This window comes from Anarhichas minor, unplaced genomic scaffold (assembly GCF_050575085.1).
Source record: "Anarhichas minor isolate MPS153535 unplaced genomic scaffold, ASM5057508v1 ptg000007l, whole genome shotgun sequence".
Taxonomy (NCBI): domain Eukaryota; kingdom Metazoa; phylum Chordata; class Actinopteri; order Perciformes; family Anarhichadidae; genus Anarhichas; species Anarhichas minor.
Window position 1 is genome coordinate 5835751 of NW_027466453.1, and position 141880 is coordinate 5977630.

At 44.4% G+C, this 141880-nt stretch overlaps 8 protein-coding genes and 1 non-coding gene across 13 annotated transcripts in view; 7 read left to right on the forward strand and 2 right to left on the reverse strand.

Moving 5' to 3' along the window:
• Positions 1–168, reverse strand: part of rtbdn (retbindin) — a 7718-nt gene extending 7550 nt beyond the window's left edge. Inside the window, exon 1 of the mRNA XM_076081676.1 lies at positions 9–168. Within this exon, the coding sequence (XP_075937791.1) occupies positions 9–168 (160 nt within the window). The remainder of the gene's footprint in view (positions 1–8) is intronic.
• A 43867-nt stretch (positions 169–44035) lies between these two features.
• Positions 44036–58277, forward strand: LOC142941593 (microtubule-associated serine/threonine-protein kinase 1-like). The gene is made up of 22 exons (XM_076083571.1): positions 44036–44160; positions 44972–45047; positions 45872–46081; positions 47290–47391; positions 48959–49091; positions 49176–49243; positions 50025–50101; positions 50210–50418; positions 50955–51093; positions 51231–51363; positions 52150–52315; positions 52439–52540; positions 53238–53360; positions 53452–53561; positions 53689–53849; positions 53980–54239; positions 54339–54563; positions 54648–54877; positions 55437–55559; positions 55666–55799; positions 55904–56094; positions 56648–58277. The coding sequence occupies exons 1-22, from the start codon at positions 44051–44053 to the stop codon at positions 58270–58272; spliced, it is 4707 nt and encodes a 1568-aa protein (XP_075939686.1). The 5' UTR covers positions 44036–44050; the 3' UTR covers positions 58273–58277.
• Positions 58278–60307: 2030 nt separating this feature from the next.
• LOC142941602 (cysteine protease atg4da-like) lies at positions 60308–66586 on the forward strand. Of its 2 annotated transcripts, none has more exons than XM_076083582.1 (11): positions 60308–60458; positions 61768–62024; positions 62138–62221; positions 62329–62502; positions 63492–63795; positions 63883–63947; positions 64227–64354; positions 64542–64620; positions 64720–64796; positions 65372–65491; positions 65675–66586. In XM_076083582.1, the coding sequence occupies exons 2-11, from the start codon at positions 61826–61828 to the stop codon at positions 65843–65845; spliced, it is 1401 nt and encodes a 466-aa protein (XP_075939697.1). In that variant the 5' UTR covers positions 60308–60458; positions 61768–61825; the 3' UTR covers positions 65846–66586. The 2 variants fall into 2 exon arrangements, with proteins under 2 accessions (XP_075939697.1, XP_075939704.1); XM_076083589.1 differs by having other exon boundaries at positions 60323–60458; positions 61750–62024.
• A 1744-nt stretch (positions 66587–68330) lies between these two features.
• On the forward strand, positions 68331–83002 carry smarca4a (SWI/SNF related BAF chromatin remodeling complex subunit ATPase 4a). Its single transcript, XM_076083602.1, has 34 exons — positions 68331–68485; positions 70163–70426; positions 70603–70735; positions 72069–72689; positions 72876–72974; positions 73070–73325; positions 73468–73594; positions 73721–73894; positions 74209–74382; positions 74514–74681; positions 74779–74823; positions 74922–75052; positions 75248–75314; positions 75426–75538; positions 75688–75835; positions 75940–76103; positions 76217–76283; positions 76410–76520; positions 76608–76850; positions 76957–77070; positions 77203–77310; positions 77453–77539; positions 77628–77674; positions 77786–77952; positions 78055–78218; positions 78844–79110; positions 79468–79545; positions 79646–79864; positions 79946–80211; positions 80383–80491; positions 81371–81472; positions 81623–81755; positions 81876–82009; positions 82300–83002. Exons 2-34 carry the CDS (start codon positions 70205–70207, stop codon positions 82330–82332), a joined length of 5091 nt encoding a protein of 1696 aa, XP_075939717.1. The 5' UTR covers positions 68331–68485; positions 70163–70204; the 3' UTR covers positions 82333–83002.
• A 5076-nt stretch (positions 83003–88078) lies between these two features.
• ldlra (low density lipoprotein receptor a) lies at positions 88079–96365 on the forward strand. 3 transcript variants are annotated; one of them, XM_076080054.1, is made up of 19 exons: positions 88079–88242; positions 90717–90842; positions 90955–91077; positions 91245–91628; positions 91717–91839; positions 91942–92064; positions 92178–92297; positions 92546–92671; positions 93088–93259; positions 93344–93571; positions 93717–93835; positions 93939–94078; positions 94200–94341; positions 95074–95211; positions 95297–95394; positions 95515–95686; positions 95841–95921; positions 96026–96189; positions 96309–96365. In XM_076080054.1, exons 1-19 carry the CDS (start codon positions 88200–88202, stop codon positions 96363–96365), a joined length of 2679 nt encoding a protein of 892 aa, XP_075936169.1. In that variant the 5' UTR covers positions 88079–88199. The 3 variants fall into 3 exon arrangements, with proteins under 3 accessions (XP_075936169.1, XP_075936170.1, XP_075936168.1); XM_076080055.1 differs by having other exon boundaries at positions 95297–95331; positions 95461–95686; XM_076080053.1 differs by having other exon boundaries at positions 95297–95686.
• A 6442-nt stretch (positions 96366–102807) lies between these two features.
• Positions 102808–109550, forward strand: kri1 (KRI1 homolog). Its single transcript, XM_076083614.1, has 18 exons — positions 102808–102996; positions 103134–103204; positions 103313–103415; positions 103499–103598; positions 104097–104151; positions 104242–104291; positions 104372–104495; positions 104586–104663; positions 104754–104866; positions 104962–105190; positions 105345–105515; positions 106772–106844; positions 107074–107165; positions 107282–107444; positions 107538–107668; positions 108302–108366; positions 108460–108555; positions 108649–109550. The coding sequence occupies exons 1-18, from the start codon at positions 102912–102914 to the stop codon at positions 109142–109144; spliced, it is 2295 nt and encodes a 764-aa protein (XP_075939729.1). The 5' UTR covers positions 102808–102911; the 3' UTR covers positions 109145–109550.
• Positions 108057–108156, forward strand: LOC142945319 (Z30 small nucleolar RNA). The gene has a single exon (XR_012952936.1). It is a non-coding gene; the product is annotated as a Z30 small nucleolar RNA (small nucleolar RNA).
• A 567-nt stretch (positions 109551–110117) lies between the features above and the next one.
• On the forward strand, positions 110118–113496 carry spc24 (SPC24 component of NDC80 kinetochore complex). 2 transcript variants are annotated; one of them, XM_076080057.1, is made up of 6 exons: positions 110118–110171; positions 110876–111052; positions 111363–111507; positions 111624–111728; positions 113107–113183; positions 113262–113496. In XM_076080057.1, exons 2-6 carry the CDS (start codon positions 110887–110889, stop codon positions 113366–113368), a joined length of 600 nt encoding a protein of 199 aa, XP_075936172.1. In that variant the 5' UTR covers positions 110118–110171; positions 110876–110886; the 3' UTR covers positions 113369–113496. The 2 variants fall into 2 exon arrangements, with proteins under 2 accessions (XP_075936172.1, XP_075936173.1); XM_076080058.1 differs by having other exon boundaries at positions 110130–110171; positions 110870–111052.
• Positions 113497–115541: 2045 nt separating this feature from the next.
• Positions 115542–117993, reverse strand: s1pr5a (sphingosine-1-phosphate receptor 5a). The gene has a single exon (XM_076080059.1). The coding sequence runs from the start codon at positions 117897–117899 to the stop codon at positions 116691–116693; it is 1209 nt and encodes a 402-aa protein (XP_075936174.1). The 5' UTR covers positions 117900–117993; the 3' UTR covers positions 115542–116690.
• Between the last annotated feature and the right edge of the window lie 23887 nt (positions 117994–141880).

A 141880-nucleotide genomic window follows, 5' to 3' on the forward strand; every position in this document is an offset into this window, starting at 1 on the left:
TCACTCACTGTCAGCGTACAGCCCGCACTCCCTCAGGTGCGGCTCCGGGCCGGGCGCGGCCTTATGCTTGCCGTCTTGGAGACACACGCCCTCCGAGCGGGTCCCGCCAATCAGCGCCGCCGCCAAATACGCGCAAACCAATAGCAGAGGACGAGAGGTGACACCCATCTCTGCAGCCGCAAACAGGTCTGGGGAAGGAGTTCAGCACGTTGGACAGCGGCAGACAAAAGACAACACATTGGCACCTGAATCTCAAGCAATCAACAGCAATGCACGCATAATTTAGCGTGAAATAGGCTAATATAATGCATGTAAATTACGTCTAGAGAATAAATTATTCTTGATGATACCTGCAAAATTAAATACGTTGGGTGTAAAATCCTTAATCGCAGGTATTCTCATGGCTCCATAGTTTCAATCTTCGTGGCATATGTGTGTGTGACTTAGACGTGCAGCGCGGGCTGTTAAGCGCCGCGCGGGCTCCGCATGTGGTGACCTAGTAGACAGGTTGAGCCTAATTAGGTGAGACAGAGGCACCGTGCTGAGATGAGATGACATGCGTAGTTCTTTAATCTGACAATTAAGAGGCTGGCCAATGTGTAGCCCATGACACGAATTAGACAAAGCTGTTAGACATGGCCGCATGGCCCTGGTTTTTAAGATATGCAGTAAACAAAATGTTATCAAAAATAAATAAGAAATCGGCAGAAAATGTGGGAAACTGGCGCATTAGTTTACTCTCACCTTCCAGTTTTAACCATATAGACTATAGCCTACTCACGTGTTTAAAAAAAACACAAAATAATTCGTTTTTCCACAATATTACCATCTTTGGTGTTGTATTAAATGTGAAGCAGCTGACCTCATCTTGACAATAAAATTAAAAGAATAAACAATTTATCACCAAAAAGGTATGAGTAGCTCTGCACAGAACATATTAAAAGTAAAGCTCAGACAGCAATATATAATTGACAACATGGAACATCTTTACAAAAGCTGCAACTTTAAATCACGCAGTTGGGGGGAAACACAATATCCAGTGTCCCCTATGAAGTGTGGTGGTGCTCATTAGTGAGTTTACATTGACCTCTAGGCACTTTGTGCTATTTTTTGTTTCATCTGCTGAAGCAGAGCATATTCTTAATTTAATGCACGTAATGTTGCTGCGATATCGATCCGTCTCATTTTTACTCTAAGCTTCATTTAACGCAGCTTCGGATGCTTTCATTTTTTTTACCTGTCGGTGGGTTGAAGGATGCTCCGTCCGGATTAGTTCCTCCTGTTTTTATGCTTCTCTGTCGGTGAGTGTTTTCTCCGCGTCTCTCCGATGTGTTGCTGTGAATCCAGCGCCTGTACGCGGTACTCTGGTCTCCTCCTCCTTTCTCTCTCTCTCTCTCTCTCTCTCTCTCTCTCTCTCTCTCTCTCTCTCTCTCTAGCTTCTAGCTCTCCAGCTCTGTGCTGGCTGTGATCTCTGCTTCCTGGGGGCCGCTGCTCGCCACTTTGTCACCGGTTTATATGAAGGACATTTCAGTCCCTTGCACCAGGCTCACCCCCTCCCTCTGTCCCATGCTGGGAAGTCCTCTCTCTCTCTCTCTCTCTCTTTCTTTCTTTCCCCTCCCCCCTCCCTCTCTTGCCTCACACACAGAGAAAAGACTCCCTCCTTCTTAATCTCCCAATGAGATGTTTACCAAATCCTCCTTGTTGACAGCCTTTCTTCCATCAGAGTTAGTCCAAGCAATGTTGGAGATGGAAATACCAAAGGACAAACAACAACAAAAACCAGACCCGATACCCTCTCTTATAGCACAAGTGATGGGTTGCCCTTGATGTTGAGAGGATCATTCATAGGCGGTGCTGAGTCACACCTGCCCCCCCCCCCCCCCCAGCCCTTTCTGTATCCACACACCCACTGAGGTCAGGGCTTTTGCCAGATGACAGGGTTAGAGGAGGGTATTGCTGAGATTGAATACTGCATGATATGCTGAGGACGGGGAACGCACATCTCTGCAGAACAAAACACTCACGGCAAAGCTGCTGCGCGTTTGCAAAACTCATAAAGACAGAGTTTAGTTCAGCCTGCTTTTTGTGAATGCAAACCTTTTTTTCTTTTTGCCCAATGGTGACCTTGCCAGCATTGCTACCAAAAGGTGTAATCCCTTAACAGCATGTTGGTAATTATTTGCATTTGGTGGAAAACGTTTGTTCAATGGCCGTGCTGAAGTAGGCCATGCGGTCTGAAGGGTGTCGTATGGAAACATGAGTGTGACCAGCCAGTGTGTTTTTCCACCATGCGTGTACTATAGCTCCTGGCTTTTAATCTCACCTCCCATTGGACCCGGTGTACCAGCCTAATCCCTGGCTGGGTGCATCTCTCTCTCTCTCTCTCTCTCTCTCTCTCTCTCTCTCTCTCTCTCTCTCCCTCCCTCCCTCCCTGAGTGACCTCCCAAAGCGTTTGGCCACAGAATGGCAGATGGAGAGTGTCTTGTGGCCTAGATACATCCACCTAAAGCCAAGGCTGTGAAATTGGTGGCATGTCTTCGACATGATTGGTTTTGGCAACAAAACCATGCAGGGACAGGAAGGCACCGGACAGATTGGCCATCGCATAAACACCCAGATTGAGTGCAGATTAAATAGTCTCAGTGGAAACTCAACTGGGCTTCAGTATTATTCAATACTGAATAGTTCAAGGAGGAAATGAAATGAAAGCCCGCTCAGGCCATGTTGTCCCCCAGACTGTTTCATAACTGTTGAGGGTCGTCACCGCAGAGCACTTTATTTCTGGGGGGTGAGGGCAGAGGAGCGAGAGGCAGAAAAACAGCTCTCCATCTGGTAATTAGAGGCGGAATAACGATATCCTTTGTGTAAGAGCTATTCGGGAAACAGAGAGAGAGAGGACAAAGCAGGCCATCGCTACTCTCTGTGTACCCTTGTTGTCGTTCTCATTTAACAGGGTTGGGTCACTGCCTGCGCTTGGGCCTTAGGCTGGCCCTCAGCTGGCAAACAGTGTCACCCATCCTTGTCAACTCAATAACTGACAGACATTCATTTACTCCAGTTTGAGTCTTTGTGTTTTTGTTCCAGTGACCTGTTTCTCCGGGGTGGCAGACGCTTAAACTATCCACATGAAGTTTGGTAATAAAAGGTAATAAGTGGGGAATCTGTCACAATCAGCTTCAGGTTTTTGTTGAAATCACTTGAACTTAAACAGATACCAGTACTTCTTCTTTATAGTCACCATCATGTCATACGATTGTATTAATACTGTATACATTTAACCAGAGAGGCAGAAACATTGAACATTGATTTGATCACGGATGATGGAATCTTTTGCCTGCACACACCCGTGGTGCGTCACTGGCCCTTTGATTTTAGCTTTGATATAGATTTTTCCGACAAACGCCCACTACACCCTGTTTTTGTTTTGTTTACTTTCTGTCTGCAAGAATTAAGTCGACCTGTTCAGACAATACTGAGCTTATATATTGGACAACTGTCTACACCTCCAACCCTCCATGAGAAAAACTATTTTCAGCACTTTATGTTGTTTCTTTCTGTAGCATTTAAAAGACACTCCTGGTTCCAGAAATACATTTATAATCTCATAAACAATGTCGAAGCACTTTTATTGTTTATCGAAACTCATCAGTAGTAAACATAACTTCTAACAGATAAACAACTAACTTAGTTAGCTAAAAGTAACAAATAAACAGTTAGTTAGCTAAAAGTAACGAATAAACAGTTGAAGTTTGCTAAAAGTAACAAATAAACAGTTAGTTAGCTAAAAGTAACGAATAAACAGTTAGTTAGCTAAAAGTAACGAATAAACAGTTAGTTTGCTAAAAGTAACGAATAAACAGTTGAAGTTTGCTAAAAGTAACAGATACATAGTTGAAATAGTTGACTAAAAGTAACAGATAAACAGTTAGTTATAGCTAAAAGTAACAGATAAAAGTAATGGATAAACAATAGGGTATAACAAATAATTATCTAAAAGTATTGACTAAAAGGTTGAACCTTCCAGCTTCTGTCTCTTCAAGTAAGTTAGTTGTATTGAATTTGAACTTGGAACATGACAGATGGCGCTGCAGGAGATGGGGACCACTGGTGTATTGCATGAACATATTGCAGAGAGTCAGAGAGACTTCAGGATGTTCTTCTATTTCCTCATCATGAGTAAGCCCAATTCAGAGGATGTCAGAGATAATGACATTAGCCTTTAGGCCTGCATGGAAACTCCTTAAGCTCAATGCTATCTGGTCATTTGGAAAATCATCCTGCATCTTATCTCAGCCAGCTGTACTTTATATTAGGCTACTTTGTAAGGAACCAATACTGCTAGTGTCGAAGCGTCCCTCAAAGGAAGGTCAGATTCATTGACCTTTCAGTTGATAGAAATGTCACTGGTAAAATACCAAATTGTTGTTGTTGCTAATTAGGGTTTTTGCGAAGAAGACTTGTTTCAAATGTCACCAACAGTCTGAGGTTTGCAGATGGAACAATAAGGAGCAATGACTTATGTGATTTATGTGTTTCTATTACAAAAATCATTAAGTTAGCTAGTGTACACTATGTCTACCTGTGGACTACTCTTCCCCTTTAAACCCTTATTTTGTATCTTAATCTTGTGACCTTTTTGTCCAGGTGTGAGATGACAGCAAATCATTAAAAATCAGAAATCTGCACCCTAGAATATATTTCACCATTTATTCAAAAACAGTGTTTCAAGCCAACACAACATGGATCATTTTTCTTTACAATCAGCTGACAGACATTTAGAATATAGACATCTACAATCCACTGTCACGCAGTCACACAGGCATTTTAAAGAAAAAAATATCCAAGGACATAGACAAATATTCAATATTTTAGTTGTTAGTCATATATCACATATCAGTCACACATCTTTATTAATGTCCAGTCTCTCTAATGCATTGGATTGTGGTCAATATTGTCATTGCACATCTTTTTGAGATAGAGGACACATCCAATCTCCAGTGGTCCTGTGGTTTGTTGTTGGAAACCAAAGAATTAGTGAGGAGGTCCCAGTTCTCCACCCTGTGGTGACATGGCACCACTGCATACAAAGCATTTGTGCCCATTCATTATTTAACATCTACGGCCAGGTCTCCTATTTCATGTTGGACACTTACTCACAACCAGATTATATTGATTTCCTGGTAAAAAAAAAAATGAGTCAGTTGTTGACTTGACCTTCTTCACATCCATCGCAGCATAAAGTTCAGGTGAGTTGAAGTGACCCAGTTGAGTTCATTTCATTGTTCATTTCAGCTCTTTTTGCCATTCGTGCCACTGTTGGAGAGAAGAGGTTCAGGTCTCAGATGAGGCCGCTGTTGCTAATTGCCGTTTGGTCTCAATCTTCGTTCCTGGATGTTTTTCCCAAAGTTCATGGTCAGGGTAGCGACAGCATAAGTGGACAAGACCATGATGGTGCTGCCCACAAACTGCGACGAGGCTCCCCGCCTCATCGCAAACCTCCAGCCTCGCCTCTGTAAGTGAGCATCTGCTGCCTCCACTGTCTTAACGGTGGGCTCCATGGATGCTGCTCGGACGGACCGCTCCTTTAACTCCTGGAAGCGTTGATGAATTAAAAAGATCAGCGCTCCCGTCTGCCTCTCGGGATGTTCGGCGTCCTTCTTTGCCGAATCTCAGGACACCCGGTTGCCTTCTCCCCACATGCTTCTTTATCTACTCGGCCTTGTTTGCACACGTCAAATCCTCAGACTCAGCTGGGTGCCAGAGTGCGTCAACAACCCCTGTGGGAGATTGACAGGGTTAACAAGGACTCCTGCCGGCAGTGCAAACTGTCCAGACAGTGTTCAATAATAGAACGAACAGAAGCCATTCAGCCCGACCTTCCTCGTATTTTAGGACCAAGGTCAGCACCAAGCAGGGAATAAAACCCTGAATACAGTCTATCCTTTAAGAGCCTATCACCCCCTAATCCTGCCACCCATCTGACAGGCAGGCTATTAAAGCTACAGAATGAACCCTGTTGTGTAATGGCACTTTTTAAGTTGTGATATATGCTGTTGTAAAGTTTTGATTACCTCAAGCCTGACTGAGCCATCGGACTCTGTTGAAGTATGTTAGCGTGCACTTCTGTTTATAGAAGTTAATTACATTTGTTATTGTTTAGCTTAGTTTCGAACAGAATGAATAATTATCCCCCAAAAAGTCGGATGACTTTATGTTATCTTTTTTTTAAACTCGCTAAACTAATCGTTTGAGATGTTAATAATTGTAAAGATTGTTGAAGATTGTAATTCTGCTTCCCAAGTACTCAAAACACTATGCGGACTACATTTTCTGATTATAAATACCAAACCGGAAAAACAAACTTTTGTTCATATTTGTTATTGTGTGTTGGGACATTTTAAGATGTGTTCAATGAAATGACTTGTTAGTCACTTATCAGGTAAATTGAGGGTGACACTGTTTACAGTGGTAATGATGGTTCCCCCTAATTTAAGGACAATACTAGTTGCACCTTCTGGCTAAAGTATGTGTCCAGATTGAAGAGAACAGGAAATACTCCGATTTCTCGTGTTTGAATACAAGTCAGCAATGGTTTGTACAGAAGACAATCATTCATTTTGATGGACCTTTAGTTGATTTTTTCATTTATTAATCTTATTATATGAAAACAAAAGAATGTGAATGCTCCATGTAAAAAAAAACATTTGATTAATGTATTATTTTGGGTTTTAGACATGGCTCTTGTCCAAGAAAATGGATGATGTGAAATTAAAAAGATATCTTTTGTTTACCCTCGTGCAGAACAAAATATGGACATCCTATCCGTCGCAAGAGAGTCACATTTACCTTTAGGGAACATATCAACATAGTTGGTGAAGGCTTAACTGTTGGTTCATGCGTATGTGAAAAATATGTAGATGAAATTCAGTTTGTGGGGGAAAAAAACCCGACTTCAAAGCAGCTGCTTCTGTACATTGTTGTCTTCCTCATCTTCTCTCTCATATCCAGATTATTACTCTCTGGGATGCAGCCAGTTGTTTATCGTTTCTCATTTCCTCTGCTCACATAAGAAGGAAATCACTAGCTAGAAAAATGAAACACTACACATAAAGGAAGAGTCTCTGAGTCACGACCAGACTGAATTTTGACATTGAGGAGGGGATAAAGGGCCGCACACAAGAGAGCAAGCTTAACGCTTGAGCCGTGTGTGGGTGCACCTTTAGGAAGATATATTTCATGACAGGCGCCCAGACAGATTCATGTTTGTATTACAAGCTCGGGCTCCGCGGCTGTAGATGGATGGTGGAAGACTGTCCCGACAAGCAGCTGTGTTTGTCCCATTACTCAGACAAACTTTACTCTGTCCGCAACACCCCTGTTCTCAGGTCTGTCTGCAGCATCTAGTCGCTCCAGGTCATGCTTTTTTTTGAAATATTAATAATCTAAACTTTCACATTCATATCACTTGGTTGTTTGCTTGGTTGGTTTTAAAGAATCAAATGTAACAAACCACACGAGCATTCTGTCCACATGTATGAGGTCAGTGACGGTTGCATCGGTCTGGGCACAAAGCTGCAGCCGTGTGCTACTTTTTGGATTTGTTGTGTACTCTTGCGTCATCGGAATAGGCTTAGCCGTGTGTGTGTGTGTGTGTGTGTGTGTGTGTGTAGGTATTTCAATGAATAATTTGAGGGACTAAAAACCCTGGCTGTGAATTTGCCTATGCTGCTTTGAAGCTACAACCAATTACAATTCATATCAAACACAAAAACAAACACATGTATCAAAAAAATATGCTTTGACTTCAATCAATTCATCAACGCGCGCTCTAAAAGCCTGTTACTCCGTTAATATCTGCCTTGCTTACTGCTATCTCTTTGTCTACTGTTCTTTCTCCCTCTTGCTTTAATAATATACATAAAACAACAAAGTTTGTTTCTTCCTCCTCCTTTCTTCTCTCCCCGGTTTATCTTTCCGTTCCTCCGCAGATCAACTGCTAACGCACAAAGGAAACAGCTCAAGCTCTCTCAGCATCAGTGTTGTTTACATTGCCCTAAACCAAGAAGACCCACTCTAAAAAGACTTACCAGAGGGAGGCTGCGCAGCCTATTCATTCCTGAAAGTCTTTGAACTGTAACATCCTTGAAAAAATACTTTTACATCAGCATAGTAATTATCTAGTTACCAATGGCCCTCGTGAGATATTCCAGTTTGGATTGAGTCAGAATCATACTCGTATACTATCTAAAACTTTATCAGGGGCTCCACACAGGTTTCATATTACTGCCTGTAATATTTCATCTCCACATGCGTTCGCCAGGCCTTATTATCTACATTAACAGTGTTTATCTATCATAATTATGACGGACGATACTCAACTTTACGTGTCACTTCTTCCATTCTAGTTAACGAATTGATTCAATGCGTTTACCAGATTTATGACTGCATGTCTAAGAATTCAATTCAACCCAATACGGCCAAAACCGAAGTAATTGTATTTGGTACTTCCACAACATACGTATGCAAAAAATTATTGCTCAAACTGTCCATTAAAACCCGATATCAGTCAGGCATCTTGGCAATAATTATAAACTCTGACCACATCAACGCTGTCAACCCTTTTATCGTCTTGAGGATATAACAATAAGAGACCTTGTTTCCATCGCTGGCCGACACTCTTTGTCTTGCTTATATCAGTATTGCCTCCACATTTGTATAAATCCTCATACTTTCTTGTTATTTATTCTTTTAAAGTAAAAAAAAAAGTGTTTTTAAAGCACTAAAACTGCCACGTGCATGAATAGTGCTATAGAAATACATTTGCCAGCTCTGCCTAATAGACCAGGGCCTATTCCCATTGCACTTTTCAGATATTATTTCGTCTTTACATGTCTGGATGTGCTGACCTTGTGTGCATGTGTGTGTGTGTGTGTGTGTGTGTCTGTTGATGGACACCATGTTCATTTGTGTGTTTTCGCTAGAGTGAACGGAGCAATCCTCTTATGGTGTCCATTTGTCAGGAGCAGCAGTGTGTGATGCGGTGCTGAGGAGGGTTTAGGGATGTCCTGCTGGGCCGGGTCCTTGAGCTGCCAGCATGGGAGAGGAGCCTCTCGATTGACAATCAGGCGCGGCGGTCACCATGGATTACCCACAATGCCTGCTGCTGCTGTCTCGCCTTCTAATCGGTGACGTCAGTCCGTGGGTGTGTGTGCAATTAAAGATGGAAACATTTTGATACACTGCTGATCTACATGTAAACTGTGTTTTCTAAGAAAGGCAGACAACAGAAAAATCCATCTTCTATTTGCTATTTGCCACAACGGACATCTTGACTTAATCTGCATTAATCTGGGTGTGTTTAAATCTGATCTCTGATCGTTTTACAGAGTAAGTGGCTGCAGATTAAGTCCAGTGCTCACTCTAATTGATCTCACGCGGGGAGAAACGTGTACTTTTGAATGAGTGTGAAAATAGACCAAACACATGCTCCAACATGCTCTTAGCATCATGACTTACTCGAGGAGCTTTTCCCACGGAGTCATCAAGCATGAATGAAGTCAACAAGGAAAAATATAATTTTCATAGATTTGTAATTCCACGTTATTGTCTCATACAGTTAGGAGACTGACTTTGTTTAACCTGCCAGGTGGATGATTCATTTTCATATTTCAGAATAAGTCATTATTACACATTTAAATGTATCCTCCCTTTGCAGGTGCACAAAGCGAAGTGCAGCACTATGCAGGGTCATGCAATGTCTCTGCTGCACTGCCATCTTTCACCACAAGGAGGCGTAGTGGTGATGTATTACAGGCGAAAGGAGAAGTTAACTTCAGGAAATCATGTGTTTTTTTAAATATTGTAAGGCAGAAAAATACAAACTGTGCAGGCGATACAAAAAGCCAAAAGGGGCTTAAAATAATTTCACCTAATCCACCATAATAGCCATAATAGTGACACACACACACACACACTCATTGTTTTAAATTGTTCCTTCCAAGACAACAGGTGCCCTGTTTGCTCCCGCTGTGTCTGTTTCCTGGTAATGGTGATCCTCTAGAGGTCTCTCTCAACACAGACAGTGTGTGTGTGTGTGTTTCAGTGTGTTTACATGTACACACACGCACACACACAAATTCACACTAGGAAAAGAGGTTTGTTTGTGCTGTGTGTTTGGCTTGGAGTGGATGACTCAGTTGGTGTTCTTGACGCCGTAAAATAATCGGAACAGAAGCTTTAACGAGCCTTTGGATATTTTCTCTTTCACACTCCAATTTACAGGATTTATAGTCTGTGACCATCGAGCCCCAATGAGCCGACGGAGGCTTGAAAAGGGCAAAACCATTGATGTTGAACTTGGTGCTTGAGGATCGTACCTGTTTATAACAGTGCCCATTAACCTTGATGGGTCGTTGCTGTTCAGAGTCCCACATTGACCCATTTTTTGTCTTTTTTAGGGAGGGACAGGGGATCTTTAGGGGGAGATAAAAGTATATTCCACATAGAAGTGCACAATGTCCTCTGAAAGGTGGGAACCTTAAGATTGATCTGAGATGCAGCTCAAGTGTGTCAAGTTTTTTCTCGTGGGACTCATGGGTACCAATAGAACCATTGGTCCTCTAGTTTCATACGATACCAAAATCTTTACTCTACCTGCTCAGTTAAAGACGCGCCATCTATACTCTCCTCAAAAAATGAATAGTGTCTAATATGTTTCTTACACAAAAAAGTTGTGTGCACACTCGCGGTTTCAGGTTTCCACATCATCACACACGTGTAAGTTTCATGGCGGACCTCGATTGGTTTCTATAGATGTGATAAATTCTTTAGCCTTCAAAATGATTTGATGGAGGAGGAAAGTCTTTTAACGATAATGATGTTAAACCGATGTTAAATTAATGCTACATTTGAGATTCAGAGCATTAATTATATGGATGCAAATAACTATTTGCTATGTGAAGATATAGTGGAGTAATGTCTACCTGAGCAGAGAGTGAAGTCACTCTGTGTGTGTTGTAATCCGAGCTTCTCTGTGCTTTGTTTGCATAGAAGCGCTGCTGTCGTACGGTGGTTGCCGCCGTTAATGTCGTCCTGACCGACGGCGTCATCGCCGACGAGTAGCGCACACAAATTGATATGAGCATTTTTAACAAACAGTTTAGTGAGTAAACCTTCACCAACAGTTACTGTAATAGAGATATTTGCTTAACCCTGCAAACTACTGACCACTGATTATAGAAAATCAAAACATCTTCACAGTCACAGCAAAAAGCTAAATTCAGTTTGACATTAAAATCCCTCCTTGTAGAAGAAGTAAGAAAAGTTAAGACTGATTAAACAGTGATTCATCTGACAGAACCTTTCTCTTTTGTATACGGCTCCCGCAATAATATGAGTGCCCCCCAGTGCATCAACCAGATTATTTTATGGATTTCCTTTTACATAATCATACTTTTTTGCTGATGCTCGGTACACTGAAGATCGGCAGCTGTACAGTTGTTTTTCAGTGATCTGGAAAGCATCACTGCTCCTATTCTGTGTGTGTGTGTGTGTGTGTGTGTGTGTGTGTGTGTGTGTGTGTGTGTGGAACTTACACCAGCACCATGTGTGCTATTTAATTAAGCAGAGTCATGAGACCATAAACATTCTGTCATCCGAACATCTAAAAAAAACAACAAATCTAAATGATCATCATTTCTGAGTGAGACAGTTGAGGCTTTCAGATGACGGCAGGGGAGAGACCTCTGTCCTATCGCGTGTCTTCTGGACAGTCGGACAGTGATGTGAGTGCGCGGGTGTTTCAGTTGAATAACGGGACATGAACGGGAAATGGATGTCAAAGTGTGTCTGAGCACTAATCTTTATCTTTAGGAGGCATGTTGTCGTTGAAAAACGAGCGGGAGAAAGGATGATATTTAATTGGCACAGTGGACATCTTCGATTCCATAACTTCATAATCCTGAACCGCTTTTGTCACATTTTAAAGAGAAAATGAACACCTCCAGAACACCTTGCCTTCAGTTGACCCTTCTGACCTTCAGTTTTGTACGTATGTTCTCAAGGACCCCGTGACATCAGTGTTGCACAGAGCACACTTTGGACCACTCTCAGAGGGGAAACAGACTTGAAACCACCAACCAGACAGGGCGGTAACACATTGCTGTTCAGCTTGGTTTAATATTATTGTTTGACTTGATATGATTAACTCGTTAGCAAACAGTTGCCTATTCACATAACCAGCACAAACACAGGGACATCAGCATGCATTTGGAGTTGTGTCTCTGGCCACTTGGTGAATGTAAATCCAATATTGTCTCTCATGTACCGTTGTTTTTGGTTTCCAAGAACTCCTGAGGCAATGGCACAAACATATTAGTAGATGGTACAGGCGGGAGGCCGTGTAGAGAGTGAGCCTTCCAAACATACAGGCCTTAGTTATAGAACTCACATTACTTGTGCCATTTGCTATATATTCCTTGGAAAAGGCTTCTTCTTTTTTTTCGGGTGACATAGTCAGTAGTTGCAACAAATTGATATGATTATACGATAAAAAAACAAATATACTGTTAAAAACGTTTCAATTAAATTAATAATTCCTTATTGTCTTTGGTATTTTTGTCATTTACAGATATGCAATGATGCTTGATGGGTAATAAAGCTCCGTAAAACCAAAAGAATTAGCTAAAAAACATTGCAAACCCCCATAGATGTTAAAGCTGCAACTGCAGCAAGAGATGACATCGCTTATAGCCGCTTTAAAGACAGATATGAGCAATTATTTTTAATATATAACTACGGAGGGTAGTTAGGGTTGTTTGTCCTTGAGTTTGTTCCAAACAAAAACTGAGCAGCTGTTACTCTCCAAACTCAAAGGGATTAAAAAAACTGATTACGTAAGAGGATGTGAAAGCAGCATCGGGCCTGTGTTCAGCAGCCGCTGAGCACCATGCAGTTCATTCTGCAGCGACTATAATGACCACATTATAAAACTCAATGAAGTGTGGCTCCCCGGCCAGCCTTCCCACCTGCGCTGGGCTTTTTCCAGTGAGCTGCAGCTTAGCCGGTGCCGGAGCAGAAATCAATAGCCTCTCCTGCCTGCTACATGGCCCCCCGGCTCCACTGCGGCACAAGCGACGCTCCAGACTTTGACAGCGGAGAGGAGCGCGAAGGCAAATGCGGCTTTGTGTATGTGAGAGGGAGTCGACAGCGCTGCAGGAGTTTTTTCTGTTTGTCAGGGTTTTACTGAGCTACAGAACAAAGTACTGCCATCAGCACTGAGGCGATCTGGCTTTCCGACTGCCAGCCAGACGGCCCTGACAGCTCCATTTGATATAACAAATAACTGCCTGCTTGCTGGGGCTTTTTATTTCCTGACAAGATTTGTGCGTCTCTAAACATATTCTGCCACAGCAAGGGGAACGGGTTTTTTCTGAATTCACTGTTTTAGACACTTGCGGTTTCTAGTTCTGTTTGTTACGTCAGCCACAATCAATATATGTGTTGTCTTTCAAACCTTTATCCACAATGAATGAAAATGATGGGCTAATTTGTTTCACCTCGATGCGTGTCCGTTTGTCCCTTGATTCTGCTGCTGCTGTTGGTGGTGCTAGAGGACAAGTAAGGATCATCAAAGTCAGACGGGTTCATCCTCTGAGGACCATGAATGTCGCTACAAAATTGCATGGCAATCCACCCAATAGTAGTTAAGAAATTGAAGTCTGGACCAAAGTGGCCGGCTGACTAAACAGACATTTGTAGTTGGTTCACCTGAGGTAAAGGTTCGAACAAAATGAAGCTAAAAAGGACACTTTGTTTGTCAGTGAAGCTAACAATTCTTTGCAGAGAGCCTTTTCCTTACAAAGCAAAATTGTTTGCCAGTCATTTTGGACCAACAGCATCCCTGCAGCCTTCCTGCAGCCTTCCTGCCGTCTTCCTGCCGTCTTCCTGCCCATTTCCTTTCGGAATCGGTCAGTGTGGGCCGGGTTTGGACACTCTGTTGCAGATCTCTCGCTGTGTCTGGCACTGACGAGGTCGTGACTGTGTGGGCAGCCTGGAACATATGTTACATAAAAAACGGTGTAAAAGTCCTAATCCCCAGCAAGACATTATACAATGACTTTGCCAAAGGGCCAACTGCCCTGTCAATCACGAAATGTCGTGGGTGGAAACATCGTGTTGCGGCCTTCTTCTTTGTTTTTTCTGGCCTCAGGTTTTTGTTTTGTCTGTTTCCTTGTCGATATGTGTTTCCCTTCACGTTAACTTGACCCCAGTTTAGCATAGGAGACCTGTACAACACAGTGTCAGCGCTACCCACAGCGGGGTGAAGTGAAGTGGTTTTGGACAGTTTTACACATTGTTTTTTGTAGGTATGAAACACAAATATACCATCTTAATTTTAGCTTTAGACGTGCTGGTAGGCAGATTGTGTTACCTTTGGACAGAGCCATGCTAAGCTAAGCTAACCACCTGCTGGTTGTAGCATCATAGGCCTATTTACTGAATGCATTCACATAGTTAGCTTATTGTGGAAAGAAATCGTCATTAGTCATTTATTCAAGCTAATCTGTTTGACACGAAGCTTCCTAAATAATGTAAGTTATAGGCTACACTTTAAGGAAAAGGTTCCTGAATTAACCTACATCCATTTACTATAGCTAAGAATGGTGTTTTTGTCATCATGTTTCCTTTTGCTGATACATTCAACATCTGCATTGCATTGTAGAGCCACCAAGTGGCTTATAAGTAGCCTCAATGTTAGCATTAGCCGACGTTTAACCCTTAACACGACCCAAAAGGTGATTAAATGAGCACAAATGTTTACTGCAACGTGGGGCGACGCTGTCGGTTTACTGTGAACCCTGTGTCGCTGTCTGTGGTACTGAACGTGTCTCCAACCGGCCTCCGTACACCCACATTCACATCACCCACGCTGTCGTCTGAAAAGCTTTCGTGTTCCAAATGTGAGCTTGAACTACACCGCGCCACGTTCAGGATATAAAAGCAGCAACAACAAACAAAAAATGCCCTTAAACTGAGCCCATGTAGTGTGAGCTGTATCTGTACGCTCCTTAGTTCACGCGGAGACGGACACTCCTCCGCGCGAGCAGGAGGAGGAGGGGCGAGAGGGATTCCCAGGAAGGAAGGGTGGAGGGGGGTTACAAATATCGCGTTGCTGCTGTCGCCCCGTCCAGTCACCAGTATCAGAGGAAGTGAAGGTTGAGGAGCAACGGACGGGCGAAGGAAGCAAGCGGACGAAGAGTTCAAACTTGCGTGAGACGTGAAGCGAGGGGAGGAACGCACGCGCTGCCCTCGTTCCCCCGGTGACGCTAACGGGAGCAGACAGAGGCTCCTCCGCGGCGAATCAGCGGCAATGTCAGCCGGGCTGTAGAGGATGAAGCGCGTCTCGGAGCAGCGCCGCTCAACAACTGTACGGCGCAGTAGTGTGTAAAAGAAGGCATCGCCCCCACCCCGTCATTTTATTTTTTAAACCCGCGCTGAGCTTTTTGGAACACGCCGTCCTTTGTGGGTCGAATGTGGGGAGAGGCTCGCGTTTCTTCGGGAGGTTTTTGCGGAGCAACAGAAGAACTTGGGTCGGGCTCGTCCTACGCGTAGCTCACTTACACGTCTGTGTTCGCAGCGATTCGCTCGGGCCTCCGGTCGGCTGGGCGGTATCAAAGCAACAACAACAAAAAAATACACCTCTGGGCAAAATGTCAAGGATGCTCCGAGAGGGAGCGCAGACCGCAGAGACAGCAGCATGACTGGCAACCCCCGAGACGCAGGTTAGAAGTGGGGGCTGAGACAAACTGCTTTTTTTGTGTGTTTTTCCCAGAGACATTGTTTTGGGGTGAACCAGACGGAATGGGACTGCTTGACATGCGTGTGTTTTCCTGGGCTTCTTCGACGTGACACTGTGTGTGCGCCTCTTTGGCTCCGAGTGCGCCAGGACGGTGCTGCTGCTGCTGTGCGGTTCGGGTGTGAACCGGTGGATGCCGCAGCCCTGCCGGGTTGAAAAACATCTTAATAGTGAGGGAGGGGGGGTCAAGATATAGTTTTAGTGAGGGGAAACCCCCGCCGAACCTCGTTACGCCATGGATGACTCGGGGATAATCCGGCGCCGGAGGCTGCAGGTGAGCTGGTTCGTCATCGTCATCCTGTGATGTGTCATTTACTCTACTAAAAAATATTGTTTCCTATTGTTTCCAGCTGTAGGCCACACAACCAGACACCATGCCATCACACGGAGAGTCCACATGCTTATTTATGCATTTGTATATGACAAGTTACTGTGAGTTTATGGCTACAAATTACAATAGAAATCCAGGTAGAACCTATCAATGTACCTGCATGCCTCAGTGTATATCATGACAGTATTTCCATTTCATATATTGCAGTTGTTTTCATGATTAATTCATGATTTTCTTCACTATTCAGTTGCTTATTCGGTCTGTAAAACATCAGGTAATAGTGAAAAGGGACCAGAAATCCAGAGCCCATTTCATTTTCTGTAGATTGCTTATGATTAAATGAGCCATCTGTTTCAGCAACAATCGCAGTATTACAGTAGGAGAATACAGCAATCTGCAGTCTCATCACTAAGCAAAGCCCCAAAAACATGATGATATCCTTGCTCTGTGTCTCCCCTAATGGGGGTCACACAGTGCGTCTCAGGTGGTTGAGTGTATCATAACAAAGTGGTGACCCCATCGTTTTTTATAAATACAGGACATCCCATATGTTCTCGTAACAAAGCTCACTTCAGGATCATTTCTATTAGGTGGAGCTTACACACAGTCTCCTTCACCAAATGCTGGTAATGAGTCGTCACTCATGCATACAGATATGACGCGTGCAAACCACTGCGCTCATCCATTATGAAGCAGCCTGCTTAACCACGGGTCATACCCCCCCCCCCCCCCATATCTTTGTGTGATTCAGTCGAGTGAACTGAGCGGGGATGAGCAGCCTGCAGGCCAGGCGTATAGAGAGCAGCCCGCCCCGCAAGTGTATGTGCATTTACTTTCTGTATGTTGCTGAAAAAAGCTGCTCGGTGGGAAAATTGACCCCCATTATTGTGAAGAGATAGAGATAGATAGAGAGAGAGAGTGTGTGTAAAGGAATCAAGGGAGGATTAGTAGTGAGGTGAGCAGCTCACTGCTCTGCCGCCGTGATGTATGACAGGAGATGCGAGGGAATTAATCATCGTAGAGTCGGACTCGCTATGTCACTGGCATTTTATAGATATAGGCAGGCCGAGCTGAATGATTTGCTGTATGTCTCTGTGTGTGTGTGTGTGTGTGTGTGTGTGTGTGTGTGTGTGTGTGTGTGTGTGTGTGTGTGTGTGTGTGTTGACGTGTGATTGGCTCTGCTTGTCCCGCTCAAAAGCCTTGTTGTCACTCCCCTGGGTCTCATCATGCCAACCGTCTCTCTCTCTCTTTCTCTCTCTCTCTCTCTGACACACACACACAATCATTCTCTCAGCACCATATGGTGACACCCACCCTCCCACACACCCCACCCCCGCTCCCTTGCAGTTGGGGTCAGGGGTCACACCCGTGATGCATCACTTCAACATGACTAACGTGAAAATTTGCATTTTTGTGCCTGCTGCACGTTGCGTCACTTCAATTGGCTCGCTGGCCCACATAGTCACGCAAAGCACATTTTTAGAAATGACACTAATTCCATTAGGCTTGTCGTCTAAATAAAAAGATACACACTTTTTGTCCAAGAAGATAGGAACTATAATGATTACGCAGCTATTATGTCCTTCTTTCAAAAAGAAAATCAATTCGTTTTTGGACATATTTGTGGACACTGTGGTTATAAGCTTTAGGCTACTGGATATGCTATTGACACAAATTACCCCTTGTACAACAATGTGTAAGCTAACAACTGTTAGCAATTTAAGCTGTCTGTCCCTTAAAAACGGTCAACATTTGGGAGGACCTGTGGTACCCGGAAAGTGGAAGCTAGTTTAGCCTAGCATGCTGGCATTAGCACAAATCCTCACACGACGTTACTTTTTGTAACCAGTTGGGGTGACGGCTAACGACTGGAAGCTCACAGAAATCTAGTCCTGTGTGTAGTTCTGTGACCACAAAACTACACGTTACCCTCTATTTGAATTAAACCACGGAGTAACGTGCAGAGTAACGTGCAGAGTAACGTGCAGAGTAACGGAGTACCGTTAAAAATTGTCAAATTCAAGATGGACCTAATCAACAGCTAACAACGTTAGCCCGCTACATTTGACTAACTGTGTGGCAGTTGGAAGTTATACATGTTATGAAGTATTTTAAGTGCCCGCTCACGAAGAGTTTGGACCACATACATTACAGTACTGACATAAATACCATACCAAATATTCACACCCCCTAGAGTTCACTAATGTAGGGGGCACTGCTGCAGCCAAAAAACAAAAAAAGTACCATTTCGATCATGAATGTACACAAGTCAAAACAAACTACTAGAATTATGAAGAAAATTATGAAAAAAGTACAAAAAAATACATTTTAATGTCAGTTAGGCTTTGACTTTTCCTCATCAGTCACTGTCATCACAAATAGAAATAAGATAAATGGTGGCACAAATATAAGCACCAGACCATCAACTTATACGTGACACTCATCAATCAGCCTCTTTCCCTTTTTCCATCTGTCAAAACCCAAATCAGTCAGACTCTGTCAGACGCTGCACATGATGGCTGGTCCTGTCACTGTGTCTTGGCAGCAGGACAGTCCTTGATTGATTCCCATTGTCCGTCTCCGGGCCCACGCCCCAACCATTTTTCTTTCCACAGTGTGTCCACAAAATGATTGGACTGGCCGGCCCATCCTGATAGAGCTGCAGTTTGCTTTATAGGCCTGCAGCTCAGCTAATGCCTTTTATATTATGACTGGGGGCTTTTCTTTTCTTTGTTCCTTTAGTGCAGGAAAGATGACTTGAAGGACACAACAGCAAAAGGACCTTTCTTTTATAGGTTCGTCATATTGCAGGAAAACACGAAGCAGGAGACGGCGTTCACGTTCAAGTCTCAGTTATGTTTTACTGCCTGCATCGTTTAGGCCCCTGGCTTATTGAATGGCTGCTGAATGGATGGATGGATGGATGGATTGACTCTCTGGTTAGCGCACTAGCTGACTCCACCTTGCAGATTGGCTGAAAAATAGCATCCCAGGTAAATCATATTACATTTGAATGGTTTAACTAACTGGTTACCAAGTAAGCAAATTTCAACATCCTTCTCATTTCTGCACACCCTGGCCTCAGGTTGAGTGTATTAACAAATGATTAATCTGTAGTGACTCAACACGAGGCAACCATAGATACACGTGCATATAGCGTGCACACACACATACACTGCGTGAGGGCTGCAGTCGACCCATTAAAGAGGTTATTTTGTTGTCAAAGAGAACACACTCTGACAGAAGGAGGCCATCTGCAGGTTCGTTACTAAAAAGCCCGACCTGTGTCTGTAAACACGGAGTAATCTTAAGGCGGAATGCTCAAAAACCTCAGCTAGACTCCCCGAGAGGAAGAAGCAAAAAAAGAAAAGAGACAGGAGCAAATATAGAGCGGAGCTGTTTGGCTTTCTAATCTGTGATCGGTGGGCATGTCACGTTTGTGACGGAGCCTCCCGTCTGTTGTCAGTCACCCTTCACCAACCACCAGACTTCATTAATGAGACTCAGGGGGGGGGGATCTAAACGCGGCTGCATGTCAGCCTCAGACGACGTCTTATTTATTTTTTTAAACAACGTGCTGTGACGTGGGAGACGCAGCCGAGCAACGAGAATTCTGACACACTAATTACACCACAGGAGGATCGAGCCACAGAGGACTCGGGCTTCAGGAGCTGAATAATAGCGAAGATGATGTGTCCATGATGATGTGTATTGTCTGCTTATTCTTCACTTTGCGGAAAAACGCAGAGACTGTGAGTCACTGATGCATGTTGGGAAGAGGACCAGTGTGCCACTTTCCCGGCACAATGACCGCCGACAACGTCTAGATTGGAACTGGGAAATGAGCTCTCTCTATCTCAACTTTTTTGCAAATTAAAAGTGGAATTGAGGATTATGAGGGTCCATTCAGGGAGATAGTGTGTGACACTGATTGCTGAGAGTTGTAATAAAGTGAGGGTGACAGAGGAGCACTTTAATGGAATTTCTACTGGGTTAATAAAGGCCATGTCACCTGAGGATTGATTGATTGAGCTACCTGCCGCAGCACAGGGATGTAAGCTAGAGTCCAAGGGAGGACGGAAGCATCATATTCATAGTGCCGGTTTATTATTTCAGGCTCCAGTGGACGGCTGCGTGCTGTTTAATGTGCCAACTGGTTTCTTTTTTATTGTCTAGACATGCCTGGACATTAAATAGTCCCTCAGAGGGACATCAGACAGACAGTGAGCAGATGTTCACAGGTCTGGACTCAGATATAATAGGTATAGCAGTTATTGTTTTGTGACTTTAGGGCCACTTCTTGATTCTTAAAAACTTTTCACGGGGCCACTTTCCCCGAATAAATGAGAGAGAGAAAAAACATGATACAAAAAGTAGAAAAAACAAGCTGGGCTGTAACGACCAAAATAAATATTCTGCTTACCCTCACCCATCCCCGCCTGACATTATGAATCCACATTTAATGTATTCAGGGTCATATTTCTTCACCGCACGCATCAGGAGCTTTTACTGGCACTGGGTTTGTCTTCCATATCACTCTCTTGTTTCAGAAAACCGATCCATTTCACTGCGTCCACGATGAAAGTTAGCTAGCTAACGGCGGCAAAACACGTTGGCCTCTAACCTGATGATGTGTCGTGATTTGCGCGGTGACATTCAAAACGTGACTGTACGTTAACATTTTGCATTTTAATTTGACGTTTGAATTCTTGAGCACATTTACGTATAATACTATCTAGCTTTGTAATTAACCAAAAATTGTAATTTTCACTTTTTCGGCAGGACCTCCACGGCCCACTAGATGGCGCTCTGAGGCCCGAGAACAGCTGGTTTAATGCATTTTGATTATCTATTTGTACTTCGTTGACTATTCATGCAAAACAGTCCTGTTATTTTACACATGATTTCAACACTTCATGAAGACGTACAACATTCTTGCCTAAATACTCTTTATACATGTTGTCGGGCCTTAGATATCACTGAGGACACTTTGTATTTTTCTGTGAATTTTGTGAGTTTTACCGTAGCCTTAAATGTTATTACAAATGTTCCAAGTGGAACATGAATGTTTGCACCAAATATTATGGCAATGTATCCAATAGCTGTAAAGACATTTCACCCAAACCCACAAATGTCAACCTCATGGTGGCGCCAGAGAAAAAAGTCAACAAAGTCACTAGATTGATGCTGTTGGCAACTCAAAAGTTTCTATAATGCGTAACGTCTGTTTAATAGTTGTTGAGATGTGTCAATCTGTGTTGGACCGACCAACAGACCGACATTGCCATTGCTATAAAAGTACTTCCAATTAAGTGAATTGCAGTAGATACCTTTCTTTTTGTTGCCCCCGTGTACATTTTATCATGAAAGCCATGCACATGAAAATACATTTTTATTCCGTGTGACATGACGCGGTTGTGTTTACACTGGACTGCTGCTGCTCTGTAATACTCAGTAAGGGCTTGTTTGAACGGTTAACCCTCCTCATCAGTGGGAAGCCTTTCCCCGAGGCCTCTTGTAAGTCATCTTCCCCTCGGCTGTGACGGCTCAGGGTCAATTAGCCTGATCAATGAAGGACAAAGCGAGGAGGGATCAATGGGTTGAATATTCAGTCGTCCTTGTAAGGAGGGATTTGTCTCTGTTAACAACCTAAAACCCTGGAGACAAGCAGTGGAATAGCATGTGACCGGCTTATGAAGATTATTGTTTTTCTATTTTCCTCATCGGGGGAGTGTTTTCCACTATGTTTGGTATATTTTGGTGCCTCACTACTCGGCTTTCTCCTCTGGAGGTAACAGTAGACTGAATCTTATGGATGGTGACTGACAAAGTAAAAAAAAAACACTGTGTCCTGTGTTGTAGGTTTGTCCTTGTAATACAGAGCTTTCAGGCGGCCACACTTTAATACATATGTTGTGCTTCAGTGGAGATCAGTCGTAGCAGGTCCACTCACACTCATACATGCTCACTGACACACACACACACACACATATCTTGATCTGAAGGTTAACCTTATAATTACATTGACTGTGGTTAGAAGGTGGTCGATGCGACGCTAACAGCACCTTAACAACATTACCCTGCGTGTGACAGGAGAAGGTGTGAGGCGGCTAATGCATTAATCGCATCTGCTGCTGTATACTGTGCAATGGCTCACAACAGAGACACTCAAAAACAGCATCTACTGTTTCTAGGACACACACACACACACATCCACTATCAAGGAGCTGAGCTGGAGGCAAGAATACTCAGGCTCAAGGGTAAGGCTGTGGGCATGATTCATCTCTCTCTCTCCCTCTCGCTCTCTCTCTCTCTCTACTCCACCCTTGTTTACACCCTCTGCCCCCTCCCTGCCTCCATCTCTCTCTATCGCAGCGTGTAGGGTTTTGTAAAGAGCCAGCCTGTGCTGGCATGAGATCTGGCTCTGCTCAAACACTGTTTTCATTTCGGTGCAGTGAGTGTCGGCTGCTGCTGCTGCTGCTCGATACTCTGTCCATCTGGTCTCAGGAGATGGGAGGATAGAAGAGAGAGGGCGGGGTGCCCTGGCTCAAATGAACAGCCTGACTGGTTTAAACACATACAGTAGATCCAAATACATCATGTACATACAGTCGCATTTGTAAAGTAAGTTCCAGTCTCATTTATTTCCTCGTTAGTCAGGATTACCAGCTGGGCAATTTCTTAACCCCAGGCCTCCAAAAGCCCTGGGTTCTGACTCTCCACTAAGCCCCCCCCCCCACACACACCGCTACTCGGTCAAGCTTTTCAGAGCTAGGAGCCCACACTGTCACTAACTGCACTCCCTGCATGAATATCTAATAATTATCTAATTTATGGAAAAAATAAAAAGCGATTTCAGTGAAGCAGACAGTGGGGTCTTCAATGTGCATTTGAAGGATATTACCAGAGTGTCAAACTTATTCAGCAACGAAAAAAAGGCTAAAAAGATAAAGATCAGAGCTAAAGCCAACAGATCAAAGTGTAAGAGTGAACCACCACATCAACTGCCGATCGGGACAAAAGACATAGCAGGTCTTGATTTATTGTTAAAATCATTAAAAAGCAAAAGAAGCATGTGTATACAGTCAGTATACCTTCTTGCGTAGCATAGAAGTGCTGACGCTAGTTAATGATGTGCTAACACGCTCTGCTAATGTTAGCTCCACAGGTTTTTATGTAGAAGAAACGTATATCTCTTTCCAACCTCTCCAGGTAACGAGTACTACTATTACATAACGACTAACCATGACTAGCGTTTGAGTCTGCGTTTGAGGGGCGGGACTTAGAGAATTAAATTCTTCGCTCACGTAGCCCAACCCGCTTTGTTACTGTTGCTACGCTTGTCTAGCTCAATAAGGATAGATGTGGCGGCTTCACCACTCAAAACTCTTGGTGAAGTTTTTAAAAAAAATGGGTCTTTGATTTTAAGATATAGGCATTTTTAAAAGCAGGCGTCCCATTTCAAGCTGGAGACCGTAGTTTTTGCCGGCTGAAATTACAACTGTTGCTAACAGATTTTATCAGATGTAGCTAGTTAGCTGACTTACATTAATAAGGCTAACGTTAAGTTCTTGAAGTGGTTAAAAATGTCACTAGGGTTGCTGGAAAACTTCCCCAAATCTGCTAACGCTAGCATCAACACTGATAGCATCTTGTTGGGCCTCGCTACGGTTGCAAAGCTATTGGTTGGACAGTTCCTTTTCGGGGCGGGATTTAACGAATAGTTAATCGGTTCCTGGGATCTTCATCCTCCTATAAACATAAAAAGGATGGCAGGATTTTCTTTCACCAGTGCTGTCACTTCACAAAGTGAGTTTACGTTTTTCTCTCTACCTGATAAGGAATTCATGGCTTCTTTCGTTTTTTTTGTCAAATCCCAACATCCTGTTTCAAGTATGAACATCCAAATTAAAAAGGAAAATGCCCTCAAATGTTGACTTAAAAGGGAGCTTTACATTTTAAACTTAAAGGCCTGTCTGCATATGGTGCAAACGGCATGTTCTACTTTATTGATCACGTGAAAGTATATATATGATTATTTTTTGTACCTGATCTCCCTCTCTTTTTCTTTTTCTTTGTCTTTCTTCCAGAAGGATTTGCCCCTGCCTCGCAAGAACAGCAGGTGAGTGTTACCCTCGTTCACCCTTCCCCCTGTCTTTTCCATCCTCTCTGGGGGATGGAAAAGGGGACCATGTCCCTTTGTGAAGAAAAACAATCGCATCAAGGGAAGCTGCTGAGCATGATCTACATGTTGTGGTTTGAACGCTCTGAGGATCCTTCAGAGGTGCTTGTGGTGTGGATTGTGTAGTCCTCCTGTGAATGAAAAGGGGGGGGGGGGGGGGGGGGGGCAGTCTGCCGGAGTCTGATTAAAGCCAGCCGGGAGCTCTGGAGGCTGTCCATGGTGCTGAAAGCCATTCTGCCTCTCCCGGTCGCTCAGTTACTCGTCTTTATCTCCCCGCTTCTCTTCTCATTGCTTAGGTTATTAATCTGTTTCTATTCCGCTCTCATTTCCACCCCTCTGCCTTGCGGCTCTGCTCTACCTAGCCCTGTTTTCTAAATCCCTTCTCTCGCTCTCCTTTCTATCTCCCTCTCACACACTCGTCTGGTTGTTTGTTTAGCAGTATATTGCCAATAAGCTTTAGCCAACCCACGGGCAACAGAAGTATAGAAAATATACTACAAAACCAGACACATAGCTGAAAAACAGTAAGAAAAAACACAATGCATGTTAGACAGTTAATCACACACACAGTAAGTCAAACAAGCAGCACAGTTAAAAAATGTTTAAAGGCTATGAAAGAACTTTCAGAGGGAGATATTGTACTGTATTTATTTGACAGCTGTAGTTAGTTACTTTGCAGATTGAGATTGCATAATGAGTACAATTTTCTGTTGATACTTTTGGTACTTTTACTTGAAGCTTCTCTGATCAAAATGTTTGTATCAACGATAGATAAAGAATGACTATGTGAAAAGGCCCACTCATAGTACATCAACCCGCAGAGAATTGTGACCTGACTCTGTTGTTGTTGAGTCTTACGGCTCTCATCCCAGCTGCCTGTGATCTCCAGTCGCCACAGGCAGCTATACCGCAGCCAGACCAAGTTAGCCACTTCCTGGTAGACATATCGGAGCCACATATTCCCCTTGTGAGTGGGTGGAGACCAAAAACAGATCCACAATAGAGTGAATGTTGGACTTACATTTGTCAGGTGGCCAGAAACAGGACAAGACACAACTGTTTGTTTCAACAAGTTTCTCATAACTTTTATAAGGCGATCAAGTTAATCAATAAGGACATTTTTAGTTTTAGTAACATTTATAATATGTTTATTAGTGAACTTTAGGTGTTGGTATATGTAGGAGGGTTTTGTTTGGACAGAGCCAGCCTTGCTGTTTCCCCCCGTGTCCAGTCTTAATGCTAAGCTAAGCTAACCAGCTGCTGGCGGTAGCTTCATATTTAGTGTACAGTCATGAGAGTGGTATCGATCTTTTCACCTAACTCTCGGCAAGAAAGTGAATAAACGTTATGTGGATAGCGTATAGAGTATTATGAAGAGGGTATTAATAACGCTTCTGTTAAGGTTTTTTTTTTAATTCTAATCTCTTTGCAATGCATATTCTAATCTCACTGATTAAGAGTGAATCTGTGTGTGTGTGTGTGTGTGTGTGTGTGTGTGTGTGTGTGTGTGTGTGTGTGTGTGTGTGTGTGTGTGTGTGTGTGTGTGTGTGTGTGTGTGTTAGTGGTCACAGCCCACTACCTCTGTCTCCACCCCGTTACCCATTTCCCGGGCCCCATCCATCTTCTCTGCGCTGCCCCCTCGTCCCAAGTCATCATGGGTAATCGCACACGAAATGAAGCAGCAGGCCCCACTCGTCTTTGTGCCCTCCTCTCCACCTCACCGTTGGCTTTCACTCTCCAACAATACTTTCCATTTCTGCCATCATGCCCCCTCTCTCTCTCTCTCTCTCTCTCTCTTGAGACCGTCTCTGTCTCCATCCGTGGGACGCTATGAGCCCGCCATCCATTATAGATGAGCTCAGTGGAGCTGGCATCGCATTCAATCTGCCTACTGCATCCAATCATGGGCAAACACAGCCTTTCAAAGTATCTGTGTGTGCATGTGGGGCACACATCGTCATCGGTTATGCTTTATTTAATGTTTGACTCCATTCAATATCTGTTTGACAGTTATGCAACAGGCCACATGACCTTGTCCCTAAGTCATGTCTTCGCCACCTCCTGCTGCATTCACTCACGGTGTCCACTAGCCTGCGGTTAAAAAGCTTTTAACTCCACGTCGGGTTCTTTCAGCGCGCAGACATCGAGAGCGCAGAAAACCTCCACGAATAAGTCACAGAAATGACACTCTGTACCGCCTTTTGTTGTTCCTCTCTAAAGGACAGACCCACCCTCCCTTCCTCTCCCTCCCTCTCTCTCTCTCTCTCTCTCTCTCTCTCCCTCCCTCCCTCCCTCTCTCCCTCCCTCCCTCCCTCCCTCTCCTTCGGGTCTTGCCCACACTTGCCCAGACATCGGCGCACATCTAAAGCTTGTGGGAGCTGCAGTATGCGTTGCACCGCGATGACATTTTCCCAGAGACCCGCTGCTTTCTGACTGCTCTTCCCTCATCGCTCGGCTGGCGCCGCTGCTCCGGCTACCCAGAGTTACGCCTAGATACCCAGCAAGCAGCATGTTTCGACGCACTAGAAGGTACAACGAGAGCAGCGATGATTTGGCTCCTCTGAGCTGTGAGGTGTGGTAGCGCTGGCTTCCTGTTCATTCACCCCCCCCCCCTCTCTCTCTCCCTCTCTCTCTGAGTCTACAGTGTCGTTGCAGTATACGTTACAAAGTGGCTCGTATTGACAGTGTGACTACTGAGGTCACCGCGTGCCAAACTTGGTTTCAGATGTCTGCTCTGTTCTGCTGAATGTGCATGTCGAGAGTCTTAGTGATTTTTAGCATAATACAGAATACTGTTACTGTAACTTTTAGTATAGAGTTCCTGCAAAGGATGCAATGAGTAAATTGCAGAATCTTTTCAAGTTGCATGATATGCGATATGCTATTTGAAAGGGAACATTCGCCATCTTTTATGTGGACGTCCAATCATTGACCAATTGATGGCAAATGCAGTCGATTGAATCAATAAATTGCTCAGTGCGTGCAACATTGATCGAGAATGCTGAGTTCGCAGCTGCAAAATATGTCATTCTCCCTGTATCTATAGGGCCGTCATTTGAGGTGACAGTGTTGGAGGCAAGGAAGAACTACATGCCGCTATTTCAGCTGGGGTGGATAATCTCCGCTTCTGGGAGCGTGCTCTATAGTTTCAAAAGCAGAAACAGAACTTCCTCATTCTCATTTGCTTCTACTGCAAACTACGTTTCAAACAGCAAAAAGAAGGCGTGGCAAAATACGAGTGCAGAGGATGCTGTGGACGAGGACGCTTTGGCTGTGTCCGACATTCGGCCGTATTTATTCGAGCCGTCAGTAGCTCGCACGCAATGCACCCTGGTACATGTAGGCACTGCCGATAAGGCGAGCAGGAGAGCTTTTTTTCTGGTCAATATAGCACACGTAAAGGAATTGATCGCTTCAATCGACTACGAATTGTGTGTTCAAATCAATTTATCCAAACTGGTCCAAACTGAAGTATCTCAACAACTCTTCAGCTTCTACACTGCACCTTGTGTTTTGTGCTTTCCAGTAAATGTTAGCAATGTAATCATGCTGAACTAAGGTGGCAAACATGGTGAAGGATATACCTGCGTGATTGTAGACTCTTGGTCTTGATGTATAGTTTGAAGATGCGTTTGAAAGAGATTCCACTTTCCTTTCAGATACTGTGGTATTCTGTTGTTGTTGTGAGGGACGACCCTCATCTCCTGGCATTCGATCCAGTTAACAGTCAGGTTTCCCGAAACTATTATTAATGCTTTTCGATTTTAACACCAAAATGACAACAATGATGTTGTTGAAATGAGGCTTAGTCAGAGCCTCGAGAGTGAGATTTATTCGCTACACATTTGGCCCTTATTATGGTTTCGTTGACCCTGATGGGAACACAACATCACGTCATTGAAAAGGTGAGTCATCACAGTGACATTTCCAGCAGACCTGCCTGTAGACTGATTCACCGTCGGGCGTGGTCAATCCAATGATTGCTTGAGCCAAATATGAGTCAGACAGAGCAAAGACTTTTAGATGGCTTTTCTCTGCAGTCTGATTCGCTGATGGCGAGAGATGTTGCAGTTGGATGATCCTGTGGGTTATCTGGGGGGGGGGGGGGGTTTACCCGACCTTTAGGTTTCTTGTGCAAGACCTCGAATCACTAGCAGCTATAGTTGGCATTTTGATTTTTACCGTGAATCCCTGAGAGAATTTTTCCTGCATGAGGGATCAATAAAATCTCACATTATCGCATTTCTTGGAATAAATCATTTGAGCGCTATTTTACCTCTGCGATTTGAATTGACACTTCCAATCCTGCTGATGTCAACAGCCTGAGAGTTTGTGCTGACATTCGAGAGCGGCGGCGGCAATAATGGATGTCGTGCTGAGTGTCTCAGAGTGACTTCATTCTCTCCCCCCCCCCCCCCCCCCCCCCCCACTGATCAGGGATTAAATTGGCTTCTATTACGGCAGAGGCTCTCACTACGGCACACCTGAGCCCAGACACACGGGCAGACAGATGGAAGTAACGCAGGAAGCCTCACCCTCTCTGATTCATGCCACAAACAACCAAAGAAGAAATCGCTAAATGCCTAAAATGACTGCTGTGCAATGCATGAAGTTTAAGACGCACTTCCCTCATAGTTGCTGGGAAGTCCCTGGCGGGGAAAAGAGAGAAGAAACGAGATGATTAAGATAATGAACGTGACGGAGGTGGAGAAAGGGAGGGAGCGTGTTCAAGAGGTGAAAGGAGGAGAGGCTGAGATAGAGCGCAGGGCCCTGGGGTGATATCTGTGTCTGCTCTTCCATTAGGGACCAGCTCACTAAGGTTACGTGAGCATGCCAGACACGCACACTGGCTTTGACTGCCTCGCTCTCACTCTTTCTCTCTTTCACTGTCTTTCTGTTTTTTCCTGCTTTCTTTTATTCTTTCTTTCTGTATTTGTATAACCTTAACGACTGTGACCTTGATGAGAGAGTGCAGTCGCTTTGCTGCTTGCTCTTGCCTCTGCTTGCATTTTCTTGCTTCAATTTGCCAGATATATCACATATATCTTGCCAGATATATCATATATATCACTCTTCAACGTTTGAGTGAAGACAAATCCAGAAAGTCGTCGAGCTATTTGGGTTGTTAGCTAATGCTAACTAGCAGCTAAGCTAAAGCTAAGTAGCAGCAAGATGCCTCCCTTCTCCACAGACGACTACTACAAACTCCTACAGAAGATTGCAGTCTTGGAAACAAAAATCCACCGACTAGAAGTAAACGTGGAGGTAAATGGACTGTGTGGGAATGATACCACTTTACCATGGACTCAAAACACTGGACAAACGCAAGTTAAGACACAGCTAACTAGCACAACCAGGCCTACCAAGAAACAGGAGGAGAGAGCAGATAATGAATCTTCAAATGGTAGTCCTCCCTGGAACTCTCTCGGTGCAAAGCCGAAGAGAAAATCATACCCTCAGGATGTGGGAGGACGACTAACAGGCAGAGCCCAGCGCCCTGAGATTTGTGATGCGACTGGCTGGCCTGCACTACCACACAGGCAGAACTCCTCCTCAACCCCTGCACTCAGACGGACAAAGCCAAGGACAGCTGAGAAAAGTAAAACCTGCAAAAAACCTCCACAACAACCAAGCCTACAACTTCAAAACAGATTTGCTCCATTGTCGCAGGATCCTAAATCTCCATCTGATGACCTGGATAAGCAGCTATCTCCTCAAAGCAGGGTAAGAACTGAGAGTAAATGTGAGAGTAAAAGGCCGCAGGCAAAGCTAGTGACTGGGCCTAAGACTCTGATTGTTGGTGACTATGCTGTAAAAGATGTCAGAACACTGTGCAGCAAGAATACCAAAATACTCTGCTTTCCGAAAGATATGGTCTCTAACATGAGAGACAAAATCCTGGACATCGTGGCTGACTATCCCACGGTGAAAAACATCATCGTGCATACAGGAAGCTGTGATATTGTGAAACAACAGTCTGAAGTTCTGAAGCGAGACTTTATTGATCTGTTAAACACAGTCAGCTCTGTCAAGGCTGAGGTGTTTATCAGTGGCCCTCTTCCACCAGTCAGAGGAGGAGATGAAGGATTCAGCAGGCTGTTTGCACTGAACAAATGGCTGTCAACTGCATGTACTGACCATTCAGTACATTTTATCAACAATTTCTACCTTTTCTGGGAGCTCAGACATCTTTTTAAGGCACATGGAGTTTGCTTGAACAAGTCAGGGGTAAAACTGTTTACCTCTAACCTATTTTTCTCCCTGCATCATCCGTCTGTTCCTACTGCCAAGGACAAGACACAAGAGGAGTCTAAACAAGAGATAACCACACAGCATCGCCATGGAGACCTTACGGGAAGGATGCCCCCGCCTAGCGACAGCCAAAAGGAGGAGTCTCCAACCTCATCATCAGGGACCGCCTCCGATCTCCCACTTTCCCCACCCTTCCGAGACGAGGAGTCTTTACCTCCCTCCCCAGCACCTACTTCCACCCCCCAAACTCCATCCAGGTCCCTTTCCTCTCTCACACTCTCCCCATCCTCCCCCCACCTGGAGTTCACTGACCACATGAAAGAGCTGGTCATTGCTGGAACCAAACACACTCCTCGCCCCACTCCTCGACATACAGCTCCAGCCCCACCCCCGAAACTGGCTCCTAGTCCTCAGCCAGTTTTGACACAATCGGCGAAGTTAAAGCACCCTGCCCTTCCCCCACCTCCACCTCGGCTCCACAACCATCCTCTGTCTCCCCTACCTGATAAAGGCAGGGCAAGGCAGGGCAGGCCGGTGCGGAGGACTCGGAGCTGGAGTGATGTGATCCACTATCTTGGATGCTATGATTGATATCTTCTGGGTCCAGGCTACAAGGCTAATGACACCAATGAAAAGTCGGGGCCCTGTATGCAGCTAGCCTTCTCAATTCCTGTCCTGATAGTTCATAGAAAAAGAAAGGTGAGGCTGCGAAGAAACAATAGTAAACCTGCAAACTTATCAAACTTAACATACATTCCTCGTTAGCCTGTCCAAATAAATTGGGCAAAGAAAGCTTTAACCACATTAAACTTAGCTTTATTAAATGTCAGGTCTCTGTCAGGAAAAACATTTTTAATCAATGATTTTATTGTTAGGCACAAACTGGACATTTTGTTTTTAACTGAAACATGGTTAAATCAAGATAACAGTGCAGCTGTTCTTATTGAATCAACACCTCACAACTTCAGTTTCATGAGAAACAAGAGCGCATAAGAAAGGAGGTGGAGTTGCTATTTTATTTAATGATTCTCTTCAATGCAAGCAGATGTCCTTTGGTCATTTTAGTTCTTTTGAATATGTGGCTCTGAATTCCACTCAAGCTTTATTCCTAAACATTTACAGACCGCCTAAATACTGTGCAACCTTCTTTGATGAGTTTACTGAACTGCTGTCTATAATCTATATTGATTTTGACTGTGTTGTTATTGTTGGTGATTTTAATATCCATGTTGATAATCCCCAGGACAGAGGGTCTATAGAACTATGTGGTGTCCTTGATAACTATGATCTGACTCAGCATGTGACAGGACCCACCCACAACAGGGGTCACACTCTGGACCTAATCATCACCAAAGGTGTAAACATTTCCAAGGTCGCTGTGACTGATGTTGCGCTCTCTGATCGTTTCTGTGTTTTCTTTGAGAGTGCAATCTCCTTGCACACAAATGTCCAAACCAAGGTTGTGACAAAGCGTTACATCTCTGAAAACACCAGTGAACTATTTATTCAGAAGTTCTCCTCCACACCAGCCCTCTCTTGCATCTCAGTCAATGAGCTTGTAGATGGCTTCAATTTTAAAGTTAAAAATATTATTGATGCCATTGCACCCACTAAAGTGAAGGTTGTCTCGGGTAAGCAAAGATCTCCTTGGAGAAATGCTACGCTGGTCAAAATAGAGAAACGAGAGTGTCGGAAAGCTGAGCGCAGGTGGCGAAAAACTAATCTCCAGGTTCACTGTGACATCTATAAAGAGAGTTATAAAGACAATTATAATTTGGAACTTAGAAATGCAAGGCAGTCCTTCTTCTCTGACATCATAACCAAAAACAATAACAATACACGCGCCTTATTTGCTACCGTCGACAGGCTAACAAACCCTCCAGTGTCGGTAGCTGCTGAGCTCCAATCCACCTGGGCATGCAATCAATTTGCCTCCTTTTTTACTGACAAAATTCAGAAAATTAGACAAGCAGTCAGTGCCTCCACACCAACCACAGGATATGTGTTGTCCCCTTCTCTGAATAACATCCATTCAAATGTCATGACACAATTTCATTCAATCGACCGTAGAAGCCTGGAAGACATTATACAACATCTGAAGTCATCCTCCTGCTGCTTGGATATTCTACCAACACACTTTTTCAAAAATATTTCAAACTGCATGACCACTGATCTTTTACAAATTGTAAACACATCCCTTCTCTCAGGTGTCTTCCCACAAGCCCTAAAAACTGCAGTTATTAAACCACTCCTAAAGAAGGCTAATTTAGACTCCGCAACAATGAAAAATTATAGGCCAATATCAAACCTCCCATTTTTAAGTAAAATAATTGAAAAAGCGGTTTTCCAACAGCTGAACAACTTCTTGGCCGTAAATAACTGCTTTGATGTCTTCCAGTCAGGCTTTCGACAGCACCACAGTACTGAAACTGCTCTTGTTAAGGTTTTCAACGACATCCACTTAAACACAGACAATGGCAGAAGTTCAGTCTTAGTATTACTGGATCTCAGTGCTGCATTCGACACGATCGACCATGCCATACTCCTAGAAAGACTAAAAATCTGGGTGGGACTTTCTGGCACAGCACTTAACTGGTTTGAATCCTACTTGAAGGACCAAGAATACTTTGTGTCTGTAGCTAATTACACATCAGAGCTGACTAAAATGACATGTGGTGTTCCCCAAGGTTCAATACTGGGGCCTCTTCTGTTCAACATCTACATGCTTCCACTAGCTCAGATTATGGAAAACAACAAAGTGTGTTATCATAATTATGCAGACGACACACAAATCTACATAACTATGTCACCAGGGGACTATAATCCCATAAAAGGGCTAGGTAACTGCATTGAACAAATCAACAACTGGATGTGCCAGAATTTTCTTCAATTAAACAAAGACAAAACAGAAGTAATTGTTTTTGGTACCAAGGACGAACGATTGAAAATCACCGCTCAGCTTCAATCACTGATGTTAAAACCCACAAACCAAGCCAGAAATCTAGGTGTAGTTATGGATTCAGACCTCAACCTGAACAGCCATATCAAGACAATTACAAAATCAGCCTACTATCACCTGAAGAATATATCAAGGATTAGAGGACTTATGTCTCAACAGGATTTGGAAAAACTTGTCCATGCATTTATCTTCAGCAGACTGGACTACTGTAACGGTGTGTTTACAGGTCTCTGTAAAAAGTCTGTCAGAAAGCTGCAGCTGATTCAGAACGCTGCAGCTTGAGTCCTCACTAAGACCAGGAGGGTGGATCACATTACTCCAGTTCTGAGGTCTTTGCACTGGCTTCCTGTCAAACAAAGAATTGACTTTAAAATCCTGCTGTTGGTTTATAAAGCACTGAATGGTGTAGGGCCAATATACATCTCTGATCTGCTGCTACCTTATGAACCATCCCGACCCCTTAGGTCGTCTTGGACCGGTCTACTTTCTGTTCCCAGAGTCAGAACTAAACATGGAGAAGCAGCGTTCAGTTTTTCTGCTCCAGATATCTGGAACAAAGTCCCAGAAAGCTGCAGGTCTGCTGAGACCTCAGCTCCATTAAATCAAGATTGAAGACTTTTCTGTTTGCTGCTGCCTTTAATTGAACCAGCTTCAATTAATATATTGATCAATTTCCTGCATTTCTGCATTTTACTACTGTATTTTATTTCTTACACTGTTTTTTAATGTTTTAATGACTGTTTTTAATGTTTCAATGAATGTTCTTAATTGTTTTTAAATCTCCTTTTCTTTTGCCTTATGTTTTGATGCTTTTAATGGTTTTATGTGAAGCACTTAGAATTACCTTGTTGTTGAAATGTGCTTTACAAATAAACTTGCCTTGCCTTGCCTTACGCACGGCAGGCCTGTCGAAGCCGGTGCACGTGCGGTACATGCATGCAGTAAGAGTGCTATTCATTAATCAAAGAGTTTATAGGGTGGTGTCTCATTTTATTTTAGCCTTCCCAAAACCAAAAACACAAGAACAGAGGTGTAAGGAAGTGATAAAACAGTGTGTTTGTCTGCGCTACGCTGCAAATGTTAGCACGTCCAGCTAACTAGCTTACTAGTGACCACTCTGGCTTCCTAGGCAAAGGGCGCCAAATAGGTCTACCCACCCAGCAGATGGAAAAGTCCAACCCACGGCGAAATTTTAAAAAGTAGCCCAATTATGCAGGAAAATGCGGGCCTCACTGGTACTGCTCCTTATTGGATTTGGGGGAGTTTACGTTACAACAACCCCTGCTAACGTTACCCATGGTAGCGTTACGTTCGCCAGACGCATCCTCAGAACCTTTTGCTTGTGATGTTAAAAGTGAAACAGTTAAGCAGTATTTAAGCTAAGCAGCAAAATGGCATTATGTTAGAATGATATAACAGTCTTTATAACAGTATTTTGTGTGGTGTGTGAGTGTGTGTGTGTGTGTGTGTTTCCCTCGGGTGCTTCGGCTCAGGTGCACTGTGCTGCGGGGCGGTCAGCTCAGAGTCACCCTCGCACACGTACAGCACATCGTCTCAAACACTCTTCCTCTGTAACTAAATAACTCATTACTCTTCACTTATTAACCAATTATGTGCAAAAAAACCAAAGGAGGTCAGCGGGAGGCCGGGACACCTGAGTCAGACCAGAGAGTCTCTCCTTCTAAGTGCTGCAGCTTTTCCCCCGGAGGGGCCCTGTGTTCGATACACACACAAAGCTGATGGTAGTATATGTGCTACATCTCCCATTAGCTTCCAGTGAAGGGCCCTGTCTTTCCTCTCCTCTTAGAGAGATGAGACTCTCATTCAGTTTGATCCTCCTTCTCCTCCACGGTCTCCCTCTCAGCGCCTCTCTTACAGGAAAACACTTTTGAGGACACGGGCTTCTACAGCAGCAGTGCTTGATAGATATCGCTGCTGTCAGCTGCTGTGTAATCCCCCAGACTGAGACAGAAAAAAAGAGGGGCCTTTCATCCAGCCTGACGTGCTTTCGGGGATGTTTGGGACCCCAAAGAGCTGAGGAACGTGGGTAGGAAAGAGGGGGAATGTTGGACTTTTCCTTCTGGTTATTGTGTTTCAGGCCATGGCGACGGTTTTGACATTTAACACAATGCTCGGTGCAGTCGGGTGGCGATGTGATGGAGCAGAGTGAGGACAGTGTCGGGCCTCAGGCTCCTCACCATGTCCACATCTTCTGTCCTGTTACTGCTGCTCACTGACCATGGCGGACACAATTGTTGGATTTACTCACTTAACTGCGTAGAATCTTAATTACTCAAAATATAATGTGAAAATGCCAGCGTGGCAACCCCTTATTAAAGTTAGTGTTAAGCTCTGTATATATCTATATATCTCTAAAATATATTTTATATATATACAAAATCTATATGACATATATAAATCAATTAAGGTGGGCTGACCTTTAAGCAGCAAGGCGCTCAGCTTTTTCCATTTTTAGTTTTTAAAATATTTAATGTGGGTTAATTATTAACAACATTACGTTAATCTTTTTTACAATTTTCCTTGTGGTCATTTTAGGGAAGACTATTATTTTGGTTATTGAGTGTCACATACTAGTTTCTTTAGCTGATGTCTGGTGATTTGTTTGACTTTATTGTGTCACCGTTACAAAATCGCGTGTCCGCCCTCTTCTTCTGCCGCTCCCTCTCTCTCTCCCTCCACCACTGCGAACTTGAGTGACTTCTTTAATTAGCAGCATTCATTTTCCTCCTCCTCTCCTTTCTCTGCGGCCGGCTGTGATCAGAAGCCTCCCTGCCGCGCGCTCCATAGCAACAAGCCGTCACGTGACCGCGGCTCCCTGCCTCTCCCGTCCCCTCCAGGGTCGTAGACGCCAACTACAATTTCCTCGGGTTTTTCGTTCCACCGGGAATAAAGTGCTCCGCTCTTCCCGTGCTGTTAGAAAACTCCACCACAGAGATGCATACAGAACAATAAAACGATAAAGCGCTGAACATGCGATGCTTGTTTGGTTTCTGCGTCCCTTTCATCTCTTCCGTCAACATCTCTGTGATTTAAGCTCGCCATTATTTCTACCTCCCATTCGTTCGCCCTCTCACGCTGCGGAGGTAAACACACCCGTCTTCCACGACCCTGCAGTTTCTGTCCTCCCTCTCCGCCTCGCCTCTCTCTTTCTTCTCTTTGAAGTGCTCACTTATCCGTCTCCTGTGTTTCCCTCCTCCTCCTCCTCCTCCTCTTATGCCTCAGATCTACTTTCTGTTTGACTTTGCACACCCCGGCTATTTGCGCGGTTTTGATATGAATGGTCGGTTGGGTTTGATCAATATTGAAGTAATGGGCCCCCCCGCTGTTAGGCAGAGGGAGGAGTGTGAACATGCCCGAAGATTGAAGGCTCCTGTTTGTCTGGCTTTGTCAGAGCCATACTTTACCCTTCCCCCTGTGTCATCTGCTCCCACTGAACAATATTCCCCCGTGTGCTCTGTTTACACCCTCTATGGTGTTTGTGCAGTGTGAATATACATGTGTGTGTGTGTGTGTGTGTGTGTGTGTGTGTGTGTGTGTGTGTGTGTGTGTGTGTGTGTGTGTGTGTGTGTGTGTAATGTTGGGAAAAACTGGGTCATGTTTACCTTGCGCCTGTGTGGGTGATGAGCACCGCTGAGAGCGCCTTCAACCTGCATCTCTAATTTTTTGTTTTTCCATTTTTATTTCTCTCTCTCTCTACTGAATTTGCTCTCACCCCACACAAATGTACTTTCCCTTCATCTTGCTTTATGTCAGGATCGAGCTGACACCCCCTACCTCCTCCCTCGACCTCCACACCAGCGTGCTGCGTCCTTTCCCCTCCCCTCTCCTGATCTTGAATGACCATCGAGCGGGAAACTGGCCCCGGGTGTCGCTCTGAAAATTTGGACTCCGTGTGTGTCGAGCAAATACGCAGCCAGTTTAGCGCACACACGTTTGTACCTACATACACGTTTGCAGGAGGGAAAATTCAAGGCCAAGCGCTGGGTGTGTTTCTGTGTTTACAGCCAGCCCCCATTGATTTCCTGCAGCGCTTGAGAATCCATTAACCAGGAATAGTCCTGCCCCTCGGTTCGGCTCTCTCTCCGTCTTTCTGCCCCACCGAGGCGACAGGTATCGCTGGGATCAGCTGTTGCAGCGACTGTGTTACAGTGAGATTATTGTCGGCTCCAGACAAAAAGGTTAAAGAACAACGCCGGGATTTAATTGATCCAGTTTGGAAAAGTGTGAAATGCCACAACAGCAGTTTATCGGAACCTGCCCATTAAAATCCAACCTATTGGCATACGCGATCAATATCAATAAGGCCAGTTAAAGATGGGGTCGATCAGGGCATCCTGTGTGCGGTTAGAATAATGAAAACCGATAGATCAGATGGCGCTGGCTCTGTTTTGTGAACTTATTGTCATATTGTTAGATGGGAGCGACCGAGAAAGGCCGGCTTAATTGGCTGCTGGTATGACTCCAACAGCCAATTTCACCATATTTGTTTGCTCAGTGCACGATGAAGCTTGGCTGATGCTGCACACGTGTTGATCTTACTTTGGGATCCGGCACCTCGCACCACTCGACAGCGAAGGGGAAACCGGCGAGGCCGAGTTAGAGACCGTGTTAAAAGTACAGAGCTTTTCAGATTTGTGTCAAGAGCTTTGTTGTTGTTGTTGTTGTTGTTGTTGTTGTTGTTGTTGTTGTTGTTGTTGTTGTTGTTGTTGTTGTTGTTGTTGTTGTTGTTGTTGTTGTTGTTGTTGTTGTTGTTGTTGTTGTTGTTGTTGTTCTTCAGACCAACTTTACTGTCATGTGGACTTCTGACTGCACACACACAGTCAATGAGCTATTATGGCCTCTTTGGGGGGGTTGATTTGTTGTTCCTCGTCACATGACATGCGGTGCAGCGTTCCTAAAGTTGAACTGCAGATGGTGGCTTTGTGTGAAAATGCTTGATTTCTTAGATCCCCTGATTGGCTTCATGCCGTCCAGTAAGTAACGATGAACAAAGCCAACGGTGTACATCCATTTTCTTTTCTGCAATAGTTCATTGTGTAATAAAAGTAACATAGCAAGTTTTCTGTGTCTTTTGAAGGCCTTGTGGGATCAGTCGAAGTAGAAAAGGTATTTGTATAAGGAAGTGCATCCTCTGCCTCTCAGTGTCCCGCACAGTGTCTCCGGCTCTCTGTGTCCCCCCCCCCACCTCAGTCAACTCTTGTCTCTACACTGCAAGTGTCAGTGAAGGTGCGAGAGTGAGTGTGAGTGTGTGTGTGTGTGTGTGTGTGTGTGTGTGTGTGTGTGTGTGTGTGTGTGTGTGTGTGTGTGTGTGTGTGTGTGTGTGTGTGTGTGTGTGTGTGTGTGTGTGTGTGTGAGTGAGAGTGTGTGAGAGAGTGAGTGTATCGGTTAATGCGTCCTGCTCACATGTGAACCCACGTCACCACGGCTGAAAGAGAAGAGAGAGAGAAAGAGAGAGGGGGGGGGGGTGGGGGGGGAGTCGAAGACGAAGTGGTGCTGTTTGCATTCCGTTTGTTCTCTCCTTTTTGTTCCCAGCTGTTTTATTTCCGTTGATGTGCCCCCCCCCCCCCTCACTATCTTGGAACCCAAAGCGCCGCACGTATTTTGAAAAGCCTTCGCATTAAATTGCACCTGCGTTCTGAGGGAATAAAAAGGGGAGCGCACACAAAAAAGCACAAGAACACAAAAAGCTTCCTCCATTCACTGCATAATGGTGTGTGAGTCGGTATGAATGTGTGTGGAGTCCACAGGCAGATCTGAGGTGACTCAGTGTTGTACTGACTGCTATTAAGTGTCCAAAACATAATTAATTGAGGCCATTTTAAAAAAAACATCCTCATCCATCCTGTCTTTTCTCCCTCGCTTGTCGCCACTGTTCTCTGTTAACTTCGCCTCCCTCTCATCTCACTCTGCACCCCCCCCCCCCCCCCCCCCTCTCATTTTCATTATCTGGGCCGAGCAGAGGCAGACAGGGATGGATGACAGAGGAAATTAAATTATCCTTATCGCCGTTGTGCTCCACGCAACGAGGCGCCGTGCGCCTCTCCTGCACGCACACTTTGACTCCGTGATTGCAGTGTCCTCCCGTGTTTACATGCGTCTCTCTCTCTCTCTCTCTCTCTGTCTCTCTTTTTCCTTCACAGTTGCCGTACAAGCAACAGGAAAAGTCTGATCCTGACCACCACCTCTCCCACGCTGCCTCGCCCACACTCCCCTCTCCCCCTCCCCGGGCACCTCGGTACGTATGGAGGAACAGGTCGCGCCTCAGCTGTGACCTTTTCTTCTTCATTCATTGATGGAGGACAGGGCAACTTTTTTCATCACTTGGATTCCACAGTATCTATTAAAGAATGAATAAAAACCAGTTCAAGGATATTTTATGCCGATTAAATGGGATTTTCCTGCCTCGGCTGGACAGCTATTTATTCCACTCTATTATCAGGGTCTATTAAACGGAAATTGGTTAAATTATCATAATCCCATTACGAAAAGACATTTAGTAAAAAATACTTATTTATTTTCTTGCCAGATTCAGAAGATTGATACAAAATACAGAATCCGCCGACCAACACCTCTAAAGCTCACTAATTGAAGTGTTATATCTTCTTTATTTATTTGGTATATTTGCACCTCAGTTTTTGTACGCTGCATCCTGTTTCTAGTCTTTGTGCTAAGCTAAGCTAACCAACCGGCTGCTGACTGTAGTTTCATATTTAGAGACATGGGAGCGGTATCAAACTTCTCACCCAACTATCGGCAAGAGAGTGAATATGCAAATGTCCCAAAATGTAAAACTATTCCTCTAAATAACTGAGTAGTCAATAACAAAAAACCCCATGCAGATAGATCTACATCATTTGTTAATCCATCAGAAGTCACTTTGACTGGCCTGGACTCTTTACCTGGTTTTGGAAATGACCAGGACCTGACTCACACGTTGGGTGCCACCACACACACTGATCCCTAAATCCGATACAGACGAAAGGTTTGTGCAGATTACACCTCGTCCTTATTCTGGCTGCTCCCTTAAATTAGTCGGCCTGATACATGCATCTATGAAAAAGCCCTCAATCATATCTCTCAGTCCAGCAACATAGCATTCATCAGGCTAAAAATCAATGATAGGCCTTTATGATTTGGAAAAAAAAATCGAAATCAATTTCACACCCTTTTACCCCCGAAAAGCCGACCCAATGTTAGTTACGCTGTCGTATTGAGCCACAGAATCAGAGGCGCTTCACGGGAAAGCTGAGGACAGCGTGGTAAGATGCTTTAAAGGGTGCTTTCCTGTGGTCATCTGGTCACAGAATAACTTGACTCTTTGTAACATCTCCTTTTACCACGCGTATTCTCTCCCCCATTGCGTCTCATCCTGTGTGCATGTCTTGTCGTCCCAACAGGAAGCAGCCCCCTGGACAGCCCGCGAAACTTCTCTCCCAGCAACCCGGGGCACTTCTCCTTCGCCCACTCCAGAAGGTCGCTGCATATGTTGATTCCAATGTCCAATTGTTTTTGAGCCGAAATGGTGTGAGAGGGACAGAAAGGGTTAGGAGGGAGAACGAGTGAGCGTCAGAGGAGAGAGGAGGTTGGGGATCTGTTGCGGTGCGAGGTCTCGCGCATTCCCGGGGAGCGGCTCCCGCTGCACTCGCGGGTTCTCACGGTGTAACGGGCTGACTCATGTATGACGGGGCCAAACCATTATATTCACAGTGTTTATTCAAGCTGCTCTGGTGACACATGGTCGGTGTGTGTAGACGGGTGGCCGTGAATCTGTTTGTATGAATGTGTTTTTACCAGAGTTTATAGTAGAACAAAGCAATGCCTCCTTGCACAAAGCCAGGTCCATAAAGAAATGGGTTTTTTTGTTCCCAGTTTAGTGTGGAGGAACTTGACTGGCCTACACAGAGCCCTGACCTCAGCCCCATCCAACACCTTTGGGTTGAACTGTCACAAGCCAGGTCTCATGTGGGCGACCCTCGCTAATGCTCTTGTAGCTTTTCCGAAGCCGTTAAAGCATAAAGAAGCCAAAGTGACTGCAGTAGTGCAAAAATAATGTGTTCTATAGGCAGAGATGTATGTGAAGAGGCCCAATTTAGACCGCTCTCTCTCTCTCTCTCTCTCTCTCTCTCTCTCTCTCGCTCAGACAGTGTTGGGAGTATAAATCCTCTGTCCTCATTTATCAGATCCGTCTGCGTGCCTGTCACTGTGCGACCGAGGCACACAGAAGCAAAATGAATGGGTCTTCTCACTGAGAAAGGCCCCTGGGACAAACTAGTGATAGAAGTCATTGGTCTAATGAATACAATTTTTTCAGTGTAGCTGAAATTGAGATGACTTCACATAATATGGGGGGAAAAGTGATCAGGGTTATGTCTACAGTCAGTTGTATTAATTCACAACAATGCCAACAATAATATTTTTAGACAGTTAACACAAGACAGCCGAGCTAATGTGTATCTGGGTTTCATGACAAAGTGTACGCGCCAGGTTTTTAACTGACGTTACATTTGTGTTCTCTGCAGAGATGGACGACGATGGTCTTTAGCGTCGTTGCCTTCTTCTGGATATGGCACCAACACTCCCAGCTCAACGGTAAGTAACTTCACCCCCTTCCCGTCAAATAAAAACTAGTACATGGTACTTCCATGTCTGAAAAGTGAAGCCGATGCGGAAGTGCCTTAAACTTACATTCTTTCTAATGGCCAGCAGGGGGCGACTCCTCTGATTGCAGAAAGAAGTCTGGTTGTATAGAAGTCTATGAGAAAATGACTCTACTTCTCTCTTGATTTATCACCTCAGTAAACATTGTAAACATGAGTTCATGTCTCAATCTCTAGTTTCAAGTCTTCTTCAATACAGCATGATGTTCATTTAGTACATTATGGTCCATTTAGAGTCAAATAGATTCAACCAACAACTAAACCCAATTAGCCTGGCCTCAACAGAGAAATATAAATGTTTATTTGATTGAAAAAAATGTATATATTATGCTGATCTTTATCACATTAATCTAAGTCAGTTGAGACGACATGGAAACTAGAAAAGCAGTTTTACGTCAGATATAAAAGGTTTGGCTCCCCGGGGATAAATTACTGTAATCAACACAGATGTGATCTCTGGAGTCTCCTTTTGCATCATCTGTCAGATTCTCATCAATGCCAAGACTTCATTATCATTATCATTAAGGCATTGCTGTTTAAAGCAAGCTTCATCATCAGTCTTCAGATCTTTCACTTAAAACACTCACACAACACACTGAAACGTGATCCATCTCCAGCATCACCTATTTTTCTCCCCCTTGTGTCTTTTGGTGTGTCTTGTTGCATAACCGCTACGTCAGAGGCTCGGTTCCTGCTCTCCATCTGGCTGTAGACGGGGGTGGGGGTGGGGGGGGGGGGGGTGATGAGTGCCAAGCCGGTGGGATAAGACGGAGAAACCGGCATGAGATGGAGCACATTCTGCTCCAATTTGAACACAGCCAGACACTATAATTAGAAGTAAAAGGATATTTTATTGAATTAATACTTGACTTGTATAAATGAGACTGAGTTGTGGTGCACAGTGCTAGCGTCAGCTCTGTCTGCTCCTCAGTTCCCTGATCCATTAAAAGATATAATCCCAAACATTTCCACACAAAAGATTTCGTCACTGAATGATATCGTGGTTTCATGAATTGTGTTCTTGCCAACAGTTATATGAGGAGATTCACACCGCTCGTTCGTACCGCAAATAGGAATCTACTGCCAGCAACCTGTTAGCTTAGCTTAGCACAAATACTGGAAACAAGGGGGGAAACAGCTAGCCTGGAACGTAACTCCCCATAAACTCCCCGCTTACCGAGACAATGGTTCAGAGGAATGGATAGGTGGAGAGACCTCAACGCAATCAGTAGGACATGCATGAAAAACCCAAAGGGAAATTGAGTCTCCACTCTTGTTTCATCCACCCTGTCACATCTGTCACCTGTGATTGATCGGGGATCGATCTTTCGATTAGCAAAGTAAGTGGACGAGGTCCAGGTCTCATGCCTCTGATGAAGGCAAATGTCGGGGCGAGACGAAGGTTAGTCTGTGAGACAGATTGATCGTCTGACCCAAGGCTCATTGGACGCCTTCATTCACTTTTAAAATCTCAGTTTGTCATCGGCGGTGTCCACAAGGTCTGCAGATATTGTAATAATGTATCTATTAGTAGGCAGAATATTAAGAGGGGCTGTTCGTCCATCTCCACCCTCACTAATATTCCCTTTTCTTGTCCTCATCTGCCAACCTCTCCCTCTGCTTCCTCTGCTTCCCCTCCTCTCCCCGCCCTTGTCTGCTTCCTCTTCCTCCTCCACCCCTTTGATCCTGCCTCCCCTCCTCTTCCTCTTCCCCCTCCTCTTCCTCTTCCCCCGCTCTCCAGTCCTCCAGCTCCTCTCAGGAGCGGCTGCACCAGCTGCCCTTCCAGCCCACCATGGATGAGCTCCACTTCTTATCCAAGCACTTTGGCAGCACCGAGAGCATCACGGATGATGATGGGGGCCACTGCTCTGCCCACATGCGCCCGCGCTCCCGCAGCCTCAGGTCAGCACCACCACCACCACCACCACCCATGAGATTAAAACAGTGACAAGAGCTGCCCAAAAGCACTATCCTCTTTTTTAAAAGGACTCTCTATAAGCAGATTTACAGGGGTTGCCCCTCCTTGATCTCCTTATTGCTTTTATATAACCTCCTGAATGTTCCTGGTTTAAAGCTAACATGTCGTGAAATGAACCAATAAATAGAGAAAGTTAGTGCTGTGTGTATATCAAGACAAGGTCACAACTAACTTAACGCCACAGCCTTCTTGGTTATATGACCAGCAACTTATGGTAGCTAATGTTAGCCAATGTTAGCAAACTATAAATTATAGATGTTGCACTATAACAGACATTCTGCTGCCTTTTGTTGTACCTCTGTTACACTGAGTGTTATTAGCATTTTCAGTTCAGCAAGTAGTAAACAGTTCAATTACCTCACTTAAAGCGAGCCTAAGTTACAATTGCAGAGGGGAAAAAGTCAGCTAACATTAGCTACAATAAGCTACCCTGTACCAAACCAGGAAGGCTGCAGCAGAAAAAGCCATGAATTGAACTGAGCATTTTAATCCCTTTGTCTTCCATTTTTAAGAGGGTAAATGTGGTATTTTTACTTATAGTCTCACTTTAATGTTGTACTTGTCTAGAAATACATGAACTACTAACTACTTTGTCTTTTTATTGGATCATTTTGAGTGCTAATCTAATCTTAAACACGGTTCAGATGTGTTCCTTATTACAGAAAAATGCATTTTAACCATTTTTCTTTTGCCAAATGTTTTGAACTATATTCCATGTTTTTCTGCCCTCCCCAGCCCAGGACGCTCCTCCTCCTGCTATGATAATGAGATCGTCATGATGAACCATGTGTACAAAGACCGCTTTCCGAAGGTGAGACGTACACACACACACACACACACACACAAACACACAAATCTGCTTTGTGATAAACATCATATTCCATAAAAATATACAAAACAGTGAGCAAATCCTTAAGCCGACTGAGCATTAAACCAATTTTTCAAGCCACAATAACGTTCTAATCCTATTTAGTCAGAGCTCATATTTTAGAGAAATAACAAGGGGGTATAATTTATGATTTACCATGTTCAGAGATCCGTGTATAACAAATGCACAGTAAACACAAAAAAATGAAATGAAATAAAAACATGAGTTAAACCATAGCAAACAAGATTATGTGGCACTGCCAAGACACGATACGTTTACCCTGTCAGAGAGAATATTTAGTTTAGTGCACTTAGAAATGCTGCCACAGCCGTGAACAGTTAAACAAAAGAGACTTTCTCTTTTGCCTCATTGTTCTTCCTTTCACACTCTCGGCTGACTGAGGTCGGTATCAAAAGGAAGTGGGCTGACAGCTTCCACAGAGATAAAAATCCAGCCTTAGGAAATTGGGCAGTAATGTTTGGAGTTCATTCGAGGTAAAAGCTCTTTGGGCTTTTCCTCACACAAGTCAAATGGAGAAAAAAAAATTGCCGTTGCATTGAAGTCAGTGTAAAGCAGCAGCGCCACACTGTCTGAGGCACAAATTATATTGCTTTCTGAACTTTCCAGTCACAAAGCTCTGGGTCTTCTAAAGAAATATTTTTTTTAACTTAATCCCTGCCGCTTCTACTCCCGCTCCCCATCCTCACCGTCTCTTTCTCTGTTGCTCCTGTTCTCTCGTGCTCCCCGCCTTTCGGGATATCCACCAGGCCACAGCACAGATGGAGGGGAGGCTGGCTGAATTCATCCAGGCTTTCTCTCCGGAAAATGTTCTACCACTGGCTGATGGAGTCCTCAGCTTCATTCACCACCAGATAGCTGAGCTGTCCAGAGACTGCCTGGCCAAATCCCGCGAGGGCCTCATCACCTCTGTGTACTTCTTTGAGCTGCAGGAGAACCTGGAGAAGCTTCTACAGGATGTGAGTTACAGAAAAGATACAATGCCGACGAACTCATGTAAAAGCAAGTAAGCACTAATGAGTTAATTTGCATCAGAGCTGGATATCAAACCGCAATATCTTTTGAGTGACAGTAACAAAATTATAGTTTTTAAGAGAGAAAAAAATCTATATCTGCACTTCTCATTAACGTTTTCATACAAACAATGGGAAACCCGACAGTTGAATTCTGCGTTTCAGCTCTATGGCGCGTTTTAGCATCTTTTAACTCATTATTTCCGTTTCACAGCCTGCATCGTTAACTGTTTTGGTTCAGTCTCACGGCTCTCATGAATTATATTTTCAGCAGCAGCTGTTTGTCTCAAAATATCTTTAAAAACCCACCGAACGCTACCTGCACTGCACCAAACTGAAGACAGACAAAGTGAGCGCCTAGCTAGGGAACGTAGCGGAGCATCGATCTAAAGCTAAAGAGCCAGATATTTCCCACAGGAGTGCTTGGTAATGTCCAAAAACAAAGTCAAAAGGAGCGTGAATATCGACTTCACATTCATCACATGAACACAAACATGATTCTAAATGAACACTAGCGTTGCTTTGTGTCTGTAGGATGTGTAAACAAGCACTTGCTAACACGTTTGCCATCAGTGTCCGTGTTTAGAGCTTGTTGTGGTTTATGTAAGGTTTACATAAACTAATTGTCACCAATTTTAACATTTGAGAACATTGGTTTCTTCTGTTCGAAAATATTTGTCACGGTAGAATAACAAAGAATATTAACATATCATTTTAGTGTTGGTACAAAAACTCAGGTATCATACTTCACTAGCATTGAGAAGCTTCAGATGATACCGCTGGGCAAATTAAAGCAAAACAGACCCAGAAACAAATATATCTTTCTGAATGAGCGATGCAATCTGATGCCGTGGAAGGTTATTGACGGATAGAGTCGGCTCAAGTCTTCTAATTTCATTCAAACCTGTGATGCCTTTGAGACGAGACGAGATTGGAATTGCTGCGGTAAATGCAGGCTAATTGTGCTCGGAGCAGATAACAGGTATCAGGCAATTTCATCGCCGACCTCATTTTGGCGGCTTGATTGGAATGCTGTGATTCTTCTGGGTTGCCTGGTTTTGGCTCGATAGTATCGGCTGTTTTTTCACGATGAGATATTCTCAACGGTGTCAGACTTTGCAAATGTTAATGTAAATCTTCTCTCTCTCCGACAGGCCTTCGAGCGTTCGGAGAGCACCGAGGTGGCCTTCATCACGGAGCTGGCGAAGAAGCTTCTCATCGTCATCTCCCGACCGGCCAGGCTTCTGGAGTGTCTGGTAAGATGACGTCCCGTCCCGGCTGCCACGTTCACAATCCTCATCCTGCCCATTTCCACGGTTCACGTCCCTCTTGTGACTTAACACAAATCGATTTTCTCTAGATAAACATGGGCACAGACACTTGTTTGTTTGCCGATTAAAAGCATTTAAGCACTCTGATGTACCACACAGCGGGGGCAGAAAATCAAACTTAAAGAGCCCGGTCCAGTCCGTCTGGATGGCGAATGCATTTGCATTTAGATTAGAATTCGTCTCGCCACAGTACGACTAATACTAGTCGGCGGCCCCCTGCTGTCGGACCGCCTTCCCGTCTGACTCAGACCGTGACCATGGTGTCACTTAAAGTTGGAGGATGTCTATGTGTGTGTTTGTCTGGTTGTTTCTCTGGTGTGTGTGTGTGTGTGTGTGTGTGGTTTTATAACCGTCTTTGCGTCCCACTCGATGAGTCGATGTTTTTCCTCATAGTATTTGATTACGAGTGACAGCGGATACCGAGACATGGAGAATTGATACGTCGATGTAATTTCGAAACCTGGTTTTCTGCATTTCGCTGCAGTCGGATTACAGTCCGCGTGAACCATTGCATGTTTTTGAAATCGCTAGTATCCAGGTTTTTGGATCAGCAGCCAGGAGTTTCCCGGAGTGGTGCAATGGATGAAACACTGCAATCCAACATGTCAGCATGCGATGGAACCTTTTCCGCTCGACAATATTTGTGGTTATTATCACACTAACAACGATTTCATTTGAGCAATTCTCATTCAGTTTTTATACTAACAAGCGGAATGGAGACAAAATAACCAGTCAGAAATGTTCCCAACTCTCCAGATGCCTGAAATTGTGGCAGAATGTGACACTATCAGGTTGAGGAAGTGTGTCAGCAAACCTAAAGTCACTGTGAAATGGAAGTTAGGGTGTCTTCATTTACTGTACTGTGACTTATTTTCCAGTGGAATGGAATGTGTGGGCATGGTAGAGTTACAAGAGGATTGAAATCAAATTCTTCAGCTTTGGTTCGATCACTTAAAGGTGGGCAAAGAGGACACATTTGTAAAACTGACGGAGAGATGTTATCAGTGTGAATAATAGCGAGCACATAATGTGCAAAAGTCGTTTTCTGTGCCTAAAATGTCTCATCACAGGCTCGTAATTATACCTAGTTTCTGTATTTCTACCATTTAGCTGCTGGTCTGCACTGGCCTAATGATCTGGGCTGATTGGAATGAACGGTGTCTGATTAAATAGAACATACAGCTTGTAAAGTGTAGCTTTCAATGGGAAAGCAGTCCTAAAACAGAATCCAAGTCTCAGCCGAGGCTGAACAGACTGCAGTGATGGTGTCTTCCAGAAACATGTCTTGGACCTGCTCCAGAGGCAGTGAATCATCAAACAACTGCTAAAAGCAGCCACGGCGGCTTTACTGGGATATGGAAACATTTTTCTGATTTACATTTAAACCAGTTTATCCGGAAGCAATTTAATGGAGCAGCTCTAAAAAAAATAAATTAAAAAAAACGTTCCACCTGATGACATCACGTTGACGTCTTCATGCTCTGGTTTCCAGGAGTTTAATCCCGAGGAGTTCTACCATCTGCTGGAGGCGGCGGAGGACCACGCCAAGGAGGGTCACTTGATGAAGACGGATATTCCTCGTTACATCATCAGCCAGCTGGGACTGACCAGAGACCCTATAGAAGGTGAGGGGGAGAGACAGAAACGCACACATGTAACTTATCAGAAAAATAAATGAGCTGACAGCTGGTTTATATGTTTCTCCTCAGATATGGTAAACCTCGATAGTTACGACAGCGAGGGGCCGCTGACGCCCGAAACAGATGACTCGACGGAGGTGAGATCCGAGATTGATCCTAAATGTGGTCGTTTCTCCAACGCTCATTCCGTCCCCACATCCATCAGCCTTTTTTTCTGCCTCCGCGCCGACGACAGCGGTTCCATTCTCGTTAACACGTCATATCTCAAATTTGGCAGAAAATGTCCACCTGGACTCAAGGATGTACTGAATCCATGACCTATTGACCTCACAAAACACGTCTCTGGCCATAACTCAAGATTTCAAATGCTAATTATGACAATGTTCACACACATGTCTAATAGGATAAAATAACAAAGTGATGACATGTTGGACAGACATGTAAACTGTAACTTGACTGGTTGGTGGAGGCAGGCGTACAACCGCAAGGCGGTTATTGTAGTTTATTTTTCCAGAGTGACTTTTCACAGAAAATGTCTGCTTCATCTGCTAATGACTTGGCGTATATACACACATCTAATTTAGCTCATTTATGCTGAAGCATAAAAAACAGTATCTCCCCCCCCCCCCCCCTCTCTCCTTGAATCTGTGGGCCATCCCTCTTGCATTAGGCACGCCTCCAACTGCCAAAATTAAGCTAAGTAGGCAAAAAAAAGATTAGACAAGAGGAAGGGGCGTATAGTCCGAACCAGAGTTCTCTGTACAGATGGTTTAAATGTGCGTCACTAAAGTTACGGTGCCAAAAGAATGTGATTTTCTTGACGATGAGACAACATGAATGATTTATGTCATTTGGCTGTTTTGTTCGATTTCACGCTGGATCATTTTTAATATCAGCATTGTGATCTTTGATCCACAGGGTAAGATTAGAGCGATGAAAGCACCAGAAGAAGTAGACTTCCAGACCATCAAGCTGATCAGTAATGGAGCGTACGGGTGAGTAGAGTAGAGCGTTAGGGCGTACTTACATTACATCTGTAAGTCAGGCATGCGGGACAAGAATAACATGTGCCTCTGTGGGTGGTGGTGGTGTGTGTGCACTAGTGCTGTGTACCTGGTGCGTCATCTGGAGACCCGCCAGCGGTTTGCCATGAAGAAGATCAATAAGCAAAACCTGATCCTGAGGAACCAAATCCAGCAGGCCTTCGTGGAGAGAGACATCCTGACCTTCGCAGAGAATCCCTTTGTCGTCTCCATGTTCTGTTCCTTTGAATCCCGCCGGCACCTCTGCATGGTCATGGAGTATGTAGAGGGTAAGAATATATCTGTGGGGGTGTGTGTGGGGGTGTGTGTGTCTCAACTGGTGGGAAAAAATAATTTTGTTCTGCCCACATCAACACCGCCAGTTATTTAATGTTTTATTATGTTATGTTATGTTGAGTTATGTTCCTTGTCAAGATATTACCATTTCAACTTCAATGCATTTAGATTTTTAATAAGTATAAGTGAGGATGTGTCCCACATTCACTCTTCACACTTATTCTAAGCAGGTTTTGAGTACATAGTGTGCTCTAAAAAAAAGTAAAAATTCACAACTGCTCAAACTAGACGGTAGGCGTACTAAATATGGTTGTTTTTTCCCACAATGCAACGGGGGAGAGGAAATGGAGGCGCTGCCCCCAGCTGGAGAAAAAGAAATCGAATCAATTGTTTGTGGTGATGAAACAGCTCCCGAAAGAAAAAAAATAGCATTACATTTGAAGACATGTTGCGATCCCAATTCTGGAAGCTTTAAACGGTCCAGGAGACGTGGGCGAGACTAATCGAATAATGAACTGTGCTGGTGCAGGTGGAGACTGTGCCACTCTGCTGAAGAACATTGGGGCTCTGCCCGTGGAGATGGCGCGCATGTACTTTGCAGAGACCGTCCTCGCGCTGGAGTACTTGCACAACTACGGCATCGTGCACCGTGACCTCAAGCCCGACAAGTAAGAGATTGCAAAGAGATGATGCAAATTGTGACGATGCGTGACTAGAACACTTGCTATTTCTTTTTTTTTTTGCTATTCCAAAAGAGCGTAAATAAAGCTTGTATGTGTTCACTTTGCTGTTTTTATACTCTCAGCCTCCTGATTACCTCAATGGGCCACATCAAGCTCACGGACTTCGGCCTGTCTAAGATGGGTCTGATGAGTCTGACCACCAACTTGTATGAGGGGCACATAGAGCAGGACACTCGGGAGTTCTTGGATAAACAGGTAAGACAACATACAAATGACTCAAGTCCATTCGAAATAACTCAAGGAGCCAAATGTCACATGGACAATTTATTAAAGTAATTTTGATTTACCTGCACTTTTGATTAAATATATTAAAATAATCGCACACATGCAATGTAGCTGTAAACTGTCTTTTTTTGGCTGTACCGCCGCAGTGCAGACTCTCCAGAGTAAAGTTTAAATATAAAACGTCCTTTGATGTCTTCATCTCTATGCAAAGATATTCCCCCGTCATTGTGTGCCAGGCATATCTGAAGCGTGAAGAAGAACAGTTGGCAGAACAATAGGCCAGTTTTACCTCATTAGAATCAAATTCTTTTTATTTTCTCGAAGCCTTTCCTTCGGGCGCGCACGCTTTGAAACTAAGCCTCGTCATTTTGTTTCCCCCGCAAACGCATTTACGGCGGCCAGAAATCCGTCAGCATTCAGTGCATACCCATCTGCACATGAACACCCCTCGCTGGGGGCTTTCATCTCGTCTCAGCATCTCTGAAGAGGTCTTCTTAGCCTGGCAGGAATATGCATGCTCATGTGCAACCATATGTTATGCACAGGTAGTGTAGAATAAAAGGTAGAAAATATATCATTATGACAAGCTGGTTTAGAATAATCTGAGTAGATTTCTATTTCAGATCAACCATCAAAGTATAATTATGTGACGTTAAATTAGATGTTACAATAAATGTTAGTGCTTATCGGTAGCAAAAATGCACAAACCTGTAGAATCTAACACACAAGAAATCAAGAAATCAATTTTTCCTTCAGGTGTGCGGAACTCCGGAGTACATCGCCCCGGAGGTGATTCTCCGTCAGGGTTACGGGAAGCCAGTGGACTGGTGGGCTATGGGCATCATCCTGTACGAGTTCCTGGTGGGCTGTGTGCCTTTCTTTGGAGACACCCCAGAGGAGCTGTTCGGCCAGGTCATCACAGGTGAAGGGATCAGAGGTCTGAAGTTGAATGAGCGTTATTCTACACACTTTTCCTCACGTGTTTCCTCATGTCCTCCTCTCTCTCTCTCTCTCTCTCTCTCTCTCTCTCTCCTTTCTGCTGTAGACGACATAGTGTGGCCAGAAGGGGATGAGGCTCTCCCTATCGACGCCCAGCACCTGATCTCCTCCTTTCTGCAGACCAATCCATTGGTTCGACTGGGCACAGGTCAGTCACCTAGACTAGTGGTTCCCAGCCCCTATTTTATTCCTGGACTCTATAAGTATCAGTATCTATTTTGGCCGAAACCATTGGTCCTTATTTATTTTTAGAGGTAAATTCTTCGGTGTGGATATGTTTTGTACTCCTACCTCTTTGAGGGGAAGAAGCTGGAAGTTACCTATCTATCTATTATTAACTATGTTTATCATCTATTTATTATTTTAAGCTAAATATATCAACCATTTATCCACTATTTTAAGATGATTTTTCAACCATTTATTCATTTTTATTAGCTAACTTTTTCAACCATTTATTCAGTATTTTAAGCTAATCATTTTAACCGTTTATTCATTAGCTAACTATATCAACCATTTATCCATTACTTGTAGCTAACTGTTTCCATCTCAAAAGTGGTGCTCTGGTGTCACAGTTGACTCAATCTGTGGCTTTTTTTTTTTTTATTAAATCATAATTTCATAGTCTCCGTAGTCTCTCCACGTAACGTTAAATGTACCCTTGGTTGGGAATCACTGACCTAGAACACTAACGTCCTGCCTGTAGGCTCACCAGTTCAGTTTACCCAAATAAGTCAACTTCTGTCTGGGTCAAAGTGCCTCTGCTCGCTTCAGGGGCCGCAGTTCTTACCTGTCCGTCTTTGTCTCCCCCCCCCCCCCCCCCTCCCCTCCCATCCTCTGCCTTCTAGGTGGTGCTTTTGAAGTGAGGCAGCACTCCTTCTTCACAGAGGTGAACTGGAACAGCCTGCTGAGACAGAAGGCAGAGTTCATCCCTCACCTAGAGTCTGAGGAAGACACCAGTTATTTTGACAGTAAGTCTCCTGCTTGGGATTCCACGATAGCTACGGTAAATGTAGAAGAGTTTGCAGCTTATCGTGTTAATCTCTGCCTGTTCGTCACCAGCCCGTTCTGAACGCTACCATCACGTGCAGTCATACGATGAGGACGATACCAACGACGACGAGCCCGTGGAGATACATCGCTTCTCGTCCTGCTCCCCTCGCTTCAGCAAGGTCAGACCGGGCATTCACGTCAAAACATTTATTTATCTACATAGAGAATGTTCGAAGTGTTCAAAATGACATTCGGTCCACAGAACAAAACAATGTCAAACCGTCTGTTTGTTGTGTGGGCCTGCAGGTGTACAGCAGTATGGAGCATCTGTCCCAGCTGGAGCATAAACCCCCTGGCGTGACCCTGCGGGAGCACAAGGTCCCCAGGGAGGATCGAGTGGCCAAGAGAGAAAGTCTGGGTAGCCTCACCCTAAGGGACAAGAGCTGGAGGACTGGATCGCCTGAGATGTGAGCGCAAAAAATAGTGAAGAATGACATGATTGCTGTGTTTCTTTGTCATTTCTTTTGTCCATCTAGCCACTTTGAGATGGCGTGAGAATGACTTCATACCAAAGTCTGACTGCTTTGCTTTTCTCAGGAAGCGCTTATCCTGCTCCGAGTCCTCCTTCACCGAGAGCGACTACAGCCCACCGTCCGGGGCCCGGAGACGCTTCTCCGCCCTCATGGACACGCACCGCCTGGCCTCCCCTCTGGAAGTGGACTCTGAGCTGCCTGTCCCCAGCAGGCAGCCTCCGATGACGACCAGAGGGGCTTCCCTGGAAGGAGCCATGGGTGCCATCGCCTCTCAAGGCGATCTGAGAACACTCATCAAAGACGGCAACGGGCTCACAGCCGGAGGTAAGAAACAAGGATGAGAAAGCACGATGTCACTTTGTGGCCCCTAAACTGTTTCATCACAATTTATAACGAGAGCTTCCTGTCGCTACCATGCCACAGAGAAGATTTTGAGACCCGCTGACGCGCCGTTGCCTCTACCGGGCAGTGCCTCTGTTCTGGGGCTTATGGACTCACAGGGGCCCCGTGGGGCCGCCACGGACCTGGTGCTGCGGAGGGTCCGCCACCAGCAGCTCTCAGCTGAAGGAGAGAAACGTAATCCACGACCAGGGACCAAAGTTATCAAATCCGCTTCCGCTACGGCTTTGTCTGTCATCATTCCTGCAGGTAAACGCACCGGTTATATGACATCAGCGAATGACCTGTAAAAAAAAACGTATTTAAACCTGAACTCCATCCCTCTCTCCTCAGTGGAGCAACATGTCGCCTCCCCGCTGGCGAGCCCCATGTCTCCTCGCTCCCTCTCGTCCAACCCGTCCTCCCGGGACTCTTCTCCCAGCAGAGACTACTCCCCCGTGGTCAACGTCCTGCATTCTCCAATCACCATCCACCGCTCGGGGAAGAAGTACGGCTTCACTCTCCGAGCCATCAGAGTCTACATGGGAGACAGTGACGTTTACAGCCTGCATCACATGGTCTGGGTGAGAGAGCAGAGCAGATAATCCAACTTTCTTTCCGAAGCATATTTCATACATGCAATACTGCTCCAAGTACTTCACATTAAATTGTATAAAACAAACTAAAGGGTGCTTTATCAAGATTTTGAAAATGGGTCTCAAGATGTTTTTTAAAGGAATTCACAAAGAGTTGTCTAATAGTTACAGCAGGCTGTTCCATAGTTTTATGGGGCCCCCCATATTTATTTTTCTAAATTGTATTTATACATTTCTTTGCATTAAAAAGAGCAATTTATGGTCTCACATTGCCAGCATGCTAACTGAAAGTTTGGTTAGATGATACCTACCGTTTCCTAAGACATAGCTATGAACTTTTGAGATAATGTGTCTGAGTGGAAACAATCCTGTATAATGAAAAAATGAGGGGACCAAGTATGAAACCCTGTGGAACACCATATGAAATATAATGGATATCTGAAACATGGCTCACCAAGCTTTTCTAGAACATGGTTTACCAGCCCCCGCTAGAGCTTTAGCATGGAGATAGCTTTCCTGTGTAAAGGCCTTTTTGTTCTAATCACAGCATGTGGAGGATGGGGGTCCCGCCCAGGAAGCTGGTCTTAGCGCTGGTGACCTCATCACTCACGTAAACGGCGAGTCGGTCCACGGTCTGGTCCATACAGAGGTGGTGGAGCTCATCCTGAAGGTGAGGACTAGCTACCGAACTAACTTAGATATCCATTGCAAGATCTTTATGGGATGGCTCCAATAAAATGTGCTTTTATATATATATATATGTATATTATCTACAGAGTGGAAACAAGGTGACAGTTACAACTACTCCATTTGAGAACACCTCAATAAAAGTGGGTCCTGCCCGCAAGTCCAGCTATAAATCCAAGATGGCACGGCGCAGCAAGAGGACAGGAGCCAAGGAGGGACCAGAGTGCGTTACTGCAGTATAGATTGCATTACAAGGATTCACTGTCTTTCATGTTTTACATCCCTTTATTCTCCTCACCATATGTTTTTTTTTTTTTGTCCTTTCAGGAAGAAGAGAAGCTCCCTCTTCAGGAAAATCACCAAGCAGTCCAACCTGCTCCACACCAGCCGGAGCCTCTCCTCTTTAAACCGCTCTCTGTCATCCGGAGACAGTCTCCCAGGCTCCCCCACCCACAGCCTCTCCGCCCGCTCGCCCACTCAGAGTTACCGCTCCACTCTTGCTGAATCCCCTTACGTGGGTTAGTATTTAAGGCCGAGAACACGTGCGTGTTTTCGTACCTGGTTTGGCTCTCTGATGGGCCTGAAAACAATCACTTAGGATGGAGAATATATTCTTACAAACTCAAAACATAGGGTGTACTAGTGGCGCTGTGGACACATGTTTTCAAGAGTGGGCCACCATTTAGTTTGTTGTCAAGTAAATGTGGACGTTAAAGTCCGGTACCACTGCTCAGTGTGGTTGGCTGGGCTTTGTCCCTCCTTTAACCACACCTAACAGTGAGGTCACAGTGTACTAACACCCCCTGGAGTACACCGTGACATCACTACAACAACTTGAAAAGTTCAAACCACTAGAGGTCAGCGAAAACAAGAATTTCAAGGGATCTTATGTGACTCTTCAATATCGTCCCATTTTTCTCTCTTGTGTCGTGATCTATTATTTTTTTTCCAGAAGATGAATATTTTAAAATAATTAAACACATAATCACATTTTACTGCGAACGTTTTTAATTCTCGACAGAAAATAAAAAATAAAATGTTGACCATATTTATTTCCTCCCCTCTCCTCAGGCACCTCCTCCCAGAGCAGCTCCCCAGCATCCAGTACGCCCAACTCCCCCGCAGCCTCTCACCACATGAGGCCCAGCTCCCTGCACGGCCTGTCTCCCAAACTCCACCGCCAGTACCGCTCCGCCCGCTGCAAATCCGCCGGCAACATCCCGCTGTCCCCCCTGGCTCACACCCCCTCCCCGACCACCTCGTCTCCTCCTCCCCTCTCTGGCCACACGGTGGGGAGCTCCAACACCACGCAGACGTTCCCCGCCAAGCTGCACTCCTCGCCCCCCGTCTCCCGCCCTCGCCCCAAAAGCGCTGAGCCGCCCAGGTCCCCCTTGCTGCAGCGGGTGCAGTCGGCAGAGAAGCTGGGCGCGCCGATGCTGCCGTCCTCCTCCTCCTCGTCGTCGTCGCCCTCCCCTCTGACCGGCGGGGTGTCGCTGCGCAAGCACAGCCTGGAGGTGGCGCACGGGGACTACAGGAGAGAGTCCTTCCACTGCGAGCACAGTCTGCAAAGCCTGCTGGAGATGGAGGGAGAGAACGGACCCGCTCCCCCGTCTCCTTCATCCTCCTCCTCCCCCTCTCCTCCCATGGGAGGAGAGATCGGAGGCCTGAAGCCCGCGAGGAGGCTGGGAAGGCAGGAGTCGCCGCTCAGCCGTGACACCCTGCTCCCGCCGAGAGAGAAAGACACGCAGACCGCAGCGTCGGAGCTCGGCGTCTCGCAAACTGAGAGCGTGGCTACCAAAGCCGAGTCCAAGACCAGCGTAGTTCATACAAGTAAAGCCACAGCTGAGGTTCTAAAGAACAACGCAAGTGTAGCGGCAGCGAAGTCAAGTCCAGCGCTGGTTTCATCCACTACGGAGGCCAAGCCGAGCCCAGGGAACAAAGCTCAAAAAGCAGGCACTTCAGGTTGTGAGGCAACAGTCTCCAAGAGTAAACTCGGTGAGAAAATCCCGATTCCCGGCACATCAAAGGGCCTGCAGCAGCAAGAGAGTAAGCAGCAGAGTGTTCAGACAGATGGAGGGCCTGCGACTAAAGCTCAGGAGAAGACTGAGGAGAAAGCCAAAGGCACCGTGGGTGCAGACGAAGGAAACACACAGAAAGTACCGTCTGCAGAGCAGTCCAAGCCACGAAAAGGCGCAGAATCGGGAGAGAAGGGAAGCATCGACAAAGCGACTGAGACGACCAAAGTCAAAGGACCCGCGCCCCCAATTCCCACCCAGGTTCAAACCCACGCCAGATCCAAAACGGAGAAGGCGTCGAACAGTTGCCGCGGTGGGGCCAAGGAGGAGCGGGCACACCTGGAGGTCCTGGAGGAGAACCCCACGTCGCCGTCCTCCAACGCAGCGTCGCCCTGCTCGGGCAAGTCTCGCCCCATGCCGCCGGGGGACAAGGCCAGCTTTGTCACCCAGCTCACGAGCGTGGCCAAGACGGTGCTCGGGCCCATGAAGGGGGGCTCGCAAGAGGGGGCCAAGGCGAGAGACGCCTCCAAGACGAGCGACGAGAAGCGGGGAGGCGCGGCGGGAAAGCCAGACTCCTCGTCCGGGGGCGGTCGCCGCGGCGCTCAGGCGGCAGCCTCGGCCGGCACTGCCGCAGTCCAGTCCGATAAAGGCAACATCCGCGGCTCCAGGCACCACTCGTGATAAGAGAGCGTCGGAAAAGAGTCTGAGTCTCCCATGCAATGCCTTTTTACTGTAGCGTCACACTGACATATCAACAGGACTTTGAGTGGAGGGGGGACATAACATGCCTGAAGAAGTGACACCAAATAGATGACGTGCGACATGTAGGACACACAAGACGTGAACAAAGATGGTATCGTAATGTAGGCCCGTGTATGTACTGTATGTTCAATGTTTTGTATATAAGGGGGGAGGGGCTGCATATGTATTAATGCATGTCCGACACTGTACATGGAAAAAAAAATGAAAATATTTAAAAAGGAGATGAAAAAAAATATAAAGCCGAACCTCAAGGTGGTGAACACTGTGAACAACTTTTCAGCAGGCCAACTGTTAACTGTGTGTGTGTGTAAACAAGCAGTTTGTTCTGTTATAAACGGGACATTACTCACTCATTTCACATCCGCTCCTCCACGAGTTCACGCTCCGCGTATAGCGAAGATATAACGGCAGAACATAAACGGGAGCCTGGACCAAGATATCAGAATACGGTGGATCAGCTGGCGGGCTTCAGATCTGTGTATGGGCTGAATTTTAAGTGGAATTGAAAAGAGGGAGATGAGATGAACTTGCACAGGGACACTATGCAATGTGCTGATAATGCCACGTTTTCTTCTTTTTTTTCTGGTGTCCCCCAATTACTTAAGTTTACATTGTGCTCCAGACAAGAACAGAAGACAAAAGAAAGGGATGCAGTAAGCCAAGCAAACACATTTCTTTTGTTGTTGTTTTAAACGTCTCCATCGATCGTAGTGAAATGTGCAATTCTGTATTTTAGGCTATTAAGTGAACACACTGGTTTGTCTGGTATGGAGGCAAAATGCGTAAAGAACTTACAGGAGAGTAGGCCGGATGCTCCTTCCCTCACTCTTTTCTATTTATGCAGTTGTACCGTGTATATTGTGTAATGTTACGTGTGAAGGAAAGTGCCAGTCTTTTTGTTTCGGGATGATGTGATTATTGTTTTTATTTTGTTGTTTACACTTAAATGTATAATAATAATATGCAATCCAACAGTGCCCAGTTTCATGAAACGGAGCACCCTTTGTCAGTGATACGAGTAGTAGACTTTACACTGAAGACAGGAGTAGATAGGTGGAGAGCATCTTAGTGGTGAGGTCGTGTGTGTTCTTGTGTGTTGCAGCTCCTCGTAGTTTTTTGGGACACCGGGCCCAGGCCTGTCTTAGACTGCCACCTTGTGGACCACGTCGCACTACACCGACAGTCCCGAGGTACAGAGAAAGATCAGGGGGTACATGTTGCCTGGGAGGGTCTTTCCATTTCATACATATAATAAAATATCCGGATGCATAACACATTAAGATCGAGAGCTTTGCAGTCTGAGCTTAACAAGTCTTTGTTTTTATACCCATTACTAAGATGTCGTGGTGGTCAGACATTAACCCGATGTTTGCAACTGTGTTTTTGTGGTGTGATGTGGGAAAATTGCACTTTATTTTGTGTCGAATATTTCTTTTAATTTACTGGTCCTATATATGTATTTGATTATTTTTTTCTATTCGTTTTATTTATGAAACTTTTTTTTATCTATTCAAACGTTTTTTTTACACGTCACAATTTCTGCGTTACTACTGAAATTACATATTTATACATTTTACATTTAGACTGAGGAATCTACCAAATCTGCGTGGCTACCGCGTGCGTGCATGTCTGAAGTTGTGATATTCTTGTCAAGTCCATCTTTGTGCCCGTGTTTGATTTCGTGGTTTTTTGGGGGGTTTTGTTTTACAGCAGCAACTATCTCACACTGTTGTTGTCCATTACATTGCTACATATTTACTTGCCACCGTTGTGAAAAACCAATGCAAAAAGCCTATAGTGCAGAAATGTAATAAAAAGCAGAGAAACCCCTCGTTCTGTCTGACTTTATTTAAAATATGAACAGTATGAAATGATCATTTTGAAGGATAATCGAGGGCTCGCTGTCATTGGTCCTCTGTTAACCAATCACAGCGGAGCCCACGCATGACCGGTATAAACAGGAAGTTTATAACCTGCTCCTTCTCGAGGACCGATTGGAGACCTTTATTAACCACCAACGAAACAAAAACAGGAGCATTCTTTAGATAACTCATTCAATGACTTGCTTTAATTAAAGAAGAAGCAGTGACGATGTCCGAATGAAGGTAAGAGATGAATGTCGGGCTTTGAGAATTTTATAAATGGAGTTTTGCTGCGAGTGGACGGACTGTGAAGTTTTTGGGTACCTGAGAGTTTTTAACTGCTTGTTTTTGCGGGGAGGGGGCTTGAAATGAAGAATTTATATTCAGATGTGCTTTTTATTCGCGTAAAAGGAATTAGGGCGGCATGTTATGTCATCAGTTAATTAATCTCGTGGACTAACGTGTCGCTAACATGTCAAAAAGGACAATTGGCCTCCATTTTGTCATATGTTGTCTAAACCAGCGGTTCCAATGTTTATAAAAAGTTACATTTCACCGTTAAAAGTACCTAAACATGATGTGATTAACAGAGGTGCCTATGATTTATGTTCTACTCGTGTGTAGTATATATACTGTATGACTGTAACATGACTGTGGATTTTATGTTGTGAGATAATAGACACACGTTACTAAAGAGCTACACTGAACATGAATATTTTACCACACATCATTGATTCTCTCATATTCTTTTGGGGTTTTTGAGCTATGGGTTAGTTATGACCTGGAAAAGGAATTAGAACTATATTTTAACCAGATTTATTTTGGTTGGAAGTACATTCACTCAAGTACTGTACTTAAGCACAATTTTGACGTACTTTTACTTTGCTTGAGTGCTTTCATTTTATGCTTATACTTCTACTCCTTTACATTTCAGAGTGAACAATAGAAGACTACTTTTTACTCCACTGCAGTTATTTGATAGCTATAGTTAGGAGTTACTTTTCAGATTAAGATTTAATATATATATATTATTAAGTACAATGCAATTTTTAAAGATGAAACCAATGGTTCTCAGACTTATTTTTCACCACAAAAAAAAGCAGTATTCAGTTGGAGTCCCTTGTCATGTTTCTTCTGATCCTTATGTACTTTTACTTAAGTAGCATTTGCATGCAGGATTTTTACCCTTTGTGGAGTATTTTTACATTGTCGTACTGATATTGTTACCTGGGTAAAAGATCCTTCTTCTCCAGCCCCTGATTACACTACTGACATATACAACCATGTCACGGCACCAGTGGTGTCGGTGAGTCTTGAGCTATGTGATGTTTTATCAGCCAGATGTGGAGGACAATAGTCCGCCAGCACTGAGATTCCTTCAGTCACAGGATGCAGTCACGTGGTTTCCCTCCTTACTTACTGTCATGGGGAGTTATTGACTTTGCTGCGGTTAGCGATAATAACCCATCGGTTCCAGGGGGCAGATCCCCTCTGTTTTATCCTGTTGACTGTACTCGACTGCATCGTCCTTCAGGGTCGCATGTCTTCGTAGGTTGCTATGGCGATAAGGAGCAATCCGTCACGCTCGGTCTCGGTCGCCTTCGGTCGTCATGAACCCCAGCGCCGCCTCGGCTCGCTGTGAGGGCCGGTCCCCTGAAGACGAACCGATGGACGACTGGCTCTTCCTCTCCTCTGATTCTGCCTCACCCCCGAGCCCGGAGGTGAGCAGGAGCCAGGAGACGGAGGACAGGGAGGACAGGGGCCAGCTCAAATCCAAGTTGATCTCGGCGTGGAACAGTGTCAAATACGGTCTGTTGTCACCGCCCTCACGTCCTGACTGTTTTTCTATTGTCAGATCTGTGTGTTCCCTCTTGGTTCGCGAGATTAAAAAACAGTTTTCTCTTTGCCCGTTCACGCTTCAGGCTGGTCCTTGAAGCAGAGATCCAAATTCAGCAAGAGCTCCGCTGTGATCATGTTTGGACAATCCTACGAGCTCGGGGATCACGGTGAGGCCTTGAGCCGTGGGCCCTCGAATCCTCCTGCAATTCTTCGTGTGATTCTTAAAAACAAGAGAGGAAGGGGATTTTAATTCAAGCTCTGCCGCTGTTTTCAGATGAGAAGGAGCGTTTCCGCCGCTCCTTCGCGTCCCGCCTGTGGTTGACGTACAGACGGGGTTTCCCTCAGCTGGAGGGCTGCTCGCTGACCACCGACAGCGGCTGGGGTTGCGTTTTACGCACGGGGCAGATGCTGCTGGCTCAAGGCCTGCTCCTGCACCTGATGCCACCAGGTGACAGCACACACACACACACACACACACACACACACACACACACACACACACACACACACACACACACACACACACACACACACACACACACACACACACACACACAGCAATGATGTCGACCATCAAGCTCAAAAGCAGAATATTGTCCAATGATATCCGACACTATTCTTTATGATTGGACAATCTAAGGGGCATCGAAGCTAGGCTGGTTAGCTTATAGCAGGACTAGTTTATCTGGTGTTACTTTTTCCTCCATTATGATTACATTTAGCTGCTGTTGTACTTTGGTATTACAAACCCAATACTAAGATGTGTGACTGATATTATGTGTTTTAAAATTTGAGTGTATAGCTTTCTGTTATATGATGATTTTAATGTAAAGTGTCTTTGAGAATTATGAAAAGCGCTCAATAAATAAAATGTATTATTATTATTATTAAGATGTTGCCATTGAAAATGGCAATAATCTTCTTTTTTTTTTCAATTACAGTAAACAAGTCGGAAAAGTCTGTAAATTAGCTTTAGCCAAAGCTAGCTGTGACTGCACTCCAGCTAGCCTCAACTACTCTGAGTGCAGTCGCTGCAGTTTGACTTTTATGGCTGATTTGTCGAACTTATGCATTTTGTCATATTTATATGGCATCATGGAAACAACCAGTAGAATGTTTTTATTTTGAGTTTGGCCTCAAATATAAAGACAAGAAGACAATTAGACTAAAATTAGCTAGTGAGGCGGATGGACGCGTGGTGCGCTAGCTAGCAAATTTTTGGGGGGATAAACACCCCATTCAAATTCAGTGCTACTTTCCAAACTACTGCAGCCATCATAGGGACCCTAAATGAAAAAGTACTTTTCTTTAGTTTGTTCCAACCTTCAATTATTTTTGCCCTCCGTGTCCCTTTCTGGTTTCCGCACATTAAAAGTACATATCTGTTGTCTTATCTTAGCGACATTGACCCATACTTGCATTACTGTATCTTTGCAGGTTGGACGTGGTCTGTGAGCCCCCATGCGGTCAAAGATGACATGGACCTGCCAGCGATTCGCCCCACAGACGGTGCGGAGCGTGCACCGGATGCAAAGGAGGAGCCGAATGAGAGGGGTCGAAAACTGAGCTTGGGTTCCCTCCTGGACCGACCCATGGAGGCTACGCACAGGAGGGTGGCGTCGTGGTTTGCGGACCAACCCACGGCCCCGTTCGGGATACACCAGCTGGTGGAGCTGGGCAAAAGCTCGGGGAAGAAGGCCGGCGACTGGTACGGACCTTCCATCGCGGCACACATCCTCCGGTGAGACCCTAAGTCGACGGTCCAGTTATCCTGACCAACCTCTATCGAGATGTAACGCCCGACCGTAAAATCATTTTTTTTTTTCAGGAAAGCCGTGGCAGCATCAGCGGACCTTCCCAATCTAGTCGTGTACATTGCACAAGATTGCACCAGTGAGTAATTTCTTCCATCCGTGTATTTGCTAACAGGCAGTTTCCCACCAAAATAAAAGCAGCTGAGGGAAATGTGCTTTTTTTTTTTTTTTTTTTTTGCTGTAAATTGTTTGCCATGAGAAGGAGGACATGGGGAGTAACTCACTGCTGTTGGTGTTCTTTTAAACTTTAAATTAACTGTTAATTCAAATATGTTGTGAGTAATTCAGAAAAGTTGAAAGAATTATCAAACCACGTGGACATGCCCTGTCTCTTGTCTCCTCCTTCCCGTGCGTTCAGTCTACTTGGAGGACGTGAAGAGGTTGTGTGAGCAGCCTTTCCCTCAGCCCTGGAAGTCTGTCATCATCCTGGTTCCCGTGCGACTCGGAGGACAAGATCTCAATCCCTCCTACATCACTTGTGTCAAAGTATGCCAACTATATTCAACGCAGTCACTCCAATGGGCACTCTTGAGTAGTCTGCAGTCTGAGGAGTTTATGGGGAAATGTTAAAACGCCCAAGTCTGTAAAGAGAGGGAATCCTTGCTCTAAAGCAAGCAAACAATGAGTGTCTTGCAAGTACAAAGAACAACAACCCATTCCTCATTCTTTACAGAAACTCTTGACGTTACAATGCTGCATTGGAATCATTGGGGGCAAACCGAAGCACTCTTTGTTCTTCGTCGGCTTCCAGGGTATGTGCAGTGTCGTGCACATCATAATTGTGGCGCTCAGCTGTTGGATGTCAGTCCTTTCACTTTTTCTTTTCTTCCCCTGGCCCTGCTGTGCAAAAGATGACCATGTGCTGTACTTGGACCCTCACTACTGTCAGCCCACGGTGGATATAGCAAAGGAGAACTTTCCCTTGGAGGTATGAGGAACTACCGTCTTATCATTTCTTCTTCTTTGGTTTCCGTTTTGTTTCCTCCTGTGACAGCCGTGCACTAATAACTAAAAGTGTTTTATTAGATATCATATATTATCAGAATCTTTTTCTTTTATACAGTTAAAATATCAGTGTTTTGGTTTGTTTAACTTTTCATTTGTACTTGGTGTTGCTGAAGCTACAGGTTTCAAACACTTATCTATTACTTTTAGCTAACCGTTTAGACTTCTTTGCTCACTTACTAACTCGTTTTCACGCACTCTCAGTTGCAACATCTGGTGTCCAGATTTTAATGTTGACTCAATGTGATGATTTTTATTTTATCAAATCGAAATTTCAATTTTTTCCAAATTAATTGAGCCACTCCACAATCTTTCCATGTATCCCCTGGCAACTGCTGAAGTACCTGGTTTGGAATAACTGAAATAGATTTATAAAGTATTAATGTTGAATCGATTACATCCACATCATACCTTTCTATAGGGATATTTTCTCTGAATCTAAGGAGACCTTTTTCTGATTAGTATTCTCTTTCGTCTCTTCTCCAAACCGCTTTGCAGTCCTTTCACTGTAAATATCCCAGGAAAATGTCTTTCTCTCGCATGGACCCCAGCTGTACCATAGGCTTCTATGCCAAAGGCCAAATGGACTTTGAATCACTCTGCACAGCTGTTAATGAGGTATGTGATTGGGATTTATTCATTCAACATTTGGCTTTAGGATTGTTTGAGAAGATTTGTGTCTGAATTTATTTAGTTGCAAACGTATGTTTCGAAGCTGATGTCACTTTACAAAATGACAAATAAAGTGTGTGTTGTAGAACGGGTTTAGTTCATGTTCGGGTTTCTTTCTGTCTCTTTTAGGCTCTCTCCATATCTGCAGAGACGTACCCCATGTTTATATTTGCAGAAGGAAAAAGTCAGGAGGAGGAAGGAACATACACGCCCCCAAACAACATCGCCTACATCCAGAGGCAGAACGAACGGAGAAGCGTGGACACTAGCAGCAGCATGGACGAGTTTGTTCTATTATGAACAGAAGAAGTTCAAATCAGCCCTGAAGGGGCGTACAGTGATGATCAATTATCAAACATATATATATATATATATATATATATATATATATTATATTATATTATATTATATTACAGTTAAACTGTGTGGCAACTACTGAGCGTATGAGCCAACAATGTCAAACACCCACAAGCAGTAACCTCAAGGGGCAATGAAGTGGCCAGGTATAAATATTGACACTACTTTTTTTTTATTGCTGTTTTGTGCTCATCTGTATTTATTGTTTTAAGAGAAGAGCATTTAAATTAATATTCAATTGAAGGACTTTGAAGAATTACTTTTTTTTTTTTTATAAATGTTTGCCTCCTCACACTATTTGTGTTTATCAACAAAATCCAGGAGGTCATGTTTTTCTTTTTTCAACTAAATAAATTCAAAATAATATAATTAAGTTAATAACAATACATTCCTCCCGAGGGACAAACTTGAGGCCACTGTTGCTGTGAGACACACAGCCTCTCACTGTTTCATGTCATGTGACGGGATGCGCTGCCTTTGAATGGATTAGAAGATTGGATTCCTGTTAACATGTGACACACGCATGAGAAACGCAGTATGGCTTCACTGGAGAAGAAGTCTGATGTTGTGAATGCACTGTCGAAGGAAAAAGAACAAAACGTACTGAAAATATTCTCAAAAGCTGGATTCTTTTTTTTCTGCTGTCTTTTATCTGAATAAACGGTTTATCCAAAAAGGAAGAAAGTCATTTGTATTTTCTGTACGCTGTCGTGAAAATATGTTTAATGCTGTGCTGAGCTTTTCTGCCTAATGGAGGCCCTCAGTGGAGCCACTATTCTGGTGACTGCAGGAAAAACAATGATTGCTGATTTGGGCTCTGTTGCCTTTTTTTTTGGGTGAAGATGAAAGCAGGAACAGTGAAGTTGGCATCAGAGAAAACAGAGGTTCACAAGAGAGGGTGATGTAAAAGGTGTTTGCACCCGTTTCAGTCGTCCCACACCGAGCATGTCGTCCTGAGACCAACCGTTAAGTAAGTCGTCCACAAACTGCCCTGAATCTGAAACCAGGAAAAGGAAAGTGTGGTTTTGCACATACAATTCATGAAAAGCAGGTGCATCGTAGACATGCAGGACCTTTTTACCAAAGCATATAGTCACTGAGGAGCATGCCCTTGTCCTGCAGCATATTATAAACATTGGCATCCTTTTTGGCCGGTGCATCGTTGTGCCGAGTGTCACTTTTTTAGTGGTCTTTGTATGGGTTGCTCTTTGATTGGCAGCTATAGTCCCTCTCTGTCCTTCTATCCTTTTTTTTGTGAGAATCATGAGGGTATTTGAAAAGAAAAGAAAATCCGAGGATTCAACAAAATCCTTAAATATCTCATGATGTATGTGTAATAAAGAAATTGGCCTTGTGATTGCAGAATGAGTGGAGCAGTAGGAAGTTGCATCCTGCCGCTTATACCTAGACAGCTGCAACAAATGAGTGTAAGCCCCAAAGGTAACCCCCCCCCAAGGTCACCGTGAGACCTGCCGCACGGTGTCTTTGTCTTTTGATGATTTTCCTTTCTACCGTCACACTGTGAAGAGCTCCTCAGCATGGGGGCGCTTTAAATTAAAGACACCCACACAGCCCTGATCTCACCTTCCTTAAACTGACCAGTCACATGTCAACGGGCCTCCAACACGCTAATCATAAATTATTGCTTATCATGCAAAAACATTGATAAAAAACATGATGAAAATGGGCTTTGTAATATTTTGCACACTTGTGATGGAAATGCTTAACGATAGGTGTGAGTGTGTGTGTGTGTGTGTGTGTGTGTGTGTGTGTGTGTGTGTGTGTGTACACATTGTCAATAATTATGTAGAATATTTTTTAAAGCATTTAACTCCACCATCTGGGTAAATAAATCCATCCTAACTAACATTAAATTGGCCCATTTTCTTCTGGCTCATATCAAACAGGATTTGAGCGAGTTAATCGATTGCTCAATTATCTGATTGACAACTATTTCGATACTCGATTTAAAGGAAGGGTAGACTGAATGGAACTGCTATGGACAAAACAAGCATTTTGATGAAGGCTTTTGGGAACATTATGTTTATTTTACACCACATTTCAAATCAAACGAAGTGCTCATCAGATTAATCAATAAGGAAAATGAGTCACAGCCATGGTATTAAATAAATTGCTGGGTTTTAAGCACAATCACACAAATACAGGCTGACAATAACGCGGTATACCGACAATTGTATGGTGTTTTGCCTCCCTCGCGCCATTAATATCTCGCGGCCTGATGAAGTTGGGGTGTTCTTGCACGTATTCGATTGTTTCCACAGAGACATAAGAGCGTAGTAATATGAGCATTCCTCCTCGTCTCTTCCACAAATACCCATCCCCCATCCTCCATTCCTGCCTGTTAACGCATCCCTCACTGGGCATGCGGGAAGTGAGCGAGACGGTGGATGGGGGGCGCTGCGGAGTCGCACAGGAGGCCGGTCTCTGCGATACAATCTACCAAGAGAGGGGGGTGAAGGAAAAAAACCAACTGGGTAGGTCGGTCTTTGTTTCTGGCTAGGAGGAAAAAACCGAGAGACGTTGCAACCGGAGAGGATTTAAACATCAGCGTTCACCATTAGTGTAAGTCAACTACGATTCGGTTATGAGTTCGAGAGAGTTTTGTCTGTGTTTCACGCCGCTGTGGAGAGGATACGTGCGCTTTTATACGGCGCTTTTTTGTTGAGAAAACGACGAGACCCGACATTACAGTGCCGCTGCCGTGGCGCGACAGTGTGCAATGAATGAAAATTGTTTTTGGAAATGTGCTTAGAGCGGAGCACCGTGCCAAGGGTACGGGTGGCGCGTTGGATCAATCAGCCCCGGCGATGAGGGATGCTCTAACCTTTCGCACGTCGCCGCATCTCGAGAAACATCTCGAAAAACAACACATTTTTTGTGCCCAATTGGCCTGTGCGAGCGTGGCCGGCTAGGCTAACCGGACTAGCTCGCTAGCATGCTAAGCACCGTCGGCAGCCAGCTTATGTTGTGGTATCAATACAGGCTTTTACCTAGCTAGCATGCTAGCCTCGGTCGGGCTGCTGTTCTTTGTCGCTTTTACCCAACAAATATAGTGTCGTTTTACCGGCGAGCCAGCTCTCCGGCGAATACCGGGAAGCTCGTATTACGTTAAGTGAAACTGGGGGTTTAAACGATGAGCTTACCGTTTGTGAACGGACAAAGTGTAACGTTAACTATTAAGTCCTGCTAGGCCTGGCTAACGCTGGTAAAGCTACCCGTGCTAATACTAGCTATCTTAACTGTTACGTGATACAACGTGTTTGTAAAGGTAAACATTGTAACAACCGGAATGGCGCGAAGTTTTTACTTTGAAAAGCTGTTCTCTCTGTGACTTTCAGCGGCCGTCTGTGTCAGCAGCGGTTGTGTATTGTTGAACGGAGAGGCGTCTACATCATTCTTTTGACCCATAAAGTGACAGTTTAGTTGACCTCTTGAACATCCACTGTGTGTATGAAGCTCATCATTTGTATGTATGGCTTCATCTCTTTAGTCTCTTAACTTGTTGCTCCCAAATCAGAAGTGTGGTATCAGTGTTGTGAATGATCTTCTTCCATTCAGCAACCGACCATCTGTTACAACTTGAGTTCTCAAAGGCTCATGATTGGATATATTTGAAAGCACAGTGCACCCCACAACCTTATAAAAAGAGTTGTGATTAGTTGTGATTTGGAGGTTTTGGTTTAAGTTCGCACAACAACAGCAGATCTGCTATTTGAGTGTGGTTTACACGTGACAAAGCACCAAACAATACATCTTAACAAACACAACAGCAGCATCACTTTTACAAAATAGCTCTTCAACACGCTCGGAGGTTATAGAGAGCCGCTTTCCAAGTACGCCGCTAACTGTCCTGTACTGTTTCACTGCACCATTTACGTATGATTGCGATTAACAGTGTAACTGTAATTTGAGAGAGTCGTCATGGTTGAGTTTTTCATATGTAAATATTACGGTGCATTGAGCTCGTTCGGGTTGCGGCGAGCCGGACCTCAGCAGGTCAAGCCCAACCGTGTCTGGTGAGTTTGTGCTTCAGAAAAAAGAAGCTCCCATGAGGGGTTTTATTATCTCCATTTTGCAGTCTTTAATATTGAATTCAAACAGTTTGTACATTGCTAAAATGATCAGAGTTGATTGTGTAGCTCAGTCTCCTCCATCATTTGGACTCAAACAACTACTGCACTGTAAATATTTAGAAAAATATTCTGCGCCTTGATTCCTGTTGTCATCTCTTCCTCACAGGGGTACTTTCTGCTGCCACACGTTCCCAGGTTCCCCTGAGAGATGTCCACTCCTGACCCCCCGATGGGAGGGACGCCTCGGCCGGGACCCTCCCCAGGCCCAGGGCCGTCTCCGGGAGGCATGATGGGCCCGAGCCCCGGTCCCTCTCCCGGCTCGGCCCACAGCATGATGGGGCCTAGCCCGGGACCTCCCGGATCTGGACACCCGCACCCTCCACAGGGACCCTCGGGATATCCTCAGGACAACATGCACCAGATGCACAAAGTAAAAAGCTGTTTATTTGTTTCCTTTTTGGTAAAAAATACACGATTCTGTAAGTTTTTGTGATTATGCAGTAAGAACTAACTTTTTTTACCTATTTGCCTCCAATATAGCATTCAAAATGAATGTTCCAACCTCTCATCAAAATGCGTTTCATGTATGATGATCTTTTTAATCAGCCCATGGAAGCCATGCATGAGAAGGGGATGCCCGATGACCCCCGCTATGCTCAGATGAAGGGCATGACCATGAGACCAGGGGGGCACAGTGGGATGGGACCCCCTCCGAGCCCAATGGACCAACATTCCCAAGGTAACGTCACGCAACGTTGCGTTTAAGGAACGTTGCGTCCTGAGTCGAAAGTTGTCGACGGATGAAACATGAGAAAATGCATTTCTCCTGCGAATGTCTTTGGTGGCGTGCTCTGCAGTCTGCACGCGCCACGAGGGTTGCCAGTTTGAATCCTCAGATTACTTGAGTCGCTGTAGTCGTTGGAGAAAAGATTAGAATGGAGGATCAACTTTTTTGTCCTCGAAAAGCTCCGCACAGTCAGAACGGATAACGCAGACGTACAGTTTCTGTGTGTGTGTGTGTGTGTGTGTGTTTGTGAACCCATCCAGCCGGTTTCTCTTCTTGTGCTGCTGCTGCTGCTCATTTGGCAGCATGAGCAGACAGCAGTAGGCAGGACAACGGGAGGGGCGGGGCTGAGGGGCTTCCCCTTTCAGACAACAACAAAGGCAGCTGCGTCTACAAAAAGCACACAGTCAGTAAGCAGAAGAGGATAGGAAGTAAGAGATGCAGAGCAACACTGATGTGAACCAATTGTGGTGTGTTTGATATGTAGATGGTTCCGTGTTTAACGGAGGTAAAGAGTGTTTTGTTCAGTTGTTTCTTGGGCAGTCTTGGAAGAGAATAAAACTACATGTTACTTAGCTTATACTCAGTATTTTAACTTTTATTTAGGTCAAATCTGGCTGAGTTAACATAAATTGAAGCTTCCGAACCCGATTCATAACGGAGTTGTGTTAGGACTTGCATACGAACGTACTGCGTGCTACATACTCGGATCAGTATGTACTGCATACTGCCTACTAAATTAATGATGAAGTATTCCATTAGCAGCAGACCGTTCACACTGAAGTAAACTCAAGCGATACGTCTTCTCTGTGTCACATGACCGTATCGACCACGACGTTACCGGTCAAAGCTACCGTTGAATGGAAATTGTTAATCACAAATCAACATTACCTCTTCCTTTCAATATTTTCCGGTATTCATTTAAGGCAAATTAAGATTATTACATGTTTTAGCATTTTCCACAGTATATTTTATACGTGAGATCCTGCGTATTTCCCTCTTAGCTGTGCCTCAATGTAACTCGCCGTCATTCCTAATTATTTAATCCAACCAGTTAATTGTTAAAACCGTCTTCCTCGCAGTCCGTGGTTTTGGGGCGGTTGTGTATATCCACTCTTCTCAGAAATTCTTGCTAATCTAGTGTAAATCTACACGCTAAATCAATCGGAACGCACCTCGTACTAAATGTTACTTCACACTTAGTATGAATAGTACGTTAGTGTGCGATGTCTAACAGAGTAATGAATCATTTCGCATACCCATCATGCATCTGTTCCGTGTTCCCCAGGTTACCCCTCTCCACTGGGAGGCTCAGAGCACGCACCCAGCCCTGTCCCAGCCAACGGCCCTCCCTCCGGCCCCATTATGCCCGGCGGTCCCTCCGGCCCCATGATGTCCGGCGGTCCCACCGGCCCCATTATGCCCGGCGGTCCCTCCGGCCCCATGATGTCCGGCGGTCCCACCGGCCCCATGATGCCCGGCGGTCCCCCCGGTCCCATGATGCCCGGCGCTCCCCCCGGCCCCATGATTCCCGGAGGTCCCCCTGGCCCCGGGGCCGGCCCCATGGAGGGCAGCGGGGACCCGAACCAGGTAATGGGTCAACCTAACCGCGGGGGTCCCCAGGGTCCGGGCGGACCCAGCGTGGCAGGAGTTGGACCCGGCGGTGCAGCTGGTCCCGCGCCTTTCAACCAGAACCAGTTGCACCAACTCAGGGCTCAGATTATGGCGTACAAGATGCTGGCCCGCAGTCAGCCCTTACCGGACCACCTGCAGATGGCCGTGCAGGGGAAGAGGCCCATGCCGGGGATGCAGCAACCACCGATGCCCAACATGCCGCCCTCCACGGGGCCTGGTGTTGGGCCTGGAGTTGTTCCTGGACCCGCTCAGGCCAACTACAACCGACCACACGGTGAGTTAAGTTGGGCCCACAGGAAGCCGGTTTAGTGTGTTTTTGTAATGATATCCAAGCACGAGCTTTGAACAAAGAAAGCAGAATGTGTGATAGCTCAGCAGAGACACCTGGTGGCTGAAAGTGAATTCATTATTTATTAGCTTTCATAATATTCACTAAATGAAATTGTTCTTCTTGTTTTAGGCATGGTAGGTCCTAATATGGTGCCTCCTGGACCTGCAGGAGTCCCCCCCGGTATGCAAGGCCCGCCTACCAACGGACCCCCTAAATCATGGCCTGAAGGTAAACTTAGTCTTGCGGCTCAACTCCGTCATCACGTTGCGTGTTTCACATGCACACGCGGCAGGATCTGACCTCTCCTGACTCCTCTCCTGCAGGACCAATGGTGAATGCCGCGGCCCCCTCAAACCCTCCACAGAAGCTGATCCCACCTCAGCCCACCGGCAGACCCTCTCCCGCTCCCCCCTCCGTTCCCCCCGCCGCCTCCCCGGTGATGCCCCCTCAGACGCACTCCCCGGGTCAGCCCGCCCAGCCCCCTCCCATGATGCTCCACCAGAAGCAGAACCGCATAACCCCCATCCAAAAGCCCCGCGGGCTGGACCCGGTGGAGATCCTCCAGGAGAGAGAGTACAGGTGAGGACAGGGTGTGGGTGAAACGCAGCGCTGAAGTGTGCAATGTATATTTCTTTCTAACACGGTATTTAAACTTAAACACTCAAAATACATTTAAAAACCATCATTTCATGAATTTGGCATGAATCTATGTATTCTACAGGCTACAGGCCCGTATTGCTAACCGTATCCAGGAGCTGGAGAACCTGCCTGGCTCTCTAGCCGGTGACCTGCGCACCAAGGCCACCATCGAGCTCAAGGCCCTGAGGCTGCTTAACTTCCAAAGACAGGTAGCCAAGAAATTATACGCGCAAGAAACGCTTCAAGTGCAGCCAACTGTAGCACATATTGAACCCTCCGTTCCCAGGTGGAGAAGACGCAGTGTTCAATGCGTCTCCTGTTTGTTGTGCCCACAGCTGCGTCAGGAGGTGGTGGTCTGCATGCGCCGGGACACCGCTTTGGAAACGGCCCTCAACGCCAAGGCCTACAAGCGCAGCAAACGGCAGTCGCTGCGCGAAGCGCGCATCACCGAGAAGCTTGAGAAACAGCAGAAGATCGAACAGGAAAGGAAACGTCGGCAGAAACACCAGGTACGCCTCGGGGAGAAGACTTCTGTGGGTGGGGGCGGTTTAAAGGGCAGAGGGGCTCATTTGTCCGTCTGTATGAATATTCCAGATTGTATTCAATTAAACCTCCTGTTTTCGGGGCTTTTTTTTTTATTATCTAGTTGTGACTTGTGATAGTTTTCCCAAAAACGAACAGATTTATTCAAGACAGCAGAAAAAAAACAATATTTCTCAACAGAGCAAAAAGTTTAAAGAAACAAAAGGGAAAATAGGTTTCTATTCACTATTATTTGTCAAATAATATAACAGCTGTGGCTTTGTGTCTTTTCCGTTGACAGGAATACCTCAACAGCATCCTGCAGCACGCCAAGGATTTCAAGGAGTACCACCGCTCCATCACCGCGAAGCTCCAGAAGGCCACCAAGGCCGTCGCCACCTACCATGCCAACACCGAGCGCGAGCAGAAGAAGGAGAACGAGCGCATCGAGAAGGAGAGAATGCGGAGGCTGATGGTGAGACTCAAAAAAAATCTATCAAGGAGGCACGCATGCGCTTGTTTTCGCCGTCGACCGTTTCAGGAATATCTAGACGTTGTAGTTTTTAGCGGGTGTGTTCATTGTTGAATTCCCCCCCCCCCCCCCAGGCTGAAGATGAAGAAGGCTACCGTAAACTTATCGACCAGAAGAAAGACAAGCGTCTGGCCTACCTGCTGCAGCAGACGGACGAGTACGTGGCCAACCTCACCGACCTGGTGCGCGCCCACAAAGCCGTGCAAGCCCTCAGAGAGAAGAAGAAGAAGAAGAAAAAGAAGGTGAACGTTTAGAACATGCAGGCGTGCATTTAATGCATTTAAATTGCGTTTTTTTTTTATCCATGTACATTTTTAAATGTTTGTTTTTCCCCCCCAGAAGCCGGTGACTATGGAGGGTGGTGGCCTGGGACCTGATGGAGAGGTGAGGAACACGTCTACTTGAACAAGAGGTTTATAATCGTAATGATCTACCTGACGTGGTTTTATTTACTCCAGCGTTGATGTTTTGTCTCCTCGCAGCCTTTAGATGAGACCAGTCAAATGAGCGACCTGCCGGTGAGGGTGATCCACATGGACAGTGGGAAGGTCCTAGCCGGGATGGAAGCGCCGAAGGCCGGCCAGCTGGAGACCTGGCTGGAAATGAACCCGGGGTCAGTGTCAAGTCTGCCTAACAATAGCTTAAGCGAGGGAGATGTGTGTATATATATATATATATATATATATATATATATATATATTCACTGTTTTGTTGAATTCGGTGGCAAATAGTGAAAGACGTAAACCCGTCGTGTCTCCGTAAATGTTTTTCACCGTGTCAAAAAAAAAATGTTGTTCCTCTCTCGCAGATACGAAGTAGCGCCGCGCTCAGACAGCGAAGAAAGCGGTTCAGAAGAAGAAGAAGACGATGAGGAGGTGTGTGTGCCACCGGGATCTCTACGTCAAAGCAAAATGGTCACTTTGTGATTTCTGGCAAACTGTTGTCTAAACTCCCCCCCCCCCCCCCTCCTTTTTTTTTTGCATCAGGAAGAAGAAGAGGTGCTACCTCATTCCTCTTTAGCTCCATTAGAGGAGAAGAAGAAGATTCCCGACCCTGACACCGCAGAAGCCGGTGAAGTGGATGTCCTGCATATCATCGAGTAAGATGGAACCTCTGAGATTTTGGTGTTCTTAAATCTTTTATGCCTTTGGGTCATCCACAAAGACTTCTTTAAGGCATTTATATGTTAACGTTTTAAATCTAGTTGTTCCCCCAAACCTCACTGTATTTTCCATCTCCTTCCACCAGACACGCCAAGCAGGACGTGGACGACGAGTACGGCAATGCGAGTTTCAACCGAGGCCTGCAGTCGTACTACGCCGTGGCCCACGCCGTCACCGAGAAGGTGGACAAGCAGTCCACGCTGCTGATCAACGGGGAGCTCAAGCAATACCAGGTACGCAGCCCGAAAACACGCCGCACAAAGTAGAAGAAGCCATCTCCGTTCAGTGAGCCGAGCCAAACCCCAAAGCCAACGTTGACCCCGTTTTCCCTGTGCAGGTCAAAGGTTTGGAGTGGCTGGTGTCGCTTTACAACAACAACTTGAATGGCATCCTGGCGGATGAGATGGGTCTGGGGAAAACCATCCAGACCATCGCCCTCATCACTTACCTCATGGAGATGAAGCGCCTCAACGGGCCCTTCCTCATCATCGTACCTCTCTCGTAAGCCCCTCCCCCTCCCCTCCATCTGTGAAATCACAAGACGCGCTTTTGCAGAAAACACGAGTTGTGTTCTTATGTTCACCTTTTTGTCTGTTTCTGTCTTTTGTTTTCAGAACTCTATCAAACTGGGTCTACGAGTTTGATAAGTGGGCCCCATCTGTTGTGAAAATCTCCTACAAGGTCAGTCCCTTAACAAAAAGTTTAAAATCAGAGGTCAATGACACATTCAATGATCTGTGTTTTTTTTTTTTTTTTGTGCGCTTTTGTCGTCGAACATAACCTGAAAGCAATTGCGTTCATTCTCAGGGGTCTCCAGCTGCTCGCCGTGCGTTCGTTCCCATCTTGCGCAGCGGAAAGTTCAACGTGCTGCTCACCACGTACGAGTACATTATCAAAGACAAGCAGGTGCTAGCAAAGGTAAGGGATCAACACTCGTAATTGGTTTTAAAGTCTCATGCAAGAAAATAAAAATGTCCCTCTAACTCCTGTGTTATCGTCCCAAAGCTTCGCTGGAAGTACATGATCGTGGACGAGGGCCATCGTATGAAGAACCACCACTGTAAGCTGACCCAGGTGCTGAACACTCACTACTTGGCCCCGCGCCGCGTGCTGCTCACCGGAACTCCGCTGCAGAACAAGCTGCCCGAGCTCTGGGCCCTGCTCAACTTCCTCCTGCCCACCATCTTCAAGAGCTGCACCACGTTCGAGCAGTGGTTCAACGCCCCCTTCGCCATGACCGGAGAGAAGGTGGGTGGCGGTCCAGAATCGGGTGCACCGTTGCGTCATGTTTTCACAAAGACCTCCACATAACAGTGAGCTGAATGTTGATGTTTTCTCTTTCTGTCCCCTCCAGGTTGACCTGAACGAAGAGGAGACCATTCTGATCATTCGACGTCTACACAAAGTGCTCAGGCCGTTCCTGCTGCGCCGACTCAAGAAAGAAGTCGAGGCTCAGCTGCCCGAGAAGGTCAGCTTGTTCGCGCTCGTTGAGATGACATTTCATTCCTTCATGAATGTTTAAGCTCAACATCAGTGGGTTTTTTTTTTAATCATATAATTGATATTTAAAATCTTTTCGTCCTTCGTCGCTGGTTTGTAGGTGGAGTACGTGATTAAGTGCGACATGTCGGCCCTGCAGAGGGTTCTGTACAGACACATGCAGGCCAAGGGAGTGTTGCTCACAGACGGGTCAGAAAAGGACAAGAAGGTAAGGAGAAGAAGACGACGACTTTTTACATTACATCGGTGAAAACGTCATTTTGTCGACATTTTAGTATTGTACCAAAAGTTTAGCTCATTTGAATGCCTAAACGAAACTGAAAAGCTCTCTCCTCTTCTACATGTTCTAGGGTAAAGGTGGCACGAAGACCCTGATGAACACTATCATGCAACTGAGAAAGATCTGCAACCACCCCTACATGTTCCAGCACATTGAGGTAAAGAAACAGAGGCTCCAACCTGAACGCACTAGGAGAGTAGAAACGGCTGCAGATGGAATGAACGTGACCGGTTTTTTTTTTACAGGAGTCTTTCTCCGAGCATCTCGGCTTCACCGGCGGGACCGTGGGCGGGTACGTAAAGCTTGAACTTGTGTGTTTGCGCTACGCGTGTGACGGTAACTATATGTCACACACTGGTTGCGTTCGTCCTGCTCATATGTTTCTCCCTCCTGCCTGCTCCAGAGCTGAACTGTACCGCTCCTCTGGGAAGTTTGAGCTGCTGGACCGCATCCTGCCCAAGCTGAGGGCCACCAACCACAAAGTGCTGCTCTTCTGTCAAATGACCACCCTCATGACCATCATGGAGGACTACTTTGCCTTCCGAGGCTTCAAGTACCTGCGTCTGGACGGTGAGACATCCGCTCAAGTGTTTGTGGGTCTAATTGTATTAGTCCTCAGTTGAGTACTCGCTTCCTGTGCACTCTTTAACAATCCTTGTCCTCCTCGTACAGGAACCACCAAGGCGGAGGACCGCGGCATGCTGCTGAAGACATTCAATGACCCGGCCTCAACGTACTTTGTGTTCCTGCTCAGCACCAGGGCCGGAGGCCTGGGCCTCAACCTGCAGTCTGCTGACACGGTCGTCATCTATGACAGCGACTGGAACCCACATCAGGTACGCCGACACACATGTATCTGGTCATCAGTGCAATATGGCTTATAAATAACCTCTGTACTTTCAGGCTATGCCATATTTATATCACTGTTTTAACCATTTGATGCGTATGATGGTGATCAACACAGCTCAGTATGTGAGTGTTGTCTGAATTCAAATTTTCTGTAAAATACAGTTTGCAGGCAGTAGTTTTTTATATTTTAGTCATTATTTAATATTTATTCATTTTGTTTGATATATTTGTGTATTTTTATTTATTCATTATTGACTGACTGACTTGAATGTGAAATTGAGGTTCACTGGAAGGTCATCTCTTACCGTAATTCCTGGTATACACACGTATATATGCCAAACCCATTCAGATGTAGGGATGGGGTTACATACAGTTGGATCAAGGCCAAAGGGCTAAAAGAGTTATTAATATGTGAAGAGGGGAACTTTAGCACAAAGCCTTCAATATGAAACAGTGAGTTGTGGGGATGCCGGGTTCAATATATCGCCCAATAGTAAAACAGAAGATGAGTCCATACCACCTAAGCTGTTGGCTTTCTCTAATATGTTACACAATTACTCATTTTTGTATCATTCCGTCTAAACTAACCACCATGTGCGTACCCCCCTACAGGACCTGCAGGCCCAGGACCGAGCCCACCGCATCGGTCAGCAGAACGAGGTGCGCGTGCTCCGCCTCTGCACCGTCAACAGCGTGGAGGAGAAGATCCTGGCGGCGGCCAAGTACAAGCTGAACGTGGACCAGAAGGTCATCCAGGCCGGCATGTTCGACCAGAAGTCCTCCGGCTGTGAGCGCCGGGCCTTCTTGCAGGCCATCCTGGAGCACGAGGAGCAGGACGAGGTCGGGGCTCAAGAAGGCTGCCGTCCTCGGGGGGCGTGGGTGAGTGAAATCTGAACCTGTTGCACTGTACCTCACCCGCCCACTCTCTTTCTCTCTTTCTCCCGTCTCTCTTCTTTATTTCCCTCTTTTCTTACGATTTGTGAGCTTTCATCAATACAGACTTCTCTTCTAGCGTTTCCCTTCTGACTCTTTTCTCTGCTGTTTTTCCCTTTTTTCTTTCTTAATCCCAACATTCAAATGTAGTTCTACTGACAACCGCTATTTACACTCGTACGTATCGTAAAAAGCAATATGAATTGATACATTTTTTCCCAGGTGAGGGTCATTAGTTCTATAAAGTGGCTCTGAGGTGCCCTTAGTCTCCTGTTGTTCACTTTTTGTCTTATTTGTCTGCAGGAGGAAGACGAAGTGCCCGATGATGAAACGGTCAATCAGATGATCGCCAGAAGTGAAGAGGAGTTTGAACTCTTCATGGTTAATCCCACTTCCTTATACATTTTTTCAAAATACTTCTTAACTTTATAATCTGAATCCACTAAACGTTTTTTTGTTTTGTTGTTTGTGTTCATTCCAGCGCATGGATCTAGACAGGCGCCGCGAGGACGCCCGCAACCCTAAGAGGAAACCCCGTCTGATGGAGGAGATCGACATGCCCAGCTGGATTTTGAAAGACGACGCCGAGGTCGAGAGGCTAACTTGCGAGGAGGAGGAGGAGAAGCTGTTCGGCAGAGGATCCCGCCAGCGTAAGGAGGTGGACTACAGCGACTCGCTCACTGAGAAGCAGTGGCTCAAGGTGAGACGTCGTCACGTTTAGTTGTTAGGAAAGATTTTTACTTTGCGTCTTCGGAGCATTCTAATTCCTCCTCCCCCGCAGGCCATAGAGGAGGGAAATCTAGAGGACATCGAAGAGGAGGTGCGCCACAAAAAAACGACCAGAAAGCGCAAGAGGGACCGCGACCACCACGACGGCGGCCCGGCCACGCCCAGCTCCAGCAGCGGCCGCGGGCGGGACAAGGACGAGGAGGTGAAGAAGGCGAAGAAACGCGGCCGCCCGCCCGCCGAGAAGCTCTCCCCCAACCCCTCGTCCCTCACGAAGAAGATGAAGAAGATCGTCGACGCCGTCATCAAATACAAGGACGGGTGAGGACGGCAGCGTAGATCCTCAAGCATGCTAGAATATGACCGCACTGAGAGGTTGTCGGAAATAATATTTATGTAATCTGAGGAAAAGAAGCGTCATTAAGTGGTAGTTTTAGATTCAGCATTGACTAACAGTGATGCATACTAAGAGACCTTGCCGCCTTGTTTCAGTACTAACGGGCGACAGCTGAGCGAAGTCTTCATCCAGCTGCCTTCGCGCAAGGAGCTGCCCGAGTACTACGAGCTCATCCGCAAACCAGTGGACTTCAGAAAGATCAAGGTGAGGAGGAAGCTCGATCTGCTCTTCGTGTTAAAGGGGCAGGTCAGATGTTTTTAAAGTGGGGTTGTATGTGGTACTTATCCATAGTATTATGTGTATATATGTATTACCTACAGTGGATGACGGTCGGCACGCCCCCAGTTTGGAGAAACAGACGGGAGTACCGGTGGGGAAGCAAAGAAATGTGCTGCTGTGGACGGGGGGGGCAGCAGCACCTAAAAAATCTGTTTAAGTGTACGATATATTTAGTGTATTTTCACCGCTGGCAGACAGCCCATTCTGAAGGGGAACTGAAACTCATCTGTGCTCTCTTCAAAAAAAAATAATCTTACCTCTCAGAACACAGGAGTAGGATCTACTTCAATTGGTTAGTTGGTTTGTGTCATTGCGTGACTTTGTTTTTGGTTTTTTAAAGGGTTAATTCGGTTTCACCAAAGTCACACAATAACACAAACTAACAGATCGAGGCAGCCGTAAACTAAACTACAGCGTACTGCCAGTACAATGTATGTTTTTGCCAAAGGAATCTGGTGGCTTTGAAGAAAGCATAGATAACAGCTTCTATTCCCCAACGTAAAGCGCTGAAAATAGTGTAAATATAGTGTACATTTGAACTGATGTTGATTCTTTTTGGTGTCTAAAAAAAAAAAAGTTTTGCTGCCCCCACCCCGTCCACAGCGTTGCGTTACTTTGTTTCCGTGCGGTAACTTCTGCCTGTTTCTCCAAACTGGGGGCGTTCCGACCAGTATCTCCTGTAGGTGATACGCCGACTGCATGAGTGCCTCATACAGCCCCACTTATCCAGACTATCCCTTTAAGAATGTGTACAGCTGTATCTTCTGTTTGTCTGACGGCTGCCTTCCTTTGTCCCGCCACCAGGAGAGGATCCGGAGCCACAAGTACCGCAGCCTGAACGACCTGGAGAAGGACGTGATGCTGCTGTGTCAAAATGCCCAGACTTTCAACCTGGAGGGGTCTCTGGTGAGTTAAGCCACAAGCGCACACTCACCACTGTTTAATATATCTGAGTAAATTAAACGTCTACAGAACGTTTCTCAGTCAAAATAAGTGCTGTAGGGGGAGTAAGCTGAACCTCAATGTTGTAGTAATCTCTTTGTGTAACTCTTTCAGATCTATGAGGACTCTATTGTGCTGCAGTCCGTCTTCACCAGTGTGAGACAGAAGATTGAGAAGGAGGACGAGAGCGAAGGAGAGGAAAGTGAGGAGGAGGAGGACGACCTAGACGAAGGCTCAGAGTCTGAATGTAAGTATCGGAAACGGAAGTGTTTCACACACCGAACACTGAAGCGTTGACGCAGGAGGCCGGGGGAGGCGCATTGAACGCGGCCGTGTTTGTGATCTTTTTTTTTTTGCTTTCTGTCAGCTCGTTCGGTGAAAGTGAAGATCAAGCTGAGCCGGAAAGAAAAGGGGGACCGAGGGGGAAAAGGAACACGACGGAGGGGCCGCGGTGCCCGGGCTAAACCTGTGGTGAGCGACGATGACAGCGAGGAGGAAGAGGTGAGACGACACGTTCCAACACAGGCGCAACATCCCTCTGAGAGGCAAACGCTGACAGTGATAGTGTGACGATGCTCCCTTTGCCTTTTTGTGTAATGATGTAAATATAGAGCTTAATGAAAGCTAGCGCTCAGTGTTAAATACAGCTATTTTGTATTATATCAATAACTTCTTTATTGACCAGAAATTAGATCGTAATATTTAAACGTGTCTCAGTGTGAGCGGACACTACGCTCTCGTGTAGCCTCTGTGTACTTCTGCTAGATAACGTAAGTGAATCTGTGTTTCAGGAGCGTTCGGCCAGCGGCAGCGAGGAGGACTGAAGTGAACCCACTCCCCATTGGACCAACGGCCTACTGAGCCCCTTGGCTGGACTTTATATATTTTACTTAGATACAGCAGGGAGACAGTCGGTGGCTTAGTTTTACTAGATGAGCTGATTTTTAGTGAGACAATTGTATTCTCATTAAAGGTATACCATTAACTGAAAAAAGATTAAAATATGAAAGCTATGAACCATTCACTTCCATATTTAAACCATTTCCCCTGTATGAATAGTAGTGTCTCTTTGCCTTTTTTTTGTTTTCTCCTGTAAGTGGAAAATTGACAGAGCCTGAATTATAGACTGATCGTGGGCCATACAGACAGCTAACTGTTTTTTTTAAGTGGTATTCATTTTGTTGTCTTTTTACTTTAAGACAAAGCGTACATGTGAACCAGGAGTCACTGCGTTCCCTGAAGTCCTTTTTTTTTTTTTATTTTTTTTTTTTTTTTGAATGCATGTTGTGCGTGTCTGTGGAAAAGCACCTGGGTGTGTCTTTGCTATTATCTCTGTGTTTAATTTAAGACTACAAGCGGGATCACGGTGCATCCCGCCCTACAGCCCCTCCCTCTCAGGTTGTGTATGTAAAGGGGGAGGAAGGGATAGGACCATTTTCTCGTGTCGGTGTCACTGGATTCCAAAAAGTACAATAAAGGCATCTCATAATTAAAGCTGCTCTTTGCTTTTGTTTGCCCCCAAAACAGAAAATGCACCCTGACACAGTTGCATGCACTGCACTCATCACATCTGTACACTAGATGGCCTCCTGAGAACATGCAGCTGCTTGTTTACATCTGCTACCATCATTTTTTTCAGTCGGTGTCATGTTTCAGGTCGTAGTAAATAGTTTTCAGTGAAGTCACATTCATTTTTCACTTTTACTACTGGTTCCTGTGGCATTTATTTTGGGTTTGGGCTATGATGGATATCTTTATATATATTTGGACATACCCATACACTGTGTATGAGTAGCCCCAAAGCTCTGTCAAAAAACTCAAGTAAAGCTACATCAATGCCACCAGTGTGCTCCAAATGTGTTCATTTGCATTGAATATTTTTAAAAAGAACTATTTAACTCAACAGAACTAGGTTTTTATAATGTCACCATGACTATGACATATTGCAGACTAAATTAGTGCATCTATTTTCCTAATACAGTATTCACTGTATACATTTTTTTTAATTTTTTTTTAAATTTAGTCATAAACCTGAACTGTAGATGTTTTGGTAAAGTTCTCCTCTATACTACACGCAGGCTAGTTGTTTCTCTGTTTGAACAGGGCATCTATTACCTTTTAATGCTAGTTTAGTGTTTCAACCATTTATACAATGTTACTTTTAGCTAACTGCTTCCACCACCAAATCGATTACTTTTAAGCAAAATAGTTTAGAGGCCTTCACATTACTTTAAGCTAACGTTATCTATTCCAACAATTTATCCACTAGCTACTTTTAGCTAACTTTTTTTAAATGTTTAAGCATTAATTTTAGCTAATATTTATTTACACTGCTGTGGTTATTAGTAAACTATTTTAACCATGTATGCATTACTGTTACTTTAGGTAAGTTAACTGTTTCAACCCTAAATCTATTACTTTTAGCTAACTAGCGTAGAGGCCTATACATCATATTTAGCTAACGTTATCAATTCCAACCATTTATCCACTAGCTACTTTTAGCTAACTATTTTAACTGTTTATGCATTACTTTTAGCTAACATCTATTTCCACTGCTGCTATTAGTGGTAATACTTTTTCTATTCTATTAGTACTCGTTTTTTTATATAATTTTTCCGTTAAAAGGCTTTTCAGTGAGTTTTTTCTTTTCCAAGCCCTCTGAGGCAAGTTTGGCTGTACAAATAAATCAAATTTAATTATTTAAACCATTTATCCATTAGCTTATTTTAGCTAACTATTTCAACTATTCGATTTAGCTGACATGTTCAGCCATTGATCTATTTCACAATGTATCTGCTTTTTAAGATGTAATGGCATCCAGCAGCGAGGCTGCAGATTCCAAACAACTCTGCATGACAATTGCAGAAGAACAGCAGAACTGCATCTCCAGGGGTAACTTACTCCAGGATCTGATCTTAGTTTCCCAACTCCGTCCTCACTCCTCACAGGTTACATCTTGACCCTCACACACACACACACACACACACTCTGATCCTCCTTCTCTTCGCATGATTGTTTCAGCACCTGAACAAACATGAAGGTTTATCTGCTATGATTTTGCCGTGTGAGTGACTTCTCCTGCCTCGGCTGAGTTTTAGAGGAACAGTTATCCCAGCATGACTCCCCCAGCAGACTCATTTTTCCGTGTGAATATGTGTTTGTACAGTTGTCATTAAGCCAAGATTCATTGGCTGTTTCCACTATGAATATCCTCTGTTTAGATCTGTTTGTATATAACATAAAAGATTAGGAGCCGGGATATTTTTGCTGAATCTGGAATAAACCTGACTTGTCCTTCTGAAAAGTAATAGAAGTAAGAAAGACAGGAGGCTTTTCACCAACTTTCCCCTCACAGCCTTTTACTGTTGTCATCCCCTTGCATCACAGTGTAAGTCTTATCTTCCGTTCCAGGGCCAAGGTGATGAAGCCGATTTCTTAGGAGCAACATTCCCTATCAAGGGGCCACAGTTGAAATGTGTCCCCCAGCTGGCCGGTGGCATTTCCATGGGGGTGATTGATAGCTGAACACAAACACAAAAGTAATGTCTGAAATATTAAATTTCAGCCCCAAAATCTCTTTTTGTGCTTTGATTCTACCATAGAAACAAAACTCTCTCACCCGACAGAACGCTGAGGTGAGGAGGTTGAGACTGTGCATGATGAAAGAGAGGGAGAGTTATAGTGGAGGGGTGTGAGAGGAGCTTTACCTCACATGTACTTTTGTTTCTTTATCAAGGGAAACATCAGGAGTTTCTACCTTGCTCTGTTTTCAATCGGGCATGAAAGAGAGGAGAATGTGGACAACAAACCGCCAACATCTCATCGGGAAGTTAGAGGTTAACTCCGGCGCAGTTTTGAAAACCTTTCCTGTGTCACAGTCGGTCACCCAAAGGACCCAGTTTTAGCAGAGGCCTGAAAATTCCTTGTCACATCTTATTAAATTGCAGCCCGACGTGCAGCACTGTGGGCCTGGAGGTGGGCGGGCTCGCCCTCTGAGAGAGGCCGAACATTGGACGGAAAATGTGTCTTGTACAGCGCATGGCTCTGGTGTTCATCAATGTAACAGCAACATTGAGTCCATGGGAGGTCAATGTGTGCACCAGTGTTGGGAAGTAACAAAGTGCATTTACTCAAATACAGTACTTAGATGCAGATTAGAGGCAGTTGTACTTCAGTATTTACGTCTTTCTATACTTAATACTTTACTAGATTTCAGAAGGAAACATCATCAAGAAAACGCACATCATCATGTGGAAAACGCTCCAATATCAGTAAAAGAGCCGACGTATTGCCAACTAAAAGTACTTAAAGTATCACACACAAGTATTCATCATGCACCACCTCAGTGTTATATTATTGGATCAGTAATGTTGACACACTAACACGTATAAGCAGTAGCTGAATGTTGCAGTTGGATGTTTAGTTTGTCACAGATGTCAGATTAATGTAGTGCAATAAAAGTTACAATGTTTCCTTCTGTTGAAGTACAAAGTAAAGTACCTCAAGTTTGTACTTAAGTACAGCTCTTGAATAAATGTACTTTGTTACTTTCCACCTCTGGGAAGCATTGTACATTGTACCCCACTACGTGTATGTGACAGACTTGCAGCAGGTGGAAATGTTACACAAGAAACACGTGATGATACAATACATTGTTGTGGTGTCATGACCAAAAAAACATAACATTTCTCGTAGCTTTTCTGCAGAATCAGCACTTTTGCTTTGTATACATCCACGTTTGCTAAGTACATTTTCAGCACCTGGGTACTCGGCCTTGATCCTTGAAGTCCGTCAGCAGCCTCTGTGACGTAGATCTTCAGCTCCGAGGTGAAGGGAGACGCACCGCTGACGGACCAACGTGAGGATGTCTCACGTGCTCAGAGCAGCACACATACTGTCTTTACAACTTTAATAGTTTCTGTGCACGTTGGACCCTGAAGGTCGTGCATGATACACTGGACCTGCTCAACACAAAAGGAATGTATATCCCTTCCTGTGATAGTAACAGGGTCGACACACTGTGACCAACATCATATTTCCCCTAAAGTGCTTTATTTCCTTTTTTTTTAAAACAGCGTTGACTGTCAAGCGCCTCTTCCATTGTTTTCCTCAAAAGAAACATCTGGATTATTATTGATCTGTGTCCTATCACTAACTACTCAGAGGCGTATTCTTGAACTATATGACGCTCTGTGCTTGGTTCAAGGTTGTTTGTACTTTATCTCCTCCTCTGATGCAAATCTCACTGTAAACTATCTTATGGAACCGGCAGAGTTTGAGACTTTGAACCTGAAATAACATGTTTTATTTTTTTTTATTCTTTTTATGAGATGTCACTAACCTCAATTCCGGAAGTTGGTGATATGAAGATAAAAGCTGCGCTAATGACTTTATGGGCTGTTGTTAGTATCGTATTAGAAAGTTTTCACTCACCGGTACACCTTTTGTTTTTTAGTTGATTAAAGGTATTACATAAAGAATTACATAAAGATAAGAATAAGTAAATTATCTCCTTACGAACTGGGCCACCGCTTTGTGTTGACCGGGTTGTTTGCTATTATTTACATATTGAACGAGTTGGCAGGCTGATAGACTGTCCCAGGACACATCTGGGGACAACTACTGGACTTCAAACCAGTTTATTGGGAACATCTTATTTACTTGGGGGGGGGGGGGGGTCCTAGAAAAACTAAATATATTAAGAAAAAGCTGTTTTCTTTTCTTTTTGGCAAAAAGTCAAATGGTTGTTAGGAAAAAGTCATCATGTTTTAATAAACGAGTTGTAATATTATGATATTCATAGTATTATGAGGGAAAAAGACCCATCATTATTTTTATTTATTTGTAATTATTATAATTTATTTTCTCTTCCTATACTCACACAATATTTCCTTGCGTGTTCCTGATAGTATAGTACTTTCCCGCTGCTCTTCCAAAGGTAAAATCCGTAAAGTCTTTAGTAATACGGTTCTTATTGGTCTAACTTCAGGTCATCACATCCCCCACATAAAAGCTGATATATAATATATATATTTCTATAGCAAATTTTCGACTTTACTCTCTCATTTCCTCTCAGAATAGTTCGACTTCGTTCTCAAAATCATCTTGATCTTGATTGAGCCCGGACAAACACTCATCCAGGTCTCCTAAACTCCTGGCCCCCCGCCCCTGTATGTATAGCGGTGTGGTTGGCTAGCCTTCAGGGAATGAAACTTATGTAACGTCTCCAGCCTCCAAACATGTGCGCGTGTGTGCGTCCCCCCCCCCCCCCCTCCCGGGTGCCTCCAGGAAAGGGTTAAACTTCATAGTAAATCCGTCTCCGCAGAGGCCCCGCCTTCCGATTGTTCTGGCTGTTTGCCCCAGAAATCACACCACTCCGGACCCCGCCTTCCCTCCACCCTCCTTCCCATCCCGGGGGCCCCCCGCTTGGCCCCGCCCACCGATGGACCACATTGAAATGGCTCCGAAGTTGTTGTCAAACAGAACAGTGTGCCTGAGCATCCCTCCCCTGATCTTCCAGCGCGAGCATCTCTAAATTACAGCAGGAGGCGACGACGAGGGCCTTTTTTTTTTTTTGTATCTCCACCGGTGTCCAAACAGCACTCCACATCCCTGACCGCGTTACAATAACTCTCCGGAGACAGCCAGCAGGCGTCAGGTGTAGAAGCGTCTTCCAGTGCGGCTGGAAAACATGCCACTGTTATTGTTTCTCCTCTGCTCCCTTGTTCAGACAAGTAAGTTTAATGTTTTTAACTTCAGCATTTATAGTTGTATTTTGTTTTGCCTGAAACACATGTAAAAAAAAAAAATAGTCCGTGTGTGTTTTAATTGCCCACTCCTCTGACAGCACCTCATGCAAGGTGATGGGGGGGAGACGCAATTATTCACAGAATGTAGGTCAAATCTCTCCGCTCCAACGATGAATGTTTCACTCGACCTCGGCCTCGTATTTTCCTATAATTTAAAATCCTCTATCTATTAGTCGTCATGATTTTTTTTTTTTTTTAGATGACTTACAGTTGTATATTTTATATATTTTTTCATTTATTTGATCCTCGCCGGCTTTTGAATGGAGCTGCATGTTTTTTGTTGTTGTGCCTTTCATTCAGTGGCGCTCAACTCGCAGCAGGTTCCTGCAGCCAATGAGGTTCGAGCAGTGTGAAGACTGTCTGTGTGTGTAGATGTCAAGCGGGGTTTCTGAAAAGCCAGTTGTTTGGAAGCTGTTGCCATTCATAGTGTGGGATTTGGCGCAGCTTGCATTTTAATCACTGTAAAAAAAAAAAAAAAAAGCATCATGGGAACATTTTTTTTTACCAGCATTATTCCCCCTACATGATGCAATAATCCAGCCTGTTTGCACGAGGCTCTGTCTCCCATTGTGCTTCACCTTAAACGCCCTGGTTGAAACGAATGGGAAGCCCTCCAACTCATCCTCCAACGCAAACATTGTCTTCCGCCAGCATTCCTCCACTTTTGGTTGCAGGCCTGAGCCGATGTGAAGTCACCGTCAGACCTGTTTCCCCATGTGTGTCGGTTCTGGGAAAATGGTGAGACGTGTTGGAACTGTTTGATTGTCACCCCATCCGCGTTAACACATCAGTTATGTGCAACACTGGAACGTGTCCCGTCCCCCGTGTTGGCAAATAGTTGGCCTCCCACACGCTTTTTGGAAAAGACATTACTTTATTTGAGGAAAAATTCAAAATGATCACTTATTTCTGTTAATGGTTTTAATCTCGCTCCAATGGTGGTGGGGGGTCAACTTTCTGGCCGCGAGATATTGCTCCAAAATTATTTAGTATGAGCAGTTTCCTGTCGCTCTTTCTGCCAATCACTTCATGTCCAATCAATAAAACACGCAAACTGGGCACATTTGTTGTTTCACCCAGCGTGGATTTGGACTCAATCAATAACGAATCAAGGACTGACCTCTACTGAACATTTTAAGTAAACAACCAACGTGAACTTGGGTCTGGGTGACGTGTCATCGGTTTCGGGATAAGGGGGCTTATCTATAAAGTAAAAAGCTTCACCGTTCAGGGAAAAAGAGCTGAGAGTTAAACCTTTCGAATGTTTTCTATTGTTTTACCCACAAGGATATCCCTGTGATAAGACCAGGTTTGTCAATGTGAAACCAACGACTATCTTTATGGCGAAGCCCTTTCACAAGGAGCCATAAAGACATGATTGGCTTAACAGCTAGTAGTAGATTTACTTCACAGCCGCTGTAATCCGACCGTCCAAAGTCATTTGGAGTCATATAAAAATACTACAACATTTCCTCAAGCTTTAGTGGAAGAAATAAAGCCTCTCCTTGTTTAAATAAAGCATCAACTATGACCGATGGCACCACATGTTTGACTTCACTGGAAAGCTGCTAAGATTTATTGTGCTGTCAGCCATTCATGGCCATGCATGATTCATGATTTGTCTTCTCCCCCAACCAATCTTATAGGGCACTGACTTATGAAAATGTAAATACTTAGACATAAATACGTAATTCGAATTTAAAAGAAAAATCGACTCTGATGGCTGCTAAATGCCCAGGTGCTGCTGGTGTGTGCTGCTGCCGGTAAACACCTCCCTCCGCCCGATTTCAGAAACAGGTGGCCATTCAGGGGTTTGGAGCCCCCCCTCCCCCCAGGGGCCAGAGGGGTAGAAATGGCCCCGAGTACCTTTTCATGACGCGCTGTCTCTCTGATGTACAGTCTAATTAATCGCTCCTTCTGGTTCAGTGGCTTCATCTGGTCCATAGAAGATGGGGGGTTGGGAGGGCCACTCTGTGTCTTCAGTGTTTTCTAACCAGCAGACTGGAAAATGAGATTTCTATTGTGTATTACTTGGCATATCGGCAGCGCCCTGATAAAGGCTGATAAATGCAGGCTGACGAATAGAGAGTGTCCTTGTTTGACTCGCGGTTTAACCATTCATCTGCCCTAGTTACACAAGTACCAACAGGCACCTGTGTGTGTCATGCCAGAGTATAACGACAATGACCCAAATTCCCATCAGCCTCAGCTGTACTTTGTTTAGTCTTATAAACAGTGCATGGGTTAGTTCTAAGTAGCAAAAGTTAGACTCATAGTCTTGTTCAATAGCGTTATGCAGAAGTATTATTCCACGTGATTTCATTTGCAGCCCCTGATAGATGATAACTAAAACATTGGCCCTTTTAGCTGAGCTGTGTGTTTATATCTGTCTGTCGTAGACGCATGGGCAACATGTGGAACCAACCACTTCCAGTGTGGGAACGGGAAATGCATCACGGTCAGATGGGTGTGTGACGGCACAGACGACTGCGGAGACGGCACCGATGAACTTCCTGGTACCTGCAGTGAGTATCATGACGCGAGGATGGACTTGTGATCGCTTTGCGTACCTTTCAATCCCTCAGTGTGACGATTGCATAGTCTTCAGTTAACCTTTTCTGCGTATGTCACTTCCAGTGGCCAAAACGTGTAGGCCGACAGAGTTCAGCTGCGCGGATCGCCTGAACCAGTGCATACCGAGCACCTGGCGCTGTGATGGAAAATCTGACTGCGAGAATGGAGCTGATGAAGAGAGCTGTGGTAAGCCGAGTTAACTACAGGCTGTCTTTCTGCTTCCTTAATCATATGTGCTTTGTCTTCTTCTATTGCGCTCTGGAATCCAGAGCCTCCATCATTTCCTTCCACTTCCTTCCTATCCTGCTCTGAAGTGATTTCCCACGCCCTGTTGTGTCTCCTCTCTCTCTCAGCGCCGAAGCGGTGCACGGACGGCGAGTTCCGCTGCGGGAGTGGCCAGTGCGTGTCGTCCTCCTTCGTGTGCGACGACGAGACGGACTGCGACGACGGCAGCGACGAGGCCTCCTGCCCGCCCGTCACGTGCAGCGCTGCGTCCTTCCAGTGCAACAACAGCGTCTGCGTACCCCGCCTGTGGGCCTGCGACGGTGATACCGACTGCTCCGACGGCTCCGACGAGTGGCCCCAGAACTGCGGCACGACGGCGCCCGACTCTGCTCCCGCTCATGAGTGCTCATCCCTGGAGTTCCGATGCAGCGGCAGTGGGGAGTGCATCCACAGCAGCTGGAAGTGCGACGGTGGAGCCGACTGCTCCGATCGATCAGACGAAGCCGACTGTGGTAAGCGTGCGGATTCGTCTCCTCCTCTTGGCTGTCGCTTTTCGAGTCATCGCCTCTTGTGCTCACATGTCGGCCTTTTGCTCCCCAGTACATTCCACCTGCCGCCCCGACGAGTTCGAATGCGGCGATGGCACTTGCATCCATGGCAGCCACCAGTGCAACCATCAGTACGACTGCTCGGACATGAGCGACGAAACGGGCTGCGTCAATGGTACCAATCTCCTCCCTCACCCTTCTGATCCTGGCTGCCCAGCAGCCGAACGCAAAACCTCTAGTCTGTGTGGTCTGTATAACTGAATCTTTTGTTCCACAGCGACCCACTGTGATGGCCCGAGCAGGTTCAAGTGCCGCAGTGGGGAATGCATAAGCATGGAGAAGGTGTGTGACAGGCAGCGTGATTGCAGGGATTGGTCAGATGAGCCTCTTAGGGATTGTGGTGAGTACAGAGGCCTCTCATCCAACACTCTCAGTTTAATTACTACTTTTATGTATTTAATGAGGGTGTCTGCAGCATCAGAAAATAATGATTTGTCATGTTCTCCCCTACAGGCTCCAACGAGTGCCTGTACAACAACGGCGGCTGCTCTCATATTTGCAATGACCTGAAGATCGGCTACGAGTGCCTGTGTCCCGCTGGGTATCGCCTGCTTGAGAAAAAGCACTGTGAAGGTAATACCCTGCCAAACAAAAAATAAATAGTCACTTGATTTATGTCCACACTTCGGTTAGATTAGGATGTTGCTAGATGTTGCTAGATGTTGCTAGATGTTGATGGAGGTTACTCTGACACAACCTTTTCCATGTCACCGTCTGTGCTGCCAGATCAAGAGGGATCCCATAATTCTTACGGACACAATGATTCAGCATCCTTTTTTTTTGTTGTTTAAAAAAATGTTCCCCCTCTTCTTTGAATCCAGATATTGACGAGTGTGCCAACCCTGACACCTGCAGCCAGATTTGCATCAACCAGATCGGCAGTTACAAATGCCAGTGCGAGGAGGGTTACCAAGTTGACCCAGCAACCAAAGCATGCAAGGCCATCGGTGAATATCAGCCCTCAGTGTTCTTTCAACAGTGTTTGTTACATGAATAGCCTTACGTGCATGAAGATAATATGTTCCTAGTGTGGATTATTCTCCACTGTAGCAGAATGAAATAAATCATTTTTCAAAAGAGGATGAACCAATTATGGACCCCTATTTGTGGTCGTAGTGTCTTAGCTTTAGGCCTCAGAGTGGGTGTTTCCAGCAGCAAAGGTTGACTGACATTTGAGACCCGGCATTGCTAGGAGCCAAGCTCTCAGCTTCCATGGTGCTCTACTAACAGGGGCACGTCTCAGATCTGTAGAGCCTAGAAACGATGAAACAAGATGGTTCCCTTGATGGTGTTAGCTATCAGCTGTTAGCAGTTGAAAACATTTCCATGAAATGACTAACAAATCACCTGTCACCTTTTGTAGGTACAATAGCCTACCTTTACTTCACCAACCGCCATGAAGTCAGAAAGATGACTTTGGACAAAAGTGAGTACACCAGAGTAATCCCACGTCTAAAGAACGCCGTGGCTCTGGACATGAACATGGCCGCCAAAGAGATCTACTGGTCGGACATCTCCCAGAAGAAGATCTACAGGTGCGCGACAATGACACCAGAATGAAGGTAGCGTTTCTGTGTCCTCTGCTCCGGCTTGACGCCAGCTCTCCACTGTCATTCCAGAGCTCCGCTGGACTCGGCCGAAGACCCCGCTCAGCACAGCGTGGTGATCGGCAGCGACATTGAGGCTCCGGAAGGCATCGCTTTCGACTGGATCCACGGTAACCTGTACTGGACCGACAGTATTCGCAGCACCATCTCCGTCGTAACTGCTGACGGCGGCCGCCGCAAGACTCTCTTCCACCAAGACTTGTCCAAACCTCGCGCTATTGTGCTCGACTCCCACAGCAAGTAAGTCTAATAGCACTAATAGAAAGTTCAGTAATGCCTAAATCCTTCCTAGACTCTCTTTTTCCCATGCTTTGTACGGACTTAATTTATGTATTTATGGCTGCATTTTGACTCACAACGTTTCATTTGCAACATGTCCTCCCAGCTTCATGTACTGGACTGACTGGGGGAATCCCGCTAAGATTGAGAAGGCGGGTCTTAACGGAGTAGACCGCACCGCTCTGGTCACTGACAACATTGAGTGGCCAAATGGAATTACACTTGGTAAAGCCTCCGGTTGCAAGTTTTGTTTTTTTTAAACTATTCACATGAATAACAGTGGTCTGACCGGTTGACCCCCCTCCCCCCTGCCTGCTTCCTCCCCCAGACCTGTTGAACCAGCGGCTCTACTGGGTGGACTCTAAGCTGCACACCCTCTCCAGTATCGACGCACAGGGCGGTGGCCGACGCACCCTCATCATCGACGAACACAAGCTGGCTCACCCGCTGAGCCTCACTTTGTTTGAGGTAGACGTTTACCACCCGATAAACTCTGTAACACACAAACCCGGAGCCTCACCACTACTACTCCGTCCCCGTAGTCTCTTAAAATGCTCAAGCTTTGTTTTGTTTTTTAAATTTCTTTTAGGAGAGAGTGTTCTGGACAGACGCCAGTAACAATGCCATCTTCAGTGCGAACAGGCTGACGGGTGATGACATCACACCAGTGGCAGAGCACCTCTCATCACCGGATGACATTATTCTCTACCATAACCTCAAACAGCCCGCTGGTAAGAGACACCACTGCCCACACACTGTTCAGGAATGTGTTCACATATCAGATCATTGTTGAATATTTATTGAATATTGAATTTTGGCCGAACATTGTCATTTGCTGCCAATGTGACGGAGGTTCGTCCCTGGCCACAGCTGTATAACATCGGTGTCGAAACACCTGCAGTAATGTTTATTATTCATTCACTGGTATTATTAATTAGATTGCGTTATAATTTCTGTTGTAAGTATCACTTAATGGAAAAGCACCAAAACCAGAACACACCCAGGTATTGCATGCTTAGACCCCTCTCACCAACAAGTTCCCAACCCCCAGGCCTCAGAGCATTTGCTACTGGGAAACAATATTGTTTGGGGAAAAAATAATAATTATTATGTTATTATCATTATGACATATGATAAAATATTATATAGGCTAATTTTGCATTGGGTTGGTTGTCAACCTGTGCTCTAATCCTACTTAATTGCACTGGTTTGGGTTACAGTGGCAAGATATATGGATGTCCGAACCCATAATGGTCACTAGACTGTATCTGGGAAATAACCGTGAAAGTATCAGAGATTAAATCAGTGGCTTTGAAGGAAGAGTTCAAAGTTTTGTGAAATAGACTTATTCTTGCTGAAAGTTTGATGAGAAGATGGATAGCACTCTCACTCTCTGATAATGGCTTCATGACATGTAAAGCGCTTAAATTATAGTAAAATTGTTATCTTCTTTTCCATTGCAGGGAGGGATTGGTGCCAGGTATCCGGCTGTGAATTCTTGTGCCTGGCAGCTCCTCAAGTGGGTAGACATCCCCCCAAATACACCTGTGTCTGTCCAGATAACATGATGTTAGCCAGGGATATGAGGACATGTGTACCTGGTATGTAAAATCTTAATTTGTGTCATTAAATTAGACATTTTCGTTAAGTTCAAGCACTCACTCCTCCTTTGTTTTTGTTCACCAGCTGTGCCAACACCTGCAGCTCCCGTGCAGCCTCAAGTGCCAGATACCGACCCCCCTCCTCAGCCACCTGAGCCATCCAGCACCACACCTAAGCCCCGTGTCTACACCACACCGAAGCCCCAGGTCCACACCACACCTAAGCCCCAGGTCCACACCACACCTAAGCCCCAGGTCCACACCACACCGAAGCCCCAGGTCCACACCACACCGAAGCCCCAGGTCCGTACCACCACAGTGCCCATAGTTATCACCAGCACTGCGGCCAGGCCAGTGCCACGCAGCACCAAGCCTCCTGTAAGGACCATCACACCTGAACCAAGGACCCCGTCACCCCAGCCGGCGAACCCTAAAATACCCAAGACCACCACGGGGGCTCCGGTCACCTCTCCAGGCAAGTACCATAATGGTGACCATTAAATGACCATTGACCATTTCACAGAGTTTGTTATGTTTGAGTGCATTGCCCTCAGCTCTGACATAGAATGTGTATAGTGCAGGTCAGCTCTGTGTATCATTAACTCCTCTTCTGGTGTTTACTCCCTCAGATTTCAGACATGGCTTTGCTGCAGCTGTCCCCAACACCGCCTCGCCTGCCCCGATAGCTCTGTATATTGCATTGCCTCTGGGTGAGTTGCTTTTGTCAGCTGCTGCGAAGGCGGCTCCCTCGCAGTAAATACAGTCAGCGTCGAGCGTCATGTCTCACCTCTCTCCCTATATCTGCCTCATGTAGCGATCGTTTGCCTGGTGGCTGTTGGTGGCGTGCTGCTGTGGAGGAACTACAGGCTGAAGAACACCAACACCATTCACTTTGACAACCCTGTCTATCAGAAAACCACCGAGGACCAAGTGCACATTTGGAGGAGCCACAGCCCTGACGGTTACTCCTACCCAAAAGTGAGTCCAGTCTCACAATCTACAGTTCAGCCTGTTTGAATTTAGTACATTTAGTTGCAATCAGCACAAACGGGCTACAGTGTTACATCTGACATCCTTCTTATTTGCTGTCCTTTCAGAGACAAGTTGTGAGCTTGGATGAAGAGGCAGACAATCCAACCTTCACAGAAAACTGAAAAAATGTCGGAGTGGAAAGAAGAGCCTCAATGATAAGCTACCTTGGATGTCCTTTTTGTATGTTTTATTTTTACCTCACACAGCACAAAGATATGGAAGTCAAAGCCAGGATCAGAACCACTATATCCTCACAGACATCAAGCGCTCAACAGTAGGAACAAAACAGGGAGAAACATTGTTTTCCCCATTAGGTTGACAATCCATTAACCAAATCATACCAAATCAGCAGTTGGTGGATTCCTCAATCGAATGTATTTTTTTGAACCCGTTATCCCGTAAGTGTGACTCTGATGATGCAGCTACAGAACTGTGTCACTGACACACAATGTCTTGTTTTTCATGCATCACTGAGCTCATTTCTTATAATTTTTTTCTTTTTCATGGAACACTATCAAAACTTATTTGCTTTTTTTTGGGCCACTCATATCTGTGTGGTAAATATAGAGCTACCATAAGCAGATGGTTGGCTTAGATTAGCTGATGGACTGTAAGCAGCGGGGAAACAGCTAGCCATGTGAGAATTGTAGTTTTTACGCTTTTTTGCTGAGGTGTTTTTTGCACAGAATAAATAAACGAGATATAACATGTTTATTAGGGAGCTGTAGAGATGCTGGTTGGCGGATTGTATTACTTTTGGACAGAGCCAGGCTAGCTGTTTACCCTTGTTTCCAGTTTTTGTGCTAAGCTAAGCTAACCAGCGGCTGGCTTCATTCACAGATTTAACAAACAGATACGAGAGTAGTATCAATCTTCTTATCCAACTCTCCACAAGAAGGCAAATAAGTGTATTCCCCAAATTCTTTTACAGCTCCTGAAATGATGAAGCTTGAGCCAGGAGGCGATTAACTCACCTTAGCAGTAGGACTTGTTGCTTATACTCTTTCGTTTTCTGTACGGAACAACAAACAGCATTTAGTGAGCTTCAGAGGTGGATTTTGTTAGCTGTGCACAGAGCCAGGCTAGCTGTTTCCCTCTTTTTCCAGTCTTTATGCTAAGCTAAACCAAGCTAAGCTAATCTAAACTAAGAGCGCGGAATCAATCTTTTCATTGAACTGTCCTGCCGGGAAGGCAAATATATTTCCTCAAATGTCTCTTTGTTTGTCTGGAACAAGAAAACCAGAACATGACAAACACAACACGAGAGCGGATTCAGAGTTGAGCAAACAGAAGGGGAACATCAGCTGATACTAGCGACAAATCTCCGAGCCAGTTCAACCAGTGTGACCTCGATAAGTCTCAATAACTTTGACTTTAACACCAGTCTTTGCCTCAGTAGTACAGCGAAAATATCACCCAAAGTGAGCTAAAGACAATGCTTCTTTGTTAGCCACAAAGAATGCACACTCTGTCAGTGCCTTGATCTACACTGTACTCTGTGATCGCCCTCAGACTTCACATACCACAATGTGGTCACAACACAACGTTCCTCAGCAGCTGTCTTGTTGTTTTGAGAGTTCTTCCGAACACTTTTTCAGCATCCTCTTGATTTGTGATCATCTGTTAAATTTTCCACCCCTATGCCCCTCTGGGGGGGGGGGGAGGGGGGGGGGGACTAGTGCATTCCTGGAAAGACTAAAAGGCTTTGCTGCAACCACATGTTTACAGTGGGGCCGTGTCTTATGCTCCGTGCCGTGGCACGTGTACATTTACAACCTCCCTCAGGACCACATCTTGAACTTGCCTCCAGCATTCCTGACGAAAGAAAGCCATGTGCCCTATCGTGGTTTTAAAAACAAAGTTTTCACCAGCTTTTTAAGCTCCTTCATTTCATCGCTGACAAATGTGTGCCTTTTATGCCATATTATGTTCACATCTTCATGTCGGTGCTATTGAACTCAGTGGATTTGTATAAAATCCTCATCTGTTTACAGTGCATTAATCGAGGAATGTGTGAGTGTTACATTCAGGTTATTGTGTTGTATCAAAGCGCTTGCACACTACTTGTCATCATTCACTGAGGGAAGGGGTACATGCCACCTGCCCATCAGACTATCTACGTTCACACCGTAGGTTCAGCTACGGGAGCAATTCTGTGGTTAAGTGTCTCGCTCCAGGACACATCGACATGCGACTAGCAGTGGGGATCGAACCGCCGATTCCTCTGATTGAAGGACGACCCCGCTCTCCACTTAGTCACAGCCACCATGTGATGTGGATTAATTAATGGATTCATAGAAGTCTTTCCCAAGTGAAGCTGTATATAGTGTCGTTTCACAGTCACCGACTCACAGTGCAGATTAAGTGTGTAAATATAGTGTTCATAAATGTAAATATTTGTTCTTAACTGGTTTTTTGTTGTTGTTGCTTTTTGGTAATGTCAATGTTTTCAACTTTGTTGTAAACTTTAAACATTTTCTGTACATAAATAAATGCTTCTATTTATTTTAGAATCACTACTGTCTGGGTTCGGTTTTTGAAGACTCATTCCTGAAGTTACATAAATGCATAACTTGTTGACAGTTGAGTTACTGAACTAAATGTTCTTGTGAATTCCCCCCCCCCCCCCCCCCCATGTTTCCTCTTTTCCAAATTCAACAGCAAAATGCAATACCAATAGAAACTCTCCGTTTACCTTGATTTGGTCAAGTTGGCATTTTAGGCTACTCGGAGGAGCACAAGCTGGATGTTTCAACAATTTATTCATTACTTTTTGCTAACTATTTCAACTTTATATCAATTACTTTAAGCTAACTATTTCAACTTTATATCAATTACTTTAAGCTAACTATTTCAACTTTATATCAATTACTTTAAGCTAACTATTTCAACTTTATATCAATTACTTTAAGCTAACTATTTTGACTGTTTTTCAATTTCTTGTATCTAACTGTTGTGACCGTTTATCTCCTCAACAAATATGTGGATATATTTTTTAATAAATTGCTATTTTTTGTTGTTGTGTTGGTAGCTCAGCTTTCCACATACCCGCAGCACCTGCAGCAGTACCCTCTGGGGTTCAAGTACCTGTTGTTGGGAAGTACTGCCTTATATAATGTAACAGTGTGCAGGGTAAGAGACTGGTTGTTTATTTGAACCTATTTTTTTCTATCCATTTCAGTTTAGCAGATCTCATCTAAAGTAAAAACTACATGAGATATGGTTGGGATCTATTTGTCAATTGTTCAGAAATGTCTTTCCCGTACTGTTTGGATATTATTGGCACTTTTTTCCCTTTAATACTAGATTGTGCAAAGCCATACTTTCCCTCTCTGTTTTTTTTTTATGTGGCTGAAATGCAGCTTACTGTATGTGGCAGATAAAAGGTTTTGAATAATGTACGGCAGCATGTTCCACTGTTTTCTTCCAACATCTTTGGTATGTAGACATGGCAGGAAACGTGAAGTGAGGGTTTGTGTTATTTTTTCTCTCTCTCTCTCTCCCACTCTTTTTAAAAGGGGGGCCACATGTGTTTTTGTAGTTCTACGGAAACGAGACCTTCTTCCTAGAAAGTCATGTCGTCACAGTGAAAGGCAAAACCATAGTTTCTTAGAAATCCCCCAACAACGTGAGCCCACAGAAAGGAAAATCAACACTGTGAGTGGCAGAAGGTCTCTGTTTTATAAAATAGTTTCGCAACAAATTACAAAATAATTCAACTCATCTGGAAATTATTTTAAAAAGATCTGCTTGTTATAAGCCAACAGTATAGTAAAGCTTAGTAAACATGTCCATGGACATTTTGTAATGTGTTTACACACCACCTTGTGGCTGTAGCTTTAAAAAGCAATGTTTTATTTCTCATTTGAAATCCATTTCTGCAGTAGCTTTAAAAGTAAGCCACAACAGCTGTCTGAGCAGAGAGGGATAACAAGCTGCTTTGTGACTGCAGATCTGTGATCATACCCACCAACACGCATGACACGTGCAAAGTTCAAGGCTGTGGAAGAGTGGAAGTGCTGAGCTGAAAAGTATAGTAAAAGATGCAGACAAGAAAACAAGCAGCTCATGGCGACTCTCAGAATACTCTCTGGAGAAAATGCTGATTATTAATACAGCTATGTCAAGGGCACCATCAATCAGCGTGAGCATTTCCTGATTCCTCACCGACTTTCGACATTCTTTGTCGAAGCAGTAATCGAGACATTTTGTTCTTGATTGCACAGCCGCAGAAAATATCTGTTTTTCAAAGAAAAGTTTCATCATCAATCATTAATTCAAACACAAAGGTCACGCACTAGCTGGATCATTCCAGTTACTTTCACAGATGAATGGAACAAAAATACTGCTGAAGAAGTCATGGAGTGTTTTCTTCTCATGACGTTGTATTCATTTCAGAGAGGAAGCCGTAACATTCAGCTTTCTGAACACGGTTCTTTCTGATTACAGCATATTTACTTTTAGGTTCCAGTGACTTTTTACCTGATGTTTAAGACGCGTGAGCTCCCAAAGTGTGGGGATACGGCGTCACTGCTCACCTGATAAACAAAACCAATCAGCTGGACCGTCGCTGACCTTTGCTCAGACTACGTTTTTTGACAAAATCTGTGCCAATAATAGTATTTGATCAAAGCTGTTCATAGGGTGTTTTAGATTTTACTCTCCACCCACTCTTATGAGAAGTTGATCATATCCCCTCATAAAATCCTCTAGTTTGATCAAATTTCATGATGTTTGGGATGTCATTTCATGCTTTTATTTTATAGGAAATTAAAAGAGTGAAATGGGGAATGACATGCAAAAAAAAGAATGGCAGAATCCTGCAAAATGATGGAATTGAATGATTTATCCTCTTTTATCTGAATTATCCAAATTTGTCTCAAATGTGCTCTGTCACTTTGTCGCTTTTGCCATTGTTTTGGAAATATTTAATTTAATATATTCGGGTTTGGATCCATGATTACGCAAAGCTATTAAACTTGTCTAACTACATCACTTGTTTTGTGCTTGATGAAAAAAATCATACATTTTGTCTCGCCAATACTCAAACTAAGCCACCATGTAATAGCATACAGCTTTACAGCTGCTAGCTTATCTGTTTTTGGATGTGTGTACAACAGCGTCATCTGCATACATTTTTCATTTGTGACACTGTTCTGAAAGATCATTAATAAAATAAAACTGGCTAAATAATAGGGGGCCTAACATTGATCCTTGAGGTACACCCATTGTTCATTCTATGTTCCTGCATCAACAACTTTAAAGCACTGCACCCTGTTAGATAACAGTAACACCAAAGGGGTTTAGATGGAAATTGCATGAGAACAAATCAGCACTCCTCCGTTATGAAGCCTAGATTTTGTTTGCTACATTAGGTGAAAGGTGCCTGTTTCTGTGGGGTGTTTTGCTCTCAAGCCAAACTGCATTCTGTATAGCTGAAAACAAAAAATGCTTGTGTTAAGATAAGTTGTCAGTTGTTCAATGACTTTATATGCAACTTTTAAAAGTATAATGGTGGGACACAAATGGGTTACTGGCTTTGTGGCGGAGTGACAATAATGTGGTTCAGTGTTGGACATTAGAGGGACATTACAAGGGATATGGGATGGACTACTGTGTCTTTTGAGTCACAATCATGTTTTGTACTTTACTGTTGTTTCATAATGTGCGAGTTGTATTCTGCCTCAGGGGTTCTTGATGTCTTTGGTTTATATCGATGTCGTCACCAGCCACATATCTGAGTCACATCAGTCATGTCAGGTTTGTTCTGGATCTTGTTCATCCCACACTACTCTGACGGGATATGATGTCGAGCAAACATCCAATCAGTGATTACACAAGCTGACTCACTTTACTAATCAGTAAAATTATTTACCCTTTGTGGGATGTAAGACAAGCAAACAGTCTGGCATGTTGGCTGCTAATTGAACAAAAAGTAACATTTCTATGTTGACTTTATTAAAATGTCCAAGTTGTGATTATTTGTAAACTTTTGGAGTAAGTGTGCATAGTGTAAACTCTGTACTGTATGTGGGTTTATGTTTCCGAAGATCGCTCCATCAATGCCTGTTTCTGTTATAATAGATACCATTCTTTCGTTTAGGTATTTATTCAATAGTATTCTTTAAATACAACATTATAATAAATACAATAAGAAAGTTGAAATGAAACGAAATAATAATTAAAAATAGGCATTTTTAGACAATAAGAAAAGATTAGAAAAAGATCAAAGTGAAGGGGAATTCATTTGTCTCATAGGTTACTTTAAAGAACCAGTTGTTTTTACTGTTTCTAAGAGCAAGAGTGAGTTTCAATCGAATATAAAAAGTAGAAAAGAAAGTAGCCAAAATGTTGTGAATGTCAGAAATTAAACTATTTCCACAATGAAAGAAGACAATTAAGAACATATTCTATAGATCTGCTTCCGTCTGCCACAGTAGGAAATAACATATTAAAGGCAAAAGAGGTAAACAACACGAACAAACGTTGACTCGTAGAAATCAGTATTAGCGCGCCCCCTGAAGGACAACGTGTGTAATCTGTGACCTGTGCACCGGAAACCACGTGGTTCAGCTTTCCACACGCGCGTGGAGCGCCTGGAATGACTTCCCGTTAGTAGAGTGTAGTTTTTTTAGTTATAACATAAAGCTATATCCTTCATTAAAACCATGTCAGGCAAGTCGGAGTTGAAAATCAACTCCCAGTTCGCGCAGAAATATGATAAATACCGACAGAAAGAAGAGCTACAGAGACGTAAGTGTGTCACCGCTAGCTACCGAAGCTAACAACCCAGCGTGGGGGAAAGCGTAGCGTCAGCTAGCTGTAAGTTGTGTTTCTAGGACGCCGTGTTATTAGTGGGTAATATCTGTGTGTCCTGTGTTGTTGTTCAGTGAAGGATCGATACGGAGACCAATACGATGAGAGCGAGTCGTCTGAGTCCAGCTCCGAAGACAGTGAAGTGGTTAGCATCGCCGCATCTCCTCTTTACAGCAACAGATAACTGCGTGTCGGCAACGTGCCGCTGTGTTAAAATATGTTGACCGGTGCTGACTGTTATTCGTCCTCACAGGAGCTGGACCCGGAAGTTGAGAAAGACTTCTACAGAACACTGTCACTGCTGAAGAAGAAAGACCCCAAGATCTATCAGACGGACGCGAAGTTCTACTCGGAAGGTGAATGTTGAGTGTTGCTGTCGTTGGTGTTGCCTTCACTGTCTCCGGGACATCTTCCTAAACAAGACGTCTCGCTCTTTCAGTTGCATCCACCAGTGATGAGAAGCCTTCGAGCTCAAAGAAGGCAGTAAAGCCCATGTATCTGAAGGACTATGAGCGTAAAGTCATACTGGAAAAAGAGGGGTGAGTGAGCTGCTGATGTGCCAGCATTTACTGTTTCACTGCAGACACGATGAGCTTGTTGAAAAGCGATTACGTGTTTGTTTTTTAACTGACTTTCTACCCGATCAACCACACAGCTACAGGGAAATGCAGTTTTGAAACTTTGATGCTTTGGGTTTGTCACAGCTGATAATTTAAGTAAAAGTAAATGAATCACTGCCTGTCCATATGTGCAAGATTTGATCCCATTCATAAATATAGTTGTATTTTAATGACCAGAATATGTCTTTTTTTTGTATTAAACACATTTTTTGTTGTTAAATCCACAAAGTCAGTGTTTACTTTCAACATATTGTAAATGTCTTATAGGTAGATATGATGAGATATCCATATTGTTTTGAATGTGTCACATAGATTACTTTATCACTTGTATTATTTACACATAAAGCCGGCTAATGCTATTTTCCTTTTTTATACTGTTATAATCTCTGATCTTTTACTTCTTTCTTTACTTCACAGCAAATATGAGGATGATGACGACAGTGACTACGAGGAGGCCGCCAGGAGAATGGAGGTAGACCCTGTCACCTGATCATTTAGTTCCTTCTGGAATGTGGAGATACTTATCAGTGTTTTTATTAATCATCATTCTTTTCTGTCAAAGAGAGCTGCCTCTCCGAGCTACATTCAGGAGCAGCGGGAGCTGAAAGACAGGTAGGACTCAAACCATCTGAAGGCGTCTGGCTGTATAACTCTATAACAGACTATTAACAGAAACTAAAACCTCTCCTCAGCTTCCGTAAGTTCATCCAGGACAGCGATGACGATGACCACGAGGAGGAGGAGGAGGAGGAGGCCAGCGAGGGAGCTGGACGATCCGAGTTTCTCACCAGGAGGATCAAAACGCAGGAGGAGAAGGTCAGAAGCTGTTGCTTCCCGTCGTGATATTGAGACGAAAGCACCACAGATCAGGATGAAACCGTTCTCTGCCCCCGTGTCTGTCTGTAGGATAAAGAGGATTTGGACTATGTGGAGTGGCTGAAAGGCCAGGATGACCTCGAGGGTCCGGAGGAGGTGAAGGACATGGTGAGTGTGTGTCTGGAAAACAATCAGAGAGAATGTAAGACAGCTAACTTTGGTCTTTCTTAGTAATGAGACTGGTTTGTGCTGGGACAGAAATACTTAAGGGACTACTGGAATGACCCGGAGTTGGAGGAGAAGGAGCGTTTCCTGAGAGACTATGTCCTCAACAAGGGCTACCTAGACGAGAACGCCAACGATGACGAACGGTACGTTACCCGCCTGCGTGGATGTCAGGCTTTATTTTCCCGGTGATCTCTGAAGTGAAGAAAGCCTAACATGCGAACTCTCCCGACGGCTAAAGGATCCCGACGTACGAAGAGGTGGTCCAGGATGACGTGGACGACTCGGAGGAGGAAGGGGAGACTTTCTTGAAGCGGCAGGAGGACTTCGAGAGGAGCTACAACTTCCGCTTCGAAGAGCCCGACGCTCAGCAGATCAAGACCTACCCCCGCAGCATCGCCACGTCTGTGCGCTCCAAAGACGACCACAGGAAACTCAAAAGGGACGAAGTGAAAGAAAGGAAGGATAAGGTGTGAATCACGTTCATATAAAAAAAACACGCCCTTGATCCCTCGAGTATTAACCTTTTCTCTCTCTGCTTCCAAGTATGAAATGCCTTCATTCATTAGCTAATACGAACCTACCTCTCTCCCTGCTGCTTCCCTTTCCCAACAACTATTTCAGGAGAAAGAGCAGAAGCGGGAACAGCTGAAGCAGCTGAAGAACCTGAAGCGGAACGAGATCGTGGAGAAGCTGAAGAAGCTCAAGGAGCTGACGGGCAACGAGGAGCTCGCCTTCAGTCAGACTGACCTGGAGGGAGAGTTTGATCCACAGCAACACGACCAGCTAATGCAGGTGGGTGCATAAACACACACACACACACACTGCTACAAACACATGGACACACAGTTTTTTGCAAGACAGTCTCAGTTTTTCTTGGGTTTTGTGTGCTCGCTCAATTGACCAATAGCTAAACCCCCTAACACTGATTGTCCAATCACAGCTCAGCAATCGTAACTGTCAAGTTTCGGATTACTATGCATGTTGAAGTGGTGCGTGTGCGGCAGTATTTAAAGAGTTTTGAGGTCGGTGGCTTTTGTTTTAGCCTTCTCAAAATTGAAAACACAAGAGCAAAAGAATAAGGAATGGATTAAGTCATGTTTTTTTGACAATAAAAGGGAGACATGCTTACAAAACACACAAAAAGAGAATCTATTGTCTTGTCGTCCTTGTCCACGTATCGAAGCTAATCATCTGAACAGGTTATAGTAGAATATATAAGGGGGAAAATAAGCTTTGTCGACAGTCATCAGCTGGTGAGGAGGTGGACTTTTTGCATGGGACGTGTAGCATTAGCACATTAGCATGTATGTAACATCAAATAACTCTTTTACAGAATTGTTCTTTTAAAACAAAAGCCTTTTCAACGAACTCATGAAGCTAACGTTACAGCCTATAAAACAATTTTGAACGGTCGATCTGCCTCCATTATCAGTGTGAACTACACGTGTGCTGTGTGAGAACGGACAGCTTGACAGGCATAGCAATGGTAACTAAGGGGGGCGGGGCTTAGCAGATGCTCCAATGATAGAGTGAGCACCGACAAACTCAAGTGAAACTTAATTTTTCTCTTTTTTTTAAACTTGCAGATTCTCCATTAATCTGAGTTAAACAAACACTATTGAGTACCATCACGCTGCAGCTGTTCTCACTGTAAAAAAAAAAAAATCTACAAGAGCCACAGTTTTGGGCCAATTAATGTCTGAATGAGGGCGGCCATTTTCCAGCTCACACGGGTGCATTGTGTTTAACTAATTAGTAACTAATTAGCCTTCTCAGGAAGGTGTGTGTGTCCTGGTTCCCTCACAATAAGAAGGTCTCTGGTTTGTCTCTCCACTCGGTTGACAAAGACACGTGTGGCTGCCACACTCACCCAGGTGTGCTGTGTTTGGCTGATTGGACTTGTCTTCAGGGAAGTCAGTATGTAGCTTCCTCTCAGTTTAGAGGTTTTAAGCCAAAGGTGACCACCACCACCGTCTTTTACCAAGAAAGCGCACTCAATTTGTCCTTTTTCTAGTCACATTTAAACTCATCTGCGACTTGTTTTGCAGAAATTCTTCGGTAATGAATACTACGGAGGAGAAGAGGAGGAGAAGCCTCAGTTTGACGATGACGAAGTTGAAGGTAAGCCTGCGTTTTCTTCATCTTGGCTGATGCAATAGTGTTGAAACCTGCATGTTTTATTTGAATGCGGTGGTGCCTCTACGTCACCTTAAGATTCAAAGTTTCTTCTCGAACTCTGAAAGGAATCCTGCAGAGAAGATTCAGAGGATTCGAATAGTTATGTAGCAACGAAATGTTCAGTTCATTGCATGATGGGAGATGTAACTCATGGCTTGTGTTTGCGCATCAGAGCCCTGGAACTGGGACGTATGGACGGGGGAGGACCGAGAGGAAGACGAGTATGACTCCTCTGGGCCTCACTGCGAAGATGACAACTTCGTTGTGAGTACACCTTTTTATTTTTTATAACTGACAGCATGGGATGTGCCGGACAATGTCCTGTTTTTTTGTTCTGGTAAAAAGAAACTGTTTGACAAAAAGTCATCCCGTTGAAACAGATGGACGCGGACTACGACCCCAACCAGCAGACCGCCTCCAAGAAGAAGAAGCAAAAGGAGAGGAAGAAGATGAAGAAAGAGGATTTGCCACAGATGGGCAAAAAGAAGAAAAAGTCTCACTTCGCAGAAGCCCTCACCAAAAACAAGCCTGTGTTTGACCCACGTAGGTGTCGCCAAAAACCTCCTGCCAATAAAACAGAACTCTCCTGGGTCCTCCGACATCCAGTCATGTAACTGCAGGCTGTTTGTGTTTCAGAGGAGAAAAGCTTCGAGCAGTACTTGGACGAGTACTATAAACTGGACTACGAGGACATCATAGACGACCTCCCGTGCAGGTTCCGCTACCGGCAGGTCCTGGCCAACGACTTCGGCCTGAGCACCAACGAGGTGAGAGAGCGCCGGCACGTCCTACTCTGAGCAATTGACTGTTCGCTAAGTCCCGCCTCCCTTAGTTATGGTTGCCATGCCTGTCCAGCTTTCAGCTCTCTCACAGCACACAACCCAATGTACAATATAGCTAATAGCAGGACGGAGCTGCTAACGTTAGCTTAATCTCTTGATAGCATACGGGGCCAGTTAGAAAAATCTATTATCTCTCCTCCTACGACCTCATGTAGAGAAGTCCAAAGCTCCACGGTGAGGCTATGCCTAGTTACAGCTGCTAAGCCATAATTGGACGATTGCATTTTGGAGGCGGGCTCTAGAGAACGGTCAATCTTAATGCGGTTAAGAACCAAACTGGAACAATGGCTGTAATGTATGTTGGTTGGTAACGCTGCAGTGATGAGCCTTGAGTGACTGATCTGGTATTGCTTTTCCTTTCGGGGAGATCTCTGACCAGGGAATGATCTCGACTTAATCTTCTCTCTGAGCAGACCACACAGCGGCCAACGTGAAAACCTGTGACACAGACGTACACTCTAAGAAGGCTACGCCTGTGTTAGTGTTAGAAATGATGACCGGAGGTGTTACGGACTGAGTTGTTTTGAACTAAATGAAATACTCTGGTTCTTCCCTCAGATTTTAACCGCCAACGATAAGGAGCTGAACCAGTGGTGCTCTCTGAAGAAGACCTGCATGTTCAGGTACTGGCTCTGTCCTAAATGTTAAAGTGGCCCCTCTGTTCGGCTCATTTTCTCCGACACTAAGACCATTTTTTTTTTCATTTGTTCTCTCAGGTCCGACAAGGAGGAGATGAGTGATTTGAAGAACTATCAAATCAAGGCCCAGAATGAAAAGAGGAAGAAGGAGATCCTGAGTTCTATGTATTCTGAGTGAGTATAGTGCCATCAGCTGCACCCCCTCATGAGAAATCCACCATTACTGGAGCAATAAGTAACGTTTTTTTATCTGAATTTAATCTACAGGGAAGCTAAAGAGCTGGCAGACGGTAAGAACAAGGTGGGGAAGAAGCGGCGCGATCATCTGAAGGACGCCGAGAAGCAAGACGGAGCAGCAGAGGACGGAGACGCCACCTCCATCACGGACTCTACAGGAGAGACAATAGCACAAGCTCTCAGAGAGGCAGGGGACAAGGAGGAGGAAGAAGAGATTCTGATACCCAAGAAAAAGGTGAAACAGGAAGAGGAAGTCCAGACGGCGGTTACCGCTGTGGAGGCAGCAGAGAAAGCTGATGAGGTGAAAAACAGGACTGAGAGGCCAAAATGGTCCAAGAAGCAGCACAGCCACACCGGTGGACACCTCGTATTGGGAAGCCACGGGGTGAAGATAGGCGGCCGGGAGTTCAGCAGACAGAGACTGAAGGCCTACGGGCTGAACCCCAAGAGACTGTTCTTCAGACAGCTCGGCAGACAGAAACGAAAAGAACAGCTGAAGATGGAGAAGCAGAAAAACAAGGCGTGAGCACCATCTCTGAGATAACTGCCGACAATACAATCTATAGATGTTTATGGTCTGAGAATTAAACACATTATAGAAATGTACTTTGTTGTATTACAGCCTCAAATTTACTTTTTTTTTTATTAAAAAGTTTTAAATGTTAAATTGGTGGCTCTAATTTTTACCTAAAGTTGTTTATACTTGAGTATGCAATAAAATAGATTATGGGATTGATACATTTGACCTATTTCTCCTGCTACATTCATATTGTGTTTAGATTGTAATAAACAGATGTCTATTTTATTCTATCAAATTGAATCCACATCAGCAAAATCGTTGGTCGTCTGATCCTTGTGCAGGTGTGTGAATAAACTGTTCTACATGTATTCAACCAGGTGGTTGAAAGCAATAAACTTGGAACAGTACATGAGTATAATTGTTTCATTAAATTCTTATGCAAAAATAAGTTCATGACTTGATAAACACCACAGTGTAAAAGTTGTACCTGTGTTTGGACAACACTGAACATTTTAAGATTCGAGTGCTACCTGGATCATAAATCAGAATCTGTGATATGCTTCCAAATTTAAAGGAAGGACATGTTTAATGTCACAATAGTTGTGCCTTAACAGATGACGTTTCCATGGAAAGACTGAGAAACTATTCACACTGGTGGTGCTAACCTTCTACTGCTACGTTCACTATTTTGTTTATAAAGTATTCATATTATTCATAGATATTTCTACACAATGTGGAAATGTGGAAACTTAAAGTTGACTCATTAAAGAAATTAAATATTGAATTATTTTACTCTATAAAAAATAGAGTATTCTTAATCTAAACTATACAATCTGCAGATAAAATAACCACATTTTGTTTTAAATGTCAAGCTAGAAAAGGAAAACTGACTTTAGTACTACATGAACCGTTACAATAGGACAGCTACTTCCTGTACAGTAGGTGGCGGTATGAGCGTCCGCCAATGACCAAAGAAGAAGAAGAAGAAGAGGCGCGCTCAGGATCTGAATTTGAATCATCACGGGAAAGAGCTGTACGGTACTTTTTCTGTCTGACTTTAACGTAATAGCTTATCTTTTCCTCACAAACATTGTGCTCACTAGTTACTTATAGCGTCGACGTTATTGTTTGTAACTTGTATTGCATGTCAGTAGCATTTTATCATAGTTAAGCTAGCCGCGGAGCTAACGTTTACACTGCTCGTTTAACTATAACGTTAGTTGTAAACAAGACAAACAAACACACAGCGAGGGTTTCATGCATTTTAGCCGATGTGTTCTCTACCTGTCTATGTTGCTTTCACTGTTAGATCAAAGATCCAGCATAGGGGGCAGTGTTGGAAAGTAATATAACGCTACATTTAACGTTAAAAATAAATGTTTTTCAAGTGCAGTTTTGTGGTACAACACGGAAATCACTTTTTGTTGGATTTAAGTTAATTTATCTTAAGTTAAAAATACATTTTGTAACTTGATGTTAGTATACTACTATGTCAGTTCAAACTACCAGGCATTATATTAAATATCAATCAAGAAGTCAACACTTAACTTGAGTACTTTTTATACTTCCAATGTACCACTGGGGACTCTGCTGTTTATGTTGTTTGGTTGTTTATTGCTGATGGAGATATGAAGCTGTCGAGCCTTGATGACGTCTCACTCAGTGCCCCTTCATAGAAACACACACAGCGTTTGTTTTTCAGTAGGATCTCTCCTCTTGTGTGCTTCCTAGCTGCAGGCGTCACCACAATGGCTCAAGGGCATAAATTCCAGGACTTGGAGGAGACGGGGGAGGTGCTGGTGGCCTTCATCAACAGCAGCCAACCGGAGACACTGAGACAAGTGAAAGATGAACATCTGGCTCTTTTTGACCATCACTTAGAAACTAAAAAGATTGTGACACAGATTTTAAAAGGCAAGTGATCGGACATTCAATGCTCTATTGTGTCTCAGCTGTCAATGTGCTCTACTTTATGTATTATTGCTGCCAAATAAATAATCGGACATTATATCTCACTTACAGTATATATGAGATCGTGTGGTCCTGGATAGAATCTAACATCAGCAACAATTATGAATTTACACTTTATCTGCATCCATTTAACTTTCCAACTAATAATACAAGTGTTTCAGACTTGGATCCAGTCCTTCTGATTTCCATCTGCAATGTTCTCTCCATCTTTCACTCCTCTGTTATCTCTCTGTCTCCGTCCTCCGTCCCCCAGATGTGGCTCAGATTGAGGAGAGGACGGGCCAGATGCTGGTGGACATGGAGGAGGAGAAGACCAGAAGGGAGAGGGAGCTGGAGAGCCTGGGGGAACAGCTGAGGCAGGCCACCGCCAAGAGCCAGATGAGCGACTCAGAATTACAGTATCTTTTTATAAATGCAATGAAAAGAGTCCAAATCTGTTCAGTGTCACTATGAATTCTGTCTTGCTTTATTTGCCCCTTTCTTTTCTTTGTTGGCGTCCTTAATCCTCCTCCAGATTTCTGCAGAGAGAGTTGGAGAGTCTGAGAAACACCGAGCACGAGCTTGAGACTCTTCAGAGCGAGGTGGACGAAGACACGACCGAGGTCATCCCTTCAGCAATGTGAGTCTCAGATATGAATTATTAATGAAAGGGTCTCTTGTCAAAGGAGTCGTCATCACTGCTGTTGCTACCTTCAGTCCCCATGTATACAATTAAAACGACCCCACAAGAGATTCTAACATTTTATATTTCCCGCTGCACATTTTAGTGTGCTTCTGACTTTGCTAAATGTTGTATTCATATTTATTTTCTGCTGGGAGATGTGTACGAGGGATGTCACACGTTGTTGTGTCCCCTTTCTTCATACGGCGTTGGATAGAAATGATGAGGACTTTAGAAATTTAAAGTTTTACTCATATAAGTTATTTTAGCTGTACCTTCTGTTCAATAGTTCCAGTATCTAATCGATTGAAACTGTTTTTGTGCCACGAAGTAACAATTTCCCCACCCTGGGACTGAATTTTTTATTTATTTCGCAGTTTATTTACCAGAAGAATGATTCGGAAAAGTCATGTGTACATGTGTATGCTTTGAAAGTAGCTGTTGGCTGTATGAGAGGCTTAGAGCTGAAACAATCCGTTGATCAGCAGAGAATGAACTGGCACATATCTTCTAAATGTTTGCTGCTTTTGTCCATCACATATTGTGAACTGAATTTCTTTGTCGGACAAAACAAGACATTTAAAGACATTACATTCAGATCTGGTGACATCATATAATGGACATTTTTCACTATTTTGTAGACAAAACTGTTGATCCGTTACTTAAGAAAATAGATAATAAAAACAATAGTTGGTTGCAGCCCTTAAGTTCATGTCGTCAAATCATCATAAAACGTGTATTACTCCTGTAGACGGCAGTGAACTGCTCCTCCACAGACACAGAAAATTAGTTGGCACATAAAATATTGAGCAACCGTCTTTTTGAAAAATAAATCCTGACAGTGTGTGGAATCAACTGAGTACCCCGCCGCTCACTCGGCCCTTTCCAATTCTGCCGTAACGTGAGATGCAGAGTGCGAAAAACGTGGCAACGCCGTTGGCCTCAATCAGGACATCCACCTTCACCATAACAACAACTTCTTTAGGAGCGACATGGAGGCTGGGCGATACACTTTTTTTCACTCTGCGGCTGACGTGGCAGCAGTTTCGAAGAACTACGGTGGCCTTCGGTTAACGCTAAAAAGTAAAAGGCTCTCTCTAGAGCCAGTGTTTGGTTTGTCCGCTCTGGGCTGCTGTAGAAACATGGAGCACTCTGTGAAACCAGCTGCCTGTGTAGATATGAAGGGCTCATTCTAAGCTGACCAAAATACATCAATTCTAAGTTCCAGGTGATTATACACCAATGAAAACTGAATATTTTAAACTTTGAATTGTTTCACTACACTGCTTTGATGTGACAGCAGTTGCAAGTTGTTTGATGTATATTTTGTCCACAGATATGTGGCTCAGGTGTACTACCTCATCACCAAGATCAAGTGGGAATACGACACCCAGCCCAACGTCCTGAAAGGAGGTACGCATTCGCTTTCTGTCATTTTTTCTGAAAAATGAAGCTGCCTCCAGGTCGTCAGTCTGTCTTCTCCTCCTGCAGTGCACTACGGGGCAGACCTGGCGACCCCCATCAACATCGACACCTCCACGCGATCTCGGAGTGACGTGAGCGACCAGCTGTGGGGCTTCGTCAGCACCGAGTGGTAGCCGAAGGACGGCCGTGTTGTCAGAAATGATGTGTACGTTATTTATGTTTTGTCTGTAAATGTCTTTGTTTTCTTCTGTCCTATACAAAACATATACTGTTTAAAAAAAAATTAAATATGTCTTTAGTAGTTATTCTCTAAGTGTTTTTTGAGCAACAGGGACTCGTCAGAGCCTTTTATAGTCTTGGACGAGGCTGGGTGGGGTGTGGGCCACTAGATATCGCTGCAGAACTACCTTGTTGTGTTTTTGTAAGCACCTACATGGTTTTGCAGCGATGGACTGCTTTTTATGCAGTTTTTTTTTTAATAAGAGTTTTGTTCCATAATTGGGTTACACGATGAGGAAAACTGAGATGCTGTTAAAAGCTTTAGAAGAGGCATGTAGGTGGATTAGTCAGACTAGTTTACTATAGTTTAGACCAGTGGTTCACTACTGGTTTTATCATTCCACCACCAGTCCCGCTCCAAGTGTCTTCTCATTAATGGCTTACAAACTGTGTGTTTATCACTTTAAATTACATACAATGTGGATATTATCTATTTTTCATACAGTTGAACTGTCATTGTTTAGGTTGCCTTTGCACCACCACAGGCAGTAGCTCTCCAAACATTTAGCTCACTAGGCAACTGCTTTTTCATTGTTTCACCTATTTCAACAACACCATCAGCTATTTTATATGTTTATTCATCACTTAAATCAATTTCAGCCTTACTTTCAGTTATCCATTTCAGTCATTTGTTCACTTTTAGGGGGCTTTTTCAACTGCTCTCCCTGCTTGTCAGCTGCAACATGTGGTGACAACGGACTCGGATTGATAAGCGGCTGACTGATTATAAATGTACTGAAGGAAACGCGCACACACAGATTTATTAGCCCTTTTCACTGTTGTTTATTATCGGCCCTCACACAAATATCTGGATATAACTATATATATATACACACCTTTACACACCTTTAAGTGTTCAACTATGATGTGTCAAAATCCAGGCATGATAGTGATGAGTTAGCAAAACAGAGAGGCAGATAATATATCCGCAATGAGACCAAATGCTGAAATCTATCCAGGCATCACTTTGGTGAAACACCGTGCGTCGTATAGTTTACCCGTAGGCCCGCTCTACTGAGAACTGAAACTCCTTCCTTCTTTGAAAAGGAGTCACTCTCACCACTGCACCACTTGCAGCGTGGTTTTTTTTGGTTTTCGGGAGTGGGCAGGACAACATGCAGTGTCGGGGTGGCTCGTTCTCACACGTACCATAGCTCTGAAGGCCCACGCACCGACGCGTGGTTTCTTTACGGTAAACGGGGCGACGGCTAGCTGCTCCTACAGCCTCGTCTAAACCTCAGCCACACGCATCGCGCATCTTACCAAGCGGTTAACATGTGGTTGGAGCAGAAGGAGGGGTTTTCTTAAGTCAAGCCTGTTGTCAGTCTCTACTTTCCTTTCATCTCTCTTGTAGAAGTCCCTCGTGTTTCAATGGCCGTTGTACTTTATTTCATGTTAATATTCAACATCGTAACATCGCACATGGCTATCACTTGGATTTGACTAGTTTCAGTATTGATACTTTACTTACTTTACTTCTAGTACTAAACATCAGCTAACTTGTGACATGGTATAACTGAAGGTAGGCCTCAGTAAGCGGTGGTGCAACCGCATTCTGAAACCCTCATTGAGTTGAATCAAGACTGTCAACAAACTTTTCACCTTTTTCTTTTACTGCAGGGGTTCTGCTCACTCAGTGTTTATCCACATTGTACTTATACATTAATACAAGTCCATCTCTTTATGTTAAAATGATGACTCAGATTCACATCTCTTAACAGCTCACATAGTGTCGGTATCTGCAGAGCAATTTGTTTCATGTAAGCGAGCAGTAACTAAGATATCATGAGGTGATATCACACAAAACCTTTTTTTGTCTGAATGTACGAATAGATGTACTTTATCTATTTTAATGTCATTTATATTATTTGGATTTTTCTGCAGTTTATTCTACTCAGTATTTATAACCACAACAGTGATTACTGCATATACGTATATATTTCACGTTTTGTTCAGCAGTAAGTAACGGGAAGCATGTCGCTCAGTGAGAGAGCTGACATCCCTCAGACATGAACCACTGACACAAAGGCCACTCGTAGCAGTAAAGAATATACACAAGGCTCCATGTGAACTTCATTCACATATGTTTTATTCAGTGCACATATTAAAAAAAGTGACATAACTTAAGAGAGGTTTTTTACAATACAAAATGCAGCTCTGATAAGCTCAGAAAAGTCTATATATATATTTACAAAGTATACAAATCAGTTAATATATGTTGTTTTTTTCTCTTTACATTTATACACAATATTACAGTTGGCATCTAAGTATCAATTTTAATGTTTCGTGACCACAATTGAAATTCACCCAGACAGCACTTTGAGGCCCACGCACTCTGATTATATCTGCGCTCATCACGAAGAAAACAGATTCGTATCATTTCATGGTGAACGTTCTCCAGCGAGAAAAACAATCTTTGTTCGTCCACACGACGGATCGCCGCCATATTCTATTGAAACCAAGAAGGCTCCAACGAGCCCCCCCATGTCGGGCTTTATTGCCTTCTAGTCCTTCATCGTGTGTCGCTACATATGTTGAGGGGGACCTCCAAAGCTGCAAACCGCCCATTCCGCATGACGTCTTCAGCGGGCCCCAGGGCCGCCGAGCCTCTGATCTGGGGCCGAGGGGGGTGTGGGGGGGGAACCGCTACCCGGCACTGCTGCTGACCAAAACTCACATGGCAGAAATTACATGGGTTTGGCAGCAGATTTTGGGCGTGGACGCTCCGTGTTCGTAACAACGTATCATTACAACGCTACGCAGGGAGAGGAGATAAGGGGAAACCTCCCGCCTTGGGCTTTGGCCTCGGTCTGTCAGATGTGCGGCGCGATTGGTTCGTATTTATGTGAAAACGTCTGCACGCACGTTCATTTGATTTCGTTTCATGTGGGAAACTGACACTGATAAAAAAAATGAAATGTTTTCCAGAAGGAAAAAACTAAAAGTAATGCTAGTTTTTCCACAAGAAACTGCCCCCTACTATTAAGGCGCTGACCTTTCAGTTTTTCGTGACTATAGAAAACTTTAAAAGTTAGTCTTTCTCCCAAAACTTCAATCACACATCACATCGAGCTTATTCAGCTCAATACCAAAGCTTTGGCAGAGTGCAACCCAAAAAACTTCAGCTCCTGACGCAAAATGTTCACTCGACCGGAGCGCGACTCCGTCTAGAGGGAAGTCTCAGTCCGAATGCTTCCTCTCAAGAGGTCCGCTGTGTCATGCTTTAGACATCCGGGGGTAAATGGCTTTGATGGTCGAGGGCGTCGTGAAGTTCCCGGAGGACACTGTCGTATCCAGTCCCTCCGGTCGGTGGGAGGCCGCGTCGGTCTTGCTGGTGCTGCACTCCAGGAAGGGCATCCCGATCTTCTTCACCTGCCCGTCTTTAGTCAGCAGGCAGTGTCGGCAGAGCAGCCTGAGGATGGCCCTCCTCATGTCCTTGCTGGTTAGGGTGTAGATGATGGGGTTGAGGAGGGAGTTGAACATGGCGATGCCCAGGAAATAGTCCGCCTTGAAGAGCACCCAGCAGCTGTTGGCCGGGCAGCAGAAGTCCAGCAGCAGGAGGATGAAGAGGGGCAGCCAGCACGCGATGAAGACCCCCAGGACTATGGTGACCGTCTTCAGCAGGGCCATGTACTTCTGGGACTTGCGGTAGAGGCCCTTGCGCTGCGGGGCCGAGGCCAGGTGCTGGGTGTTGGACTTGACGATGCGGAAGATGCGGACGTACAGCACCACGATGGACATGAGGATGGCGCTGAACACGGTGATGCAGAAGAGGATGTAGCTCTTGGCGTAGAGCGGGAGCACCGTGGAGCACTGGTCCAGGCGTCCCATGCAGTTCCAGCCCAGGACGGGCAGGATGCCCAGGAACACGGACAGCACCCAGCTGGCTCCGATCAGGGCGAACATCCGGCCCTGCTTGTCCCCCTGGTACGGCTTCATCCTCACCATGGTGACGTGGCGCTCGATGGCGATGGCCAGCAGGCTGATGACCGAGGCGGCCAGCATGATGAACACGCCGCCCTCCCGCAGGAACCACAGCACCGGGGTCAAGCTCATCGTGTTGGGGCCGGATGTTATGATGTTCACCATGTAGGTGAAGCCTGCCAGCAGGTCAGAGAGAGTCAGGTTGCCCAGTAGGTAGTACATGGGCACATGGAATTTCTTGTTCTTCCAGATGGCCAGAAGCACCACGGCGTTCTCTGCGACGATGAGCAGGCAGACCAGCAGGAAAGCGATGGCCTCGGGTTTGAGTCCCTCCTTGTACTTGTTGTCCTGCAGCTTGCCCGTGAAGTTGTAGTGCTCCAAGATGACCGCGTTGCTCTGGTACTTGCGGAACATGTGGAGCAGGTTTCCTGTGGAGGGCGACATGGGGATGGCGGACGGGGCCACAACAGCATAGGCAGCATGGAAAGACTCTGTGGCCATTGTTTTTGGTACTTCCACAAGTAGATGCTTTTTTCCAACTTCTTTTCTTCAACTTTTTTTTTGAATTTCAAGATTAGATGCAAGGTGTCATACAGTCCTCTAGTTGTGCATTCTTCCTTTGGTTATTCAAAAAGCTGTTCGACGCAGAGGAAAACGTGTTCCGTTTAAATGCTATCAAATAGGATTTCCTGTGGTTTTCTCCTCCAAAAATCACCTCTTTTTTGTTGTAATGCCCGGGCTGCCCGCTAGGAGGCGATGAGAGCTAACCTGCATGAGACACAAGAGGAGGAGAGCGTTAGTGCCGATGACAAACAAATAAACGACATAATTATTGGATTAATGTGCAAAACAATCTCTAATATCCATAATACATGCAGAGGATTACACTTCTAATAGCGATGATGTCTACATGATTAATAGGGGGGGGGGGGGGGGGGGGGGGTTATTACTGCATGACCACTTGAAGTAATAACTTTAGGCGACAATGAGGGTAAATTAAGAAAAACACTTTCAAAATCCCAAGCAAATTTTTAATTATTATTTTTGCTTAAACTTAGTGCCAGTGTTTTCCGAGTTTTTTTCCTGCCAATCGAAATTTAAACCCACTTTTAATAACACAATTAATAAAAATTAATTCGGAGCTATTTGTGTGTCATAACGCGTAAATACGCTTTATTTGTCTGAATTGACTAATTTAACTCGCAGACAATTAGATGTAGTTTACTGATGAATCATTACTCTACATATAAGTCCTGTTGTAGCCTAATTGGTATGCATACAACAAAATCAAATCTGCGGCTCTATATGCAGTATAAAGTCAAATAAATATCCACATTAATGATGCCGCAAGAGTTAAAAAATTACCTCTAGCGCACAGAAAAGTCCTAAATATAAAATATAATTACATCAGCGAGCAGCACGGACGCGGTTCACGACCCTTTACGCATCATACCGGACACAACATGGTTAAAACGTATAACTTTTAAGAAACGCACCTGCAGAAAATACGTGTAAATATCCAGTGGAACCCTCAACAGCAGCGGCAGAAGTAGTGATCCCACAGCCGGAGAGGAGGAGGACGCGGTCTTGAGTGGATCACTGCACCACAGCCACATGAGAGTGCGATGTGTGGAGCAGAGCAAAGCAGGGCAGGACTGAACACGCAGTGGGTTTGGTCTATGATGTTGTCTAACTTCAACGATTTTCCTCCCTCCTTCCCTGACTCCTGGAGTTTATTTTTTTTCTTTTTTCTTTTTTAACTGATTTGCCCTCAGGACGAATTAGAGATCGATGACAGATTATGTTGAGTAAGAGGAAGAAAGTGAGATTTCCATCCCACAGGTACTGTAGTCCCTCTTGTATGTGTGCGTGTTCAATATGCTCCTGCAGTGTAATTATATGTTGCTCTTCAGGTTTGTCAGATTATGTGGAAATCTCTCTTGTTCTGTCTCTCGCTCTCTCTCCCACACACAGTCCATACATGAGAAACATCACACTCAGAATCAAACTCTAAACTAAAAACCACAAGTTAACTTGTCAGTGGAAACATAGCGATTTGCGAGGCAGGTGCAGCTGGATCCGCTTTGCGGGCCAGGAACCCCAGATTTCAGAGCATAAGTAACTCAGATAGGCGTCATCTGTAATTATCTTTCAGCTCACTTTTTATTTATTTTTAAAAACATTATTTTTTGGCAGACGTGCCATTTGTAGATCTTTTCCCCACTTCAGACACGTGAGAGATAAATATGCTCTGCTTTGAATAATAGTGAACAAAAACTTCAACTGCCTCGTTAAAAAGAAAACTTAAAGGAAATCTTCTCGTCCTCCCAGAATCAGATATATTTCATTTTAAAAGTGACTACAGATGGACTCAAGATGTCTCCTGCTGCACTGAAAAGTTCATTCTCAGTTTCGTATGAGACCACGATTAGTTTCTATAGTTGTGCTGTAAACAAAGTCGTGCTCCTACGTCCTCAGAGTTCAGTTTAGCACAGTGACACTGTTGAGTGAAGGGACCTTAACCCAGCCAGCCTTTACTACTCAAAGCTCTGGATTGTGATTATCTGACTTCCTTCTTAACTGATTCATGGTGTGAAAAGTGCTAAACAAGTTACTAATGATTTTTAAACACCCTTTCTATCTCCTTACAGTCTCCACTGAAATCCACAATCACATTAGCAAACACAGCTGGAGGAGAGATCCACATCACAGCCAAAGTCTTATCACCAAACCCGCTATTTCTTCACCCGCCAGCCTTAGATTACTGCTTTTCATGAGCGTGTGTCGCTGCTTTTCTCAATCCACGTTCCTACTCAAACGTAAAGCAATTTTTTTAAAGGAATTCTCCAGGAAATTAGCAGCAACAACAACAACAACAACACAGAAAAAAGCAAAAACAATGCACATTTCCACTGCTGGCGTGCCGGCCGAATCGACGGGGAAGTTACGTATGGTATGGCCGGACTCGGCCTTTCTCTAAACAGGAAGCTGCCTCATTGTGCCTAGAGAGGAGGGGGGATATCCTTGAGAAAAAACACAGATGAGGTCACTGGTAGGAATTGACACACAGGGGCGGAGCTGTGACGTGCAGACAAAATTTCACACACATAATTATCGACTTACTCATTATTATCGACTTACTCATTTCCACTGCAGGTAGAAATTAATGGGAGGTTTTACTACATGTGGCCACGTCATGTTATTGAGCGCTTGCTCTTCCTTGGTGGTCTTTTTCAAAATAGTTTTGTTTTCTTCCACTGAACTGTTCTTATTTTAGCTTCAACAGCTCCGCACCTCCACCACACCTGCTTGTCTGGGATCGTCCCCCTTTGTGAGTGTCTGCCCGGTCATCATGGACCAGTGCTGCTGCTCCCTGACTTGCTCCCCCGAAGGCGAAGGCCCACCCAAAGTGATAACCGTGGTTGAACTGCTCCTCTATCCCCCCCCCCCTCTGCAGTGACACCGTGACAGGCCTCTGGTTAGTTAACACACAAAGACACGACAGCAGGACTCCTCTGCTCTGTCTTTTCTGTCTTCCCGCAGTGGAGATCTGCTCCGTCACTGCCTCTTTACCCCCTCGGGCCACGAGCCACACTACGAGTGACCGGTTGGGACTAACCCAGTCGTCTCACTGCCTGGGGTGTGTGTGTGTGTGGCGGGGGGGGGTTGTTCTGTCCAACACTCCTGGCTCTGGGGTTTTTCCCTGTGACGTTCATGTTCTTGCAGAAAGGAAGTCAAGTCACTCCTGCTTTTGTCATGATAGCCCGCTCGTCGTGTCCTTTACTCGTTGTCCGGCTGCTGTTTTGTCAGTAACTGATGAGCTGTTTCAGTAAGTAATCCTGAGGTGATTGACTGCTTTTCCTTTTGGGGACACAGGGGCTGATGAGTCATGTATCCTCCTATGATGGGAAAAAAAAGAAGAAAAAAAACCAAAACATTACAAGAGCCCGTTTGGTTTCAATTCACACGAAAACCGCTCTGAGTTGTTACACAAAATCACACCTCAAAATGAGATTTTCACCTCTCGCTAACAGCTTCAAAAACACACGGCCTCTCTGTTTAAAGTTAGTCCACAAGGACAATAGAAAGAAATCACACCTCTCTAATTCACTCATGATAATCACTTGTTAATGCTTTTTAGACGGTTTGAATATAGACTCACATGGTGGGCTTTGACTCTTATTTTCTTACGCCAGGAAAGTCTTGAGGAAGGAACATTTAGGACGAGGCGTTGAGCATAAATTAGCAGTCACATAAAGGTGTGGTCATTCCTCATTTAGGAAATGTTTGATGTCTTGACTGTGAAAGTTACCCCGAGGTCATGATATTTGTTTGTGTATTAGAGAGAGAGAGAGAGAGAGAGGATCCCCACGTGATTAGAAAAACATGCTACACCAGAGCCCCAAGTTTAAAAAGAGAGAAACACAGGGACTCTAATGTAGTGTCCAGTACTGTTGTGGCTGCCAGAGCTTTATGGGATGCCCAGAAATAGCCGGCCCTTTTGTTGCTTTTCTTGCCACCCTGTTTCATGTGCAGCTGTGTGCCGGGCAGCGACCTCACTTCGAGCTCCTAATGAGGGGAAATGGGAAGAACACACGTTAATGTTGGACGTGTTTCTTTTCCATTGCTTCCATGTATTTCCATCAGGGACAGATTTACTGTACCTAACTCTGCCCCGCTGTAGTCTACGGGTCTCCAGCTCCTCTATCTGCATGTTTGGTGTCCCTTCTTCTCTTATCCAACAGCACTCAAAAAGCCTCTCAGTCAAAGCATTCGAATGTCAGATCCGATTGCGTCCGCAACCTTAAGTTCAGACCCGAGCGAGGGCACGGCTCCACCGTTTCTTCTGCTTCTCATATATTTGTGTTTTTTTTTTTTTTTCGTTTTTTTTACATTTACATACCGAATGCTTTATGTAGTCGGTTTGTCGAATGGCAAACTCTCTTGCCAGTGTTTTGCTCTGATCCAGGCCTCATGTTTTTACAAGGAAAACACACTTGAAGTTTGTTGTTTGTGTCGAAGCCAGACAGCCTTTATAGAGAGCCTTCGCACAGTAAAATGCACTCATTTATTTCCCTTTTAAAACAAAGATTTATTTTTTGATTCTACTCCCAAGTAGATATTTTTCATACGAGTCCGGAGGCGGGGAAATAAAAACCTTGTTGGTTGACGTAGCTAAAGTAAGTGGGGATTTTTCTGGCACAGATAAACACAGGAAGATGCTGCTATTCCGGGCCATTTTTGATTAGACTTAAGCCGAGCATATGTGGAGGTCAGTTGTGTCTATATGCAAAGACAAACATCCTCATTTTCTATGTAAACCTCTCACCAGTTCTCACTCTCAAGCTGGCGAGTCCCTGCGTTTGACCCCGGCTATGCCGTTTCCATACGGCAGATAGATGATTGTTTAGTCCTTTTCTGCTTATTCGTGAGTTTTGTCTCCGCTCGCTTCCAGCTGTGTTTATCACAATCCACCATGGCATCACTGAAATTGAATCCCACAAGTTTCGCTGAGCTGTGTTTTAGGTTGACCACCAAGCACTCTTGGCCTGCAAAGAGAGGAAACCAACTTTGTAATTGTTATTAGAGGAAGATGTCTCAGTCAGCATTGCTGGCAACAAGCATTTTACCTCATTAGTCAAAAGCCACTGGTTCCACCAGTTGATTTTAATTGCTTTAGTCACATAATGACACATTGACTTTTTTTCTTTTTGTTCGTGGTGATTCTTTGTAAGGCCCTCGGGAGTTTTTCTCGCTTAACAACGTGGAAAATGTGAAAAAAATCTGTATCATCTGTCTGTTAAAGGAACATTTTGATATTTTGGGGAAATGTGCTTATTTGCCTTAGTAAATTTATACCACTATCATATCTGCATGCTAACTATGAAGCTTCAGCCAGCAGCCGGTTAGCTTTGAAAGCAGAAAGTATGGAAACGGGTGAGACAGCAAACAAACCACCACCTCACTAATTGAAATGTTGTATCTCATTTGTTTGAACAAAATTTAAAAACGTTAAATTGTCACAGATTATTTCTTGGACGGGCACTGTGACCTCATCAGTCTTTGAGTGTGCGATGGCGACCAGATGGTGTTGATGAGACTCCATACTGTTACTCCATAAGTTACTGCGCCCAGCCAACTTATTTGTTCTACATTCAATTAGTTGCAGATTTTATTACCTTTGGACAGAGCCTTCTTTGCATCTGTTCCCGTTCTTAATGCTAAGCTAAGCTAAGTGACTGTTGGTGATAGCTTCTGCTGCGTTCCAATTGAACCGGGAAGTTGGAATTTATGAGTTCCCAGACGCAAATTCCAACTTGGATGCCGCCTGAAATCGGATTTTCAGCTTGGAAACCTCACCAACCACCTACCTCCAAATCCAAGATGGCTGTTCCTTCATCAGTAAAGTAAGTAGTAATATACTTTTTATTATCACTTCTGTCTTATTTGTGTCTCATTAAATCTGTCGTAGATACAGTACTGTCGAACTTCTACATTTGGATATTCGTTGTTTGTATGTGCAGAATACAGGCGTAATACGTTGTTATCAAGGTATTGCTAACGATGGCTAACTTGGCCGGAGCAAACTCCATTAAGTTTTCCGACCTGTTGTACTGGAACTCGTGTTTGTCGTCATTATAAATAAAACTCAGCATTATTATTTACTATAAAGACAAAAGATTGGTATTGACCGTATCACGATAAAGACAATGTTAACCAATGAAGCTAGTTGTCACGGTGAGGCTACAGCGACTTCAAGAAGTTATCGCTCTCGGACAATTGTGGTCCAGCACATAACACCAACATAAAACCACAACTTAAGAGCGCTTAAGAGGTGATAGTTGACGTATTTCTTTCCCTTTAATCAGAGCCAGGCTAGCGGTTACCTCCTGTTTCCGGTCTATATGCTAAGCTAAGCTAATCGTCCCCTGGCTGTAGCTCCATATTTAGCGTACAGTCATGTGTGTGGTATCAATCTCCTCATCTACTCTCAGCAAGAAAGCAAACAGAGTATTTATTTCTCTAAATGTCACACTATTCTTTTAAAGTTTGTTTTGTCATGCATATCCTGGAATAAATAAGCTCCATAAGAAGACAAAATTCAAACTTTTTTGCAGATCACACTGATGACAATTACGCTCCTCTTATCGTCTGCAAACCATGGAGGCTTTGTTTCACTTCATGTTGGGCTCCAGTTTCTCAGACGTTTTGTTCACTCTGTCCCCACATTCCCACATTTTTAACATTTAACCCTCCACCCTTCACCCTCTCCCCGTCATACATTCCCTGATAAACCCCAAAAAGGCACCAGGTCACCCTCGATAAAGAGGCATTCTTTCCTAATACTGTCAGAGTCAAAACTCCAGTCGTGGTGATTTTCATGTCTTAACTTACATCAAAGGGTCACATCATCATGATGATATGTCGGTTACAAAACCAAACTGGGTAAAGTCAGACATGTATGATGGCCAATCGGAAAACGTTTTCTCACATTTGAGAGGTTTCCACAGTGACAACATCGTCCACAGAGACAGTCATTTACAATTCATTGGCTGCCATGTGTTGGTCACTGACGGCCTAACGCATGCTTTAATACATATGTATTTTTTTCCGCATTGGCTGTTAGGGGGGTGAGATGTGAGTGGGCAGTTTTCATGAAAGCTTGTTTTGTTCATAGCAGCGGTTTGGGATGAGTTCATCTTGGAGGATAGAATGGAAGAAAGAGCAAAAGAGCGTTCCCACAAAACGGGGGGAAGAAAAGGGGAGAGGGGAAGTGTGGGCGGGATGTGTGACGGGCTGCATGGTGGGGGTGAGTCATGAGAATTAGTAACCGGCCTCTGTGAGATTTATTCAAACTGCTTCAATAACCGACACGCCAACAACCCGCCAGCACTCTCTGTCGGGGGGTCAGATTCTCGGAAGAGCTCTCTTCACTTCCACACAGCGTGGGCATTCGGCACGGGGGAATAAAAGTCATCAACAGAACCTTTTTTGTTTAATGATGATGTTGGGGGAAAAATTCCACATCTCTTTCCGGGATTGATCCTTGGTCTTTGTTTGGGTTTCAGGTCCCTCGTGATGCAAGTTAGAAAGGATCAAACGTGGGATGTGTTACGCTGAAGTCTCGTGTTGTTTATTTCCCAGGATAAAGTAATGAATGACTTTCACCAGGGTGTTAGTCAGTGAATGAACTGCTTCATAGCTGTATATAAAGGAAGCCAGGCAGCAAACAGGTAGGGGCAGATTAGTAATACAATAGCTAATCTAATATGTATTCAGGAAATGCCACAGATATCAGGCAGACAGAAGGATTATAAATGGAGTCTGCATCACTGCTATGGCGAATGAGGTAAAAGTGATTTTAGGGCACTTAGCGTGGTGGTTAAAAATACCCTATTACAACACTCCATTGTCTCAGTTCAATAGCTGTACCTTTCAGCACGCACTGGCCAGTCGCCTCACACACATTTCTATTCACTAGACGACTGTATAAGCATTTCCCCTCCAATGAAAATAAGGCTGTAAATTTCACTGGCCGAACTCGAGAGGCCGACTTCCTGTCAGGAAGGCTTTTCTATGACAAATGCAAGAAGGACGATAAGGTGAATAGCACGGCCATACTGGGGAGATTACACTTTAATCACGCTCTCGTTCTTTTTATCTAAAACAGAAAATCACAATCTTTTTGGCTTGTCGCCCCTTAAAATGATGCTTTCTCTATTAGCGGACCCTTGTCACAGGTTTTGCCTTATTCAGTCGGTTGTAGCATAAAAGTACTCCATGCAAGATGTTGTATGTAGATTACATAAACCTTTAGAAAGAATGGAGTGTTCACTAAACCTCTCTTGCGAAAGGTGATTGTATAGTCATAGCTTAGCAACCGTACAAAGGCACGGTAGGTCTGTCAAGCTAAAAACAGTTCATATAAAAAAAAAGCTTGTGTTCATGACTTGCATCCGTTGACTGTATATAAGAAGTGGACAGAGTTACTGTGACGTCACCCATTGGTATGCAGACTAACGTTTCGAAGCCTTGAGTTTCACATTTTGGCCGTCGCCATGTTGGTTTTTTGCAACCAGAAGTGACAGGAGAGGAAGTACAGCACTGAATAAGACATTTTTAGGAAACCAGGAATGTTACAAATAACTTTCATGAACTAGAAACACACTGTGAAAGGGTTAAAGTTGTGAGACGAAAACTCCTCGACCAGTTAGCGACCTGTCAATCACACGGTAGCCACGCCCTAAAAGCATAGCCTGCTTTATTGTTTATTTTATTTTACTCTATAATTTACGAAATGAACATCATGCTGCATTGAAGAAGACTTGAAACTAGAGATTGAGACCATAAACTCAAGTTCACAATGTTTACTGAGGGAATAAATCAAGAGAGAAGTAGAGTCGTTTTCTAATAGACTTCCATACAATCAGACTTCTTCTTGCAACTAGAGGAGTCGTCCCCTGATGGCCATTAGAAAAAAATTCAATTTTAAGGCACTTGAGCATTGGCTTCATTTTTCAGACCCGGAGGTTGCCGCCTGCTGGCACACGGATTAGCATCCACTGTACATATTTTTTAATTTGGGGAAGTTTACACTCCAGCAACCCTCGCCAACAACACACAAGATAGCGTTACGTTTGCCAAACACATGTGGTTAGTCCTCATACTCGAAGCCTTTTCTTTTGAACCATTGAAACTGAAAACGTACTGATTCAAAATATGAGGTTTAGGTGTGTAACCAAAGTGTGTGTGTGTGTGTGAGAACAAAAAAACAGTTTTACATTTTTCTTCATCATACTTGTTTAAACCAACTCATGGAGCCAATAATAGCTCAGTTACAGCTGATCAAATCACACAGTGACATTCGTAGTTTCAGAGAGTAAATTAATGGTCGCCAAGAGAAGCCTACTTTTGTCTACCTCTGTCTGAAATCAAGGTACCACTGTTTGAAAAATCACTTTGCATTTTGAGAGCTAAGTCTGTCACGTTATCATCGTAAACCACAGTGTGTAAACACAAAGTTTGACAGGCATAGCGAGGCTGGCTTGTCCGCATGAGATGATTTTACTTGATTTATTCATTTATTTATTTATTTTCAAGATTGAACTTGGCTCTATTTCATGATACCGTGGTGAAATCATTTCCTGGCCATTTATGAAATGTATTTTCGGGATTACTCGGAGCTCTACAGTTTATAAATAAACAGCTGCAATTGACCACTTTAATAGGCTATTCTTGGTACATTATGTCTGTTTACTTGGTGCCGTTTGTCTAATGCTGTCGTGAAAGTTATTCGTTATATATAATGGGAATATTATTAACCATCTTCACACATATTTTCTATTACAGTGCAGAAAGACAAACTATTTTATTGTGACTTTCCGAAACTCAAAAAGACCCTAGAATCCGACTTCCTCCCCTCGTCCCCGTCTCTCTGCTTATATTTGAGGCACATTTTGTGAAGTAAATATAATTCCGTACATTGTTCCGCAGTGGTTCCATAAAAGAGCTGAGCAGGAACCCTTCATTACGAGCGTGCTCTGTGAGTGTGGTGTGGGCCCATGTGGGGGAAACCAGCAGGCTGTTTAGCTCACCCAGACCATCACAGAGGCCTGGCTGGCTATGTTTCACTGATCCTGTACTTAACTGAAACCAAAAGTATTGTTAGTCCTGCTCTGGTTTCATGTCTGTCTGTCATAAAAAAAGAAGAGAAAGAGAGGGGACTCCGGGGGGGCTTATTGGATGGATTTCAAATGTCTCTGGGCTTCGAAGCTTCACTTTGAAGCATGTGAAGTGTTTTCAGGCGGTCCAATGACTGTAATAAGGAAAAGATAAGGGTGGCTTTTTGATTACTAGCTTGCAGTTGGGGCTCTTTCTTTGTGGTTGCAGGGTTTGGGATCATTTCTAACTGTGTGTTTTGTTGCACCGGCTCTCCCTTTCCTATGCCATTTCCTGTGGCTGGACTAAGAAATGTGTGTGAAGGCAACACAATAACCATGGTGCACACATTCTTTGGCACCCGTAGCGCCGATAAACCCACTGGTACAGGAAGTGAATTACTTAACATTTTGTAGGGTTCTTGTGTTTTTGTTGGCTGACACACGGCCAACCTATGGAACCTATTAAAACCAGTTTAGCCTCGTGCATTCTCACACACACACACACACCTACACACACATAATCATAAAGTGTGAATGCTCACAGGATCACACATACTGTATACTCGTACCAAAACACACCACGTGTCATGATGTGAAAGCAGAGTTATTGAGCTCGTTAGCAGGCTGCGTGCTCGCCTCACGGTGACATGTGTGATTTAGGTGCAGCAACAGGCACGCTTCTGCAGAATGCTAAAAAACGACAGCGCCCTGATGTTATCAGAAATTACTGAGCCTATTTTTAAAAATGAAACTATTCGTTAACCGCATTTAAAAAAGCAGGAACGAGTGGGCTGAGAGCAGTGTTGCCAACTTGGCGACTTTCTTGCTAAATCTGGCGACTTTCCAAACCCTCATGGCGACTTTTTTGTCAAAAGCTACTATCGACTAATCTAGCTACTTTTTCTGGTGTTGTTGGAGACTTTTCTGGTGTTTTGACTCTGACGTGAAAGCACGTAGTGTTCGGCACGTGGGAGCTGCCATGAAGGAGCAGCGGGAGCTGCCGTGAGCCCCTCCGCCGCCCCAAAGCACTCAAAGGCAGTTAGTCTCACAGTAGCCCCTCGCGCAGCAGTCCCAGCTGCAGAAAGAGGAGACCCACACTCTCCGTGTCCAGACTGCAAATGAATCGCGCATGCGCAAAGCCGCCGCTGTTCCCGCCTCTCTCCTACAGCGCTCATTACAATTATGCAAATTAGGCGATGACGTCATTTAGCGACTTCTAACGACTTTTATGACAGCCAATAGCTACTTTCCTTACTGAGGAGTTGGCAACACTGGCTGAGAGCAACAGATCGGGTTAGGGACTTGGAAAGTATTAAGACAAACTCATTGTTGTCATCGTTTTTCAAGTGATTTGTTGACAATAAAGCAACCAAAAACAGCATCGTTAAGACCACGTTACACCAAAAAGTGTCACAGCAAAATTTAATTGTGTTTTAAAACGTAGTTATAGCGCTGCAGGGATGACGTGTTTTTGCGGGGCCAACCAGGAAGTTAGCATCGCACTGGTTCCCTCCAGACCTAACCAAAAACACATTAAAAACACACATTGACGAGGGAACCAAATGCTGGCTCATTTCTGGGTTTTAGGAAGGGTTCCTGCGGCACTCCATTACCTGCAGGATTAGTTGGTGAACTACTGTAGTTGGCGAGCTAACCGCTAACTCCCTAGACTGTTTGAAACATGCTAACTCTTTTGAGTCGTGATAGCTTTTCTCTGTTCTGTGTACTGGGCTGTTTACTTCCTCCTGACATTTTTCCTTGGGATTCGACATCATTTCATTTAATAAAGAGATATTGCAGAGGTCAAAAGCTGTCTGACCTAACAAGCTTGCTAGCTCTCAGGTAGCAAGAGAGGTTCCTCCATGTTGGACTCTCTGGCTCCTTCAAAGGTCAGCACTGTGAGGTCATAAGTCGTAGTTTTATGAGATCTTTTTTTAGTTTTTTTAGAGAGAACAGGAATAAAAGGACACCTTGTCATCAGGCCGGCTGTCTTGGCTGTTGGCCTGTCGCTGTCTGATGATGTATAGTTTCCAGCAGCAGGTACGAAACAGTTGCGGGACCCCAGTTGCTGTGAATGACCGTATGTTGTGTGACTCCTGGGCCGTATAGGGGCCCCCCGGCACATGGCGGCCAGGGTACCCGAGCACCCCGCTGTGTGGAGCACAGTGCTGTGTTGCTGTTGGCTGTGAAGTTATGTGAGGTATTCCACTGTAAAACCTCAACCAGAAGACAAGGAGTGTATTATTTCCAGCCGAGCGTCGGACCCTTTTGGGGCCTGAGTAACCGTAGACTCGCATGAAAACGCTTGCGGCTACACGCCTCCGCTTTCGCCGAAACTCTCCGAAACCCACCTCATCACCTGTACACTCTCACAGAGACGAGTCACAGCAGCTCCGAGGAATCAGATTGTGTTACTTTTTTTTTTTTTATAATATTCTTTGGAAACAGTCGCATCCTATTACATTGTTATGATGAGCTGTCTACAGTGAATGCTGGAGAAGGTAATTTATTTGAACACATGGTTGTTGTTACCGTCATCATGATTACCCTTTGAGATTCCACGTCCTTTAGTCTGATCTGCTGGAAAACGGCTCCGGTGTCCTCGTCTTGTATCAATTCAATCCAATTATTCCCCAACCCATTCGCCGCTGTCCTCGCCGTGAGTCACATGTTTACGCATGATTCTCTCGCCGGTTTTAAGCAGATTCAGCACTTAATCGGTATAAACAGATCATTGCTGCGTTCAAGTTCAATGAGGTTTAAAGATCAGATGGAGTTTTTTTAAATTTTTTAAATACAAGGTTTGGTTGGAAAGCTCATGAGGGAGATGGTTGAGCGGAGCAGGAAGGATGGGGTGCTGGGTTGTGGGATCTGTTTGGATACCCGCGGCTTTAATGAGATGATCCTGCCTCCAACCGGCTCAGTCAGTCAAAGCCCCCGCTGCCATGTGTGTGTTGTTAGCATTTAAGTATTGTGGTAGACAACAGAGAGCGTCTGGGCGGCACATGTAGCTTCTCCTGGAGAAATCTATCCAGCTCTGTCCAGGCAGGACATCTTGTCTTTGATGTACGCAGGTCATCAGTCACTGATTCTCCCAAGACTGCGTCCCACACACAGATTTTGGTTCCCCAGTGAGCTCCACCTCAACGTCCAGCTCTATAATATATTTGAAGCACTTACTTTGTATGCTCCTCCTGTCATATTACTCGGTAGCTGTGGTAGGAAATGAGCAGCTTGGTGATTAATGTTGTTCACTGCGGCTTCACTGAGGAGTCATTAAATCCGTAAATCAGTGTGACGGAGTGTCTCATGATACTGTAGGTGAGAGAGTGTGTAATAAAGATGCGTCACTGCTTTTCTCTCGGATAATAACTTAATTTATAGAAAACCTTTCAAAATCAAAGTTACAAAGTGAAAGCATGTAAGCAAGATAACATAATTTAAAAAGGTACAACAATATACCAACAGTTAAGGAAAAGCCAGAAGATAAAGAGTCTTAAAAGGAAGACTGGGTTTGCCGTACCTAAAATCCTCAGACAGGGAGTTCACAGATTAAGGGCTCGGACAACAAAAGGCCCGATCAACTTTGTTGACGAGTCAGGATTTAGTAACCATTGGCAGGGCCTTGCTAGAGGATCTCAAGCAGTGATCAGGCTCATGGGTAGTTAGCAGATCACAGATATGGAGCCAGATTAATCAAGGCCTTAAAAACAAGCAGTAATATCTTAAAAATCAATGACAGGTAACCACTGAAGGGTAGCAAGGATCGGTTTGATGTGGTCGCTTCTCTGAGTACATGTTGAACAGAACCTCCTGTTCTGAAAAGCGAAGCCAATGCTGAAGTGCCTTTAACCTGCATTCTTTCTAATGGCCATCAGGAGGCGACTCCTCTGGCTGCTAAAAGAAGTCTGGTTGTATAGAAGTCTATGAGAAAATGACTCTACTTCTCACTTGATTTATTCCCTCAGTAAACATTGTCAACATGAGTTTATGTCTCAATCTCTAGTTTCAAGTCTTCTTCAATGCAGCATGATGTTCATTTAGTAAATATGGACACATTTACAGTAAAACAGACCATAAAGCAGGGTATGCTTTAGGGCGGAGCTACCTTGTGATTGAGTCTGTGTCTAAGTTAAACAAACATTAATATGTGACATGGATTTAGAAATGATGCCAGTAGGAACATTTAAATGCCTCGGCTGGAGAAGAACCCACCCTTCCTCTTCAGCTATAGAAAGCTGTCAACTCCTCTGTTTAGAGATGCTGTGAGGGAAGCAGTGAACCCTCTGATCTCAGACCGGCCAAACATTTCGGGAGGTTTGCAAGCTGTGTCATGGGCATTTCCTCAGGAAACTACAGCAGCCAGAGTCTGAGGGTGGCCCTATTCTGTTCTTTTTGGTTTTACACTTCTTTACCCTTCTCTGTGCAATTTTTGTAAATGGAAGGAAACACAACAAACAGGTTTGCCAAAGTTTTTTTTTTTCATAAAAAAACACCTCTTTCTCGTGTTACATATCTTATCACTTTCACACATTTATAATCCACTTGTGAAACTTTCTTTTTGTTCACACCTTGACACGAAGACACCATGTTGTAGGCCTACGACTAATGGTTAACACATTTCTCCCTTTATCTGCACAAGTGAGGTCTTGCAGAAAGAAAACCAAAGCATCTGACTCACACAGAAGCCTACACACACACACACACACACACACACACACACACACACACACATACAAACATAAATGCATGCAGAAACTTTCTTTTCCCAGACGGACTCCATTAATTGCCGCTGAGTCACAAACTGGTGTCTCTGTCGGAGCGGTGAGCACAGACAAAAGCACAGTTACAAATATTGGGCTGAAATGTCAAATGCAGGCACACCTACGAAATGAAAAGGCAGAGAGCAACGCCGACGAGGCCTCTGGCGCAAAACAAAGAGAGGATTTTTTTTTTCAATTTGTCTTTGCACCAGTAAAAAACAAAGGTGAGTATTTGGATGAAGGGTGAGATATTTACACTGTGCAGCAGCTGTGGCTGGCCATGCTGCAGCCCTTAATGCTCCGGTTTCCTCCTCAACCACAGATTTCCCAGTGTGGGACTCCTGGTCTTTCCAGTAGGTCAAGGTGCATGTGTAGTACCTTTACCGATGCTTTCACTTGCTCGGGCCATAAAGAAAAACAGAGCGGGTTAAAAAGCCACTAGGCAGCAGAATCACGGATGCAGAGACACTTAACCAAGTCTCATGCATTAGCTTCAGAGCTTTAAAGCTAATGGCATGGTTTGAAACAAAAATTAGGAAGTCAATGACATTGCAGTAGATTGCATTCCCCTGTACCCTTTAAAATAACACATGTGCATATATACTGCATGTAAGAACGGATGTGTATTAATGCTTTCTGCAAGTTGTGGAGGCCACATGGCTCTATAATGATAATAATTCAACTTGACAGAGCCCTTCTGAGCTTTTCTGGGTGGAGCAGGTGTTTGCACACCACAAAACACATTCAAATCACACTTTAAGCCTGCGTTCGTGTACTCGTGAAAATGTGTGAAGGCCCTTTTGCCTGCAGCCATGTAAGGACACCGGAGAGAGAAACACAAGACGTGTTTCCAGATAATGCACTTTCCATTCTGAGGGACTGGTTAATAAGTGGTTCAAGTTTTTTTTAAAACAATAAACGATGTCATATGATTTTTAAAGAGTTTGCACGCGGGTAAAGCTAAATAAGTATGAGCTGTGAGAACCTTTTAAAAAGTAGAAAACAACCACTTCTCTCTCAGAGCTTCTGCTTATCTTGTGATAAGCCAATATCAGCAGGTTATACCAGCAGAATGTAAGCAACCATATATATATGTATAGGAGGCCACCAAACACTCAGCTTTATCAAGTCAAAGTTTCCTGTTGTTTCACCCATTTCATGGATTTCCTCTCTGCCCATCATGTTGGAGATTTTTCCCACGAGAACCCCGTTTCCTGCAGACAATGCATGCTTGCTCTTTTTGAGCTGTTGTGTCTCGATAATAGTGATTCCATCCTCGATGTTGTTTAGTGAAATCTACATAAATAGTCCAAAAGAAGTAGCTGTTACAGTTAAGTTGTAGTAAAATCACCCAAATATGAATAGTTAATATGCGGTATCTCAAGACAAAAGAACAATCAAAAAGTGTGGATTATTAATGTGTGATTCTTTTTTTTGATATTGTAAATGTGTATAAAGACAACACACACACACACATAGAGAGAGAATTGATCAGACATTTTTCACATTAGCTCTCAAATAAAATACAAACCAAATTTTAAAAAATGGATAAAACTGAAGAGAAGACGAGGGGATCATAAACACAGATGGAAAATAGCCTACAAGTTTGCAAGAGTAATAAAGCAAGAAGCTAACATGGCTAACCTGGCAGATAGGCGGCTAACAACAACTGAAGGACGAGAATATTAATGAACTAAGGGATGAATTGGGACGTAAGGACAAAATGGACTGTAAAACTACAGTGTAAATGAAAACGTTTATTTTTTTAGCCCTAGCTGCGAAACCACAAACTCAAGCATGACCTCATTGGTGTGACATCATGTAGGTGGGTGGGGCAAGCATCAAACAGGAAGTTGACCCTGCAATGCATGAGGTGTGTCAACCACAAATAAACCTCAAAGAAGAAGAATGCACGAGGTAAGCAAAATGTCACAAGATAAGCTAATTTTCATCAGAAGGCACTAATATTGTCTAATGTAGCTAATAGCTGCACAAAGCTTTGTTGGAAACATAATGTGATGTATTACTGCAACAAAATCTGTAAAAAGATGTGTTAATATCATGTTTGTAATGTTTGGCTCACAACCTTCATGTGTGTGGATCCATCAACCACAAAAATGCTGGATGCTACCTTGGATTTTGCTAGCCGTTTATTACTAGCTGCAGATAATTGAGGGAGGGTGTTGTTGTTGTTATGACAGTGATGAATTTATGGCAATCCCTCTCAAAAACTGCTAACTGACTAGCCTGTTGACCAACAACAAAGGGCAGAGCCATGGCTCCCCGCCAGGAGCTAAAAAGTGCAGGGACAAATACCAACTTCAATGAAATAGTTTGACATTTTGGGAAACACGGTCATTCACTTCATGATGAGAAGATTAGATAAGAAGAGATACCACTTTCATGTCTGTGCAGTAAATGTGGAGCTACAGTCAGTAGCCGGCTAACTTAGCTTAGCATAAAAACAAACAGGAAACAGCCAGGCTGGCTCTGTCCGAAGGTAACAGAATCTACCTTCCAGTTTACGTTGTTTTTTTTTCAAATAATCCAACGTTTCTCATGCATGATCATTGAAAAAGGATCGGCTGTAAAATGTGGATTGTTTTTTTTCTACGAGTCACAAACATCCCAAAATGATTTGATCTATTCAGTCCACAATTGGAAACTGTGAGAAACCCACAGAGACTTTTTATTTTTCCAGTTAGCAGCTTTCATAGAAATGAATGGGACTCTGTCTTTGGAACGGCGTATCCATAATCCTTAATACATCCATGGGGTTTATGTACCGGACTATTTATTGGCTTAAAACAGTTACTTCCTGTAGTCTCCCCTGGTTGCATTGTGACTACTCCAGAACGCGATGTAACACGTTGATTTGTGAGCTTTTTTTGGTTGTTTTTTTACATCTTTAATTCATCTCTAATCTATCAAATGTAAAAATCCTAAAACATCTCAGTCATTACGGGCAGAAACCCGTTGCTCCCTCCTACACACTGTGACATTCTGTCTGTCGTTGGCCATCTCAAACACAACATGCTTTTTTTTCTACTCCCCCCTGGACTGGCTTAGGTCATAACCCTGCAGTCCAACCAGTCTCGCATTGTGACAGAAAATCATCAATTCTTTTTTTCCCATTGCGCAACATCACATTCTATAAACTTACAAGGCAGCCAGTAGTGCACAGTGCTTTAACTTTTTTTTTTAAATGACCTCTCTCTCTCTCTCTCTCTCAACTTTCCCCTTCATTTCCTAACGAAGCGTAAATACTGTAGAAATTAAAATACCTTGTAAAAAAAGCCTCTGCCTCACATTCTCACAGCTGTTTTCTTTGTGTGGGAGAACTCCAGTGTCGCAGCCGTGAGTGACGTTTTCCTGGCCCTGCATGCCTTTCTCCTGAAGGAACAGACCCGTTAATAGCATCCCCTCTGCCATCGCTCCGCTCCACTCTGAGGTGGGTGTGTGCGTTTTGTTTCTTTTTCCCATGACTTCACTGTTTTCTGTCATCGTCGTTGTCGTCGTCGTCCTGCTGTTTTGAAGGGCTGTCCCCATCTGAACAACAAGTGGCATGACTGCAGGAAAACTGGCTGTACTCTACGCCTATATACAGTTGTGTGAAAAAGTGTTTGCCCCCTTCCTGATTTCTTATTTTTTTGCATGTTTGTCACACTTAAATGTTTCAGATCATCAAACAAATTTAAATATTAGACAAGGATAACACAAGTAAACACAAAATGCAGTTTTTAAATGAAGGTTTTTATTATTAAGGGAAAAAAAAATCCAAACCTACATGGAAAAAGTGATTGCCCCCCCCCCCCTGTTAAAACATAAATTAACTGTGGTTTATCACATCTTTGGAAAGCTGAGTTCAATTTCTCTAGCCACACCCAGGCCTGATTACTGCCACACCTGTTCTCAATCAAGAAATCACTTAAATAGGACCTGCCTGACAAAGTGAGGTAGACCAAAAGATCCTCAAATGCTAGACATCATGCTGCGATCCAAAGAAATTCAGGAACAAATGAGAAACAAAGTAATTGAGATCTATCAGTCTGGAAAAGGTTACAAAGCCATTTCTAAAGCTTTGGGACTCCAGCGAACCACAGTGAGAGCCATTATCCACAAATGGCGAAAACATGGAACAGTGGTGAGCCTTCCCAGGAGTGGCCGGCCGACCAAAATTACCCCAAGAGCGCAGCGACGACTCATCCAAGAGGTCACAAAAGACCCCAGAACAACATCCAAAGAACTGCAGGCCTCACTTGCCTCAATTAAGGTCAGTGTTCATGACCCCACCATAAGAAAGAGACTGGGCAAAAATGGCCTGCATGGCAGAGTTCCAAGACGAAAACCACTGCTGAGCAAAAAGAACATAAAGGCTCGTCTCAGTTTTGCCAGAAAACATCTTGATGATCCCCAAGACTTTTGGGAAAATACTCTGTGGACTGACGAGACAAAAGTTGAACTTTTTGGAAGGTGTATGTCCCATTACATCTGGCGTAAAAAGTAACACGGCATTTCAGAAAAGGAACATCATACCAACAGTAAAATATGGTGGTGGTAGTGTGATGGTCTGGGGCTGTTTTGCTGCTTCAGGACCTGGAAGACTTGCTGTGGTAAATGGAACCATGAATTCTGCTGTCTACCAAAAAATCCTGAAGGAGAATGTCCGGCCATCTGTTCGTGACCTCAAGCTGAAGCGCACTTGGGTTCTGCAGCAGGACAATGATCCAAAACACACCAGCAAGTCCACCTCTGAATGGCTTAATAAGAAAAACAAAATGAAGACTTTGGAGTGGCCTAGTCAAAGTCCTGACCTGAATCCGATTAAGATGCTGTGGCATGACCTTAAAAAGGCGGTTCATGCTCGAAAACCCTCCAATGTGGCTGAATTACAACAATTCTGCAAAGATGAGTGGGCCAAAATTCCTCTACAGTGCTGTAAAAGACTCATTGCCAGTTATCGCAAATGCTTGATTGCAGTTGTTGCTGCTAAGGGTGGCCCAACCAGTTATTAGGTTTAGGGGGCAGTCACTTTTTCACACAGGGCCATGTAGGTTTGGATTTTTTTTTCCCCTTAATAATAAAAACCTTCATTTAAAAACTGCATTTTGTGTTTACTTGTGTTATCTTTGTCTAATATTTAAATTTGTTTGATGATCTGAAACATTTAAGTGTGACAAACATGCAAAAAAATAAGAAATCAGGAAGGGGGCAAACACTTTTTCACACAACTGTATATAGCGTGTGGGTGATTAATGGATACCTGATTGTATTGTTTTACGTATAAAAGATTTACTATACAGGCATGAAACCAAATGAAGAGTCGTGCTTGGTTGCACATGTAGAACCTCACGCTGGTTTTCCTTTACTTTCAATATGTTTGCGTATCTTTACAACCACCACAATCAGTTCTCTTTCTTCCCCCCGCTTTACTGCATATAAGGTACAAATGTAACTAATGTAAAGTTATACCAAAAGGCCAGACATTCTCTTTGCTGCTCTGCAGACTGGTTTGTGTCAGCAGCAGCAGACGGTAATGGGTGGTTAACCACATAGGGGTTCTCACTCTGCAAAAGATTACAGCAAAGCAGCGAACCTTAGAATTAACCACCCTGCACAACACGACTCAAAAATAGCCTCTCCTCACAGAGGGCCCAGTTTTGACCTCCCCCACCCACCACACCCCCTCGTCTAACGTCTCCTTCAACTAATTATGACCCGAAAAACGCGGCTCGGCTTGGGATTTTTCGAAACATCGTCCACTTGGGATTCTTCCAAATCTAGATGAAGGATGAGAAGGAAAATGGAAGGAAGTGGTAGCGCTGTGTTTTCTCAGGAAGTCATTATTTACTACTTTCGTTCTGCCTGTGAGGGGGCCGGAATGGCATGGGTCTCCTGACCTGCTAGATTTTGAGTGCTGATACATTTGATCCCAAAAAGAAATCCCCCTGATGACAGAAGCCAGAATAGTTTGGTCCTTTCTGCTTCTCTCTCTGTCTGCCTCAGGTTCTTTTCACTAGAAGACGTAAATGTTTCACCTTCTACAAAGACAACTGGTTAGAGATCATCAGACATAGTGGAGAGCAAACACCAGCAATCAGAGGTTTAATCCCCTTTACACAATGTTCAAATTCCCGTCCCTGCTCTGTGTTTGTCGTTCTGCCCCGGAGTCACTCGGATAGAAATTAACGCTGCATTGTTTCACCAAGTGATACCGTTGACGTGCCTTGTGTGTCTAGACGGAGAGATACGACTATCTAAATTATGGCCTGCTTTCTTGTCGAGCAGAGAGCGGGATTCCTGAGCCCATTGTTTTGGGGGACAGTCGGAGGCCTTCATGTTGGGCCCTGGGAGCAGATAAAATGCCTGCAGAAGGATGTGTGTTTGCTCATCATTTAAAAGCAGTTCAGGAAACACATGGCCTTGCCGACCACTGATGAGCCCTCTTCGTTTCCTGTGATTGCACAGGAAACGGGGCAGGTACATACTGTAAACTGTGTCCCGCGCCATCCCTGCCGGTCTGTGAGGGGTTGTCTGTTTGAGTTATGGCTGTGTGGCAGCACCGAAATTCCAATCCGTATGAATTGTTCTGTAATTTGATTCGCAGAGTTTTGGGTGTATGTCGAAGCCACAAAGCCAGTGGAGCGTAAACTGCGGCCCTGAGGTCGACCAGGAGCTCACAAACAGTCAGTATACTAGCTTATTTTCAGTTCATGTGGGAACAACAGATGACTGGGAGACTGGCTTTGATTGGTCCTTCGCATGACGCAGTCCAGCTCCAACAAGTCACCTTTGAAACCGTTTTTAAAGGCTTGACCCCTTGTCATCACCTCGGAGAGGAAGGCGATATTTTCAGTACGAGAGAGGCACAAAGAATGTCAGAAGCGGAGGAAACGGTTTGTTCCTTCACCTTTCAGCTGTGTGTTCAGCTCGTTACTCGGCCCCTAACGGCCAACAATTATACACCAGGAGCTGGTCCCCTAGACAACCTAGACGACCAGAGTCCAGCTTACTGAGTTCGCTTTACAGATCGCAATGCTAGACTGAAATATCTCAACTTTTGATGGATCACCATGAAGTTTGGTAGAGACATTCATGCTCCCCTGTGGATGAGCCCTAATGACTTTGGTGTGCCATAAGCAGGTGAAAAGTTTCCGACCTTGGCTTTGGACTTTCCGCTTTGTGTTTAGTGCTAATTAGCAAATGTTAGCATGCTAACATGCTAAATTAAGATGGCGAACATGGTCAACATGTCAGCTACACAACAGCACGTTAGCATTGTCGTTGTGAACGGAACCTCTTAAGCACGACGCCCCCGAATTCGGGGGCTCTCGGGCTCAGCCCCCCTGAAAATATTGTCCGCAAAATGGACTTATTGTTCGCCAATATTGTGGATTTGTACTTTTTTTTTTACCGGATTAAACAGCAACGTATGGGCAACACTATCATATAAGTCACTTTTTACACACTCCAAACACAACTATAGACTACTAATATAAGCATCTAGAAAATGTGGCATAAAAGGACCAATTTGTGGCCAAAAATCGCCATCATATTGTCAATCAACACCCGCTTCGAAACCCGCCTTCCTGAGACTCTGACGCGTCGAAGGCGGGCTCATTGACTGAAATCGACCGATGATAGGCTGAGCTACAGCCCCATACACACACATGAACTGAGAAAATGAGAGCCAGAGACACTGAGAAACTGAGAGCCAGAGACAGGCTCTGATGATGTTAGGAATCTCAAAATGATTCCTAACAGCTGTATTTGGATGTATTGAATAATATGAGTGATAAAAAAAGTGAAATATATAGTTATATAGTATATAAAAGTACAATGTAAGAGCTGCAACAGCTGGTTCGAAAATGACGACCTCGCGTGACCTCTCTGTACTAAAGCCTCTTATTCTTCACTTTATCCCAGCCAACCTTTATTCAGCAACTACTGATCGGTTGTGCTATGATTTGGGAGAGTTTTTAGGCTGCCAGCTGCATTATTTCAAAAACATAATATCAATAAAAGTGCTTTTTTTTCAGGCGAACCTGAATATTTTCAATTTGAGCTGTGTAATATCTTCATGTACTATATTAACCAGCAAAATATACACAATATTACCCATCTGAACAATCTCACAAGTGTTGTGATCTGATTATAGCATCAAAAATTATTAAAATAGATCTTGTAGTTACAGAACTGTGGTCACTTTAGTATGGGTATGCCATTTTCGAGCAGAGGCCTACAAATAGGGCTCGAGCTTAAGAGGTTTTAAAGCCCGCTGATGTTAGCATTTAGCTCAGAGCACCACTGTGCCTGAGTACAGCTTCACAGAGCTGCTATAGCATGGCTGTAGACTGTTGTGTTTTTGAAGCTCCGGCCGTTGGTTGTGGTAACACTGCGCTCACCAACGTGACTAATTTGGAAGAGAAAACAATGGAAAATAGCATCATACAAACTGACTTCCCGGTTCAACTTTGACCCGCAGTACTACGGTATTTGATATATAGCAGTATTTGTGTTTTTTTAGTTTTTTAGTTTTCCTGTGCAAAGACAGATAATTACCAGCATTTCAGGTGGACTCACTTTCAGTTTTTCTGTTTTAATATTAAACTTAGATATCTGGGTGTATCGGACACAATTGCCAGCTGCATGCATGTTTATGGTCCGTATTGGTTTAATTGTTTACTTGAGCACAGTGCAAAAACGTCATGCGAGGGAACTACAAGGTGATCAGTGGGGTGACGGCAGATAATGAAATAGATAGAAAATAGATAAAGAAAAAACTGTGAAATGACTGTTGCTTATAGTTTTGTTGATTGAGGGAGAATAATGGAGTAAACTAGTAACATAATCATCTCTGATGATACATGCACACATTCATATCATCACTAACTGATCATTGCATATATAAGGCTGTTCTGATTAGCAGAACAAAATGATCTGTTCCACAGCTTAAATGAAACAGAAAGGCTGTCGAGACTGTGGCAGAAAATGTGAGTGAAGAAAAGATTGGCTGCCCTTGCTCCCATTACCCTACACACACACACACACACACACA

Coding starts and splice junctions, on each gene's coding strand:
- LOC142941593 (XM_076083571.1), top strand. CDS start 44,051: ATGGATGAGCTCCACTTCTTATCCAAGCACTTTGGCAGCACCGAGAGC. Junction 50,102..50,209: donor ATCAGTAATGGAGCGTACGG/GTGAGTAGAGTA, acceptor TGTGTGCACTAG/TGCTGTGTACCTGGTGCGTC. Junction 51,364..52,149: donor GGGAGTTCTTGGATAAACAG/GTAAGACAACAT, acceptor TTTTTCCTTCAG/GTGTGCGGAACTCCGGAGTA.
- LOC142941602 (XM_076083582.1), top strand. CDS start 61,826: ATGAACCCCAGCGCCGCCTCGGCTCGCTGTGAGGGCCGGTCCCCTGAA. Junction 64,797..65,371: donor AGGAGAACTTTCCCTTGGAG/GTATGAGGAACT, acceptor ACCGCTTTGCAG/TCCTTTCACTGTAAATATCC. Junction 65,492..65,674: donor TCTGCACAGCTGTTAATGAG/GTATGTGATTGG, acceptor TGTCTCTTTTAG/GCTCTCTCCATATCTGCAGA.
- smarca4a (XM_076083602.1), top strand. CDS start 70,205: ATGTCCACTCCTGACCCCCCGATGGGAGGGACGCCTCGGCCGGGACCC. Junction 72,690..72,875: donor CAACTACAACCGACCACACG/GTGAGTTAAGTT, acceptor TTCTTGTTTTAG/GCATGGTAGGTCCTAATATG. Junction 77,675..77,785: donor ACCGGCGGGACCGTGGGCGG/GTACGTAAAGCT, acceptor TGCCTGCTCCAG/AGCTGAACTGTACCGCTCCT.
- ldlra (XM_076080053.1), top strand. CDS start 88,200: ATGCCACTGTTATTGTTTCTCCTCTGCTCCCTTGTTCAGACAA. Junction 90,843..90,954: donor TGAACTTCCTGGTACCTGCA/GTGAGTATCATG, acceptor TGTCACTTCCAG/TGGCCAAAACGTGTAGGCCG. Junction 94,079..94,199: donor TGAGCCTCACTTTGTTTGAG/GTAGACGTTTAC, acceptor AATTTCTTTTAG/GAGAGAGTGTTCTGGACAGA.
- s1pr5a (XM_076080059.1), bottom strand. CDS start 117,899: ATGGCCACAGAGTCTTTCCATGCTGCCTATGCTGTTGTGGCCCCGTCC.
- spc24 (XM_076080057.1), top strand. CDS start 110,887: ATGGCTCAAGGGCATAAATTCCAGGACTTGGAGGAGACGGGGGAGGTG. Junction 111,508..111,623: donor ATGAGCGACTCAGAATTACA/GTATCTTTTTAT, acceptor ATCCTCCTCCAG/ATTTCTGCAGAGAGAGTTGG. Junction 113,184..113,261: donor GCCCAACGTCCTGAAAGGAG/GTACGCATTCGC, acceptor CTCCTCCTGCAG/TGCACTACGGGGCAGACCTG.
- kri1 (XM_076083614.1), top strand. CDS start 102,912: ATGTCAGGCAAGTCGGAGTTGAAAATCAACTCCCAGTTCGCGCAGAAA. Junction 102,997..103,133: donor GAAAGAAGAGCTACAGAGAC/GTAAGTGTGTCA, acceptor GTTGTTGTTCAG/TGAAGGATCGATACGGAGAC. Junction 103,205..103,312: donor GCTCCGAAGACAGTGAAGTG/GTTAGCATCGCC, acceptor TCGTCCTCACAG/GAGCTGGACCCGGAAGTTGA.